This window comes from Gasterosteus aculeatus, chromosome 13 (genome assembly GCF_964276395.1).
Source record: "Gasterosteus aculeatus chromosome 13, fGasAcu3.hap1.1, whole genome shotgun sequence".
In the NCBI taxonomy this organism is placed as follows: domain Eukaryota; kingdom Metazoa; phylum Chordata; class Actinopteri; order Perciformes; family Gasterosteidae; genus Gasterosteus; species Gasterosteus aculeatus.
In genome coordinates this window covers 17,927,610-18,066,907 of record NC_135701.1, presented here as the reverse complement: position 1 = coordinate 18,066,907, position 139,298 = coordinate 17,927,610, and the positions used below count along the sequence as shown (strand labels likewise).

Genomic DNA, 139,298 nt, shown 5'->3' with positions numbered 1-139,298 from the left:
TGTCTTTTCGCTTCTTACAGAAAGTCTTCATCAAGTGTTTTTTATTAAAAGTTCCAGCTTGTCCCCAAATTAAAATGGAGCATTCGTACATGTGAGAGTTGAGGGAAGGCTTGTGCACCTATTCCGTCACCTTGAAGGTGTCTTTTGTGATCTCAGGCGTGAATGCTGAGTGCGTATCTATAAGACACCATGTATTCTCCACAGTTACGACTCTCTCTGCCTTCCTCTGTCTTTCTCCCACTTCCTCCAGTGGCAAACAACGCATTACTTTGAGTGACAGCTCCAATCATTCTACTGTGTTTGCCTGGCAAGTTCAAAAATGTGACTGACACTCAGCTCATTGGATGGAGGGGGGGAGGGGTGGGGTGGAGGGCTTCAGGAAGGGGAGGGGAAACGGGCGAGAAATTAAACAGAAAACAAAATCCTCCCTGCGTGACATCTCCCCCCCTCCTTCTGCCATCCTCAAGCCCCCCACCCTCCTCCCGCACTCCCTCCTTTCCTTTCCTCCATCCTTTTCCATCATCTTTCCATTCCTGTCACCCCCCCGCCCCTGCGAAATCCGTTTTGATAGCGAATCACCACGGGCTCCCCAAATGACAGATAATCCTTCACAGTTTTATCACTAAACCCTCTTCTTCTTATTTTGTCTCGCAGCATGTACAGTACGTACAGCGGCCGTGTTTGCTGATAGGATCTGCCAGCCGTCACGAGCCGTGGCAGATCACCGCGAAGAATGGAGGAGGCTCGCCTCCAGAGCCGCGGATAAATCACCATAATATGCCCTGTTTTTTATTTAAATGGGAGAACATTTACATGTGTTCAAGAACTGATGGTCACAGTTCTTCAGTTTTCTACATTTATTACACCTCCCACCTCTTGCCTGACTGAAATAGATCTATTCAGGATGTGTACGGTGCAAGCGTGAATTAATAAAGATTGTGTAGTTTTAAGTTATTTACCCCGGTGTCAATACACTTCTTTTCTTTTATTGCATGATGTCTTACAGGAACTACATTTGCAGATAGACGTGAAAGTCAAAGGGACATTTGAAGTGAAACACGTCAGAGTTTTACTTCTAGTTCTGGTTCTAAAACAAATATTCCTTTCAATGAACATTTGACATAATCTCATCAAAAGGCGTGTAAATAGCACGGCACTTCAAGGACATCTGAGCTTTATTTTAATTCCCGGCACATTCTGATATTATGTCACTTTGTTGCCCTGAGCGATGCTTTTTTTATTCTACTTGCTCTCAGTTGAGAAAATGGTGTGAAATAACACGCCAAAACAAACTGTTGTGATAACAACCAGAACGACTTAAGGAAACGGTGTTTGAACTGAATGCCAAACACCAACAATTTAACACATTTAACTAACTGCAAACTACCTTTCAGAGACGGATTCTTTTTCCAATCCATTGGCAGTTGTAGTTAATTTTAAGTATAGATTCCCCACTATAGGTTAATATGTTGTCAACTGTGAAAAGATGGTGCCAAAATGGGTCACAACCGAAAACATGCTGGAAGCTACTTTGAGAACAGTCAGAAAGGGCATTGACGGACGTGTCAGCGTTTGAGTGTAAGTTGCAAGTCCTTGTCTCTTGTTTTTGAGCCTGGCTGATCATCACCAACTGCAATGCATTGTTGTCGGAATGCAGCCTGTCTGGATTATGAAAGCGAGATGACAGGCTGATGACAAACGCTGGTGGTGAAAAAGTGAGGCGAGGAATTAACCAGATGATTTACTCCGGAAAGCTGTGCCTTCAATAATGGGGTTGGCCTGAGGGATGACTGTGATCCAGCGGAGAGAACGGAAGACGGAGAATAAAGACAGTAGAGAGCCTCCATTCCTCTTCATTGTTTACAACATTTGCCCTTCCATGATAAAATCCTCATCTGATGAGGAGGTAAATCCTGCCGGTCCTTTATCCAGCGCTCGATATAAAGAAGGGCGAGCCTGAGAAATCATTTCATACACCTGCACGGGGCGTAATGCCACCATCCCTCTCCTTCAGGATCCAAGCCAGTAAATCTCTACACAACCCCCCCCTCGTCCTTTTAGCTGCCTCATAGCAGATCCACTCTACGCTCCTCATACAGATGATGTTATTGGTGAGGGAGGGGATGTCTAGAAGCACAATAAGGTAAGAGAAAGAGAAGTGGAGGTGCAGAAAGGATCAACGTAGAGAAACGAAAAGTCAGAACAAGCGGGAAGCAAAGTGGAGAACACAAAGGAAGGATGACAGGTTGTGTAACATGCAACGGGCACATGACGAAACAAAGGTTTGACACTGAATTCTCAACATCATAGAGGTATTCAATCCATATTTGTGGCATAGATGCTTTCTAGTGTGTGCACGTAGGTGTGCGTGTGTGTGTGTGTGTGTGTGTGTGTGTGTGTGTGTGTGTGTGTGTGTGTGTGCATCACGCGTGTGAATGGGTGCTGCTGCGGTGAGAAAAGAACTGTGTTGTGCTGTGTAGGATTTACAGGGAAACGTGATTTATGTTGTGGATCTTCTAAAAGGCTTTGGATTTTATACCACAATAATTCTCCTTGGGCGCAGCTTAAATAAATGATGCGCCTGTTGCGAGTGTCCAGGAAAGCTTTTATTAGACTGATCGAGTCATCAGCAGACTGGACATGCGTCTTTAGAGCTCCAAATGTCACGTTGCATTAAGTCAAAACAAAGGCTTCTTAAAGAAATGCAATAAAAAAAAGATGCTGTTTAATCTACTCCGTATTCGCTTACCCACGATGCACCAGGTCGGAGATGCTGCCCTGGAGCTGTCTGGAGCCTCTGTGCCTTTGCTAAAGGGCACTTCAGCAGAGAGAATTTGCTGACACGCGGCCCTTGACCTTGGTTGCCAATGTTCAAGGCCACATTCACCCTACACAGATACAATATACACACCCACATCCCTCAGGGTCTTGTAACTGTTGGAGGGAAGAGTTTACTAGAAAAGACTTTAAGAGGGTGGCATTTGTGCGTGAGTGTGTGTGTGTTTGTGAGGGGGACGAGGTCTGTGTTTCTCATTATGTTTTTCTGTAATAATCAAAAGATAAAAATCGCTGCAGCATGCTCTCCAGGTGCGCGCACACGCAGACGCACAAACACGCACACACACACACTTTTACAGCTGTGTCTCTATAGAATGAGGTCACCTGAAAAAGAGAACATGTGATAACCTGCATTATGAGGTCAGATGTGCTCACAAAATGTAGTCACTTTAATTTAGAACAATTTAGAACAGACAACACGTGGGTAAAAAACGCTGACGGGTTGAACCGAACCAAGGAGCAACTGTATGAACAATATTCCATAATCCAGCTTGAGTTTGACTTTTTATCCTTTTTTGGAAAGCAAAGGAACGAGGTCGCCTGAAGGCAGACGTAGCCATGGCCCTTTTTTGCATATAGAAACTAGAACACACTGTGTGGCCTCCAACCAAATAGCTGTTACGGAATGTGCACACACATCTGATAACACAAGTAATTTAAAGCCGTTTGATAATTCTATCCAATAACACTCACACAATCTCCCACATTGTGACACAAAATGATGCGTGACAATCAGCTGCTCCTTAGTACTTAAACCGTCAGGAGCTCCGTTTCAGGCGTTTGTTATCATGTAAAATGACACTTTGGTACTTCCTAGAAGCATGCCGATGAATCTAATAAAAGGAAAGGTTCATATATTTGCTTCCTGCTGCCTCAAATGACAGGGCCTGTCAACAGAACAATTGTTTCCTGCAGGCGTGGTGAATGAATGACCCGCCAGGCCATGGACGTTTAATAGCAGCTGTCACAAACACTGTAAATTTTCGAACTGGGAACTGCTCACTGAAAAGAAAAGAAAAATTTGCCAAAGCCGTAAATTCGGTCAGCAGTCTCCACCTTATTGTCTGAAACTCCTTCGGCGACTCTCTTCTGTTAGAGAAGTGTTCAACCAGCGAGGATCCATACAGGTCTGGTAACTATCGAGTCTGATGACGAAATGATGAATGTTGACACTAAAAAGCGGCTGTTAGCCACTCTAGCGGTTTAGCATTGGCGCACCACTTTGCTCAAAACTGAAATATGGAAGCAACTTTTGAATGTTTTGCCATTACATATACATTTACACAAAATTTTTAACAAAAAACGTTTTAAAATCTTAGTATCATTTAATCTGCCCCTGCGAGGTGACTTACCTCTGTTAACCCACTTTATTTCCACATATGGTGAACATAGAAGTATCACCTAATCTCTCCGAAACACACAGATTTTGTGGTAAAAGACTCAAGTCAGAGTTTTTCCCTCTAGAAAGTGCACACCACATAAACCACGGGGTGACTCCAGAGAGCGAAGCAACAGTTTGGGCTCCAACGCGTCTCTCTGTGTTTCCCCGTTGCTGGCAGCTGGAGGTACTCAGCGCTGACTCTAACATGGAGCTTTGAAATAGCAATCAATGCCTTTATACTGCAGGGGGGGCTCGTAAAAGTGTCGTTGAGAGGAATATATGATGTTGTATTTCACCCTCCCCTCACTATTTTTAAACACTGAGTTATGGCAGCAGAAATGTGTCCCCATTAAAGGTGATATGATGTATTTTTTGCCTTGTTCGGAGACTCATTCATCACCGCGGACCAAAAGGAAAACTGCACTTACTCTTTCACCCCTTCCTCTCCCATCCTTCCTACACCCCCTCACTCCGACGCCGTTCTTCTAACGCTGCCTTGAGTAATTTACGACGCAGCGGTAATGCGACCTTCTGGCAGGAACTGCAGGATTCTTTCTGCTCGCAACTAAACGCTGCTGCACATAAAGACGGGACAGAGCTGAACATGTGCACGCAATCCTTCACACGCTCGGAGGGCTGATGTATGACAGCGAGGAAAGGCTGTAGTATTTTGAATATCGTTAATAAATTCTGTGGAGAAGACAGAGCAAAAGAAAAATGGCGGCGTAAGTGATCACGCCACATGAGACTTAACAATGGTGGCGGAGAAACAGCACAGACAAGGCGGCAAACGCTTCAAATTTATTTTTTTAATTCAGTCCGCCAAATCAGGCTGTTTAATTGTGTGGTTCCCAACCAAGAGTTTGAATGTCCCAGTTGGAGTTTTCATCTTGAATTTCTGACTGAATTTTAATGGTTGTCTTTTGAACACAACTAAAATTGGTAGTTTTAAGTGCGGATTTGAAATACATACATTAAATTATATCTTGCATTCCAAGATTATTGAGAACATTTCAATTTAAGTACTTTTTTGAAACGTCCTTCCAGCCTTTGTTTGCTTCAATCCAGTGAACACAAAAACATGTTTGATGTTAGTTAAATATCATATGACCCAGAATCTGCTTTGTTCCATCACCATCTGCTCGTCTTAGTGTGTGCGCAGTATTTGCTGCATCGTGGTTCAAAACCTTCACTGCGTGCAACCTCCACCTTAACCAGCACTCCATCAAGTCCAGCTGAAATAAACCAAGAGGCTATATTTATTACAACCATAAGAGAGCACAGTTGTTGCCTCTGCTGCTATGTTTTGCAGTCACCAGAAGGAGTGTGTGTGTGTGTGTGTGTGTGTGTGTGTGTGTGTGTGTGTGTGTGTGTGTGTGTGTGTGTGTGTGTGTGTGTGTGTGTGAGAGTGTGTGTGACTGTGTTGGTTCTGCTCTCAGTGTCCGCCGACAGAGGATTAATCTCCCCGGCTGAGGCAGTAGCTAAGGTCAGCAAGGGAAATATTTCATAAGTGTCACTTTGGCCCGCAGCCCTCAATGCGGAGTTCGAAATGAGAATGCACGGTCGCATAACAAACGGCCATGTATGACTTTGTGAGGCATGTAGGGGTTGGCGAGGGGGGGGGGGGGGGGGTGTGATATATGGCAGTGCTTTACTTTCATGTATTCATCCGAGCTGGTGAATTACTGCCAGGAGGAAGCACAGCGCTTTGTCACCACAAGGGCCCCGTTGAGACAAATATTTTGGCCACACGAGGTCTTGTCTGGAATCCGTTCTCTGACTTTTCTTTTATTTAAGGAGAATTCATGAGAGTTGTTCCCAACTTCTGCCGCACCCCTTTCGGTTCCTTTCAGCGCAGCGGTTTGCACAAACAAAATGCCTGCATTTGTTTTTTCCATTAGTGCCTCGATAGGTTTCGCGCATGTGACGCCCTCACAGATGCAGGTTGTTCTGCTCCCCCGGTGACCCGGGGGTTGGCAGGCACACGCAGAAAGATTAATGGCTTGGGCGGGCCGCTTCAATAACCGCCCGTTTGATGTGTCGAGCCTGAAGGGCGTTGATTTACTCACACATTCATAGGCTTTTAATTGAGCAACGCCACCGCCTTGTCACATCAAAGCGGCGGCAGCTGACACGACTCTGCCTCACTGCGGGGTCATGATGATTGACACGCACCGCTGAGCCCCGCCCCCTCTCGGCCCGTCGTCATCGGCCTCGGCCATGTTTGGCGCGGAGCTTTTGCGGCAACGGCAACTTTCAGGAAAGTCCTGTTGTTCATCAGGTCACGAATTCCCGGGATTGAGCAACTCTCTTTTTCAACGCTCAACTTTTTTGTTTTAAATGATATATTGTGGTTTCGATTCAACGATAACAGTTGTTGCATTCCTGTTGCACTGGAAAGGAGAGACAGAAAGACTGTTCCCAGCCGTTCCCTCAACAAAGGTTGGCGATGAAGACACAGATACGGCGACTCTGACCACGAGTGCAGGCAGCAGAATTGACTTTACCAAGCACGAGGAATTTGTGCATTATCTTTACACGGCCTTTCGTTGTTCCTTTTACCAGACCTGTTATGGTTCCAGCTCGTAAATACCATGACTGTGCTTCTATCTAAATGCCCCCCCCCCCTCCCCCCGCGCCCTCCTCCATCATCAAGCCAATGGGAAGGAAAAAGAAAACACCTTTTGATGTCATCTGAAATTTCACACAACAATGTAGGACGATCTGGTTTGAGGCGGCCGCTGTCTGGCGGCGGAGGCCCGTTCTCCCTCCTCCTCCTCCTCTTCGCTCCGTGCGTTCGATAACTTCTCCGCGCAGAGGACAATGCCGGCTTTTGTTTTTCCTCCGGGCAAGCGAAGGGGGCCTGGGGGTTCCCGCGCGGCTCTGCGGGCGGCGCGTGGCCCACCTGACCCGCCGGTGAACGCGCTTCAGGTGGAGCGCGGGCACGACGAGGCGGAACCCTGCGCGGCCTGGGGTTCGGGAAATAAAAGCGCCAATCTGAGAACAGAGAGGGAAGCCTATTATCCCGGCGCGACTATAATGCAGACACATAGACGACAGGTAGGCCGAGTGGATAAGAGCGTTAGCTTGCGAGAGACGTGATGAGCTGACAAGAGAGACAATCTCCCTCCCAAACCAGAGAGATAAGGTTGTCAGCCGCAGCTCACACACACACACACACACACACACGGACACGTGTTTAAGATGGCATCTTGCACAGTACAGCCTGTCTCTTTGTATTCGTGTGGACGCTGTGCATTTTGTCGCACGTTTAGCTGTGAAAGGATTAGTGTGTGTATGTCTAAGACAGAGGGAGAGGCCACCGCAGAAAGATAAACCAGGAAGTGTGAATACATTAAGTACACTGGGTAGATATTGTTTGTGGACCTTTCAGCTCAAGGAAATCCTTGTTTCAACATTCGGTCCGGGCTGGAATGTTGCCTGCAAGGCTCTTTTTTAAGTATTTGGGTCTAAATGCCATGTCTGCTACACCCCATGAAACTGTCTTAATCCACTTTTTTCCCCCTTGGTTTTATTACTGCTGGAGAAAACACTGGAGGTAGAGCAGAGCCCCAGCCTCAGGCCTCCATTCCCATTCCACACACCCCATAAGTCAGTCACAGATAATTAAATAGGAGTTATTTACACTCGTTTTCCCTCCTCTGCCTCGCTGGCGCTTTTATCATTTCCCTCCCCTTCTCTTTTCGTACAGTACCGCGAGCAGCCAGACCTCGTCAAAATCTGGCTGACACCAGTGACGGCCTGTAGAACTCGTAGAGAAAAACAAGACTCTCACGAACTCACGTCGATGTCAGCCCCTCATTAAACAATCACACGGAGCATCTACGCCACGCTGATCCCCCCGCGTGTGCCCCAAAACACCCCAGCGCTTCCAAACAGAGCGGCGAGACAAACGAGCAGATGAGGATTCGCCCGAGCCAGGTTTGAAAAATTCCGCTGCCTGGTGTCAGCGTTCCGTATTTACTCTGCAGTCAGGAAAACAGCCGCCTTTCAGCGCGGGGATGAGTCAGAGCCACGGCGTCCATTACAGGCCTCATCGGCTCTGTAAATCACAGGCTCGTACCGGGGCATGAGGGGTCCGCTGCTCCTCTCTCCTCTCGGGCTCCTCTACGTGGGCCTCATCATCGGAGGGAGGGTTTGTTTGGCTGCTGTTTTCGGTCAAGCCCACTGCCTGGACACAGCCGTGGAAATGCCCCGAGGGCCAGCCGGGACCTGGTCCTGCCGGGGAGCCGCTTTAACGGGAAAGCTGTTCTCTTAAAATATCCACAACAGGAAACAGCCATCAGTCATCGACACGCCAAAACAGCTGTTACCAGCCTACATCAAGGGGGCACATGAAAGGAGTTGCTCCCTGTTGTTTGAGCCTCATTCTCTCGCTGCCTTTGTCTGGCTTTTCCCAATGCCCTCCTCTTTGGTCTCCTTTCATACGCCCCCCCCACCCCCCTCCCACCCTCTTCCGTATTCACCTCCACCCACGCCGCTGCGATTTACCCACTCGCCCTTTTAACAAGTGGATGACTGTGTGATAACAAGAGCTTTATCGGAAACCGCACAACTTAACTAGCAGTCTGGGCTGTAAAGTAAAGTTTAAGCTCCCGGCGTTAGCTTTGAATCCCGCGTCGAGAAAGCGGTTGTTATGCGTCACCTGTTTATGTGTCTCGGGCCCAAGGTGGTGACAGACAGTTTTAAACAAACAGACGGATTCAAAAGGAGAGCGTAATGCTCTCAGCCCGCTGGCGTGCACAACCGCGTTCGCATAGTGCAGGGATCTCTGCAGGTCATTGAAGCGTGAGTGGCAGTGCGTGGGCGATGAGTGACGACTAAGCCTAATGATGACAGGTCAAACAGTGCCGCTGTTGAGTGAAGCTGAAGGGATTTCATCTTCCACTCAGCTGTAGAGAAATATGGGCAGCCATCACGATCAAGGAGCGGGACGGTTTGATATGGCCTGACTGTGTTGGGATATTATGAATGAGTTTACCTATTTAAAAAAGCCTTGTTCGGATCTCTCAAGCCAATAAGCAATGATCCAACAGCGGTTTAAATAGACATTGTTGTAATATTTCTGATTATGGATTGGGAAGTTATGATCATGCCAGAGGGGTTGGAACAAAGATGGAACCTTGATGTACTTTGTGGGAAATGAAATGGGCTACTGAGGAAGAATATCAACTTTGTTTTATTACATTTTAAATTTCTGTAAAGCATAATATTGGGTCGTTTGTTATACTATAACAATATATAACAAAAACTCAAATGAAAAACAAATGTTTTCCTGTGTTTGACTTCAAGTCAAAGAAAAACTGATTCGTGATTTTTATTTTTTATTCTGCCAAAATGTTATCTGGCCCCAGTAGCAGTCAGAGGCATCATACAATACAGTTATTAACATAATAAGAATTATGGTTCATGAACAGTATGTTATTTTTATTTGATGCACCCAATTACAAAAAGATGATGAGACAGTTAATTCTCCATAAATGAGGCTCACTGGGGTTAAGAGTATTTTATTACACCGTGTATAACGTTATATTTATGACAACATTTATATTTGGCAGGTTTAGTTTGCATATGGCTTATGGGGGGTCACTGACACAGATTTTCACCCACGGCCCACATTACTGCCTCGTAATGAGGGTGTGGCCAGAACAACTCCTCGTCTCGTTGCCCCGCCCCTTCTTATGGAGCGGACACTCGTGATTGGCCGGCGGCGCCTCGCTTTGAAATCCCTCCCATCGCGTCGTTAGTATGTGGAAGCAGTGAGCGACCGTGAGACAGACTGCTGCAGAGGGACGCAGATGCACACGCTGCAGGATCGACGCACACACAACGAAATCTGCGGGATATTCCTTCTACTTGCACTTCGTATTTTGAGGAGCAGTTTTTTATTGTTTTTCCCTCTTCTGGCTCGATTATTCCTTTTTAACACTGGATGAAAGGATATTTAGGAATAATTAGGTCTTGATAGAGGATGACACTTGGCCAATTATTTCGTCTTTAGAGACAGCTTGGGTCCGACGCGGAGGACGCGCAGAACGCAGCTAAATATTTTCCCGGATTACAGGACTCCCGCACTACTTTAAACGCACCATCATGAAACGTGCTGGTGAATGACTTTGCCAGCGAACCCTGCGCCCACTCGTTACATGCCGTCATCCTCCCTCCTCGAGCCCCGCTCCAGATGAGAGATTCCCCCGGTGGACCTGAACCGCTTTTACGCAGAGAGTCCCCGGAGCGCAGCATCGCAGACGCCAGCGGTGATCATCACCGGAGAGGAGCGGCGACACCGTCCGTTTCCGTGGCCACTTCTTCCTGTCCTCCGACGGATCCCTCGCGTCAGGCTAAAAGGCTCCCTGTCCGGATCGTAAAGATGTTGACGGCGCACAGCGGCCACTTGCTGCACCCGGAGTACCTCCAGCCGCTCACATCCGCGCCAGTCAGCATTGAAGTGAGTTAATACGAATACTTTACATCTCCGCCGAGAACTGTTGGTATCATCTGCTGTCGCTTTTCCTACTGAACTTAATCATATAATATAAGTCCGTAGGCGTAGGTGTGACTCTTGACAAAAAAATGCCAGTATATGCGCCATTTTACGCACAGCGTTTTATTGGCAAGCATATAAAGATGTTCATGTAAATTACTGCAGTTAATAAACAGTTCAAAGAAAATATCGCAGTTCATTTTATAGAAATATTGTAATATAATTTACCCTTTCCTAAAGTTTTTTTCCTTACTTTTTCTTTCTCTCGGTTACGAATTCTTACCTCGGGGCAGATGTGGACTTTGCTGCACTTTTTAGCCAGTTGAATATGTAATAAAAATATCATTTTTACAATCTAGCAGCAGTGTAATGTGTCGTGTATTTTTAATTACGATTGAGTAAGATGCTATAATTTAATGCATGTATAAACAAACTAGTTTATTTACCGCCTTGCTCTCTTTATTTCCTTTTTTCAGCTGGATGCCAAGAAGAGTCCTTTGGCTCTGCTGGCCCAGACCTGCTCTCAAATTGGCAAACCAGATCCCCCCTCCTCTTCCAAGCTGGCCTCCCTTTCCTCAGGCAGTCTGGGTGACAAGGAATCATCAAGCCGTTCCTCCAAGTCCGGAGAGCAGCACCAGTCCCATGAAGACAAGTCCAGCTTCAAGCCTTACTCCAAGTCATCGGGCGACAGCCGCAAGGACGTTGTCTTGTCAAAGGGGCATTCAGATAAAGCAGCCTTCAGGGTGCCGAACGGAAGCTCTGGCAGTAACGCGGCTCCATCCTTTCCTCCCCATTCCCAGTCGCCCAGCTCCAGCCCTCCTCCCATGCACACGCAGAGCCAGGCCCACAGACAAAGCCATTCCCCCTCCACGCAGCCCCCGTCACACTCCCAGGCCTCGCACATGGACAGCAAAAGTGGGAGCTCGGAGCAGTCCAGCTCGGACAGTAATAACAACAGCGCTGGCAAAAAGGACTCCGATAAGTCTGGCATGGACGGGGCTCAGTTAGCCAACTCCAGCCACACACGGGCCAGCGCCAACTCCAGCAATGCCAGCTCCGCCAGCAGCCCGCGTCCGGAGAGCAAGCCCGACCCACAGGTCTCCTCGCAGCCTGGCTTGGGCTCCGGGCACATCGCCCCCGTCTCCCCTTATAAACCAGGACATTCTGTCTTCCCTATGTCTCCCGCTACCATGGGCTACCACGGCTCCATAGTGGGGGCCTACGCTGGCTACCCCTCCCAGTTTGTCCCCGGATTGGATCACGCCAAGTCCAGTTTGGGGTTAGGACTTCCTGGGAAGCACCCAAGCTCCAGCCCGCTCACCGGAGCCTCACCTCCATCGCTGATGCAGGGCTTGTGCCGGGACCCGTATTGTCTGACGTACCCCAACGCACCCCATCTGGGAGGAAGCAACTGCTCCACCTGCGTCCACGATCCGTCCAGCCTCAAGTCTGGTTTCCCGCTGGTTTACCCATCCCACCACCTCCATTCCCTGCACCCCAGCTCCTTGCCAACCAGCACCGCCCCCACCCTCTCTCACCCGCTCTACACCTACGGATTCATGCTCCCCAACGACCCGCAGCCCCACGCTTGTAACTGGGTGTCTGTCGGAGGCCCCTGTGACAAGCGGTTCGCCACGTCAGAGGAGCTATTAGCTCATTTGCGCACCCACACAGCAATGCATGGGATGGTGGACAGCAAGCTGTTGTCAGCCTACCCCTCATCGGTGTCATCGTCAGCCTCGTGTCACCTCCACCTGTCCCCGCACAGCAGTCCAGGTAATCTGCCCGGCTCCTTCTCCCTCAGAGGCTCTCCTGGCCTGGGCCTGGCTCGCTACCACCCCTACAGCAAATCCCACCTTCAAGGACCACCCGGACTTCCTATGACCAACTTCCCCTCCTCGGCCTATTACTCCCCCTACGCCCTCTACAGTCAGAGACTGGGCTCGGCCTCAGCCCTCGGATACCAGTGATATCCGAAATAGCGGTGGCGCCAACAGACTGCCGGCACCAGCTTGGACTCTCCAGAGCGTCCCCCTCGAAGATGGATTCTTGAGATCGGGGGCATCGCCAGCGCCGGGCATCGCGCCTGATGGCCCGGCGCTGCCAGGAATACCACCTGTTAGACTCAGGATTGTGACTGACGCTCCCAAGGCGCAAGACTTTGTGATGGAATGTCTGTAGAACCAACAGACTTTAGTGATTAAAGGCGGCAGAGCTTGAAATAATGGAATTGTGGGATTATTACAACAGTCTTGATTTTGCTTTATATTTCGTTTTTCTCTAAATCTGTCTCCCAGAACTGAAAGTCTGTATTTATTTTTCACTTAAGCGCTTGGTATTCGACTCTGTGCAGTGGGAGGGGCAGGGGGGTTTGCTGTCGGAATAAATTGTATAGTATAAAGTATACTAAAGTATAGTACCATTCTGCCTATCATACACTCTAAAAATAAAAACCTTGCACCATGATGAAGATGGACTGTGAAGCTTTATTTTGAGGACCTCTTTTCATCTTCTATCCTCTCTCGTGTTGGTATTCTTTTCCTGCATCTTACTCAGACTCTGGAAATTGCATGTCCATGAGAATTACCTTGAACAATGACATTATTTTTATTTGTAAATAATCAAAGATGTAATATTTTTTCATGCTTACCTGGGAGCAAGTTGGGGTCACCAACGCAAATGGTACAATGGTTGTAAACAGTGACGTAAATAAAAACAATTAATGGTGGCTGTGCTATCCAACCAAAAGGGAAAAGGTCTTATTTTGTTAAATAAATCCTACCTGATCGCATTTCACCTTGATTTCTTCTTTATTGTTTGCTTTAAATAGTATCTTTCTGTTGGTCAAAGCGTCCGAGGATGCAGTTAATCTCTCGGGCTGCTGCACTGTACTTATCTTGGTCTATCCACCGTTATGTGGCTGTGTGTAATAACTCATGCATCAGTTGACAGGGTTGTCCCAAAGAGGACAGGCTAGGTCACAATAGCCCTGCTAGCCATCTCCGAGGACCTCCATTACTCCTCCTCCCTCTCCATAACCCACATTGCTTTTGTTGTTGGGAGTGATGCTTTTAATTGCAGATTCTTGTTTGTCAGGCCTGAAAACGGCCTCCTCAGCAAAGTGGACGGCTGCGCGGAGTGGCCGTCGGGTCACTGGGACTTCAATAATGACCTGAGGGAGGTGTTGACCCAGGATCCCCTGGCGGCCTGACGGATCGGTCTGCAGTACAAAGGCCACGGCTGACAATGGGAGGCGGTTAATAGATAAATATTCATCAAAGTCCCGGCATCTCCCCTGAGGAGAGCGTGCTTTACTACAGGAACCACAAAAAACAGAGGCCTCCCGTCCCGACGCGAAGAGCCATTTTCTCTCTGCATAGCTGTGGTTTAACTGAAGTCAGCGCTCTTGACTCAGAGCAGTTAGCTACTAATTCGAGGGGAAGGAGTCGGTCTATTCCGAAGCCGCACCGCTGCCATTAGAGCGCTTCGGCCTCGATAATGTCCCTGTGTCTCCACTCTATTTGGCTGTCAGGCTGTAGGTGGCACAGAGCGAAGGGGCCCGCCGTCTCCGAGGCGGCTATTGACCCCGACTCCCAGACTCCTCTACTCTCGCGGTTCATTAGCACTCCAGACAGGAGAAAGGCGAGCACAGGTGTCACTTGACAGGACCATTAACAAAATGGATGACCCTCCCAAACCGCATCCAGCCACTGCCACACCAGCAAGGTCACGGCGCCCTGATCACTGCTCGCGTAGCTCTTCGGAACAATACTCTTATTTTTTGTTGTTTTTAGCGACTGGAGCCACACGCTTCTCTGGAACAGGACAGATGATGGAGTCTCTGAAGTGGTTTGGATGTTAATAGGTAAAGGATATTCTTGTTTTAAGGATGTATTATACAGATTTCTTGTGCCACTAGAGATTCACTGGATTGTGTTGCCCCCTAAAGTTGTCGAGGTGAAGTACACAGCAAATCTGTTTGATGGAGGCAGGTACCTCTCTTACATAGAGGGTACAATATAAATCTGACATACTATAGATAGAGAGGCAGTTACATTGGCTTGAATTTGCAAATGATTCACACTGGAGGTCACGTAGAGGGGAGAACCTTCAATCTTGGCGAGGAGGAGGAATTAATTCCACTGTTGCCAGTTTACACTCGTTCATCAAATGCCTCACTATTCTCCCTTTCCCAACAATCATCAATCTACTACATCCACCCCCCTCCCTTCGCCCCCTACACACACACACACACACACACACACTCACTCACGATCTCAGCTGAGTCAACACACACACTCCATTTATGTCGCCTATGTGAGGCTGTGTGTGTACAAGTATGTGTATGCAGCACCGATCCTTTGTCCAAGGACGGCTGCACAGTCTGAGAGTGTTACGTTATAAAATCTTCTCGGTTTTAAGTGCAGTCAAATAAGCCCCAAATCAAGGGGACATTTCTAGAGACATAAACACCCAAATAACACAACGTTTGTAATCATATTACCAAAATTCCAAATTGTGCAGTACAAGAAATACACATTTTCAAAGTTTTTTTATAATAGATATTACATCACTAAATTACATTGTGTGCATCACTTTTTAAACAATTGTAGGAGGTTTATTTAAATATATCAAGATGAATAAAAATGTTGCTAGTCAAATAGCGAGTTTTACTGTTCACCTCGTAATTATTCAAAAGAAGAGGTTTACATTTTGGGATCAATTCTCTTGATTGTGCTGATAGTTGTAGGAAGTCCGCACGCAGGTGCAATGGCAGTTGTTAGTTAACACGAACCACCTTTTTTTACTAAACCAAAACTTCCTGTGATGATATAAGTCACCTCCTACTGTATATGAATATATGTTTATACATACATAGTATAATGCATGTATACGGTATCTACTAGATTAGCTAGCATGGGTTAGCATGTAGCTCTGTATCTTCTGTATCCACCAGCTTCAAAGCTCACTAATTAACGGTTAAAGCGAAAGCGTCAGGGGTGGATGTTGTCAGTTGTGTGGCGGTGGCAATAGTAACAACAGCCATGTTACAAGAATGATAGTGATAATCAGACAGGCGGTGGCATTATCAGTGGAGATGGTGATGGAGGGCACTAATATTTTCCCCTCTGTGCGTCGGTGCAGAGACGGTGCAGAGCGCCACTGCGAGGTCCTGAGCAGCCGGCTGACAGGCCCGGTGATTAATGACGACAGGGTGTGGAGCTGCTCTTCAATTAGACGCCGGCTCTACCCGGGCTCGCCATTCCTGCTGACAGCTAGGACAGAGAGAGAGAGAGACAGACACACAGAGAGAGAGAGGAGAGGAGTATTTCTCTCCCCTCTCTCTCTCTCTGTGTGTCTCCAGAACAAAACATTAACCTCGACTCCATGACTACCACCTCTGTGTTTAACATCAGGACACAATACAGAGCCTTCGGCATCCAACAGTGACCGCAGTGTTAAAGCAACCCAGATGGCGTGAACACATCCCTCATCAGGGCCTGTCACACAACCTCTGCTTTATATCTCCACACAAACCCCGTGACTGACTATTCTACACGACTAAGTCCTCTTCTCATTCACGCCTGCGGCGCACACCGAGCCGCAGTGTGACAATAAGAGACTTCCAGGTTGTGGAGCAACTTTTGAGCCACAATTACAAGTTGACTGCAAATAATGTTGTGTAGATTAGAGAGATAATAATCGGATGAGGGTCAGAACATGTTATCGTGGGTAGCACGTGGAGCTGCCGTGAGTACTCTTTGTCAGAGAAGGAAGGAATTTATTGAAGACAGTCGCCTGCGCTAAAAGGATCAAGTACTCTACTTTGGTTGGACAAACCAAACTTGTAGCTTAGCACATAGAGTTGGAAAAGAATGATATAACTGTACAGCCAGACTATAGCCTGGGTCCGCTAAATGGAAAAAAACTGTCTCCTCCTTTTTATGTATTTACGCTAAGCTGAGCTAAGCTAAGTGAAGTTTTCCTTCACCATTTCCTGCCTCTGGTTTTATACGAGAGGATAAATATGAAAGTGGAATCAATCTTCTCGGCATGCGGCACATTGCAAGAATTGTTAAGCTATATCTCCAACCAGCAAATTTGAATTAGAATGTCACTAAATGAAGAATTTTACAAATCCTAAATGCTCTGAATGCTCTAGTTTCTCTTCACATCTGGCACATCTGGTTTGTGAATGTGCATGTCCTTCAAAACGACATCTCTGTGAATATTTTATCTATTATTCTATCCAATGAATGCAACGCTTTCCTATTCAGTTTGAAGGTGAACCGCCACACTTTTACATCTGTGTTGAGCAGCATCGGAGGCAGATGAACGGTAACAGCCGTCACGCGTGACCTGAAATCAGTCCTCAAGGACCATAACAGCTCTGTGACAAACGCTAAAGGTAACACATTATGAGGCTGCGGTTTACAGTAACATTTTAATTTTAAAGATTTGATAAAAGGGCTTTTAACCTTTGACCTTCGGGGGTGAAATATGTTGAAGAACCAGTTGCTGCATGTAGTCTGTCTTCTTTAAATAAGGCCATCAAGGCCTAATTGACAACTCATTGACACAAACCCAAAAATTGTTATCTAGCAGCCTTGATGCTGGTGATGTGTTCACCTTTCGAGTGTTTGTGTGTCATCATTACAAAACGTTTTCTTAGAATAATGAAGTCACAAACCTTGACGGTTCAAGGTGTGTTGTGGAGATCAAAATGAAGGCTTAGTGGGTGGTCCAATTTTGCATTGCACAAGGTGTTATCCCATCATCACATGCTCTAATTTGTACTCAATTTTTTCCTTTTCAAACTTTGCCCTAATGTGCATCTAAAATTTCAAAATATTTCTGTAAAAATCTTTATATTTCACCACCTTGTAGTGCGACAAAATACGTAAAATCAGGATGGCCTTATAACTTCCTGCTTTTGGATCGACTGTCGGCAGCTGCTGCTGCAGCGATGGAGACTTGATGCTTTTGATTCTATGTGCAGCCGACCCCGACCTTGGCAAACCTCGGCCTCCACATCGAAAGCCTCCCCAAAGTTCCAGTGGTTTGAGCGAGCACCGTTAATAGACTAACCGCCGGTGGGGAGACGGACATTTCATTTACAGTACGGCGCTCTGCTGAAGGCTCTCGGTCTGTGTGTCCAGCTGGATTCCATTTGTTGCCGCGCCGGGAGATCGCCGGCAAACGGCGAACGTGCCCTGTGGTCATTTTGAGCATCACGGGCCTTATTTGTGTTAGAAGTCCCTTCTGGATGTGCATCCGGACTTACAGGCGGCCATTAGGATGATTGCACTCATTTTAACCGCTGCACTGCATGTCTGCTCAGTTTATCACCACTTATGTGTCATCGTCTGCTTCACTTTTTTTTTATTGCAGCGGAAAATACATTTCTTAAAATAAATTAAAACTAGCCCATACTGGAAGATAAACACATTCAAGACTTAACGGTTACGATGAAAGCAAAAACAAGCAAGGGCCAATCGGTGATTAGGTAAATTGGAATACATTACCCATAAATTGCCCGAAACTATGCGAGCGTGATTGTGTGTTGTGTAGATGAAGTCCCTGGCAAAGCTCAGGAAAGAAAAGAGTCACAGATGTCACACTTTGTCTCATCAGTCCCTTAACACACAAGAAGTTTGGTAACTGAGAGACGGCGACTTCAGTGTGTCTGTGCGCCGCCATCACTCCTCTGTGTGCTGTTCAGACAACTGTTTAAACATACATCATTGCACACATCAAAACATCGTAAAACACATGCACACACATGCTGCAATACACATCAACAAACAGTACACAATCCCTCAATAGCAAAAGTCTGCTGTGTTTATCAGCCTATTTAACATACACACAGTTATTTGCAGGTTGTCAAGGGAACCATCCCTCATTTTTTGTCGGTGTTTTATATCGTCTTTTCCATCATTTTGGAAAGTCTCTCCCTGCTCTTCCTCTCGTCTCGTGCTGCTCCGGATGTGAGAGGAGGAGGTAGAGACGGCAAGAGAAAGTAGTCGAGGTTACGGAATGAAACATCCCACGCGCTGAGGCGTCATTTAGGACATGACACGTGTCACATCTGTATCAGCTGTCCGTTGTGTTTTTCATCAACTGTATTTTATCATCGCCGTCAGATGAGCATAACAGCCAATTACACTACTTCCCTCCATAGTTTCATATTGTTTCAACTGCTCTATTCACCGCTGTTTGTGTTAAAAGGAAATGTTTGTGCTCATTATGACGTGTTTATGTTCACAATGATCATTTCGGGTGAGCGGTGTTGGAGGCAGAGAGACGGGCTGTGTAGCCGCTGACTTTTGGAGTTTCTTCTTTGGAAAGTATCTCATTTTAAAGTTTATATTATTCGTATTCTTGACTCTGCAGTTCGTTTCAGTTCACTGGAGTGATTTTACATCTTTCAGCTCATTGTCTCCCTTGGGTGCCGAGCCGACAGCTCCTGGATGCAGTTGGTCGAGTGTGACCCGGTGGCCTGGATCCTCCACGGGGCAGTTTACACATTTCACCCTCCGTGTTAAACATGCAGTAATGTTTTGACCATTTGAACATCCCTTTCGGTTCATCTTACACGCTATTCCTTAACATTTCCGATATAACGGCGGGTCTGTTGATCGCCATGCGTGTTTACGGTCAAATCAAACGCCCTCACAACACACACGTTTACACACCGCACAGTTGTGTTTGTGTCTTTAAGATCCCGACGAGCTTCACACATCAGGACGTTCATGGTCCATGGCCCCTGTAGCTCCCTGTGTTTGATTCAACACTGTGTGAGTGCGTGTTTGTGCTCACACATACACAAGTTTATATTAGCAGAGAGGCCTTGCGGCTTGTTGAGTGAAGGTGAACCCCCCCCCCTTTTTTTCACAGGCAGCTTGATTATTTTTACTTTTTCGGAGAACTCCCTCAGACGTTGAGAGACCCCTCCCTCATCTCCACGGTCCTTCCTACAGCTTCTCCTACTCTAATAGCGCATTACCCTCCTGTCAATGATGGCGCTTGGGGCAACAACAAAAAAAAACGGGGAGGAGGATAGGAGGGGGGAGAGCCAGGGAGAGGGCGGGAAGGGAAACAGAGCTGATTATCCAAATACAGTCATTAAAGGGGAAATGTGTTTTTCAAGCTGTCAAGATGATTAATGGCTGAGAGCAAATCCCTCACAAATGCTCTTGTTTAGTCTAACTGGCAGACACGATCCTGCCCATTGATTTATGGCAGGCCTGCTGTGTGAGACCATAGTGAGGTTACAGGGTGTGCGCTTGTGTGCGCGTGCGTGTGTGCACACACACTTGAGCGAGCGCTGGTGAGACTGGGGGGGTTGTGTGCGTGTGTGCATACGGGCGGCGGCGTGTTCGGTCCACATGACCAGAGAAGCCAGGGAAGGGAATCAGGCAACAGAGGAGGGCAGTGAGTAAAATCTCATCATCAGCTTCCACCCCAACAACCCCCCCCCCCCCCCCCACACACACACACACACACACACACGCACACACTAGCTCACAGCTGACAAATCAGCTACACAAACCAGAGAAGGTATAGCTGAGCCCTTTTTCTTATTTTTATGGCTCCGAGATTGAACATCAACAGCGGGATCGATGCTACATTCGGAATTAATCAAGCAGCCGTCCAGAGGCACTTGCGCTTTCATCTGTCACTTGCCAATATCCCTCCAAGCGGAGGAGATTAAAAGCGAATAAGCAATATTTCTCCTATTGCTCAACTGTACGTGGTGTTTATTTGGCCGTGATGTAGATGGCATTACCTACACCAGCACTTCTTAAGGCTTGTTGAGTTAGACACTAATAAACACCACCGTGTCATGACACAGGGGCCTTTGGTCGCATTTTTTAAAACCCACTTATTTGTGGAAAGATGGATGAAAAGATGAACAAATGTGAAGCTGGAGCCAGCAGCCGGTTAGACGTTTAAAGGTCAATGTTCTGGCAGGTGAAGGAACTTTTGTTAACGTGAGTGTGTTTGTTTTATATAAAAGAACAGGAGCTTTATGCAGAAACTTTAAACATATATGCAGCTTTAGACGTGTTGACAGTGGATTTTTCTTTCTTTAGGACGGAGCCATTTTAACTGTTTGAACCGAGTAATTCAACAGAAGTTCCTTCACTTTGTCCAAACTTGTTCTCTGACAACAAACGGGTGGACACAACGTGTCCTATTCTGTCTCATGTTACAGAATCAGTTTAGAGGGTTACATAGTGTTCACATTGTTCACTGGAAGGTTTCCAAGATCCATTAAGATGATGACTGCACTGTATACAAGGCTTACATTACATAAGCCTATATATACTTATATACATGTACACATGTACTTATTTGGACACTTTGTATCATCGACATAACATCACAGTGAGCACACCCCTAAGGAATATTTGAAATTTGCTATTTGTAAGCGTTTTACTTCTCGGCTAAACTTTCACAGACTATTTCACAACTAGGGATTAATAAATGAAATTTCCCAGGGAAAATCCCTGAGAACCACAGACAAACAGGAGTGACCCCCCCCCCCCCCCCCCCCCCCCGCCCCCCTCCTACAGGAGCGCAAACTTTGTGAACAAAAATGGAAGAAAAAATGTATCACATGATCACCGGCCCTGTTTAGTCTGACAGCTGAAGAACGTGAACAACAACGATCACATTGGATGTAAAGACCTAAAAAAGAAAAAGCAATGAGCACATTTTCCTGATTGATGAAATTAACAGGTTTCACTTTTCACTACCAAAGTGTGATCTGTGCAGGAACTGTGTAGTAAATGCATTGCAAATCCAATGCAAAACCCATTTGTTTCACAGTTTTGTCGCGTTGCTTCTGAATAAATTACCTCTTCAAAAAGTATTTTAAAACAAACTCCCAGAATGGATTGCCTCGTCGACCCGGGTGTGACGAGCAGCCCCACTGCACTTGTCCCCAGAAGGCGAACACGTCACCGCGGAGCGGTCTAGTCCGCGCTCTGCGGGCTGGTCCAGATGGATGGATAGCAGCTGTTGGCCCTTCAACCTCTTCCCTCAGCACAACCATTAGGCCCATCCGTCTGCAGTTTCCTCATTCTTCCTGAGCGCCCTGTGAAGTGCTCTGATCGCTTTCCCACACCCCCACAGCTCAGCACAGCACCACACTGTACGAGTACACAGTGAAGCATCGCTCGGCCCGAGCAGACCCCGGCACATTCGCACACCCAATTACTCCGTCCGCCCCCGCGTATGCATGCTCATGATCCCACACACACACACACACACACACACACACACACACACACACTCATCTGCTAATAAATTTCACAATGAAGAAAAGCAGGCATGAAGATTTCAGAGGGAGATTCCAACCAGGGGAAGATTAATGTGGAGGCCAGTTGTGTAACTTTGTGGCAGGACCTCCTCTGGGACGCATCAAGCCCGATGAAGAGCGGGACATCCTCAACTCTCAAACCGCTGTGGTAACGGAGGAAGAAGAGAGGAATGAAATCGTGACTTACTGGTGTCTCAACAGACGGGATTCATTTCTCTTTTCTTTTTTTTTTTGGTTGATAAACATGTTTATTCTCCAAGGTCACAAACCCACAGAGAATCATCACCTGACGGAAGTCCACAACTTAACCATTTTGATTCTCAATCACAGCTTTCATTATTTTTGACCGGCTGCTTTAAGACGGGAAAACCCCAAAAACGTATAACCTGCTCAGGTACAACTAGCAGAAAGACAAAGTTAGACACTTGCTGGTAAACTTGGTGAATCATTTACTTTTCTCTCATGAGTTGGTGGAGACCAAAACAGAGCTACCAGGACATCAACACGACTCCAAAAGTTGCTCCGTCACAGATGTTATTTCAATATAAAAGGGTAATACTTTGTCATTGTTGTGTTTAGAAATAGTTTCTGCTGTCTTTGAGTGCAGTGTGTTTTGCCACATAGTGGTTCATAATTGAGTTAACTAGTCAGCAATGTACTGGTGCTGAGGAGCATTTGCCCTCCAGCTTTCTTTGTGTTGTTCAGACTCAGCTGAGAAGGTTTTTTTCAAATTTCAATTTTCAAAAGCAGCACAAAAGGTTTTAAAAGATAAAGAGTGACTTGCGATCGGAGCATTTGTCAAAGATCTAAAATCAGAACCAAACTGATGGCATCATTAATTGAGTTGAAACGAAAAACCTTTATGTTAAATTACTCATGAGAAAACGTTCACGTATGTAGACCTTGTTACGGTCAAAGCATTTAAGTGCAAAACCTCTGTGAGGTCCAGCTGAGCCCTGTTGGGTTTCATGCAGCTCTGGAACGGAGGAGCCGGGAGGGGAAGTCCATTCAGATCTGAGGCATGCAGTCCAGCTGTGAGCTCATTCTCCCTGTATGTAAACACTGTATATATTCCCTTAGTGTGTGTATACATGTCCAGCTGCAAGCTCAGCACCAGGCCTATGGCTACATGCTTGTGTGTGTGTGTGTGTGTGTGTTGATGACCCTGCTTTCTTCAACTTCCTTCCTCTCCCGTCGCGTCAAACACGTCATCACCAGTTGCCAAAATGGACGGCGGTTCAAAGTTGGTATCACACTTGTTAAAGAGTTTGGTTCTGTTCACAGGTCGGGCGGGGGAATTTCTACACCATCATCTTAAAGGGACAATACCATTTTTGTGAAATACGCCTTTTGCTTTTGCCACACCATCGTTCCTCACTCGGTGTAAAGACATTTCACAGACGTTCAAAGTTGGAAACCAACCCTTCCTCAAAATGAACCAAATCAAATTTAAAGGTTGGTATGCAGTCGTTCATGATTTAAAGTAGTTTAAAACACATTTTTAAGATGCATATAAAACTTTTTACCCACATATTTGATGCTGTAAAACAAAACATCATCTCCCCTGAAGCATATATATGCTTGAAAAATGTTAAATAAACAAAGAATTAGGAGGAAGAACAACATGCACACATCTAATCCATCAAAGAATCACATACTTTCCCAAACCTCCTGCACCACACACACTTATATACAGGATGCTGCTGCAGAAAGCAAATGTGCGTAGTGTGAGCACATGTCTCCTGGACTGTCTGCTGACATGCTGCCATGTGCCCTATGTGTGAAAGGGGGGGTACTGACAAAGAGGAGAGAGAGAGAGAGAGAGAGAGAGAGAGAGAGAGAGAGAGAGAAAGAGTGATTTGAAAATAAAGGAAGAAAAAGAATGAGCAGTGGAAAAAGTAGGAGAGAGGAGAAAGAAAAGGGAACGGCGGAGAGACAGAAAGCAAGCGAGCCTTGCATGTGTGTCGGTTCCCAGCCCTGTCAGGACCCTGTCAGCCTGTGATTTATGGCACCGAGACCGGGAGCAGTCTTCGCTGCCAGCTCAGTATTGTTACAACTGACAGCTAATGAGGCCGGACGGGCTTTCAAGCACAGCACTTAACAGAGGCCTCCATCTTCACGAGTCACGAGCTCTTCTCCTTCTCTTCTCCCCTCTCCTTCCCTCTCCCATTTATTATTTTCTTCCAGGGTGGCAGCAGCGTGGCGAGCTACCACGGGCTTTCTGGGGGTGCGAAGAGGAAATAAGTCAGGCCGACAGAGATGTATGGGCGACACTCGGTTACTGCAGACCTTCCACTCTCTTCCTGCTCCGGCTTGCTATTAAGCCAGAGGCTCGGCTCATATAAATGGGGGAGGCGGGGGGGGACACACAAAGAGAGAGAGAGAGAGAGAGATCCAGCCTCTACGTCTCGTCTCCGGCCAAAATGTTCCACTCTTTCCTCAATTACCCCGGTCCGGCTTTCAAAGTCACGGAGCTCCTCAGCCCATCTGTGATTATGTGAGCGAGATCTTTGTGAAGGCACCTGAACTTTACAGCCTCGGCCGTGGTGTGTTTTACCTTCAACACCCCCGGCCCCGGACCGCTTGGACCCCGTTCTATAATCACTACCAGAGTCTCTGGCAGAGCTGCCCTCCCTCCCACCTCCTCCCACGGCCCCTGGTTTCTTGTCAGTCGTGATTAATGGCACTAGGGCCCCGGCGCGGCTTACGCTGCCAGTTCCAGCGATGTTCCCTTGATACTTAATGAACTCTGACAAACTTCTTTTCCCTTGCTCGGTTGTTCTTTTTTCCCTACGCACACACCCCCTGTTTGAAATGCACGGCACAGAGCTGCCACTGCAGCACCCAGGGGTTAGCTCCGGCCCTTTGTGCATTTCTCAAGAGGCCAATGCCTAAAAATAAAGCGACACAACCATTTTAATGTCAAGACCTTTAGTTGTTCATCACTCCCAGTGGCTTGTTGCCGATTGAGGAAGAAATAAATGTACTTTAAGAGGTTTTCCTCTGGTTGCCTCTTTAATGGTATTTAGCATTATTTTCATTAACATATGTGCTGCATTTGCCAACAGCCGATAGCATGCAAATCCATGTAATACAATTCTGCAGAAAGGTATCTATAAATAGTTAAAAACGTTGCAGGTCAAGGTATCAAGATAGTGCAGTGTCTTTCGACAGTTTTCTCGTAGAAATGAAGCCATGCGTCTCCCCCGGTCTGTGTCGCCACCTGCTGTTCACACGAGGAGAGTATTCCCATCAACATTCAGGTTAAAACTGGAGGATTTAACAAGAAAAGTTAATAACATGAGAGTCAAGAACATGCAAAAAATGTCACAATACAACCAAAAAATAGTCCACTATCAAAACAAAATAGTGGGTCCTTTTTTATCGTTATTGGGGGTATTTCATGCCTCGAAATGAGGGAAATGCAACTATGCGCAGACTTGAAACAAAGACATTACTGTTCATGCTCCAGTGCTTTGATAGCCCCCTTAGCCACGGGGACAGAGTCTACTTCCTCCACCTCGTTAATTGTGCTGTCAAATATGGGGCGCCATTTATGTTACATAAAATGTTATATATAACGTTCTAAAATCCTGCTCAGTTTTGGTACATTTAGCATTATTATTTGAAAAAAAAAGCACGGCAATATTCATATGTCACTTTTTCACATTTTTAACTTTAACCATATTCTTTTATTTTAAACTAACCCATAGCCTTATTCTATTAGCATTAGCATTTTATTTTATTTTATTTTATTACTCGTGCACTGCTGTCTTGTTATGCTATACTGCTGCTATTGTCATACTGTCACGCACCGCCAAGTCAAATTCCTTGTATGTATGACATATTTTGGCAATAAATGTTTCCTGATTCCTGATTCCTGAAACATTTAGAGAGAAATTCATGCGATAACTTTTGCAAGGATACTGTTGTGTTAGGGCCATGTTGTCTAATCTCAAACAAACGCAATGGTCCAATTTGATTAATGGCACCAGGGCGATTAAAAAACAAATTTGGAAAATTTAGGCAGACCAGCAAGTGGTTCGGCACCAGCACTGCTGCTGTCGCTGTACCGACCACGAGGGGGCGCTCGCGCGACGAGTTTGACGCCAACCAACCACATTCTGCAGGAAGAAGAAGAAGAAGAAGAAGAAGAATCTATGGTAGCAGGTAGCAGGTACCTGCTTCGTATCTGTTGCTACTGTTCTCTCAGGCGAAAGCTACAGGTAAGACCGACCTAGCAGCAGGAACACTCTATTTAAACAAAGCCTCCGCTCCCCCAACCTCCCGCTTAGCACGTCGGAGGTAATATGAGATGTGCTGATGCCTTCTTGCTAACTTGTGAGGGAACGCTAGCGAAGGTTAATCAATATGTGCCGCTGCCTTTGTGCGTTGAGGCCAACAGCAACGCTAGCTGACGTTATCAGACGCGGCTTTGTGACTCATAACGTCAGCAGTTAAACAGGTCAGACCCCACGATACAACAGATGCCGGCAAAGCTAACGGCCGCTCCGGAGCCATCGAAACCAAATTCCGTTCAGGTGTTTGGATGTTTTGTGTTGACCTTCTAATAAGTCATCCATACCTGTCATGCGTCGATGACCCAACAACTGCAACGCCAACCCGCAGACCCGCCGCGCCACTCGGCACGCGTGTTTTTCCAGGATTTAAGTTTGGTGTCTACTATAAGTGTCCATTTTCAACTTTGAACTGCTGTAAAGGCGCAGTCGTTTCCGTAGAAGAAGAGGAAGCCGAGTCCACTAATTAAAAAGAAAACGGACAGATTATATTTGGTAAAACACATTCATGGCTGGTGACGATATCAATTCCAGGTTATGAAAGAAAAATCAAACGTATTCTCGAAGTGTTATAAACGCTGCTGGGAAACACAGCTTCTGAGACCAGTGTTGAATCAGCAAGGTCACAAGGTTATCCTAAACAAAATATCAAAATCTTCCAGCTTAAGTTCCACCAACAAGACGTCGTCGCTTCCATGTGAATGAAGACACCGTTGCACACTTATTCCGTGCATGAGTTTACAATGTCTTTGCACTCCAGCCTCAATCCTGTTTAAGTGTGACAAGGTCACTAAGTAGCAGCTGATGGCCGGCTAAGCCTGAGCTGAGAGGAGATAACCCGCTGCTCCCCGGGGGCGTAGTGTAATCGGTGTTTGTGGTTGAGGCATTTGGTTGAAATTACGACCGCACACATCATAAGAGAAACTCGGTTCCCATGTGCCCACCCTGTGTCTCCCTCCTCTGCCTGCCAGGATGGCACAGCTGGGTGCCATATTCTCCATAATCGCCGCTCTGGGGGGAGCAGCTCTCCTCGGCTCCGTGCACAAGATCGATGAGGGACACACCGGTGTTTATTACAGGTGAGACTGCAGCACACACACTCACACACACACTGGTGTTAAACGGCACTGTTGTGCAACAGAGGCCATGAAAAAAACAAGAGCATCTGCGTCGGAGGTGCTATTAAGCAACTGTTAACAGGGAGTACTATAAATACCTGTCATGCATGCAGTGGAGGCGTTTTATGAGAAACGTGAACAATCGACGGGACCACTGAAAGGCTTGTCTCCCGTGAGTCACCGGGTGTAACCGTGTGAAAGGGTTCACTTTCCATGAACTGTTCCTCCACCTGTTTGAAGATTTTTGAGAAAGTGAAGGACATTTTCCTTTATGTGTTGAGATCATGTGCATGTGCAGTATTACATTTTGTGAACATATTCCCAGGTAAATTTACTTCAAATATTAAAATTGAAGTTTAGGAATAATGCAAACTTTCCACATTTAAGAGGAAACGTTTGCACGCTGTCTTTTTTACTGTCGAGTCCTCATGTCTGTTTTGCTTTAGGATTATTATTTTTTACCTTTGCTGTGTGTCAGGGTTGGTGATAAAGTCGCGACCCCCAGTTTGGGGACCACTGTCATAAGCAGTAACATAAAGGAACGTAAACTTGTCCTAACTGTTATTTTTGACTAAACCACCACAACTTCCCTTTGCTCCTAAATCGTCTTTACACACCTAACCCGAGTGTTATTAGTGATTACAAGCCATGGTCCTCCAAGGGATGGCTTCATTCCAAGGACTAACGTGTGTGTGTGTGTGTGTGTGTGTGTGTGATCCAGAGGAGGGGCTCTCCTAACCACCACCAGCAGCCCTGGGTTCCATCTAATGCTTCCATTTATCACCACCTACAAGTCTGTTCAGGTGAGTCAAGTCAGTTTATCATTTTATAACCTCAAAAGCAGAAAAGCCAGAAACCTGTAAGACATTCCACAACCTGTTTGCTTCATGTCCTTAATTCAGATCAGTGAAAGCTCCCCAAAAAACATTATTTGAGCACTCAGTGGACCTGGTTTTATGCAGCATGGAGATTTAGTTTCTGTAAAAAAAATGCAATATCTGCACCTACTCGATTAGATAATACAATTTGATTGCCTAAATCTCAGCTGTCCAGTTCAATGCTGTGTTAAATGTCTGATCATAATCCCTGGTCCTCCTCTTAAAGATGAGCTTGTCAATGCAGCAAGCTGTGTAATATGCACTTCTGTGGTATATAACAATGAGTCACTGTTAAGTAGTGTCGTGGGAATGTTGATTCAGCTCTTTGTGGTGTTGCGTTCCGTGTTACTGAACAGGACGGCCTGTAACTGCTCCTCTAGTGTTTACAACTGAGGTCCACGTTTCTTCACTTTAAAAGGATCAGACTCCCGGTCCTACTATCGTCGCGTTCTTCTGATATTCCCTACTGAACTGAAGAGTACATCTTTTGTTTTTGTCTCGCAGACGACGTTGCAGACAGACGAGGTGAAGAATGTACCGTGTGGCACAAGGTAGGCTTAAGCAGTAGCAGATATGCTCATTAGGCATTCATCATATAAACTACACACACCCTGGAGTCATCTTCTCACACACACTGCGTATTGGTGCCTCGCCTGAAGGCGCCCGTCAAACAGTCCCATATTTTCTTCCTTTCAGCGGAGGAGTGATGATTTACTTTGACCGCATAGAGGTGGTGAACTTTCTCGTCCCGTCAGCAGGTAAACTCACCAGCGTTCAAACGATGAGTTCGCCCTGAACTCCCAGTTTGTTTCTTTTCCCACCTGAGCGACACGCTACACGTACCTTCCATCAGAGCGACTTACTCTGTTTTCAGCTGTTACAACATCTCCTTCTCTGCAGTGTTCGACATAGTGAAGAACTTCACGGCAGACTACGACAAAGCTTTGATATTTAACAAAGTTCACCACGAGCTCAACCAGTTCTGCAGCGTCCACTCGCTGCAGGAGGTCTACATCGGCTTGTTTGGTAAGTGCCGCACAACGGCGCTCGGGGCTGCGCAATTGATGGGATTTTAATCGCGGCTGTCACAAAAGAATGAGCACAATATTCAACGGTATTGGCGTTTAAAATGCGTGCTCTGCTACAACTAACAGCCAGCCCACCACCAGGGAGAAAACGATTAATCCAATGTCGAGAGCAGAAGGCGAGTAGCTGGTCCCTCCAAAAGGACAGTCATCCGTTGTCTGGACATATTTTTGGATTTAGGGCTAGAGATTTTAACCGAGAACAAATCAAATGAACATGCGTTAGAGTTGTGCCTGCGCCGCTTAGCAATACAACAAACATCAAACCACGCCAACGTTCCCTCACTGGATCTCCATCAATGTCCAATGGCGTCAACCCAGAAGAGCGAGCGTGCACAGCGCCACAGCCATCCTGAAATAACAGATTCAATCAAATTCCTTTTGGCCAAAAGACATATGTGCTATAAATTAGTCATATTTTTAGTTTGCCTTTTAAATTGCAAAAAGTTGTATTTCTATTTTGCTTCAGGTTAATAAGAACCGTACACGTTGTATTTCGATGCAAAGACGTGTGCATCAGCTGGGATGTAACACACCACGGCAGTAAAGGGTGGTGCTCTTTTTTTAATTTGGGGTAAAAACTGTTTTATATATATTTTCCACCTCTGAGATGCACTGTGATGATGTTATCTGCTCCTGCAGAATAATGGTCATTCATTAAATTGAATTAATTAAAAGTCCAACTTCAAATGTTTCTGTGTGTGTCGTACAGACCAAATTGATGAGAACCTGAAGTTGACGCTGCAGGAGGACCTGACATCCATGGCGCCCGGACTCATCATACAGGTACAGCACAAAGGCTGCAGTCAACAAAGTTCGCAGAGACCCCGACTGTTTGGGGTTGAGTCCAAACTAAGCCCTGGGGTCATTTCTGACATTTGAAAAAAAGGGAATTCCCAGCAGTCTGTAAAATTAACTCGAGACCTTGTTTGTCCAAAGATGCCCACAGACAGTCATACACAGTCAGAGGCTCCTTTGGGCTTTAATTCTCGGGCCTTCTGTTTCCTATAAATGTCTTGACCACCATTTGCGACGGTTTCTGGGAAAAGCAATGATGTCACACTTCAGAACAAAGCCTGTTTCAGGGCGCCTCTTTGTGCTTTTAGTTTTGTTCCTTTTAATATTCCCCATTTACTTTCTTTCTCTGCCTTTTTGTGTGTGCGTCCTTCCGGTCGACAGGCGGTCCGAGTGACAAAACCCAACATCCCAGAGAGCATTCGCAGGAACTACGAGCTCATGTGAGTCAGCTTTTTTTCCTTTTTTCTTTTCACGTGTTGTGTAACTATTGCACCTCCCACCGGATGGACCTGGTGTTCACCCAACTCTCCCGGCCAAGTAAAATGCGGCTGTTTCAAATCAGTCTGTGAAAGTCCTACTTCGGCCCCCTGAGTGAACACTATGTGCTCAGTGACTGGGATGCAGACAGGAAATGGCGGATTAACGGTAAGTTGCTGTTGTAGGGTTTTGAATCAGCCGCACGGGAAAGTTGACGTTGAGGTTCGGTGCATATATGGTCAGATAATGTTTCCAAGTCAGGCACCGTGTCTGACTTCTGGTCCAAAACCCACCAAAGCGTGATTAATGCAACACGCGTGTCCAGTGGTTCTCAAACTGGCGCTCGTGACATGCGTTGTTACGTATCATTTAGTGCATATCTACAGCTGGGAACTATTTTCAGTACTGTGTAGATAACATCCATGTTAGCTGTTAGCTATGAGCCAATAAAAACTAACTAACTGATATGATTGTGTTTCACAATCTTATCAGCAATTAAAGTTAATTATTTTCATGAACTTACTTTAAGTTGAATTGTTTGTTTTATACGTCAGACTGGCTGCTCTTCATTTTGTGAACGCTATTAAACCTTAATCACCTGAAATATCGGCTCTTATTTTTGTTGTTTTTTAGAATTTCCCGTGATGTTATCGTATTAGTTACTCGCCAACTAAATTGCTGAGATGTGGAGAAGCATCCACACAAGCAAACTGACCCGTTATCCAGTCCTTATTTTCATCCATTTTACCCTGCAGAACATTCGATTTTTAGTGTTACATCTAGAGAAAAACTGCAATTACTGTTGTTGCTGTGAAATATCATATTTCAAGCATCAGAAAATGAAAGGTTTGATTTTGATCTCACTTTCAAACAAGTTGTTCAGGATGTTTAAAGTATGTTTGTACAGGCGGCGAGACAGTCAGAGCGTTGCTGTTGCTTGGATGACTGAAGGCCAGAAATGTAAACGATTCTCGGCATTTCAAATGTGATTCATACAAAAGGTGGCCTAAATAAACAACGAGGGGGGGGGGGGGGTCAATCGTTGCAGCCGCTCTCCGTCCAGCGAGTGCGAGTATGTGTCTGCATGCATTGCTTCTCCTCCAACCAACACGTGAGCAGAACATTTGGGTATTGCTAAATAAACGCCGCTGATCTGTGGGTTTAAAGACCTTTACAATCCAATTAATAGTTTTATCTCCCATCAGGAAGATCATGGTTGTGTTGAATTGGAAGTAATGTCAGGTCATCATACCACATTTTAGTGTGTGTTCCTGGCTACTTCTCCTTTGTTCTTCACTACGTCCATTCGGACGTCCATTCTAGGTCCTGCGGTTACAACACTAAACCCACTCTGACCTCTGTGCTCGGGGAATTTGGAAGGATCTATTGTAGAAATGACGTCGCCACACTCTTAATAATTAAAAAATTTCTGCCCCTCCTAAACGGTTCCAACATGTCAGATGTTAATAAAGCCTTCCAACACAGTGTAATGTTACACCGTGTGTGTTTTGCAGGGAGAGCGAGAAAACGAAGCTGCTGATTTCTCAACAGACACAGAAGGTCGTGGAGAAGGAGGCAGAAACGGAGAGGATCAAAGCTGTGATAGGTGTGAAAGAGGGAAATAATCAGGAGATGCATTCAAAAACACCCGTAAGTTTGAAAATTCCAATATACAGTATTTTGTTGTTGTTTTTTCCCCCCGCAGAGGCTGAGAAGGTGGCACAAGTGTCGGAGATCAAGTTTGGACAGAAAGTCATGGAGAAGGAAACCGAAAGGAAGATCTCTGAAATTGAAGGTCTGTATCCAGCTGTGGAAGAACCCCTGAGATCCTCTGAGTAAAAGTATCGCTTCAAAATACTCTCATTACAAGTGAAGCGCTTACATTTGAAAATCGTGTTTAATATCTATTTATTAAGATTTAGTTGTGGTTGATGAGGCGACGCTGTAGCTGCCGGTGGTTCAATGAACACGTCCTGCAGTAATTGACTCTTTTCCAACTCTTCTGGTAGTCAGAAACGATTTGTTACCCTGTTGAGAAGTCAGTGCCACCCTGAAGCTCTTCGTCGTACTTTTCACCTCAGTTTGCGCCTTCGACAGGCTTTGACTTGTTTCATTGCTGCATGCTTGTTTAGTTGGGCTTTCTTACGCAAGCCAAGTGTTTTATTCCTCTTTGTAAGAAATACACATGTTATGTGAAGCAGTGCATCAGAGTGGTAACGAGTAGATCTCTGAGTGCTGTGAGAGACGCTTATTATTAAGCCTGTTTGTTTTTTGTACAGGTTACAACTCGTTCTTCTGCTTTTAAAACTGTAAAACCGCTTTGAATTGTTATCATAACCACCGTTTCTGATTCCTAGACAGCGGTTTCCTGGCCCGGCAAAAAGCCAGAGCGGATGCAGAGTTCTACACGTCACAGAGAACTGCAGAGGCCAATAAGGTAAAGAGACTAAACGGACACAGTGGCAAGTCCAGGCGGCTGGTTTCGTGACTTTAAATCTTGCTTCCCCTCTTGCAGCTGAAGCTAACGCCCGAGTACCTCCAGCTAATGAAGTACAAGTCCATCGCAGCCAACAGCAAGATCTACTTCGGCAACGACATCCCCCAGATGTTTGTGGACTCTGGCTCCGCGGGGAGCTCCATCACGGCCTCCGCGGTGGACATCGTCGCCGAGCAGATCCTGGACCTGGATTAGTAGGGGACCGCCCGGGCCGAGTGGAAAGGACTGTCGGGCCGGAGGGCGGGGGCGCACGGCCCCCACTGACTGGAGACGCGGCCCTCTGGCTCGGAGAATCCCCGCTGACCAACATCTGTAATTCTCAAACACTTCGGATTAACTGCCAGAAAGCCCCAATGTAAGTACGACTAGGATGTAATCTGCTCCGAGCCGAGGATAGAGAATGAGATTGTCTCGGAAGAGTAGTGAATAATGTGGAAGGAAGACCACTCAAAAGAGCATCTTCTGTGGGTGAATCATTAAAATACTTTCAAATTCCTTTAACGTAAAACCACCGTTTTGTAGCAACTGGCCCAGCTGTTGCTCAGCTCCTCTCATCCATTGTCCCGCGTTCATTTAGCCACAACGTGGAGGATCACGAATCCGTTACACACGAGTGTGTGTTCAGATCAGTTCTCATCAAGCATTTGAATAAGTGACATTTGTTCACCGGTGGTGAAATAACTGTTAGTTCATCTTTTAGGTGCAATAAATTCAAGCTTGGTTGTTGATCCATGAATTGTTGAATTGGCTGTTTTCTAACCCCTGTCCGCTAGTTTTTTGTTTGTTTTTTTAAAACAAAGAAAACAATGGCATGATTAAAATCAGTTCTTTCTAAAGTGATGGCTTTCTGATTTCAGTAGTAAAAAGAAATAACGGCCTCTCATTTCTGTCTGCTGACTCACTATTTTTAGCGTTTTTTGCTAGCTAGATAATGAAGCTAACGCTAGCTCCACGTGGTGGTTGGAAAAAAACGCCTTTGTCCATCGGACTTTTAAATGTTTACAGCCGACTCCTTTTAAAAACAAGAATATTGGCAAAGGGATCCTAAATATTCACTTAATTAATGGCTAAAGCCACATGGTGCACAAAGTCATCAGCCGTGGTCGGTGGTGTGCTAACTATTTCCCTCAGAAGTAATGCTACTGTTGGTAGTAAACTAGTTAGCTCGATATGTCAACAATCACAACTTATCGGAGTACAAATACATCCATTTCTTGACTTTGCCGATCTTACCAACCTTTTTCAAAAGCGGCATATGACCCTTTCTGCAGGCCAAAGCTCCTAATTAAGGACATTCGCTGTATAATGGAGGGATTTTGCTAGTGATCAATTGCAACAATGAAGCATTCCAAAAGAAACAATAATAACAATATTCCCTCCAGAAAGCTTTTAATCCAAGACATGACTCCACTGCTTCCCAAACGTTTGAGAGAAAGCTGTGCAGCTATGACTCGTTTTGGGAAGTTCCTTAACTGTTAATACTGCTGAACTGCAGATGGTAGACTGTGATTTCTTAGTGCTTTATGAGTACAAGCCAGAGTAGTTAATCCACCAGGATGAAGACTGTTCCGTGTCGTAGCTGCTGCCGGTCAGATTTTCAATGTATCACTCCATTTCTTCGCTTTGTCTCAGTATATTAAAAAAAAAAAGTTCTGGGCACATGTTGAATATGAAATTGAATTTGTCTAACTGTCTGAAGTTGTATCACATGTATCTAGCACTTTGTTTAGTCACTGTACAGTCAGGGGAGAGATATTTGTGCAGGGGTGAGCTTTGATCCAAACACGGTGCCCTTTGAAACGTTTGATTTGGATTGTGACAATAAAAGCTTTTGTACTCAATCATGCTCTTATATGATGACTGATGCAGACATGTGGGAACATCTGTCCCCGATGGGAAGTCTTTTTATGCCGTTATGGACAATTTCACTTGAATGGTTACAGAATATGTGCAGCTGGGAATCTGCGTTGCCCTGAAGGGGGACCTTTTTTTTCTTATTTTACTGAACATTTCAACCTCCTGCGTGTCTGAGACGAGCAGACAAATCATTAGTCCAAATGCAAAGGGGGTTTTTTTCCCCAGCATTTGGCATTTCTTTTGTGTTTGTTTTGTTTGTGACGACGAGTTTCCTGGCAAAGGATGTGTTCGTCATCTTTTTTTTTTTTTTTTCAAATCAGATGTTGATTGTACTGAAATGGTTAGAAAACGATTTCTGAAGCCAGGATTTTAATGGCTTGTGTCATGAATACACTGTAACCAAACACAACGTCCATTCATTGTACAAGAGAGTACAAGAAAGAGTTCTTATTTTATTTTTTAAAAGTCTTATTAATTGAGGCTTACACTTACTTGAAAGGCAAATGTTTTGCACTGACTTCAATCATGAATATGCAATCAAGATATTGTCACTTGACAATAAAGTGCTGTGGGTTGTTATTTGTGCAATTGATCACATTAAGAATTGGTCCAAAGCGGTGATATTGTGTGATGTTAGGATGCCTTTTAGTTAACATCCTTGCATCTGGAACATTATTATTAACAATTGCTGCATATCTGCCCATTTAAACGTTGAAAGCGTGAAGATGAAATTGTTAACACCTTTTTAGTATTTTCTGTGAAATCCATTTTCAGGCCTTTCCTTCATGCAGGAGGAGAGTTCGGCACTGGATTGTTATGTCACACGGCGGGACAAAGGAGGAGGGAGGAGGTTAGACTGGTTCAAACGCATCCCACACACCTTGATAACACTGCATACCAATTTAACACGACGGGTACTTTAGAAAAAGTAATTAACCCCCCGACCCTCCCACACAACACCAAATTTCTGTTAACCCCATACTACTTCATAATCTGTTGTTCCCATATTAAACCTTACTGTAAAATGTCACCCGGACTCCATTCCTCAGAGGCTGCATGCTCTCCGGTTCCTGTCGACTTTTTGTCCTTGTGGATTAATACACAAAATGGTCTGTTTGACACCAAATACTAAGTAAATCCTAGAGAATAGAATACGGCTTTGGCCCCCATCAGAGTTTAACAAAGGGCACGGATTTAATCCCACACAAATGCCCAATTAAAATAGTTTCATTATAAACGAACAATTGACTCTGGAATATGGGGCTTGGATTTGGGTGTCTCGGACACATTTGCAATGTCCTTAACTAAAAGAAACGAAAATGAAAATCTCAATCCCACACAAACAGAGATGTAAGTGCAATTAGTCCCATTAGTGGTGTAATGAGTATCTCTACCAGAAAACCCCCTGAGTTTCCACTGCCAACTTTATGGAGGTGGCGCTTGTGCGTAAAACTGAACGTTGGTATCGGCTTACTTCATTTATGCCTCTTGCGTAACACAGCGGATCCAGGGCTCCTCCTCATGAGGACAGAAGTTCTCCTGCAGCGTGACGCTCTTCTTCTGACTCTCTAACGGAAAGCCGAAGAAAAACATTGCTCCTCTTTCTATGGAAAAGAGTTTCTCAAGGGCGCTTTGTTTGTGGTGCATCATTCGCAGCTGCGCCATAATATACGAGGGCATTTAAAGAATACGAACAAGATGCAGAAGATCGTGCGCCGGGAGCCGTGATGAACGCGACCCCCGGACAGCCTGAAGAGCTGCGCGCGCCTCTCCTCCAGGGCCTCTGGGAGCAGGTGAGATCCGGGCAGGAGGAGGTCCTCCTCTCCCCGTACCTGCCCGCGTCCATCGCCTTCCTCACCCACGTCCTTTTCTGCGCACCTTTCCTGGCGCTGGACGTGCTGGGCGGCTTCTGCCTGCGGGTCCGCTCGTGGAGGATCGCCGCGGGCTCTGGTCCCCCGCCGTCCCTGCGCCGCTGGTTGGACTGTTTCTGGAGGGTCCTGTACGGATACCTGACCACCGTCCTGCCGGCCACCGCGCTCGTCCACGCGCTGAGGAGCCCCGCACTACCGGCGCTGGCTCCGTCCTGCCGGCGGCTCTTCGTGGAAGTCTTCGCGTGTTTGCTGCTCTTCGACACGGTGTTCTTTATTTGCCATGTGGTCATGCACAGGTGAGCGCAGGCGGAGGCGTGAACGGTACCCGAGATTCGAATGGGATGCGGCCGCTGTCCGTGTTGCGTAACGCGGCTTTGTTTTTGTGGCTCTGCGTTTGCGTTCGACTTTTGGTTCCCCGGGTAGTCAATTCGTCCTGCCAAGAATCGTAAACTCAAAAGAGCCTTTAAACCTGGTGCCAAATACCAAAAGCATCCTTCAGGGTCTCCACCGTTACATCAGGTTGTGATCAGTGGTTGAAAGGAGGTATATTTACTAAAGTGACCCTTAAATTCAGTGGTTCTCAAACGTTTTCTGTCGTGACAGTTTGTATTGAAATAAGGACATGTTGTGACTCCATGTGTGCTTTTATTAATAATAGGATAAAGACAATTTAAGTCACTTTCATGTAAACCAGATTGCACTTTTTTTTTTTTTTGGTCTGATGGAGCAATCACTTTGTTGGAACTGTGCAAAAAAAGTAATATTTATTAGTAATATTTGTCAAAAATAGCTTATTATCCTTGAGCAAGACACTGAAGCACCAGTGCTTCACAGCAGCACGCTGCTACTTAATTACCAAGGATGGGTAAAATCCAGACACATTTCCCTATGTGGGATTCATACGAGATTAGAGAAGAACCACTGCCTTGAAGCCAGGGTAAGTAAACTGTAGAAGCTAAACATAATGTAAATATATAAAAAAAACTCTCCAACTCTCTGTAAGTGAGTCCCCTGTGGCCAAAGGCCTCCTACGTGAATCAAACATGACCATAAAGCTGTGCAGAGATTATACTCCGTATACTAATGGAACTGGTTCCCTGGAGGAGAAAAGCCAACAAGATGTTTCATTGGAATGTGGGTTACAGTAGAAAAAAACAGAAATGACACATTTTCTGTCATAAAATTATACATTTTACCATATTTTAGGATTTTTGAAGCTCTAATACAAATTGCTTGAATTAAAAATCGAATGTTCAGCTATAAACAAAACTACACCCTGGTTACACATTAAGTCTAGACCAGAGGTCTTAACAGGGGGTTCGCAGAGGTACTGCATGGGGGTCGTGAAACTTTTGGTTTTTGGTTGTTTTTCAACTAATATTCTCCCACATTTAAATGTCATCAGAATTGTGTTTATTGTCTTTAAATACACATTAACATGAATCCAACGTATTGTAGCGAACGGATAAATCGATGGAGAAGACGTTATCTTTCAGTCCACAACACACACATTCAGCTTCCCTCAGCAGCTCTCAAGCTGGGCACCGGTTCACTCACAGCTCGTTTCATGCGAATACGACAGCGCAGGCACCAGCCAATCAGCTCGCCTTTATGCTCCTGTCTAAAGAGCGCGAAGCTCAAAAATAAAGGATGGAGGACCAAACTCTGTAGAATAAGGTTGGCGCAGTTTGGGCGTCCTGAAAAACGTTGAAGACCCCATGTCTAGACTATAGTCTGGTGATGATTTCTTTATCACATTTAGGTATTTGTTAGCGAGCAACCACTGATCCAATAACACTTGCATTACAAATCTATATTTGTGTACCATATTACCCAAAGAATACTGACCAGTTCCATTCTGGGAGTGTTCTGATTCTCCGTAACACTCGCCATTGTGTCTCTGCTCAGGGTCACCTGGCTCTACCGCAACACCCACCAGCTGCACCACCGGCACCACGCGCCCTTCGCCCTGGCTGCTCAGGACAGCGGCCCTGTGGAGCTACTGTCCCTGCTGCTGCTGTCCCTGGGCAGCGCCTGGGCGGTGGGCTGCCACCCTCTGAGCGAAGCCGTCTTCCACCTCCTCAACACCTGGCTGGCGGTGGAGGACCACTGTGGCTACGAGCTGCCCTGGGCTCTGCACAGACTGGTGCCCTGGGTCGGCGGAGCCCCCCACCACCAAATCCACCACACTGTCCACAGTGTCAACTTCGCCCCCTACTTCATCCACTGGGACCTCCTGTTCGGCACGTACCGTGCGCCGGGGCGGCATTCGCCCACAGAGTGACACAATTGGTCGTCCCGTGCAGGCTGGCCAGGATGCAGTGAGGGACGATCTCTGCAGGTTTTGGTCGTTTTCCGGATCAGCTTTCCGTGTTTCAGTGGGGAGCCGTCGTCCCGAGGTCTGCAGCAGACCATCCACGTTTATTTCCTTCTCCCATCATTTGGAGACATTTTCAGTTTTTGGCACAAAGTGTCTTAACACAAGATGGCACTAATGAAACGGTGTAGCGGCCCCAATGTGAAGCACTCATATGGACAGCTGCTGTTTATAAAGCGAATACATGAGGAGAGAGCAGAGATGACACCATAAATCAGGATAAACAAACAAACGTATGAAGCGGATGTGCTCTCGTGACATGGGGCGGGGGGGGGGGGTTTGGATGGAGCGCTTACACTAAGACGCAAGACAGATAATACTCGACAGCTGTATTTCTTTGCACTGTTCGAACTTAAAGTCAATTTATTTGAAAGTATGTTACAAAATGTAAAAAAAGGAATGTGATGTAATTAGTTTAGTTTTTTAAATAAAGTTTATATATCATAATGCAATTCATTTAAAACAAGAAAATAATTACCCTATTTGTTTTTTTGTTGGGGGGGTTCTTACAGTGTCGTAACAAACCGCGAGATTAAACGATGCAGCTTAAACGATCGAGGTGACCTTGAGGTTGCGCCAAAAGCTGTCGGTACCGTTCAGCAATTTCTCTTTTCTTCTTTTGTTTTGGATCTGTCAGTAAAGCAAAGAAATTGCACCTCCAAAAACTTACCGTCGTTACATTTTTTACGGGCTGGTTGTTGGGTTCAGGGTTCTGTTGGGGGCCTCTTGGCTCTCTCTCCGGCTCCACGTGAATTTTACTGAGCTATCAAAACCACATGTTTTCAGAGATGCAAAGACTTTACGTAACTATTGTGCAGTTGCAACCTATGTAATTTGATTTACAAGAGAGGAAAAGAAAGACATACCTTTCCTTAATCAAACACTGCCCCGAGGACAGATTGGCTCCCACAAAATGCAACTGGAGCCGTGCCAGATGCTGCTTGCTTCGGTACTCACGCTCAGCTCGCCACAACTCAGAGGTGTCAACTCATTTTAGGGTTAGTGTCCACGCTTTGATTTCAAGTGGGCCAGACCAGTAGACTCCCTGGACCCCCTGGACCCTCTGGACCCCCTGTGGTGCGGTCGACGGGTGCGCGCGGTTATTTTTATGTGGCACGCGCTCACTTGCACAGTGCGCTCCCTGGTGGACTGATTAGGGATAGCAGTTATTTAGAATGTGCCTGGCAGGCTTTTCTAATAGGATCCATATATCATCCTGTCAGCCAAAGATAATTCCACCGCAGGCCTTGAGTCTGATGTGGGGGCTCTAGCACTTCATTAGTCCCCACAGGGGGGCAAATGCAATTCTTTTAGAGCCAAAATAAGTCTATAAATGATTTCTTTACAATAATATTTTTGGACAAAGTTGCCCTAATTTATTAGATACATCTCACAATCTGCAGCCTTCTCACTAACCTGTTAAATGTGAGGGTGTCTGGTGAGTGAAAGTCACTTTTAATGAAGAACAACAGTTGAAATGATCACACCGTTTTGATTAAGCGGCCTGGAATTTTTGCAACTACATTGAACATCTGTCTTTTATTTATTTCTCTTTCAATGGGCTTTTTGTAATTTCCCAACTTAGGAGTCAAATGCCAATTGTTACGTAGACTACGTATGATTATATGTAGAAGTCTATGAAAAAGTTCTCTTTTCATGGGAGAGAAAAGCGATCAAGGGAGGGAGGGACAGAGGAGTGCTGGGTGGTGGTGTTGCCAAGAGATGGAATGATAAACATGTGACCCAAAACGGAAACAATCAGTCACTATTACGGGCCCCACGTCAGAGTCGGGCGAGTCGTGCAGCTTTGGATGAAACGCACCAAAACACACGTTCACAGCGAGACGTACGTCGTCGTCGTCGTCATGAGGTCAGACGCCGGAGCATCACCGGATCTCGAAGCGCTTTGAAGGCGTTTTGAAACGTTCACTTCCTTACTTGTTGATACGTGCTCCTAAACAAACCACGTAGGCCAAGTACTCGTACACAAACTCCAGAAGACGGACTCGAATCACTTCAACAGAAGGAGCCATGTCAAAACAATGAGAAAGGAAGGGTAAAGCAAAGAGCACTCTGCTTATCAACAAAACACTGAAGACTTTCTATTTCATTATATTTCCTAAAAGTTTGCCATTCAGTGACAAAGACCAGATTCTATTTTCTTCCACCGTTCTGTAAATATTCAATTAGCGAGCTTCACATTGCTGAGGCGCTGTTGTTGCAGTAGCTGGTCGAGGTTCTTGTCCTCCGGTCAGTTCTAGACGACCTCCGCTATCGTCTTACATGAGAAGTCAGTCAATGACTTGTTTGCTTTTTTAAGTATGTCGGGGGCACTTAAGGGGCTGTTGCCAAAAGCTATTTTTGACATGGCTTTAAACAACATTTTTCTAGGGCTGCAACTCCTGTAATGACGTAAAGTTTAGATGGGGGTGTGTGGGTAGTGTAAGCGTCATCAACATTTTGCAATGTCGTAACTTCATGTGGCTTCTTAATTAGCACTGAGACAGATTCAGAGAGATTGATATTGATCTTCTCAGCTAAATCTTGGCGAAAAACCAAACGAGCACACAAAATATGGCAACAGAAACTATGCATTGCGAGCCGTATCTTGGATTGTACCAGTCTCTACGTTCATCTTTCATTTTCCTCATCCTTCTGGACCTGGATTGTGCAGCTGCTGGCTGTCAGTGGGAGCAGCAGGCCATTCATTGTGTTCATTAGCAGGCTCTCACTCAGCTTCCCATGGTTCTATATTTGTGTTGTTGCGTTTCAGGTCCAAATATTTACATTCATCTAGATACCAGTTAACCCCCGAAAACATTTTGAAGGGCTGTACATTTTCTGAAAGAGCACAGTTGAGTTAAGGAGACTTTTCATGTAGAGTTTGTAAAGTAATTTATTGTTCTAGAAATGACCATTTCTCTTCCCAACAGAACTCATTTTGTGCCGCAAATGCAACGTCGCAGATACAAAACCTACTCTACATCAAACAACTTACCAATATACATACACATATATATATATATATAATTATCTACTCTGTTGTAAAAATCAATAAATTAGAACAATAAATAGTCTTTCATTTGACATAAGCAGCAGAGGTATCAAAAAGCCTTTAACAAACAAATTGTAGCTGTGTTTCTTGTGACAAAGCGCCCCTCTTTTCAACCCATCAGATGACAGCAGTCCCAAAAGGCCATTTTTACAATAAAAGTGATGGATGACTGAACTGAGGAGCTGTAGAGATGTCAGGGACCCATGGTGCCGGGTCACTAGGATGAGCTAGTTGAGATTGTTTGCCGCCTCGGAATGTGGACAACCCCTGCCCCCTTGTCCTGTCCCACTCCCCCATCCCAGCGCCTTAAAAAGAAATTCCACTGAATGCCGTCCTGCTCTCCGAGCCCTGAGTGGTGACATACATGTTTCTCAACCCCCCACACCTTGCTTATCGCTGTAGCTAGGGGCAGTGGGAAAGAGGCATGTGAAGTTGGAAACAGTATTGGAAAAGATAACCCCCGCTACGCCGGACCCGTGCTCAGCGCCAACGTATCAGGAGGCCGCAGGAGGCAGGAGGTGGGCCCGGAGAGTTCATGTCTTGTCAGGTTGCCTCTCGGGGGGGGGGGGGGGGGGGTCATTTCACTGCGCCAGCACACATGAAGTGCTGATTAGTGTTTGCATCAAGTGGGGAAGCCAGAGATAAGTAGAGAGGAAGACAGATGTCAGGGGGAAGGAGAGGGAGGGGGATAGCCGGCCCGCTGGTTCCCACCAGCCTGCACACTCTGTAGCATGAGCTCGGTTTGGTCCTCGGGGAAGTATTGTGCCATTTCTTTCTTGTGGGTTTGAGGACGCACCTTGGCGTCACTGTTTTTGACTGTTAAAGCACACTGTCTGAATGATCGCCGTTTGGAGCACACACTTTATCTGTCTTTCCATTCTAAGACTTTACAAAGAGATAAACCATCTCAAAACATGGACTATCTGCAGCCGCACTCTGCCACCACCATGCCTTCAAACTTGTACTTGTAGGTGACCACACCCGTGTCATCCAAGTACAGCAGGGAGATGGGGTCCAGCTTGGTGGGCACGCAGCAAGCTCGCGCCGCCTTCTGGGGACTGTTGATGTTAATCAATGTCTGGACAATGGCGTGCTTGGTGGGTGTGACATGCTTCGTCAGCGGGAAGGAACACATGCCGGTGCACTCAAAGGCGTCGTAACCGGCGGGTGCCAGGATCCAACTGTCCCACCCAATATCCTTGAACTCCACGTACAGCGATTGCTTCTTGCAGTGGTTCCCCTTGGCATTGCGGCGGATGCGGGACGCTGTGTCGTAGATCAGGTTGGAGCGCATTTGGATGAGGTCCTCTTCGTCTGGCTCTGCCTCTTTGTCCATCTCCTCTCCGTCCCTCCCCTGTTCTCCCCACAGCCCATTGAGGCCCATCCCCAAGTCATTGTGGAGAAGCACGTTGGAGGTTTCGTGGTCGATCATCTCGTTGAGCTCGCGCTTGTCGTCGCGGTGATCACTGCTCTGGTCGTCAGAGAAAACAATCAGGAGAGGTTTGTGTTTCTCCTCTGGGCTGGTGTCGATCTTCATGTCTCCTTCAGCTGGGTCTTTGTTGTCCTCCGCCGTGCCTTGGATGTCGTTGTCATTAGCCACGCTGGCAACGTGCACTTCCAACCGGTGCGTGGTGCCACGGTCAGATTTGCGCCAGCGTCGAACAGCAGCAGTGAGGTCAAAGGCCTCCCAGCCGCTGTCGGTGCCGTAGACCTGGCGTGAAGCCAATTCCAGCAGCTCTCTCCGCTCTCCCCCACTTCTGAATCCGTCGCCTCTCACGGCGTTCCCATCGGTCACGTTGCCCTCTCCGACGTACAGTTCCAGTTCGTAGATGGTGACCTTGCGGTCGACACCGGCATAGAGGTGGCGGTCGTTCTGGACGAGTGTGTAGAGGCGAAGCTCGGCCGCTGTGATGCGTTCATGGTGGGGGACGGACACATTGAAGAGGAGGGGGTGACGCCTTACTCCTCCAACACCCACGACACTGGGAGAAGAATCTGGGGAAGATAATGAAATAGTCAACAAGGAAATTCTGTATTTTGGAACATCTTTTTTTAATGTTCTGCAACGTATGGATATATCAGGATGACATATACTACCGATCCAAAACTAAATGAGGAGGACCTTTTCAATTTTGTAATTAATTGGGAAACATTAACTTGTTAGTACTATCAACTCAATGGTATCACACATTTCCCCATTACTAATTAATAATAGCATTTACATAAACGTTGCCTTGCACAGAGAAATACAAGGCCATGGCTAAGTCTTGGATTTGACTATTTGCATTTAGCAACAGGCTCCTTAAATCTGGTCACGTACATGCAAACGTCCCTTTTACTCAGTGTCACAACTTGTAAACTGAGTGTAAACTGAGAGAAAACTACAAATGATATATATATATATATATATTTTAATATTTATGATCAAGGAGGTGGTCAACCTTCTACCTTCATTTTTGAAGCTGCGGATGATGGTGGCGGTGGGCATGGCCGTACGGTCATTAGCGAAGCGGTTGTAAAGCTCCATCATGTACTCAGGTGGTTCTTCTGGCGAGCCTCCATGAGGCGGCGGAGGGGGAACCAAGCCCGACAGGTTGAAAGTCTGCAGAAACTGTTCCTTCAGGCTCTCCAACAAGCTCTGCATGTTCATGTCCTGCTCCGGCAGCGAAGGATCCGCCGCCCCTCCATGCCCGTCTCCCAGCCCCGGAGCGGGCCGATACCTCTGATGGATGTTGGAGATTGGGCTGCTCTGGCCGCAGAGCCCCTGGGTCAGTAGGATGGAAAACAACAAGAGCAAAGTCCTGGAAGTGCAGATGGTTCTCGGTGGAAAGATCCAAATTCTCGCCATGGGAAAAAAAACAATCTGCAGCTTTCTATTTGATGCCCTGTGGGGTTCTTTGTGGTCGAACAGACCAAATGATTGTGATCTCTGAACACATTAATCCAATGGGTCAATTAAAGTTGCGGTCAGTTCATCTGTAGACAAAGAAACTTCTGGATCCAGTAGACATTAGTGCCGTTGACCCCTGCACTGAGCAGTGTGAGCCTCTGCAGGAGTTTGTGTTCCCACTGCTTTCCTGATCCAGATCTCACAGCATTTATTCTCATGCACACCTCTTGATGTTCTTTGAGACGGGGCAGCAGTTCCGGTTACAGGGTGGCCACGGCTTGGCTTTGTCCGTCCGAGTCATCTCTGTTGTGTTCTCTCCCCTTGTCAGTCTCTCTCTGAGCTTTGCTCTCGTCTTCCCAGCACTTTTTTTTCTGTCCCTTATCTTGGTGGGCTCTGCATTGCTCAGTGCTGTTGGTCTCTTTGCTGCTGTGTGTGTGTGTGTGTGTGTGTGTGTCTGCGTACGTGCCTTCAACTTTGTGTGATGCACATGAGTGTGTGTTATCTCACTACTTCCTTAATGAGGATTTTGTAAACACGGTGCTGTAGGCTCTTCCTTGTGGAAGCGCTATTTTGTTTGGGTGGGTGCTCCGGGGTTGATGTTTATTCATTTGTTTATGTGAATGGTGGAGTTCTGCCAGCTCCCGCCTGGGCTCCATTGACCATTTCTTTCTGACAAACTACACCGAGGCGCCGTTGATGCTGTTGCACGTAACAGAATACCTTTAGTAGCCAACAATTGGCCAAACTGAAATTGAAACTCAATGAGGTGTGAGGCCTTTAAACGCTCAAGGGTGAAAGATACCCGGCTGGCGGCGAGTCTGGAGGACGTTTCAAGTAGCAGCGCGGGACTGCTGGGATGCTTTCTGATCAGATTAATGGTTGACCCACACGGGCAGATTTGAATAGCTGTGGCGTTCGTCACCTGCAACCTTGTTCCACTACGCAACTGTCCTTCATTCCTGAGCTTCTTTGGGTGACCTGCAGATACACTCCAGATTGCTGTGCGTCACAGAGATGGGAAGGAATGAGCTTTTCCTGCCTCTACCACTCATCTGCCAGGCTGACGGTTGACAGATGTGCCGTTATCTGTCACTCTGTTAAACTGCTGCCGCACATCTTCCTGCCCGTAAGAAGGCTTGATAATGGCAGTGTCCTTTTGCAAACACACACACACACACACACACACACACACACACACACACACACACACACACACACACACACACACACACACACACACACACACACACACACACACACACACACACACACACAGTCAGTCAGTCAGTCCGGTACATATGGTCTGTGTTAGTGACCTATGAGTGTAACAAATGTGGATGCGTGTGTCGTTTTGTCAGTGGGTAAACCTCTTTTAAGAGCATGTCATTTGTTTGAAAGTTGCCATAGAAACACGGTTTGGCTGATTGATATCCGATCATTGCATTTATGACCAAATGCCTGCGAAACTGCAGATGTTCCCATCTGACACTTTGCGTTAAACAGATAAGTAATAACATGTTAAGAAGACGTTGTAAATGTGGTGTGCAAGATATTTTTATACATTAACAAAAATCACTTCTGGGCTGTTTTATTAATTTACCACTGACATGAAACATCAAATAATGGATTCGTCAATCCACATACACATAGTATTTCCACAGTCGACCTCGGAGCAGACGATTCAATCGAAACCAGTGTTTCCCCTGTGGACAGACCAGATCGAAGGCAGTTCTTGGTAGGGAGGAACATGCCTACAATGTCTGTAATGTGAATACTGATATTAAAACCTATTTAGGCCCAAAGCAAATGAGCCAATGCAATAACTCGAGAACCAAATAGAGCTCAAATAGAAACACAATCTAATCCCAATGCAGGATTTTTCCTTAACCAGTTCATGTGAAATTAGCTCTGTTGGCGTCATAAATACAAATACTAGTGAAAAGTGACGCTAGGTAGCAGCTTGTGTCTTTTTGGTGAGGAACTGCTGAATGTCTCTTTGCAGCTCCTCGTTGCGTCTCTGAGCTTCGTCTCGGCTGCGCTCAGCGTTTCTCAGGCAGAGCTCGAGCGCGGCCGCTCGCCGGCGCTCTGCCTCCAGGGCGGACTGGAGCTCTGCCACTGTGGCCTTCAGCTCCATGTTCTCCTGCTGCAGACTGCAAGAGACAGCCAGAAGCGCAGAGGAATTAGACACACGGTCAAAAAGAAACTGTGACAATTGGAAACTATCCATGGCCTTGGGTTTCTTATTAAAAAAACACATACGCATCCAACTGAGAAAGATTTGAGTGTCTTATTCACACTGTCTCATTGAGCTCTAAAACCGAACTTGCTTGGGATTAAATCCAGTTAGAAACATCTGTTTTGAATCAAAATGAACTTGTTTTAAAAGAGTTTCCAGTAAGTGAACTGCTTTGGTTTCATTTTAACAATACACCACAACCAATAAACATTGCGCTTGGAACACATTCATTTTTTAATGTTGTCCAGCCAGAAGGACGCAGGGAAAAAACCTGAATGTAGTTTTCCATTTCAACTTCATGTTTCACTCCAATGTTGGTCTTTGGGTGGCACGTGTTGACATCCTTACAATTACAACATCCTTTTTTTTTTTTAAACCCTGAAGCTAAAACCTAAATCCTGTAAAGATTTCCGTCACATGACTGAACCCTCTCGTTGCTCGAGCGTCTGTCTGCTGAGCTCACCTGTCTGCAAGCGGCTGGCCGTCCGTCTCCTGCTCAGACCGCCCGCTGACCTGCTGGTCTGGTCCCATCGAGCTGCCCACATTCTTCTGATGACACAGCACGCGGGCGGGCTGGACTCCGCCGCCGCCGCCGGGTTTTTGGGAGGCGGCGGTTGAAGAACCCGTGTCGTCCCTTTCTCTCTGGGCCGCTAATATCTTATCTTCTCCCCCCTTGTTGCTCGTCTGAGGCCCCCCGAACAATGAGCCTGAGCTCCGGAGGTCCAGGATCTTAAAAATGTCCTCTGACAATGTCCCGCTCTTCTCCTCCGCGTTCTCGTGGATGTTACTCCACCGGTTGAGAGCTTCGGCCTTGGCGGCCATCCCCGTGAGAGGGCAGTTGAAGGTGGGAAGGGTCTGGGTGCGTTTGCGGTGACTTCCCGTCCAGTCGTCTGTGGAAGTGGAGCGAGGCTCCTGCCACGTGTTTTGGGGGCTGCAGTCTCCTCTGTTTGGACCGGGACTGTCAATGTCCTCCTCCTCTTCTGGAGACTCAGACAGCGACGCGTCCCCCATCTGAGACAAACACATCGCTCACGATGAAATACCAATATAAATGCATGAGTGCACATTTTATTCTAGAGTCAGAGATGGAGGAAGTGGAGGAGGAAATAAAGCTCTGTTTAAGAGCGAACCATTGAGTGAACCAATATAGTGTGGAAGATATGAACTTATAAGCATATTACGTTATTTACTACTGAACAACTTTATCACCCAAAGTAATTGTTCCTGATTGTAATTACAAAAAAAAAGTCTTCCTTCAATCAACGCTTGAAAGGATGAATTTAGATCCAAAATGTAAGCCAGACTTAAATTTTATTCAACTTATTTTTTTTTACAGAATCCCTCACACAGGAGATCCTCAATTATTTGGGATGTTCTTTTTTTTTTTTCATTGTGACGTTCAAAAGATCCCAAAGGTCAACGTGTGGTCAACTGCTCGTACCTCTGCGGACTCCCAGCCCACGAAGCTGCGGGGCGTGTTCTTCTGGCTTTCAGTCTTCTTTGAGGGAGGGGAGGGAAGGACGTCTTCGGAGAGAGGAAACAGAATGTCATGCTTTCTGATCATCACCGTCATCAGCTTCTGGATCTGAGGAGTGGCTGCAAAGGAAAGCGAACACAAATGTGAAAAGATTAGGATCAAAAACTCTTCTCCTTAGGTTCCTATGCAAATTCTCAATTCACTTTTTGGAACAATTACTTTCCTCCTATTCCATCCTATTTTGTGCTTTCATGCAGATCAGATACGCACATTTTTCAGATGAGCAATAATGAAAAATGCATAATAAGTCTGTTCTGTACCCGATTATCAGACTCATTCATTTAATTTCAAACTGGATCTGGACACAGCTTCGTTCAGGACACTTCAGCAGCGCGTTCTCACCCTTCATCACAGATATGGGGTCTTCTATCTGAGGTTTGAGCAGGTTGATCCCCATCACGGTGGCCAAGTTCTCCACATTCATCTTGTTCACCTTGGAGTGCTGCTGCACCTCAAACAAAAACCTGCAAAGCAGAAAGATGTGATCAGCAATGTTCTGGGATACGAGCCCGTATGCGTGGGAGGATGTAAACCGATCTCACAAGACTTAGTTGTTTTTAACCAGTCGAGCTTAAAGATCTGGTCCCACAGATCTGTTATTGGGCTGTAATATAATGCTTTGTGTCCCGTCTCCTACTCACCGGCAGACATAACCGAGAAGGTTGTAGTGGATTCTGGGGAGGAGAGCAATTTGTTTCTGCAACTTTTCCCAACCCTGCGAGGACACACGAGCAAAAGATTGAAGGACACAAAGTACCACAAGACCTCTCTCCGATGTCGGTTGGACAAGCGCACCTGTGTGCTGCTGAAGTCCAGCGGGTTGGTGCAGTCCAGGAAGTCTTGGTACTGAGCCCACGGCACCACAGGCTGAGGAAGCTCGCGCAGGTACAGCTTGAGCAGTGACGCCACCGTGTGGACGTCCGTGTCCCTGCGGGGGGGGGAGTGACGTTAACCTTGGCTGAGACCGGAATTACACAACTGTAGCATGTATTTAGTAAGAAATGGGGTCTGCACACACTGGCGGGCTATTCGCTTGATGACAGCTTGTTAATGAGAACTTTGATCAGGCTGAAGGGGATCCAGATGTTTTTGTATGTAGCTGAATGATGGAGACAAAATGTCCGAATTATTTTCTTTCCACACAAACTTCATGAAACTGATTGAGACAAAAGTCTGCGGATTATCCGCATCATGTAAGCTAAATCCTGAGATTTCTTTTTTTACATTTTGACAAGCCAACAAAACACCTCTGTGAATGTTTTGCAGTGATTGCAGGCTTTAAGAATTGGCTCAAAAAGTTTTTCCATGTCTACAGATAAACAAAAATAATTCAATGGGGTTGTGTATAAACAATGTCCTCCAGGGTTTAGTTGTTCTTGGAGATGGTCTCGTTTTGTATATTTAGCTGGGGCAGCAGGCTTGGGTTCACTTTTTTTTTGTTGCCAAGAAACAACAAACACGAGGGAAATTAAAAGAAAATTTTTTTTTTTATCATTTTATTTGCGGCCTAAAAGTCGACATACAGCATGTAGAAGCAGCCCTGCTCCTCGACTCTGCTCACACTAAATTACTGACAAACAACAGTGCTCTGTCAGAGGAGCTTGTGATGTTGAGAAATACAGGCTTCCTCCTGTGTGCCGGCTAGAACAGGATGTGGTATCGCCTTCAGATCAGACACAAATGTTTTCAGCGTTCTGCATCCTTGATTTCTCAGAAAGAAAGAGTTTGTGCTGACTGAATGAGGTAAGGATGGTTTCTCTCCTTTCATAGCAGCGATCTGCTTGACGTGTTCCACCCTTCATACCAACTGGGTTTAAAGAGGCTGAAAGGGATTTCCAAAATCATTTTTTGCCCTTTTTTTTTTTTTTTCAAATACACATATGCATGATGCAACTTTCTTACTTTTTGCAGTGCATTGAAAGCGAAAGATGGGTTCCTTACTTAGGGAAGGAGGGTCTCTCTCCTGCATCAAAGGCGTCTCTGAACTGTTTCACAGCATTGTCCTGACCCGGGAGGCGAAAGATGCCCTCTTCATCCAGGCCGTTCTCCGTGATGAACTCCACACACTTCTGCACCAGGATCGGCACCATATGAGGCCCGAACCGTTGCTCATACGTCACCGTGTCCACGAGACCCTTTCCAAACACTGCAAGGGACAAATCAACAAGACATGACGGATTTGGACCTGTAATGTCCATGTTTCACATTGAAATGAACACCATTATAGCTTTGTATGTGGTCTTTGCAGTAACTGCATGCTGGTGCCACTTATTTATTCATTTGGAGAACTTGATTATTCTCTCGCTGACAGTTAAAGCTAAAGTGAGAACGTGTACGTTTCAGTGTACAGACATGTGAGAGATAGTACTGTTCTCATCCAACTCTGAGGAACAAAGTAAATAAATGCACTCCCAAAATATATAAGTGGTTGCAGTGTTACATGTGACCACATAAGGTTTTACTGAACCTCCACTTGTTGGTACTCCAATGACTTTGCGCAGAGTGCGGACCCACTCCTCCATGTCACTCTGGGAGTTTGCCATGAACACGTAGGGACATCGCTCTCTGTCTTTAGTCGTACCTGTGAAATGACGGGTATTGTTTGGTACAGAAAACCTTCGGCGGGACAGTCAGAACACGTGAAATCTATTCAAATATTTCCACTAAAGATCAAGATTGCGCTCAGTTTGTGGCGTTTTTTTAATTTCCAATGTATGTCATTGTTATTATTGAGACGGAAATCGCAAAGTGGCATGCAACCTAATTTGAATAGCTGTTAGTGGTAAACAGGAAATGCACAAGGACAGGTTTTTTTCTGTAGGACAAACATGTGGCACTACTGATGTGTCACACATTCAACAGTCTATGTGGGGGACAAAGTCATTGTGCAGAGTAGAATTACTGACTCACTATAGTTCCTCAACTATATATTTACAAAGATAGGTAGCTTACTGTTGTATACCGCGCTATTAATATAAGACACGATAACACATTTCGTATTATAGGTCCGATTTCAAGAAATCTTACCAAGCTGACTTGCATTCCATTTGGTAAAGCAGAAAGCAGAAACACATTGCATGCACTGTTAGAGTCACGTTCTTTTTGCCCCCTTTCAGAGGGCGCTCACATGCTTACGTGGTATGATCTCAAACAGGTACTTCCCGGGGTCATCCAAGTTCGGCGGGAGGTCGTTAACTTTACTGAAACGCAGCTGGATGACTCCCTGCAGACCGAAAAACATGAGCACAAAACCCAGAGAGCAAACGCGTGTTAGTGTGACGTCCGAGTCAAAAAACACGCACTGATATTCATACCAATATTTACAAAAAATTCACTGATATTCCCGGTGGATTTATCAGACCTACCACCTGTGTGTTTTTAAGGTGTCAGCAGGTGTTTTCTCCACAGGTGCAGCACGATTTCATTTTTTGTGTCAACGTTGCATGAGGGCTTTTGAAGATGCACTGAAAGATCTATTTCTATGACTTCCCTGTTTACTACACAGCATGCAGACTACATTAGGTTTATTCTCCAGTTCGCCACATCTGCAACCCATTTCCTCTTTCTCCCCCCACTGTCCTACACATATCCTTCTATTTTAAAACCAAACATAGAAACCACTGTTTGACCTCAGAGGATGATAATTGAGATTCATTTGTTTGCACAAAAAAATGAAGCAGCACAAACAAAACCATGAAAGAAAAGAAGTAAATTGTACAAGGGAGATTTAAAAAAAAAACAACATAAATAATATGAATAAGAATAAACATGCCTGCACTTTTTTATTGTTTCTAGATGCGATTGAGGGTTTATATTTCATTTTCATAATTTCCATTCTCCCTTCCTGTTTCACCATCACTCATTGTGACACAGGAAGTGAGGCGAGAAAAACAACACATGTAAGAAGAAAAGTGACCATACTTGTGGATTAACAGTGTAACAAAACAGCATCTTCATTTTCTTTGCAGGAAGTGTGCAATGTTAATCACCCAGTTTGAGTATTTGAGGTCCTGGTTGGAAAATATAAATTACACATTTCTTATCAGCCTAAAAATTTTATTATTTATAATTATTTTGATGACAGTCAAACATTTCTATGTTGATATGTAATAAGAAATAATATAAACATGTGTCTCATACCAACAAAAGAGAAGAGGAAAGCGCATGACATCATCCTCAATAGCACCAGTACTTTACTGGGTAAAGTAGAAATCCAGGGGTCTCACCTGCACAGTGGTTTCCTTGTCATCTTTGTGGTAGGTCAGCGTGCTCCCTCTCAGCACAAAGTAACGCTGCTGCCAGTTCTTCACCAGAGACCTCTGTTGTTTCTTGAGCCAGCCGGACTTCAGGGGCCTCTCCATGGATCTGGGGGAGCGCGGTGAGCCTGGGCCGAGGCCTCCCTCTCCGGGTATCACGCTCCTGGACCGTGCTGCCAAACACCACAAGAAGGGTGCGAGTGAAAGTGTTGTGAACGAAAAGAAATACGCAGACTCGCTGTGTCACAGCCGGAGCTGTGAAACGTAACACGAAACATCAGCGCTCTGCTGAGCTGGAGGACTTCCTCGTTTTGATATGAATACGCATCCGCCTATGAAGTTAGCGAGACCTGCTCACTCTAGTTTATTTTCGCTGCCCACACTTTCAGGCGGAGAGGAAACTGTTTGTCTGAACTCGACCACGTTTCAAAAGTGCAGCCGGGATCGCTCCACGCAAGTAACACGGCGGTTTGCAAGAGTCCGCCCATCAAACACGAGCTAGAAAGACCGAGACCGACACCGAGTTCTGCATTGACTGTAGTGAAAATGGCACAAAAATGGTATTTCACCCTTTGATCTGTGAAGGGATGATTTCGTGGAGTGACGAGAGAACAGAGGCAGAGGCCTACGTGGCCCCGAGAGGACGCAGTCCGACAGAGACAACACGCAGGGCCGAGAGGAGATAACTGAACCCAAAGGCTCAGTGGCTCTTAAATTCACTGTGTCTTGATAAGCAAGATGACAGCGCAGAAGAGAAGGAGCAGGGCCGCACCGGGGTAAACAGGAAGCTGCCACATCAGCGCCGGGTCTCCACCTAGAGGTTTGAGAGTCCTTTGGTCCCATTTTTAATAGCATCACGCTCGCTTGATGAGTGGAAAGTTAAAGCACTGTTGAGGAACGCCGAGCCCACACACACACACACGGAGCCCATGTCAGACCACACCCAGCCGACACACACACACACACACACACACACACACACACACACACACACACACACGGCTACTTTGAACCGGCCGTTGGCAGTTGAGTCCAGATCTTTACATTATGATGGGTACAAGGGAGAAGAGTTTTATGTCGACTGTTGGCCGGCAGCTGTCATGCAGTCGGGTTTTATGATCAAATATTCGCCCGGAGAAATGTCCATGATCACACAAAATAATTAATTAATAATAGAATCAAGATTGGTCCGTAATTCCGACATTTTATGACTTATATTTATGTGCTTTCTTGCTGATTGTTAGGAAGACAGATGCGACATGTCATGTTTGTGTGTCAGCTTGTTAGCTTAGCTTAGCTTAGCAACAACTAGCTCGTTTCTGTCTTCTGTAGGGAACAAAAATCTAAAATACATCCAACCATTGTCTCTTTGTTAAGCTTCGGAATTTAGCTTCATATCAAGCTCACGTGCACAAAGGTGGGAATCAATCAATGTGTCCAACTCTCGACAATAAAGCAAAAACCCTTCACTCCTGAGTGAAACAGCAGATGAGCGACGTTAATGCATCTAGAGGACCGAGGTCCGTTGTTGTGAATCAACACACTGACTGGTTTGTGGTCGTCCGTGTGCAAGGTGCAGTACAACTTTCCACAAACATACATCGCACACACGCGTCACACACATTCCCATACATGTGGTATAGATGCATACAGACAGACAGAAACTGAGTTTCCTGTTGAAAAACGGCATCGCTCCAGTAAACGGGTAAATAACCAGTCAGTCAGTCCACATCACCAGGTCAAAAGAAGCACATGGCGGTCACCGGCTTTTAGGAGGTTATGCTTCATACGTGGCGACAGTAGCGGACGAAATTTTGTCAACACGAAGCAGAGAAAATAACTGCAGCAGATACTTCACTCCACAATTGGCAACATTGACGGTGACGGTTATTAGAGTTGCAAAGACTAATGATGCACGCTGTGAACCACAGCAGATTATTCATCCCATTACCGCGTGTGTGCATGTTACAAAACTGTTGTGCCATCTAAACCGGAGCGGTTTCCGCCCTCAGCAAACTGAGGTCAGTCTAGACGGCTGTGCAGTCTCCTAAAAAGAATGCATAGTTTTCCATGCAACAAGTCGATGCTTCATCTCTCCCACAATCCCTCCAACCCCCGCACACAGTGATTTACCAAAGTGCTCTCGCTGTGTCATCCACAAGGTATTTTCCAATGAAGAGAGTTTGCTTTGCTAGTATTTCTCAACGTCAATGGCCAAAGAAATAAATTGCCTGGTCATACTTCCCCTCTAAGCAACACACTTTACATCTATTAACCTCAAGCCATGTTTTAAAGTAGCATAATATAGAATGTTTACATTCTAAATGAGTTGACAGTGATTTGTGTGAAGAAAACTGCTCCATTAACCCGCCGGCTCCCAACCACACATAGTAAGCGACCCCCGACCTGCTCGAAAAAACCACACTGCTGAAACAATAAAGTACAGATTGTGTCACTATTCCATTTCCTTACTATAAGAAAACATCGGCTCTCACCCCAACAGTGTCATTTAACCTCCACTATGCGACCATGGATTTACATGTAATAATATCCTTGATGAAGAGAGACCCTGCTTTGTGCTCATTCAGGTGTTTTACCTCCGCTTTGACACAGCTAAAAGAAAACCGTTAAAGTGTCCAAACCCAACGCGAGCGAAAGTCCAGCCTCCATTCTGCTTACCTATGCGAGCTGTCTCAGCCTTGAAGGTGCTGAAGTCCCAGTTGCGAGGCAGCTTGAGAGACATTCTCTTCTCACACCAGAGGTCAGGGTCTGAGTTCACAACTACAGCCCACTGGAGCGCATTCACACACAAATCGCTACACACGCCAACCACACAGCAGGTACGGCAGATCACACTTCCTACTTCCTGTGTTAATCTTTCTTCTTCTTTTTCTCTTCAGCCCTGGTGAACGCGAGCCCTCATGTTGCTTTTACTTCCACGTTCATACTCGTTCTGATAATCAATTAGCATAAAAGGATTCCAAGCCGATTCTCTAGACAGCTCCGGGGCGTCGGTGGGGAATTTACAAGTGACTAACGTTCACTGGTGAAACAACGTTTTTTTTTTTTTTTTTTTAAACCACGGTGTGTGTTAAAAGGAAGTCGTTCTCGCTCCTTCAGTGCCGCTTCACGGCTCAGGCTGCCATGCGACTTCAGCACAGGGGGAGTATTTACAAAAGGTCAAAGCCGGAGGCCCCAATCGACTGACCTTTGAACACACTGGTTGCAACGTGTCCCCATCTTTAAAGACATAAACTGTTATGCAAATGGTCAATTGGGTGGGGGGGCGGGCAGAAAATGGATATTCAAAATGGGGAAGAAGACAAAGAGGGAAGAAACCAGTCACAGATTCCCATATTATTTATATCTTTAATTTTATTTGAACTAAAACAAAGCACATTTCAGCATCAAAGAGTACAACTTTCCTCTAGACAAAGTGTACAGCTCAACACAAACCATCGCACAGTTTAAGAACAATATACCGAAATCATACAGCTTTGTAAAGAGAATCTATAACCACAAAATGAAATGTTGAGCCTACAGCGGGGAAATCACAACTCCCATACATTCCTTTTAGGGGCTCCAGGCGGGACAGGACTCAGTGGCACAGCGTAGATCACATGGCACGGCGTTCCCCAGGTGCCACGAAACTTAAAACAAAACTTCTGACATGCTTCCACGTGAGCACATCTTAGGGGAACTGGAATGTATCAAACATCTCCGCTCGGATGCAGCATCGGCGTCACGCTGGAGATCCGCCGACACACCAGGAGCTGCAGCCCTCTCTAGTGGCCGACCGGAACAGCAGAGAAGAACAGGCAGTACAGAGCTGCAGGGCCTCGCAAACGCCCCCCGCCCCCCAAAAAAAGGTCAAAAACACCACGGTAGGCGGTGGGACACAGGTCGTCACATTGGTTTTTGGAGACGTATCTGGGTCGCTTCAACCTGCACCGGGACAAAGAGGAGGACACGTGACAGCTGCCAGGGAGCCAAAACACACTCGACTGCACCGGAGTCACAGCAAGCCATCCCAACACTCGCTGCTATATGGCAATAATAATAATAATAATAATAATAATAATAATAGCTTAAATGTTCCTCTAACCAGAAATACCAAAAGAACACTCAACATTATTCTTAACATCTTAAATATACAATATAGTATCTAGATTTGATAAATAAATACTTTAGGAGTTAAGTGTAAGACAGGTTGGTTGTCATGGAGGTCAAACCAAAAACGTGATGAATTAAATTGGAAGAGAGACATTCAAATAGGGGGAGGAATCAAAAATACACATCTGGTTCATACAGTTGTTCATTTCATCTCAATCTTGGTTTGGCATATTGAAGAATTAACCATTTTTGCTTTAAAAAACCGTCTTGCTGCCTTCTCTCAAAAATACATTAGACGTTTATTAGGACCGAATGTGGTAAGAAGACACTTTTCTGAGTCAGCGGACAGATGAAGGTTGTTTTACGGGGTGAACATTTATGGACACCTGGATGCGGATCACATTCCTGCTACACTCGTTACTGTACGGTGGTTCATATTGCTGCATCCTCGAACATTTAGCACAGAAGTAGTTCTATTGGAGTAACGTTAACGGGTAACATTGACCCACGAGGTTAAAATCAATTCTTTCCTCTGATTGAGGAAAAATAAATAAAAAAATGACGAATGTGCACAAACATGACTGACAGCCTGCGGTTCTTAGCTGATGAGGGTAAGAGAGACTAGGACCCACATGCAGATAGACACCGTGGTGTTTGCTGCTCCTTACAGCACAGTGAAGAACAAGGGACTTTGATTTAATCATCATCCCTTTTAGCAATCTAAATATTTTGTACCTTGTCAAACGTTTCCTTCTGTTGTCTGCCATTTGCGTTGCAGTTCAACGTCTCCGTCAAAAGACCTCAAGTAAAATTAAACATTATTTCATAACTTAAACCCAGTAAGAGAGAACAGAACAGATTGTGTTGGCAGTTTTGAGGGAGTACTTTTAACATGTCACCCTACACGCGTATCTCTCCCACGTACAACCCTAGATTACCCCCAATAAGTCCTTGTGACATCACGACTATTTCCTTTTCCTTCAGACTCGTGTGACACACGGGACCTTTATGCAACAGCAGCTGACTACATAACAAACCACCTGAACATCCAACGCACAACAGCCGTAACACGCGCGGGTCAACTCAACCAGTGACCGACAGAACAACTGTAATCAGTCCTTCTGCTCAGAAGCGTAACCGTGACAACAGAGAGAAGCAGCATAGAAAGCATTATTGTGCCTTACTTGTACGGTCCGATCCCAATAACGTCTCAAACAAAAGCCATAATGCAACAATCCGACTTACAACGCGTGAAACCTAAACCAGATGCCTGTTAGGGAAAAAAAAGAAGTGTTAACGAGTCAGTTAAGAAAGAAACAAAAGCTAATAGTCGCGCTTTTATGAGTTTTTCTGCGTCTGCCATGAAATGGCAACCAGGTGTGGGAAGAATGAGACTTTCGTCCTCTCAAAGGGGGGGCTGCTATCTGTCGGACACAAACATGTGGTGAAGATCATCGGCCACTTACAGCACAAAACCACCAAACTGTTGTGTCCTTTGAATCGATAGTCGGATGTCAGAGGGGCCTTTTTTTTAAAATGATGAACACAGAAAAAGACACAAAAATGCAAGCGGCAGATGGCAAAGATGAATTTGGTCTGAAACAGACACAACATTAAGCTATAGGAAAAACAAAATATAAAATCCATCAATGTATAAATAGAAACAATCACCACAAAGACAATTTAAACTAAAACCGGGGGAATAGTTGATGAAACAGTGAGTAACAGCGAGTTGAGAGCAGTGCATTAAAACTAAAAACACACATTAATAAGTGACCATATAGAGGATTCCTTGTATACAGGTAGAAGTGTACAGCTGACCAACACTTTGTTCAACAGCGTGAATAGATACAGGTTGGCGATAATGGAAATGTTTATCAGTAATTCACTAACTCAAACCCCAAAACACTGAAACGTTATTCACAGACTGCTAAAACACAAACACACTGACTCTCACACCCAAATTAAATGGAATGACCCGAGACTGTGGTGGTTTCGCTCTTTTTTTTTTTTTTTTTTTGTAGTTTTTCTTGTTTTCCGTTTTTTGCTCACACAAAAGCCCCGACAGTCTCTCAGGGCTCCGGAGCAGCGCGGGACCCTCGGGTGCTGCCCCGCGTCTCGGGGGGGGGGGGACGAGTGGCTCTAGGCGGCGGCAGCCTCCTCCAGCGCCGGCAGCAGGCCCTTCTCCGTCAGGTGAGTCTTCAGGGAGTTGAATATGTGGAGCTGCTGATCGATACGGAGGGCCAGGAGCTGCTGGATCACCTTGCTGGGGTTTGGGCCCCTGAGGAGGAGGAGACGAGAATTGTACACCCCCTCTATCCAAAAACCAGATCCCTGGCACCTGTACGTTTGAGCTTTATCATCTGATGGTACTGATTGTACTAGATGCATTTATAAATCGCCTGTGCTCACTTCCAGAATCAACCAGAAGAATAGGAGAAAAACTTTAAAAACACAATAGTGATTTCAACCACCCCAAAAAAATGTACCACCAGCTTTGATGATAAAATCTTCCCATTCTATTACCATGTACTACTAATTAAGATATGCAAAGCGCGTTTACCTGATGAAGCTAGCAATGTAGACATTAACGAACGTTGCCATGAGGTACTGGCAGTCGAATCGGTCCATGATGCCACCGTGACCCGGGATAGTGTTGGCGAAATCCTGAAAGGACAAATGAAATAAATCAGATATTTGACTTTAATGAACATGAGTGGAGTCAACGGACATTAACAGATGTCATTTATTAACGTTTGCTAATAAAGTGCAGACACAAATACATATGAAACTGTCTACAGCTTACTTGATATTAGCAGGGCAACACCGAGGACACCATGCGACTAGATCTTTGAATAATACAATAAAAAGGTACCTTGATCTTAAAGGCTCTTTTGAAGCCACTGGCAAAGAATCCCCCGAAAGGTCCCACAATGGAGGCGAACGAGGAGAGCGCGATGCTGTGGATCTGGAACGGATAGAGACGCACGGTGCTCTGTGGAGACAACAGGAGACGTGTGACCATAACAGGTAAAAGCAGTTATTCAACCGGCGTTCAGGACTGATTTAGAACGCTTTTCTTCACGCGTTCCTTTCCTTTTTAAGTCCTGTGTTGCTCAAGTTTTGTAGTCAATGTGACAGCTAAAACTACCGCTTGCTTTAATGTATCGAGTCAGGGATTGTTAACCCGTGAAATATTGGTGAGGATGCTACAAAAATACACTATGCCATGAAAATATTAAACTCCTCTGTCACATCTCCACAATTTACTGGATTTTGAGGTACGAATACTTCCTCCTTTCACGACAGTTTGTATGGGACTTGTGCAGGGGAGCCTCACCCAGCCAGTGAAAGACTCCAGGACGGCGGGCAGAGCGTAGTCCTGAAGCTGGAAGAGATCGGACGGCTCACAGTCCACCTGGAAACTGTTGGAGTCGTTGTTGAATTCCACCGGGCACACAAAGTAGCGGTAGCCGGCCAGCAGATAGGAGAACTGGGAGGGGAACAGACTCCAGTTACTTCAGTCAAACATCGATCATTCATAATGTCCAGAGGCAGCGAGTTCCACGGTTCAGGGGCGTAAAAACACAAGAACCTCACCGGTACTTTTATGTGACATATGAGCAAAGTACGAGGTATTGTATAAAAGTGCACCACAAAAGCCATATTATTTTAAATATGAAGTAAAGGAATGTTGTCTTTCTTCTCACCATAATGCCAAACACAATAGTGGAGAACAATCCACCGATGAAGCCCTCCCAAGTCTTCTTGGGGGAGAGCTGCAGGAGACACAGATTCAGATTTTATGTTTTGACATAATCGAATACCCAGAACTCTTGAACCCCGATTGTGTTTTTCTGCCCACTGCAACACAATTAAACCGGAGAGGCGAAGCAACTTGATTATATTGGAAGAAACGGACAAATTTAATTGTCAAAAATCAGTCTGCTTCTCCCATTCATGTTTTTCAAAAGCTAGAAATAACGGCGATACAACCAACCTTGATGAGAGGGGTGCGGCCGAAGAAGAAACCAAACATGTAGGCCATAATGTCGTTACAGATCACGCAGGAAATCGGCACAATGAACCTGTTCAGATGGGAGGAGTTTACAGGAGACTAATATGAGACTTACTGAAAATATATATATTTTTTTTTAAGTATTTCAATTGGAGAATTAAACTGTCACGGTAATCCTCCAAATAAAATAAAAAACATCACACCAAATTAATAGAATTGGGCGCGCGCGCACACACACACACACACACACACAGACAGACACAGACACACACACACACACAACAAATCGTTTTTTCTTACCAGATCATCCCCTCAAACAGATTGTGAATGATAAGGTGAGACTGAGTCACCACAATCAGCAGAGTCACATGGGTCCAACCAAACTGTGGGGACAAAACGATACGTTTAGACACGCTTTAATATGACGTCTCTAGTCTACATATCTACTGACAGACACCACCCAGAAACTTTGTGATTTATTACGTTCTAACCTAAAACGTGGCAAATCAATAGCTTGAATCTAGAATGTGGTCGGAAAAATATTGTGGCCATTCTCATCTGACGGGTGGAAATGTTTGTGCCGTTGCTCTTCAAACCCTCCCAGAATCAATCATTTCTAAAGGTCGTCTTTCAGCCTTTAAACAACATTTCTGTTTGGATCTACGTATTGATCATGATAGTTATGTGAGGTCGACTCAGTAGACCTCAACCAATGAACGCTTGCCGTCTTGAAGTGATCAGGCAACAATCTGACTATACCGAACACTTGATTGATTTTCTATTTCAGCGATCCCTGACCCACTTCTTCACGCACTTGAGGGGCGGTTTCTTTTCCCGGAGCCCCATCAATAATCCAGCAGCCTCGAGGCTGCAGGTCGGGAGGAAGCCGGGAGACACTTACCATGTAGAACTGAAGGCGGTAGTGCTTCTTCACCAAACTCAGCACAAACATGCAGAACCCTGCAACAACACGGCACAAAATATTTTTAAAATAAATAATCAGGGCTGAAATGTCTGGGAGAAGAGAGAGATTAATGAAGTCAGAAATAGGGTCATCTTTGGTCAAACTCGACTAAGTTTAGCATGAACATTTCAGACAAGTTAATGTGCCGTGAGTAGGTGAGGCTTGTTGGAGCGTTTTGTATAGTACACAAGACTGAATGGAGGAGACGGAGCAGAGAATGTGTGAGAACAAAAAGTGCTCATACTGGGAGGAAAGTTTCACAAGGACATTCTGTCCTCTGGGATACAACAGCTGCAACATCTCAAAACAAAAAGCCTGAAATACTGCAGATTTGAGTATTTTCTGGGACTTGAAGGAACGGCGCGGTTGTCTTCAAAGCCTCTCTGCTTGAAGACGCGTGAGAGCGCCGGGCCACCTCCAATCGAGTAGGCAACACACATAGCAAGCGTCGGGGTGCTTCCTTCCTCCCCACATCCTGTTTGCCATCAACCAGCAGCCTCTGCTGCCTGAAACCGGCAGCACAGGAAGTGAGTCTCCTCTCGTTTGCATGGTGCCGTAAATAACAGACTTTGGAAGTTGACTAATGAGTTATTGCGTTTGATTCTGTGGATGTTCATATTAATTCTTTTTTGAAACAGAAGTAGGCTTGACTAGACATGTTTTACATTTCCCTACATGTATAATTATTGTGCCGGGAAGACATTCACCAACTACCGGATCCCCCTGTGACCCTTTTTTGTGGCCCACTGACCAGGTGACCAGGTCACTTAACAAAGTGAAAAGAGTGCTGCGAAAGGTTTGGGCCTCAGCGTTGGTACCTGTGAGGTAGAGGGCAAAGGAGATGAATCGGTGGTATTTGCTGAGGATGCGAAGAGGCTCCTCCCTCTGCACCAGCGAGAAGAAGTAGTCGGTCACGGTCTCGCCATAGAAGAAGTAGTTCACACACAGCAGGAAGTACCTGTGGAGGGGAGTGGGGGGTAAATGTACGTGTATGACTCCTTTACGGCAGCAGCTAATCAGACTGTGCATTCAGTATGCCTGCAGAAAGCCAGTGAGGCTGTGTGGAATCTACTCAAATGTTGTCCAAGGTCAAATACATAACTACACAGGGAACAATTTAGATTTTTCCGGCTGCTGGCATATTGAATGTCAGGATTCTAGTCACACTATGTTGTCCACCACCATCTCTAAAATCAAACCGCACTGATGATTTACAATCTCTTTGCCTTTTCTGTTGATTGGCTTAAAATCTACAACCTACTCAAAAAAGCCTGAAAACAAACCTCAGGAAGTCTGCAACAAAATAAAACATGAACACAATAAGAAGAAAGCAAGTGATGGTACTTGATGCTTTAACCGCTGTTTAACGTGTTTCAGTGGGTGTGACTGCGCCTCACCAGCTCAACGTCCTGAACCAGGGCAGGTGGTAAGAGTGGTACACGCTGTATCCGATGGTGATGATCTCCTGGAAGCACTTAATCTGGACGATGAGGACCTGCGCAGAGAAACACTGTGTCAGCGGGGAGGAAACGACAGGAGCATCTCCAAGGGGAGGTGTGCATGTGTGTGTGCATGTGCGCGTGCATGTGTGTGTGTGTGTGCTAAATCCTGGTGTCCCAGTGACACAAAATGTTTGACAGGGTTATTTTTAGTGAATTCCCAGGTTGACTGGAGCAGAAAATCCTGCATTCTATTAAAGAGCCTGAATCCCATTAATCCAAGAGATGCTTCAGTTGTGTGGTAAAGTTCAACTAAAACGTCCCAAACACACCCTGATACAGTGCTCAACTCATTCAGGAAATGAATTAATACAGGACGTTTTGTCGTATTCAATTTGTTACACTCCACTGATGAAACACATTTCTGTGAACGGCGACGTTGGAGGTGTCATTGTGTGTTGGTACTCACAATCATCATCAGCACTATCGGCCCCAGGTAGATGATGAGAAAGAAGAAGGAGATCATGGCCAGTGTGAGGATACCTCGGACCCACCAGTTCTTCCATCTGAAGGAAACGCAGACAGAGGGGCTTTACTGATTGAATTATTATTTTCGTACATGAATGTAAAGATTAAAATCCATCCCTTCAACCATCAGCACAGTGAAATAATGATATTTTATACAGTATATCTTAACATTTTTCAATGTCAATACTGAGCTTGTTTGCCTATTACAATTCATTTGTACAGTCATAGACATTGACTCTAAAGACAACTTGTATTACTGCAGACAAAACTGAGCAGTGTCTTTGTTTCTCATCAACAGTGTCAGTACCTTGAGGAGAGTCCGGACAGGGCCTTGTTCAGAACCTCCGGGGTGTCATCGGCAGGGGCCGGCACGTCTGGGACCCCCGAGTCCGCCTTGGCTTCGCCGTCTGATGGCACATCTTTTTCCCCCTTCAGCTCACTGTCAGAGCCCTGACAAACGCACACAGAGGAGGCGTGAGAGGCGGACTTTTGGCAAAGATAAAGTTGTAGCCCAACACAAAAAAACAAACTGGGATGACATCTGTCTTCCATGTGGGATTTCGGTTTGACTGGTATTTCATACAATAAATATAAATCAGCATTGCCCAAAATGTTTTTTTCTTTGGCAACTGCCCATTTATACGACATACGAGTGAATAAACAAACTTACCAGAAACACTGGGCCTGTGCAGCTAAATGAATGTAAACAAAGCTCTTTATTTGTCTCACAGCTCAACAGTCAAACTAGTAGTAAATACTGGCTCTCGAACTAAATCCTATTATATTGTAGCTAGATCACTCACACACACACACACACACACACACACACACACACACACACACACACACACACACACACACACACGTCATTGAACAAACAGCAGCACCGGCGGGGTTGCCAGTGTAAGATGTGGGCGGCTAAACGCGGCACCAAACCATCTCCCTCCATATTGTTGGTCCCCCAGAGGCATCTGTTGCTGACAAGAGGCCCGATCACAAACACTAATCTCTGCGTCTCCATGGTAACGGCAACAATCACAGGAGGCGGCGGGTTTTCTTCACGTCAGTTTGTCCTTCGAAACCCCTCTCCCCCTGCCTCGCCTCCCTCCCTCCCTCCCCCTCCCTCCGCTGCTGCTGCTGAGGACCAAATTAGGCTCGGAGGTCTCACCTCACAATCACACAGCAGACAGTCCGCTTACGCTTCGTAATGCCGACTCAGTCTCACGCTTTGACCATTGAATGCTGCAGCAGCAGGATATTTGCTAGACATGCCGTTGTGGCTTTCTTACTTCAACAACTTTAAAGGGCTTTTTTTTGGTCTTCGTACTTTTCTATCTCATTGTGGCGTTCAGAGGGAACATTTCTGCTACTATCAACTTTATTTCCCTTCCTTAAACAAGTTACAGGGGGGATTAAATGAGATACAAGAACCACAACGCTAAATTCAAAGGGTTAAATGGGTTGACTGTGAGAAGTACATCACAACAACAACACTAGAAATGTTTTCATTATTATTACAGCAGGGCGTTGAAACCCTGCTGTACTTATTTATTTGGCATTTTAGAGAGATGTAATACTGAGGATCAGTTTACCAGCTGCAACGATCAGTGTGCGTCCACCTTTGTCACAGAGTCCCCACATAAAACACAGACCCTCTAACTGGCATCTCATGTCACTCTGTATCAAATCGGCCAAATTAATCCAAAACTGCAAACTAAATGAAACACTCTTACGAGATAGACTGTCAATAGTTTAATCCTGTCCAATGAATGCAGAAGCACAAGAACACATTCACACGCAGGCCTATTCGCCGCCTACTGGTTTCTATGGAGACGATTTCCGTCACTCAGGATGCTTGAGTTAAAAATAGGCTCTTGCTTCACATAAACGCTCCTCCCCTTTTACGCTTTCAACACTGACTGTCTCCTTTTTCCATCACCGATTTATTGGGGGGGAAAAAAGAAACTACACCTGCAAGCCGCAAAGGATTAGTACATTTATGTTTTCACGACCATCTTTACCGCGACTTTAACTCAGACTATTGGGAATCTTTTAATGAGGGAAAAGACGAGGTGTGAGATTCATTTTCTTGGCTGTGTTGTTTTAGGAGTTCATCACAGTAATATTTCCAAGCAGCTGTTTTGAAATGTTTTGAATGGCTAAAAGACCCCACGTGTGAGCGATGCTCATTTGGACAGAGACTTCCCGTCATCCCCTGGAAACACATAGCGTCTATAATTAGAAACACACCCAACCAGATGTTGATCACACACATATATCCAAAAATGGGTTAGCAGCTGAACTTTGTGGCATTTTTAATGTTTACAAAGTTTGATTGCAGTATGACCTGATTCTCACTTGTAATTTTACAAATACCATTTATGCAAAACACCATAAACATTGCACCTAAACCGGTTTCACCAGTCTACTACTTTTATATCACCCTGCTACATAGTAAATAACTGCAGAATGTTGTCTTTATGCAGGATTAAGATAGCCAGAGCCATAAAGCCAGATATCTGCTTTACACTGGTATTGATGCTACATGTCAACATTTTAGGATGATCTCCCAGATTAAGTCTACATGAACAGTTATAGCAGCTGCTTTTTGAGATTTACTTCCCAAACTACACAGAAACATGTGATAAATTACTTTTTTTTTTAAAACAGGATGGACAAATTAAACAAACCCCATCAGATAGAAGATATATATGATGTCACTCATGAATTACATTTCCCATAATAACTCCAATGTGGTTAGGTAACGCCGGTAACGCCCCGACTATTAAGCTGCTCTCCATTGATCCGTAATCACGTCCTAAACCACATGCATGACCACGCCCCTTTGTGGGCTACAGCTAGTCCCTGGAAACTATTTCCACACCCATGTTGACATCACAGAACATGCTTTTTGTGTTCCCTCCAGTTTGAATACGTCGCGATAATAAATATGTTGTACGTCTGAAGCAGTTGTTGTTGTTGTCATTGTAGCAGTCGGACCAGCTAAGCCAAGCTAACGTTACGTTAATGCTACACTGGTGGAGACGATGTCCGCAGGCCGTTGGGCAGTTAAATTAAACAGTTATCAGTTAAATATTACGTCATACAAGTTAATTTACTTAAGATAGCGTTGTGTGGGGAAACAAAACAGTGACGCTTGTTTAGCGCAAATATAGTCTTCACCACTTGAGGCTTTTTCGAAGCGTCGTAGACCTGACGTCACACCGTGGCCAGCTGCAAAACATCTTCCAAAACATAATTCAAATTGTTTACAATCTAGCGTTGATTTGGTTAGCATGACCTTTAAAACATCAATTAAAGTCAAATAGATGCCCTTTCTTATACAAGGAGAGCATCCTATACATCGGCATAAATACGATTAAAAAAAAGCAGCTTGTGCCTTTGGTTTGCCTGTGAGAGCCCACGGGAAGACTCACAGGAAGACCGAGCCTAGCATGGACCAATCAAGTTTAAAACACGAGCAGGATGACGGAGGATTTGTATTGAGCGCCTTTAAGTGGTAACAGAGTGTGCCCAGGAGAAAAGCTACGTAAAAAACACCGCATCCAAATCGATCACGACTTTTGCCCCAGCTAACATCACCCAGGATGATGCGTTAGGAGAGCTAACGTTAGCTAGCTTTAGCGTTAGCATCGCTCTCAAGTGATTGGAAGGACGGAGTGCTGGCGGACGTTACCTTGTCCTCTGACGGCTGCTGTTGTAACGTTGGGTCGGTGTCTTTGGCTCCACGGTGCCTTAGATCTGTCATCCTAGCAGATTGTAGCCTAGCGACTACAGACAAGGTCCTGTGTCTCCGAGACACTGGCTGGTTTGGGGGACAGGTCTTCTGTTGAGCTTGTGATTTGCACAGCAACACTTTTCACTCGATGGAAGTGGTGTCAAGTTTGGAGGAATTAAAGATTTATACAACTTCCGGATTTCAAAATAAGGTCCATGTTAAGCGGATTCCCGTTTAAATATATCTATATCTATATCTCTATCTATCTATCTATCTATCTATCTATCTATCTATCTATATATATATATATATATATATATATATTATATATATATATATATATATATATATATATATAATATTTATATATATATTTTTATATTTTTTTAAAGTAAAAAATATACTGGGTCAATGAAATGTCATGAAAAATAACTTAAAATACATTATGCAGAAATATGTCATGAAAAAAGTTAAAAGATATTGGGTCAAAAAATGTTATGAAAAAAAGTCAAAATATACTGGGTCAAAAAATGTCATGAGAAAAAGGTCAAAAGATATTGGGTCAAAAATGTCATGAAAAAAGTCAAAAGATTTGATTTATTATCAATTATGCTTCCTCGCCTCTATAACTCTGACCATTTTGTTCAAAAAGGGAAAGAAAACTACCTGGATATCTCAGAGGACCACATATTTGAAAACTAACTGTAATTTTCTCCTTCAACACCAAGTGGCAGCAAAAGTTCAATATAACTCTGTGTGTGTGTGTGTGTGTGTGTGTGTGTGTGTGTGTGTGTGTGTGTGTGTGTGTGTGTGTGTGTGTGTGTGTGTGAGTGTGTGTGTGTGTGCTCTGTGGCCTGACAGCAGCCAGCATTTATAAATACATAGGCCCACCGCTCTTGCAGCAAAAGTAAAAGGTGAGGTGAGCTCTGCAGCCCAAATGTTCAATGGGATGTGACATCATAATGTGTGGTGTTCACTCTCTTTTTGCAGTGATAAATGGCACAGACTTGATCACTGGAACAAGATCCGGTGCAAGAATTCATTGACGATATGACCTGTGAACACAACTGGTGCACTGGAACACAACTCAATCATGACTCGGCAGCATCTGTCACGTGTATTTTTCATTTTATCTTGACCCTGTCAATATCAATGCCTTTCTATTTTCCTCTATATCTTCTCTAAAGAACTATACATGTTCTTACATTAAACATGTAATTTGAATGCTTTTGTATTTTTCAGAGGACAATAATGATTTTTTGTTACTCAGGTTGTCATTTCCGCCTTTGTGTTGTTTTAGTTAATTACAACTGAACGTTGATATTAATGTCTAAACAGCTCCATTGATTTCCCCTCCTATTCTATCCTAAACATGTAAAATGTGTTCGTCCTTCACTGACTTCTGCATAATTAATTACAAAAATGTTTCAAATCCCCAATCTAAATTACATTCATTGTAACAAACAAACAGTTTGATTACTCTTGTTTTTGAATGTGTGTGATCTGCTCACATACTGTGAATGTGTCATCATCCAACCTTAACATATTCAACTTCTAAAACAATAATGGAGTCATGACTCAGCAGAAAACGTGACGGTAAGAACACGGGGAATTGGCTCAGACGCATGGCAACAAGAACACGCTCTCATACCTGCACACCCACAGATTATGACTGCAGTGCTTTTGACTCTATTCCGTGGGGGCACTTCCTCCTTGCTGCAGTGTGACGCCTCGGACGTTGCTCAGCACTGTTACACAGCTCGCTGCACATGTCCTGTCTCATGCTGCAACTGTCCCCGTCCCGCAGTGGACGGTTACTCTACTGTCTCTGCTCTGTGTTGTGTGTGTGTGTGTGTGTGTGTGTGTGTGTGTGTGTGTGTGTGTGTGTCTGTGTGTTTCATGTCAGGCAGCCCAAAATGTTGGTCCGGGACTCCTCAGCAGCTCCCCTCAGAACTGCAGGGCTCCGGGACATCTGCAATGCAGAAGTCTATATATAGCCGGGGAGTTACAGGAGAGAGAGAGAGAGAAAGAGAAGGGGGCGGAGGGGAGGGACATCGAGACAGTGACAGACAGCGAGACAGGAGGGTGAAGGGAGATGCAGGGGAAGGATAACACAGAAACAACTGACAAGAAGAGTGAGCGTTGTACTTAAAATGAGCTGTAAACTAATTTTAAATGAACAGGCCGCAACTTTGTCTAACGGCAAATGCTAATTTCTGTGATGGAACAAAGCGAAGATCACTTTGCTGAAGGAACCCAGAGAATCCCAAAGCCAACCAACTGCCCAGTAATGATGTGCTTGTTGTTTCAAGGATGTGAAGTCAGTTAACTCACTTGCAGGACACCAGCAACCCGAACAGGGAGTGGTGGTTGTTAAATGCTGAGATGAGAGTATTTATTGCTTCATCTCAAAGGGTCTCGGAAGGTCTCGGAGGAGGAGGTGTGCAGTTCAATTATGAATGCCCCCCCCCCCCCCTCCACAACGACGGAATCTGCTGACAGCAGAGCTCGGCACTCACACGGCGGCCAGATCAAGGACGACTCGATGGTCATTTTCAATAAATCTGCCCTCTGAGATGCAAAGTCATGACTCTCCCCGTGTCAAGGACGAAAGAGGGAGCATTAATCGTTCTCACATGCCTCATGTGCTATGAAGTATTTATTTACTGTAGAAAAGTTATGAATTCAATGGGAGATTATTGTTTCTAAAGTAACTGTGGCACTACTTTATTAGCAATCTAGTCTTTCATTGGAATGATGTGTCATTTCTCTTATTTGCTGTTTCAGGCAGATGAGATGAGACTTAGATGAGATTGTTACAACTGTCCTCATCTCATCAGACTCTCAGCAAGAGAGAACCACCACCTTCAGATAGAAACACACTGAAAGATGCAAATGTGCAGTTAAACTCAATGCACAATCTTTATCTCTAACACAGCATTATGGAGATCTAACTTCTTATTGATTGCTGCACTTCCAGAGAAAAATGTATTTGCCTTTAAAGGATCGCGTTGAATTTTCCTTTTGTGAAACTCGAGCGGGCACCTTTTCATTAAATACTTTGGCCCGAAACATTTGTCCTTGACACTTTTCAGACAGATGTATTGATTGTCTGTTGGTGCTGATAATGTTTTTGCCGCTGCACTGATTCTCCTTCCCACACGCACACACACAACAGACACACACACACACACACAGGAGCAGGTGTGTGAGCAGCTGTGCTGGCGGGCTAGCATCGGGCCCTTGTCATCCATCTTAGCCATCCCCATCCTTCACCTCTGGGTGCAGGCAGACCGAAGCTGAGAGGAGCTGATAGCAACACCCGGCCGACATTACGCAGCTCCGCCCGTCAATAAAAAAGGCGTTGACTTAAGCGTAAACGCCGAGGACGCCGGCAGATCGCGACGGGAAGTAGACAGTGACTGAACGTTAATAAGTGGACAGCTTTAGGCGCTCGAAAGATTAATATGTTACGGGCAATTGATACATCAGCAGGCCTTTTTTTTACAGAGGCCTCCTTCACGTGTCACAGTAAAGGTAATGATGCAATCATTTGTATGCTGCTTTAGTTTCAAGGTCCTGCTGTTGTGCGAGAATAAAACCTGCAAAAGAAGGTACAAACGTCCAAAAAGACAATTTATTTATTTATTTCGTCGCTCACTATAAATGACGTCTTTCACTGAAGTAAGGTCTTGTTCCATTGTTGCCTTGCACTCAACTGCCTTTCACACAAATGCATGCTGGGAAGCTGCTTAAGGCTTTTGCTGTGTGTAAAGATGAATAGAAAAGTCAGATTAGGCACAAATACTGTTATCATATATATTGTCCCGATCTAACAACATTAAAGACACCAAGATGCAGCGAAGTTCGGTTATTAAATGTCTTTATTTGGCTTTGAGAGGAATATCACTGAGTGAGATAGCAGCACGTCTACAATCACAGTTGTATAGCAGAGTTCTGGAAAGTGGCAGCACTCCTCAGCCTCTCAAAAAAACAAGTGAGATGGAGGGGAACACATTGTTTGTTTTAACTTTCAGTCATGATTAAGGCAAGTTTTTTAATTAAACACACAACAAGCAAAACATCTATCCCATCCAGCAGATATTCAAGCTCGAAGAGTCAGGCCATGCATTCATGCCCATTGGTTGATTCATTTGTCAAACAGAAAATGCCAAAAAAATTGGGTCAGAGGAGCGATAGAGGAGGCCGTGGTGAAAGTAGCCCTTTTATAATGCGGCTCTCTACCATTCAGCCTCAACTGCCACTTACAGTGCGAGCGGAGGGCCGTCAGTGTCATCGTCAGCTGCCTGACACCGACAGCCACCCCAGGTCCTTTACCCAGCTAAATAAAACAAAAGCACCACTACGTTTGTATGTGGAAAAATAAAAATGGTTGGTTATAGTTTTCTTTTTATTGAAGAGAAAGAAGAACACACTTGCAGATCAACGTTAAACTCTTAAGTGTTGGCCGTCGTATTTCCCTGACCAATGAATCAATCAATGAATCAAAAATATATATATAGCGGCAATTTAATCTCTACATTTTCATTCCCAAAGATGCACTCCCTCGTCCCAAACCTCCCAGCACACTTGTATATACAGTATTTCTGCGCTCCATTGATGCCGTGCTGTGAAACTGCAGTGAATGAAAGAGAATGAGGAGGGCGGCTTGAATGAAGATCGGTTCCGTTTGTCACGGTGAGAATAGACGCAGAACCAGAGAGCAATGGAAAGGGGTTGGAAGAAAGAGGGGACTGAAAAGCATTCACCGTCTGTGGGACATGTGGGGTTGGACCTGCAGCTCCAGTGGGAGAGCAGTCTTTCCTCTCGACGTTCCACGGTGACATTCAGGGATGAGCTGGCGGCGCTGCGGCCTATTGATCACATCCCTTTTCACTTACAGTACTCTCCAACTTCTACACGTAAAAATCAAATAGCACCGTAAAAGTTGGACTGGCTGTTTTTCTGTGCGTTTTTTCTTAAAGTCTGTGTGCCGACAAAAAGTGTTACTTTCAATTGCTCTTAATATTGATCGTTAATGGCACATTTGTTGTCACTTCAGGTGAGGAAAAATCCTCCTTCTTCAAACAGCAACAGAAAAAGCATCACGTTAGCTCTCTGCCTCCCTCTAAATGAATGTGATGTCAGATAACGACTTTGTGATACGTTGTTCCTTCTCTCCCTACTCAAGTGAATTTGCTTGTGAATGACGATGTGCAGAGTTGTGTTTGACAAAGATAATGTGAACAGAGACCAGATCCATATAAGTGAATGGAATGAGGATGAAGAATGTGTTATTGATAATGATGGAGACCACGTGGACACTAGCCGTTTAGCTCTTGCTGGTCTTGCCGGCGGGGCTCTCCTTCTTCTTCTCCTTTTCTTTCTGCTTCTCGTCCTCCTCCTCTTCCTCCTCCTCCTCCTCTCCCTCACCCTCCTCCTGGTCGTCGCCGTCATCTCCCTCCTCTCCCTCCTCTTTGTTCTCCTCTCCTTCTTCCTCCTCGTCTTCTCCGCCATCGTCTTCCACCTCCTCCTCCTCCTCCTCTTCCTCCTCCTCGGGCTTGGCTTCGGGCTTCCTGTAGGCTCCCAGGGAGTAGGAGCGGGCTGACATGTAGGAGAAGCCCTGGTAGCCCGACTGGACCATGGCCCCGCCGACGGAGCTGAGGCGGCACTCCTCGCCTTCCAGGAGCTTCCTGCTCGGGCAGAAAGAGAGACGCGCACAAGAGATGACGTCACCTCTCGTCTGCTGAGAGGTCTAACTTCTCTGGTATCAATGTTTCACCTTGTATAACTTCCATTCATTTATTTTATTACACTGGGAGAAGGTTAAATGACACAATCGAGAAGGAGAGAAAATTATTCTTCATGGGGAACGGTTGCTTTTGGGATGAAGGAGGGTAATTTTTATACGGATGTACACTTGCATCTTAAAAACTGTTTGTTTCCAGAATAAATCTCAAAATAAAGGCGGGAGTGGAAGTGAATTTTGTTAACATTTTTCAGGACACAAAGAAAACGCTTCAGAAATCTTAAACAATTCAACTGTCTAAAGAAGAAACAGGTTTTGTGTTTGTCTCAACTGAGTTGTGGAAAAAAACAAAAGCAAAATAAATGAATTATTGTTCGTCCTCATGTGAATATCTACGGTATAAATGCAAGGTTTAAAAACGAATACGTTGCCTCTGGTTAGTTCAATCTCCCAAACTGATTATGGTCGTGTCGTTGTCATGTAACTCACCTGTAGGCAGCGATCTCAATGTCCAGCGCCATCTTGACATTCAGCAGGTCCTGGTATTCACGCAGGTGACGGGACATTTCCCCTTTGGTGCTGCGCAGCGCAGCCTCCAGCTGCTGAATGGTGTCCTGCCCACACAAAATCATACCATGAAATACTAATAATTCATGCACTGTGAATGGAGATGGTTTGAAATTAACAACGATGAGTTTGTTCGTTTTGTAATATCAAAGTGATTCATGAGAGACACGTAGCCCGGTTTTGACCTTCATCGGGGTTCACAGTGTCCTTGAGATTTCAAACATGAGTGTGGTATCTCTGGCACAATTCCAGACTGTACTTTGTCCTGTGAAACAGTTCATTCGGTTTAATGCTGCCTTCCCGGCCCTGCAGGTCTCCATTTAGCAAATGTCTTCTTTACCTGCTTAATAAAAGTCAATCAAACCGTGACACGCGTTATGACATCTCACCCACCGGGTCACCGCCGTACCTGCATCTCTGCCATTTCATCGCCGTGTCGGTCCTCCATCTCGGCAATCTGCCTCTCCAGGGCCTCGTTGTGGCCCCTGAGGGCCTCGATCTCCAGGGTGCGGGCCTGCACCTGCCTGCGGTACTCGCTCAGCTCCTCCCGCGAGTGCTTGACGGCGTCCTGGTTGCGGGCGGCGGCTTCGGTCACGCTGGCAAACTTGGAGCGGTACCAGTCTTCTGCTTGGGTCTGGTTCCTGGCCGACAGGGTCTCGTACTGGACCCGGATGTCCTTCAGAGCGGCAGTCAGGTCCGGTTTGCTCATGTCCATCTCCACCGACACCTGGATTTAGGAGGGGAGAGTATGAGTAGGTTTACCCAACCTGTAAGGAACACTTTGAGAATCCACGAGCCGTATATATTCAACAATAAGTGAGGGTACATTTAAACAATTGCATAATGGACTAAATGCTTCATTATACTCTTTTTGTTTGATGACTATACATTAGTTGATGTAGATCAACTGTGATTTGAACAGGCTGGACGTTTTCAATTTCACCAGAGATGATAAAAAATAACCTTCTCAAGCCACAACTGGACTACCAGTAACTAATTACTAATTATCTGGCAAAAACAGCAAACTAGGAAATATTGTATGTTATACTATATTCAAACTCAAATACACATGTAAAACGTAACTGAATCAAATAATGTAACGCTTCAATGTGCTGTAATGTTTTGTAATAAAATATAAACTATAGATAAATTCCATTTCCCATAACAGTGTTCAAGCGCGGCGTGGCTTTTGTTGAAACGCATGCATAATGTGTGGATGCGCTGCTGCACCACTGACTGCTGACTCGGACCTCCCTGCTGCCATGCGAGCTGTGCTGTCGATAGCTTACATGGCAAACAGGGAGGAGGGACCCTGGAGAAATCTACCCAGCAACCCTAACTAATGCACGATTTAACAATGTCCTACAGCACGTTCAATACATTGATTTCCTGCTCCAGTGATAAATGCTGCCACACCCAACCTTCAAAAACTTTTGTCACACAGTAAATGAGTAGCTGCACGACAGAAGTGTTCCGGGGGGGTTTCTTGCCATCTGGCGCCTTTGGGACGACCACACCCCAGGATGATGCGCTATTTCTCTGCACCCCCCCCCCCCCCCCCCCCCCCCACCCCCCTTTTGACCCCCTTTCTTTGCCAAATTTAACGGACATATTGCCAATACGCCCCCCAACTCCCACAAAAAAATATAGTAAAGTTTCGGATGACCTCGTTGCACCTTCAGCATTTACATTGGAAGTGGCACAACTTTGCATACGATTCACACAGAACACGTCTGTTTGCGGCTCCGCAGTCCTCAGATTGGCATTGATGACCTCGCGGAGAAAAACCGCTCGTGAGACACGAATTTATGAGGGGAGGGGGGGGGGAGGAGGGAGTTGAGGTGTGGGAGGAGGTGGAGGCGGAGAGGAGGAGGGGGCAGCGAGTGTGGCCGGATCGGAACTGCAGTGCCATCAATTATCAAGTGCGCAATGTTAAGTGTGTGGAGGACGCAGTGCGCTTAGTTCCATGGAGTTACACTCATGGTCAAAACATGTGTGGATGTGACATCATACACCGACGGCCATGCGTGAGGAGTACTTGTGTACAGTGGACCTCTAGGGCCAAACAGTGGGCGGTGTACCTGAGTGGCCTGCAGAGACGCCTGCATCTCCTGCAGCTCCTCCTCGTGAACTTTCCTGAGGAAGGCGATCTCGTCCAGCAGCGACTCCACCTTCTTCTCCAACTCCAGGCGCGCCATGGTGGCGTCGTCCACGTCCTTCCGGTAGCCCTTCAGGGTGTTCTCCGCCTCCTCGCGCAGCTTGGTCTCCTCCTCCAGCTTCTCCCTCATGTGCTCCAGCGTGTCGTTCATCTGCACGCAGTCCAGGTGCATCTGGCTCCTCTCGTGCGTCAGCTCCTCGACGCGCGCCCGCAGCTCGCGGATCTCCTGCTCGTACAGCTCGTGCAGACGCGACGGCTCGTTGTGGCGCTGGCGCAGCATCGTGACCTCCGCCTCCAGGACTTTGTTCTGCTGCTCCAGGTTGTGCACCTTCTCAATGAAGGACACGAAGCGGTCGTTGAGGCCCTGCAGCTGCTCCTTCTCGTTGGTGCGGACGATCTTGAGCTCGTTGGTGACCGCGGTGGACTGGGTCAGGTCCATCGCGGAGTCCGGCATGGAGGAGAAGACGCGGCCAGAAGCCGCCGTCCTGCGGTAGTTGGCGGAGGACGGGGAGCCATAGTTGCGGTGGCTGCTGCGGTATCCCGCAGAGTGCGAGCGGGACGGGCTGCTGCTGCTGCTGAGGCCCAGACCCACTCGGCCGGACCGGGGGGCATCTCCGAAGATCTTCCGATAGGAGCTGCTGCTGTAAATGTCGCCGGAGTAACTCATGTTTCCTTTTGCCTTGGTGGTGTCTGGTCCCACTGCTCTGTACGGGGGAGAGAGAGAGAGAAAGAGAGAGAGACAGAGAGAGGGAGTGAGTGCGCGGAGTTCAGGAGTGCGTGAGGGTGAGAGAGTGTGTGTGAGCGAGAGCCCAAGTGAGATGCGAGTGGTGTTCGGCCCGGACAGGTGCTTTTATAGCGAAGCCGCCGGCGCATCATTTGACGCAGGCACAAAAGAAGATGAGGGGAAACCTGCACGCTTTTGCAGATAGCCCCCCCCCCCACCGCCCCCCTGGGGAGACACGAATTCACTCATGCAGATCCTCGTTTCTTCCTTGTGGTTAATGGTGTCAACACAGGCTCAGTATAAGGGCTTTATTGTAGCAGGTTTCACCTGAGAGCTTATTGGACGTCACTTTTCTTTAAATTAATGTGGGACTCAATGACATTCAGGTTACATTATAATACACGTGTAATCTCACTTCCCCACTGGACTCGCTCATGTTACTTTAATCCACAGTGTCATTGCAGTTTTTCTTTGCTGTCCCAGCAGAATGGCAAATGGGATCGATGCGCGAACTGTGCGCCAGAGTTTGTTTTTTGGTGCTGCAGTCTGCATGTAGGCGCCCTCCCCCCACATCCCACAGCCCAGACCTCCGCAATATCAGAATGCGGGATGAGACTCATTAAAGTGGCCTGTTTCTTGCACCACATTGTCTCATCTGCAGCCCTCGAACGTGATGGATTTGTATTTGAAACCGTGACATCGTGTCGACCATCGTCCAATTGCGACAAAACGCGTCATTCTATAAATGAGAACACAATAAAATTAGGATTATTATATATCGTTATAAGTCATCACAAGCACCCTAAACTCCATAACGTGGATACCATTCATGTCCCCTTAAAATGCAGTATTCTCAAAAAAACAAGTTGGCTAGAAGTTCATCCTTTATTGACTTAATATTATATAAAACACATGACTTATACAGTTATCCAGTGATCTGTTGGGACTGGCACTGCTTGGTCGCTGGCCGTGGTCCTGATCCGGCCCGGCGGCAGGAGACGGACCACGCCCATGTTATAGAGAGAACCCCCCTCCCTCCCCCGGGCCCCCTCCCTCACTGCAGCCTCACCCCTCCCCAAACAACGCACACGGCGCCTCTAGTGCCCCTCTTCACACCGCCGGTCTGGGAAACAGCCCAGAATAGTGGGGAAAAACACCGCAACACCCACTGCCGAGTCATCCCAAATCTCCTCAGGCCGTTTCTGTTGATACTGTTACATTGGGAAAGAAGAGAAAAACATTCCACCCTAAAGGAATGATAAAATGATGATGAAAATAACTGTTTGACTGCGAATAAAGTGGAGTGTAAACCAACACCGGGGGGACGTTTAATGCCGCAGCAACGTGTCCATAACACAACACTTCCCATAATCTACTTTTTTTTATACAGATGCTCTTGCAATGTAAACAATGTCAACATTATAGATGAAATTGGAAGGAGTCGTTTTGCTTTTTGCTTTTTGCTTCCACATAACAACCACTAGAGGGAACTCAAGCATCGGCGTGGTGCTGCATGCAGTAGGCCTGAGCTGATTCCCAGCACGTCTGAACAACAGTCTCATCCACATTTCTGTGTTATTTTGTTATATTAGTCACCGTTTTAAAGCTTCTGTCCTTCCCCTGCATGCAGATGCATCAGCCAGTTTAAAAAGTGCTCCAACTGATGTAGTGAAACGCAACAGTCCTGCAATAGATCCCTATGAAGGCCATTGTGTTCGGCTTCTGTTTTGGTTACACTTCTGTTAGTAATTCAACTGTTTGATCATTTTAGAGGCTGTAAATTGTGGTTCTGTTGAACTGTGTTGTGTTACACGTGCACATATATAACACAGGCTAAATAAACACCTCTTGCAGGTTATCTGTGGAAATGACTGTGGATTTAATCAGAGTAGATACATAATCATGCTTTTAGACTTACGGGCAGTGGCATGCAGGTCTGCAACAGACGTGGTCTTGGTATTGGTCAGCCCCCAAGGTCATTCAGCTGGACAGTTTTCACCATCAAAAGCACTACCACAGATATTCAAACACACCTTTCACACAAGTGATGTTTCAGCGTCGCAGAGAGACGGCAAAAAACTCAAAGTGAGCTTTCCGTTTGGTTTTATCAAGACTGATGAATTAGACTGTAGGTTGTCTGGTTGCAATGATGGTTCAGAATAAATCTGCAGGAAAGAAATGTAAAATAATGCAATTCCTTTAAAATCATGAAACCTCGACTGTGTGTGAGACAGAGAGCACTTGTCTCTGACTCAGCAGGAAATGACAGGTAGCCAGAACCACCTGATTTCTATCATTGTGTGTCTTGTTCAGCGCTCCCTGTCCCCTGTACACGCAGTTTCATTTGACATATTTCAACAGCAACGCAGTGCAGTTGGCAGCCTGTAGCAGATGTCGTACTGCCTCGTGCATGCAGATAGAGCCACTGGCTGGACTTCAGGTGAAATATGCTGTGTTTTTTTATTACAACGCACAGGAAGAGGGCGCTGTTCTTCCAGCAGAGACGGACAGGAAGCTTTCTGGTATTGAAGCAAAAGCAAATGGTGGAACCAGTGAAAAAAAACCAGCCTCTATATATACATAGCTATATTAAAATGGGTTCATATTTATACAGTTTGGGCTCAATGGACGGTCTGACAGCCTCACAGAGTACCAGCAGGGTTCAAGGCCTCGCGAAGGGTCAACGGAAGCTACAACAGCTCCGCTAACTGAGTGTCCATCACCAGAGCTGTCCTGCATCCTCCAGAAGAAGTAAGCTGCTGAGGACGAAAGACATAGGAAGGAATTTATTGAATCCAATTCAATAAACTAAATAAAAAGGAAGACCCACCTAACATAGTGTTGCAGTCAACACAAATAAGCCAATCAAATCTGTAGGCCGACACCGCTGGTGAGTATAAGCGAGTAGTGTTATTTCATTCACTCTCACAAGACTCTGGCCCAGCTGTTAGTTAATAATTTACTCTATTTTGTAGTAAAGGATAAAACAGGTAAAAATAATCCCATATTAGTTTGGAGAACGTTGCCAGATGGTACACCTTTGAAAATCAATAAATATAATTTATCACCTGGGAGTGAAAGACATATTACGTCTCTCCCTCTGCATGCTGTAAAACAATGTGGGTGGGGAAAGAACATGATTTATTTACCATGTCCCCCCCCCCTGTGGGATCCAGACACAGTTACTCTCCTTTAACCGGCCTGCTAATCTAACCTTTCTCCAGCCGCACCATCCTCGCCGTGGTTTCAGCTAACCGTAAAGCACGGTTTGGGTTTGAGTGGCATCATGTTCTTTGCGTATATGATGGCGTCTAATAACTCGGAAATTCCCACATCGTCCCAACACGAAACGCTCTCCAGCAGCACTGCTCCTTTGAAGCTGTTTTTTTCCTTTGTTGCTTTGATACGCCAGGTGTTCCACGCTGAGCGAGGGCTTCTGCGGAGGGCTTCACTACGTGTCACGTACCGGCCACTCAGCCCCCTCGCTTTTGTTCCGTCTCGGATGCACTGATCTTCTCTGATGTGCACTCTTCCCTCGGGTCCCACGGGATGCCTCTTCTTCCATCTGTTTGCGTGCACACACGCGCGCGCGCACATGCAAAGCGCACATGAACGCGCACACTCGAATATCCATCTCTTGATCTGAGCTGCCAACTGGGAGGCAGGATGTTCATGTAAGGCGGTCGCCAACCAGCAAGTGCAGGATTTCTACTGAGGTGATGAAATCCACTGAGGCTCATTAAATGCATTCAATTTGGATGTGAAATGTGATATGTGCCATTTAGTGCTCGTTGATCTTTTTAAATCAGTTTCCAGGGAGACACCGTGGACCACCGTCAAAATGGAGGATGATGGAGTCGATGATACTTTGGCCATAAGCCTTTCTAAAACGTACTTTGTTTACTCAGAAACCAAGTGGCAACGCGTGCAGGCAATCGAATCGAAGTCGTATTTTGTAACATCTCAAAGAAATAAAAAGGAGCTGCTTTCCCGCACCGTGTCTCTAGGCTCGGAGCAGCGGCCTGGAGTCCACAATGTACCCAACATGCACAACACCAAACACCAGGGACTGACTCACCTAAATGCAATGCACTCATTATCAAAACAACTTCTCACACCTCTTGCTTTCCGTTAAAATGAAGAGGAGGCCGTCGTTACGTGCTCTCCACTGGCTACTGGAAGCTTAGAAGTGATTGTATGCATAGTATCTCCATTGTTTGTGTTGTTTAATCACATGCCGTGTTCTGTTTGTAATGCCTCGGTATGAGTGTGTGTCATGCGTGTAAATGCACGTTTGCATGTGTGCTTTTTTCATAGGTGAAAGTGTGCAGGTCGCGGCGTTCCCAGGGCAAATGTCAAAAGAAGGTGGTTGTGCAGGTTCTCCGATAAGATGCTGGATTTGACTAATCTGATAAGCGAACACATGGCGAGATGAGTCGATAGGCCTTTGACCCCGACACAGATAAACACACCTTCCAACACAACTCTGTTACTGTCAATGACATTTGAAAACACAACAGCAGGTCGGCCATCATCAAACTCTCAGCGGGAGCGCGGTGTGCTTGGATCAGGCCAAGCTGCATTGCGGCGTCTGTCTCGTGCTTCATGTGCGGATTATACGTGAGGTGGGTCTTCATGGTGGCCGATTTAGTGCTTTACGGCAGGATGGAAGGGGGGATTATCATACACCAACACGGAAAGAGATGAATAGATAAGATGGATGGATGCCTCTTTCCACAGCTAGAAGGTTTAGCTGTGTACTGATCTTGTCTATTTATGGTTAATAAAAGATTGTGTGTTAATAGATTTGAATGGAAATCTTTAAAATTGTTACTTTAACATAATTATCAAGAAACTCAAAGATTAGCTTCTAAACTACCTGAAATAACAGATCAATCTAACGTTAGCTTCCTATGTCACGACTATAATGCTGCCCAATAATAACTGAAATGAAATTGAAAATCCTTTTGCTTGTAATGACCGCCGATGTATCAAGATGGTGTTTGCGAACAAGGACTCCCCATGACGGGAAAGAAGAGCTTTTTCCCCCTCTGATTGCCCCCCCCCAGCAGCCAGACAGCTCCAGAGGGGATGGTGTGTTGGTTATTGGGCTGCTGTGATCACACAAACCCGGGATTACTCACACAAACACTGGATGGCAGGCGAGGATCAAGGCCCCTGTGGAGGTTTTCTCTCATCTGCTGCGCAAGAAACCTTATTAGCATCTATTCAACCTCTACATTAAGATTATTCACTCTGTGTGTCGGCTTCCCTGGTAGAAACCTTAAATTGCTTTAAAGAAAATACAACAACTCTGAAGGTTTCTGTGACATGAACTATAAATCAAGAACAGCGACAGGTGTATAGGTAGGTAAACAAGTGTTTCAAATGTTTTATTCCTCTAATATCAATGGCAAATACAAATTGCTGCTCAACGATTCACTTTTCCTCCACATTGGAAGTGACTTCTTTAGACGACAGTGTCCAAATGATCCAATTCTCAAAAAGTAAGTGCACAAACTCCCTCCTTTAAGTTATTGTTCAATAAACATACATTTGATCTTTCTGAGGAGAAAGGCGGCGATGATGTTCATGGAGCTATGACGGGGTGTGTGTGTGTGTGTGTTGTGTAACGCATGAAAGCACCACGCCAGTGACCGTCACAATGAAAAGGAATGGCCCTTGTGATGTCGATATATCTCGCTCACTCATACATATCACATACTTCCGGTAGGCCGTGTCTGTTTTTAAGGCATTAGCAGCCACTTTGTACGCAGGGACAAAATGTGCAAAAATCAAATATACACATGTTGTCCCCACCCCCCCGAAGCTGAAACGTGTAGCTTAAAACGACTGGTCGGACTGTAGTCGTGTTCTTTGAGAGATTCCACACCTGCTTCTTTAAGGCAGATGCTGAGAGCACCAGGGTCTCTTTTTTTCTTTTTTCTTAGAGGGGAGGACGGGTGGAGGTGAAGAGCAAGAGCCTGCAGGGGATCATTCACGCACACACTGCCCTCCCCCCACCTCCCCCACGCACACCTGCCTCGCTGCACCGGGGACTCAAACGCACCATGTGGGAGTCACGCTCGCACGTGTGCACATTGCATGAGAACCGGCACCCGTACAGCAGAAACGCACACACACACACACAAATTTTTGGAAGACAGACAACAGGCCATGGATGGAAAAACGGTTTTCTCCCAGAGACAGACGTCGATGCTGAGGTTCATACATGAAGTTTTTTTTTGCATTTAACTAGTAAACAAATGAACAAAGAACCAGAACAGAAATTTAGCCTTACAATTCATTTCACCCACCCGCCACCACCCCAAAATGTCTCTCTGAAGACAGTGACACACACACACACACACACACACTCTGTATACACATGCACACACCGACAGTTGGCTTTTCAGTGAACACCTGGTTTTCGTTACATGTCCCCCTTTAGTCCGTCTCCCTTATAACGTGGCTACACGGCGCCTTCCGTTTTGGAAAAAGAAGAAAATCAAAAGATAAAAGCAGCATTCCACAATCAAACACTAAACATTCCTAGATCTATATGTTGTGACTCCTCTTCATGCTGTAAGTGAGATGAGCGAGCGGTGGCACGCAGCAGCAGGGGCGTTGCATTGGCCCCGTGCTGCTACACTGCGGGGCTGAGGACGTCTACATTCGGAGGGCTGCTGCCCCCCCCCCCCCCCCCCACGGGATGATTGCGGACCAAACAAAGCGCTTAACTCTTCCCGAGGCGCAGCGGCCATGTTGTCCCGAGGCATGGAGACGTGCGGACAGGCAACGCGGCTTTGGCAGAGGAATCGTACCCGCAGCTCATCCCGGCCACCCGCTCCTCTCCTTTTTATACTTTTTTTTTTTTTTTTGAAATTACATTTTTATAATAAATTATTTAGATTTTTTTGTCCTTTTTATTCCCGCATCAAAGGGCGAGACGGCTTTGAAAGCTAAAAATTAGGATCAACCACAGAGAAAACATTTCATTTTGGACAGAAAAGCCTGGAGGCACAAGGGACGTGTCTACATACTGGGTGGACGAGGCTGTGCAAACAAACTACAGCAACTCCCCAAAAACAACGCACGAGAAGACCAGAAGCTAGGACTAATTAAATATATTTCTATATATTCATCTATATATTTAGTATATCTAATAAATACATTTGTGGATAAACATAGAGATCTTTCTGTAAACTATTTACATTAACATTTTCGCAGAGACAATAAATAGCTATGCGGGCAAGGCAAAGGAGGGATGATTTGTTAGTTTTTAACATTTTAGTGCTCTTCATCCGTGAATCCCAGAGTGTGTGTTTGTCGAAGCCTGTAGTCCCGTTTCAGGCTGACTCGGCTCGTCTCAGACTGAAGCCTCCCTTTATAAATAATTGCTGGGAACATCTGAAAATAACGCAGTGAATCTCACCTGCCGTCCGTCCCTCCCTCCCGCTAATGGAATGTGCTCCAGTCTCTCGACTGCTTTCGGTGGATCTGCTCCTCCCTTCCTATTAATACCTGCTGAAGGGGGCAGAGGTGAAGTGGTGCATGGGAAATATCCCGCCACATGCCAAGGTGTACCGGCGTTCTGCTCCAAGGGAAGGCTGCTGTTAAAAGGTCGCCAGGTTCACACGTGACATACACACGTTTATGATAAAAGGATGCTGTAAAAACGCCACGGTCATCAGAGAGAGGCAAAAAACATGGAACCCGCCCCCCGAAACCTTCCCACAGCCCTGTCACAATCTCATGCTGCACACATTTCTTTCTTTTTTTTTTTTTTCGTTTTGTTTTTGTGTTACTTCGTACCCCAAATGCCGAATGGCAGGCGTGGACAGAAACATGACGGGGGGGGGTTACACCAAGGGGACGTATTGCTGTCGGCCTAAACAGTTCAACACAACACACTGTTACACTTTACCGCCCCTACAGCACAGCAGACCACGTTTCTAATAACACTCACGTCATGAGTGGGGGCGTTTACGATTTTCAGACATTTTTCTTAAAACAAGAAGAAGAAGAAAAAAAAAAAAAGGTTTAGTTTGTAAAAGCAATTGAAAGTGCACAATAGCATGCACAGGTGGTTGATTGGTGACTGGGGCCTAAAAACAAGCCCTCATGTCAGTGTTAAACCTTTGGTGGGGGACTCCATTGGGGGCAATGGAAGGGATGTATGTGTGTGTGTGTGTGTGTGTGTGTGTGTGTGTGTGTGTGTGTGTGACCACGTATGTGTGACGCTGGGGTGAAATCTCATAAGTGCTTCCCATGGCTCCTGAGGCATAGAAAAAGAGGCAGTGGGATATTGTGTGGTAACATTCTCTGGCTGAAAGTAGTGTTTCCGACGGATGGAGAGACGGAAGGGTGGAGTGTCTTTAAAATCCCACTCGTTTGATTGGTGCAGGACAGAACGGGGGATACCCTGAAGACTGACCGCTGATGATGATGATGATGATGATGATGATGGGCTGGATGTGGACGGTGCCTTCGAGGAAGTCGTCGTGGGAACAGTAAGTCCGAGAGGCCTCGGACTCGGTCAGTCGTTGTATATATGGATAGTGAGGGGAGAGGGAGAGGCGGGGCCGGGATTTAAGGAGTGATGAGGCAATCTAGGTGGATGGGATTGGCTGGGGGGGAGCTGGAGGCGGGTCGGCGACCAGTGGCGCCGTCTATAGGCTGCAGCCTATCTGCTTGGCCCTCTCCTGAGTGTCCTGCAGCAGCAGCAGGCTGGCGCTGGAGTAGCCCTCGTCGCTGCAGCTGCTGCGCAGGCTGCCCCGCTCGTCCCCAGAGTCGCTCACGCTGCTGGTGCTCCACTCCAGGTCGCCCAGCAGGTAGTCCGTGCCCTCCACGTCCACGTCCAGGTCCTCTGTTTGGGAGAAAAGGAGGCGCAGGCATTGTGATGACATTCGGCACTACGTCCCACAAGCTTTACTGGTGAACCGCGAACGCAAGGAAGCCTGTTCGGGCCGCCGAACCCAAATCCGCCTCCGTGTGTTTGTGTTACTAAAAATGTTGTGTTTTGTCATGGTTGAAATATTTAAGGGGATTTGCCTTCATTGTTCTTTGACGGCCATATAGTACTAGAGTGGATCCCTATTTAGTATTTCAAATTGGTAAGAATCAGAGGTCTAAAATCCTAAAATCCTGATCAACGGTAGTTTTTCCAAGCAGCAAGTTTTCTTCTTGCATTCACAGTATACAACGTTGACTAGAGGTCACAGTATAACTAGATCAAAGTCTTTTAAACGAACCAAACCACCATATCATGTTATAATACAAAGATCATTAACAGGAGCTCTTGTTGCCTCTCTTGCCCTAAAACATTAACCATCTCACGGCGTACCTTGGTCAGAGTCGGACTTGTCGGACGCATTGGAGCCGGTACTGTCCATGCGGGTCCTCTCCACCCCGAGCTGCTCCAGACGCCTCCTCAGGTGTCTGCGCTCCCGCTGCAGCTGCTCCACAGTGTGCTGAGCTCTCCTGTCGCTCTCCTCCAGCCTCTGCAAACACCAGGAGAAGATGTGTGTCTGTTTATTCCCCTCGGGGGCCGAAATAACACGTCGCCCCCCCCCATCACTGAACTGAGATTACAAGTTCTTTGCTGCGTCCGAGACACTCGAGTGCTGACGGCGCCTTATTTAAAGTGGTTGCATTAATAAAAGTGTGCAATACCACTTTGTAATTAATTATTTAATCCAGCAAAATAATCACATTAGTAGATCGATTTTCGTGCCATATGTTGCTCTTCCCGGTGTCTTTTTGAAACTTCACTATGTAAAAGCAAGTTGAGTCGCATTGGCGTGCGCTACGGAAACGAACACGCACCTTGATGTGATCTCTGGCCTTCATCAGCAGGCTGAGGGTGGTGTGCCGGTTGGCATCTGGTCCTAAAGGAACGAGGGACTTCAAGCGCTCTAAGCACAGCCTGAGATTTGCCCGTCTGAAAACAGAAGGGAACAAACGAGAGGGAGAAACCAGTAAGTAAGAGACACTTTAAGTAAGCGTCTTAAACCACATCTCATGGTCGTCATTAGTGTTGAGCTTTGGTCGCATGATGGCGTCTCATCACCACAGCTCCATTTGCTCATGGAGACCATGAGATGTGGTCGGAACATGTTGGACACGTTGAGTTCATGGTCCCTAGACAATTAATCGTACGTTTTTTTTCCTTTAACACCACCAGGGTGACATTTGAGTAAAATATCTTTTGGGTGAATTATGACGACCTTTGGCACAGACACCCGACGGGTGAAATGGCATATTTCTGGTGAGTCATGAACTTTTTATTAACTGCCATCATCAGTCAAAATTTTTTTTGTTTTTCCCAAATTCCTGCTTTGACAATGTCATCAGCTCCAGCTGTAATTTGAGTTCATGGACCACGGCGGTTGCGTTTTTTGAGGAACAAATGTGCAAATCCTCATTTGACAGAATGAAAGAGGCGCGTGCTGAAATGAGAGGACTGACAGATCTGAACTCCTTGTAAATGTCAGCGGCCCTGGAACACAGTTCCCAGCCGCTCCGAGCTGCCGGCCTCGTCCGTCCGTTGCTACGGCCCGCTGTTACACAACACACACTTACACACCAGTGTGTATGTGTCCCTCTGCCCGTGTGTCATAGAGAGAGTGCGTGGGCGTGTGCGAGCATCGCACTCTTCCCAAGATAAAGAAGTGTATTTTTGGCGGATGACGGATGAGCGTCACGGCCGGAAAGAGTAAGTTCAAAAACACACACACACACACACACACACACACACACACACACACACACACACAAGGAGGGAGGGCGACTGGATCCTGTGCTCAGGTGGTCATTGCTCGCTCATATCTTTACACAGAACAAGTTGCTATATTCGTTTTTTAAACAAGAGTCATAGTTTATTTTTTTTGCCACTAATTGCCCGAGCCACGGCCGGTCCAACGGGGACCTTTTCCCTTTCAAAAAACACAAACCATCGGCTCAGGTGCCCGTTTCTCAGCTGGCTTAGTCCAAAGGGCATGAAAACTGCCATTACATAACACGGAACGGCCCTCGCCTGTTGTTCTGACGTAGTCGACGGGGATAGAATATGTCCATTAAACAACCCTCGTGCAGGTTCATAAAAAAGCGCAGGTCACATGGTGTCTAAGTCATAGGGAAACACTGCGGCGATATGTCGCATGTAACGGGAACCTAGAGCCAGAACCTCTCTAAACCATTTCATTTGGCAATTGCATTTTTTATTTTTTTGGACGACTGGTCCAGCAGTAAATCAGCCCACTGTCCTCGCTCCCGCCCTCTGACCCCCCCCCCCCAACGCTCCGGACCAGCTGGGAGTAAAGCAAAGAAACAGGTGTAATGGTGACTGGAGTCGTGTTGCACAGACGTAAACGTGCACACGCGCGCTCTCTGTTCTGTGGGCAACGGCGTAGGGGAACGAAGACTTTGAATGTGCGCACGGAGAATTCGACGGGACAATACCAGCAGAGAGGGGGAGGGGTTTCGTTGCTCTCATCGGGCATGAGGTCATCCACTAACTGCCTGTGATGGCTTTCTGTCCTCAAGCTACTGGTGGGACAAACTGGCTGAAGGCTGCGAGTGTTCTCAAGTGTAATACGACGGGCCGCGGTGGTGATTTCGTCTCTGCGCGCACACACACACACACACACACACACACACACACACACACACACACACACACACACACACACACACACACACACACACACACACACACACACACACACACACACACACACACACACACACACACACACACACGTGGAGGGCGGAGTCCAACGCACAGGCCGCGGAGACATGTATTATTCAGGCCGGTGGTTTGGGTCGACCAGCACAGAGGCCGACGGGGACGGAGGGGTTTTAATTCCTTACAGCTGTGGCATTATCTAAAACATCAGCATTTAACATCCCTACCAAGTCAATGTTTACACGCGGATGTTCAGCAGGTTACATGTCTTAGTTTCACTTGCTAACATGTGCTCATTAGCAATGAGCACAGACTACAGCGGAGGCTGATGGCTGGACCAATAACATGGAGACACCACGGCGTTATTAACATCCATTCCTTTGTGCAGGAGCAGCAACAATCAACAAATATGTACAAACACACACACACACACGGAGGAGAGCATTTTTACACACCTGTTCTTTTCCATTTCATTGTGCGTAGACCTGTGGAGAGAAAACACACAGTGTTTATCACTGCTTAAACACACTGCGTGCCATCATACAACGCCGCGGCCTTGGAGCCGGGGATCGAGAGAGGCACAAAAAGGCTGCGTGGGAGTTCATGAGCAATCGCAACGGAGAGATTCATCGATTCTAAGAAAAACCGGCTGAGTGGCTTTTTCTACAGAGGATCTTTGTGCTTTTCTGAGGGCCACACTTAAAACACGTGACGGAGAGGCCACGGGTAAACATAGTAACAGTAACTAGAAAACACAAGCGAGGGACTTTTGCCCTTTTCAAATCGCCTGATTATCCACGGCGCATGTAGCACTGAGACAGGAGGGGGGGGGGGCAACACATAGCTGGAGGTAAACTGAGGTGCGCTTAGCGGGCAGCGTGACTTCTGCATTGCAGTAGCCCCCGTCCACACGGCCCGTCGCTGGTATTTCACCTCGCTGGTCTGACAAACAAACAAAAAAAAAAAAAAAACACAGCGGAAAAAGCAAAAATCCCCCCCCGTGCATTCCTGAACCCTCATCAACCTCCACCTGACCTCCCGTTCCACCCTCTCCGGGTCCCAAAATAGCCCGTCTGCACCTCCAGCTCGACGCTGTCCCATCGTGACACGGCCAAGAATCGCAGAGGACACTCGCACACCCTCGACTTCCCTCACCTCTCCGTGTTTGACAACCTACTGTCAGGACTAAGCTTAGAAATGACCCCCTACAATACCGCGGCCTCTGAACAGCAGTGGGTGTCCTGTCTGTGTGTGCGGCGCTGGGGGGGGGTCATCTTGTTTCAGCTTTGGGTGCTCTCGGTCTCACTCGGGCCCCCCCCCTCACGCCGGTGTGCATTCCTGTGCAGGGCAGACAGCCGCCGGTTACATAACAGGGAACTGATCCCCCGTATTGCGGCTACATTTCAGGGTCAGGCCTCATAATGTGTGGGTCCCTCTATTTCTATATCAACACATCGCCGTGAAGTTAATGCCACCGGCTGGAGTGACGCTGAAAACTACAAAAATAAGATCAACATTCGTATGAAATCCCCTTTAGTGACGGTTCCCAGTCAGCCTTGGAGGTAACGACTCTTAAAACCTCGTGGAACTTCTCCGGGTCGCTTAAAGCCGCAGCTTCTGTGCCACCTGCACATCGCGAAGACGGGCGGCGTCCCTCGGTGCCGGGTGGTCAGGGCGATGTCAAAGGAAATGAACGACCGTTCTAACGATACGCGCTTCGTCCTTTAATCTCAAATCCCCGGACACGGTCTCACTAAATGAGCTCTGCTCTGATCCTCGACTGAGGGGATCACCTACAACTGCATTGTAGACATCGATACTCCTCCACGCGGACCTGCTATTAACGCTTTTTTATTTCCATTTATTTTGTTCCTGCTCAACAGCAACGGCGGGATCGCGGTGCACCGTGGCTACGTGTGGGGGGGGGGGGGGGGGACCTGTGTAATGGAGGAGCTGGGAGTGAGAACAGAGCAGGAAAAAGGGGAGAGAGAGAGAAGGAGAGGAGGATGGAGGAGGTGAGAAGAGCGAGAAAAACACAAGTGGGAGCGAGAGAGAGCGGGGGATGGAGGGGGGAGTCACCACTACTGATGCACGTGCACACATACATGTCAGAACCACGGCGGCTCCCCTCCCCCACCGCTCACAAAAGGCACGCCGCGCTTAAACGGAAAGCGGAGGAGCTGCTTCTGGCCGGGTCGTGTCTGCGTACATTAATGCACGCATACAGCAAGAAATTAACTTCTCGTGCCTTATCGAATGGCGGTCGGTCAGAAACGCCTTTGCCCCTCCCCCGAGCCATTCAGCCACAGTGCTGGCCTGCCTAGAAATGTTCACGTTAAATAATCCAAGCATGAGCGGAAGCCCTCCTACTAATAACAAGCCGGCCAGGCAGCGTCGCAAAACACAAACGTGCCGTCGAACAAATTCAGACGGCAAAGGTGCCGAAACCCGTCGGCTACTCCAGAAGGCGAAGCTAGTCGCAGCTATTCTCCACGGGTCAGCCAAGCGCGCCAGGACACCGTCGCTCGGCGCTCTACTGATTGGTCGCCGCCGCCGGAGTGCAGCAGAGATGGTGCATTCTCTCAGGGGAAAAAAAAAGAAAAAAAAAAGCCAAAAGGGGATTTTTCCATTGGATTAAAAAAAGAAAAAAGCTCTGTGGTGGACAATTGTTATGACAAAGCATGACTTCATGTCGCAGACGCGATGATGTAGGCGGGTCGGTCGCTGCCGTTTGTGCTCTCATTTAGACATCGCATTTTTATGAGTTAAGTTAATGCCTAAAAGCTCAAGAAGGGTATTTAGTCATTTGTTTGTAGATAGCATCTTTAAAAACGTCTTCCGCTTGCGTCAAAGACACACCCGTCGTTTTAGGCATCGAACCAAAAATAGTCAACCGTTGGGCGAGGAAACGAAAGGGCCAAAATGGTGACTCATTAACAGGTTTTTTGTTTTATTCCTGCTGCACTCAATGGAGGAAGTCAAGCCGAACACTAAAATCCAGACCAACAGGCTCGACCGAATATTAGAATGAGTTTGTTTTAAAAGAGGAGTGTTTGCACAGGCGTGCATGTATACGTTGAAATGCACATCTTTCCAAATAACCAACGGAAATTATTATTATTACTCTCTGATAAAATGATTTTTCATTTAGCCGTTTCTGTTATAGCTTCTCCGATCATACATCAGTGTTTATATCTTTGGGTTTTGGAAAGTTGGGCAAAACAAGCATAGCCGGTCTACTTTAGACCCGGCGATAATGTAAGTGACCATGTGCACGGGGTTAAGAGGGGAAACCATTTACAACTTACATGCTTCACATAGTGTGCTATGTACTTTGGGACCATCCAGAAGATACTCAAGTCAACGAGCTCTTCTGGCATGCAAGTGCAAACAAAGTGTCGTCCGACAGCGTCGGATGGGCGTGCCGTCCGTGATAAAGGCACGGCGAGACGGTTCAGGAGCACTTTGGCACGCTAACGCATTCATAAGGGCGCCCTTTGGTTTTTGTGCATGCCGAGCGATGGGATCAGCCGTGTGTCAAGAATAGAAATCAAACAAAAGGCTGAAAGAGAAGTTCAAATACGGAGCACTATCTCACCTCTCCACACCGGACCACTTCTATGACGTGCTTATCTTTAGAAGCAGAGATTCTGTTTCAGAAGGTAGCAGCCATTGCCAGCAGACACTCATTGAATTATGCATATGTATAAGACTCGAAACTAATGATTGGGACCATAAACTCATGTTTACAATGTTAACATGAGTAATATGACCCGGCTGAGCTGTGATTCATAACATTTATTGTCTGTACATTGCCGCTCTCTGCGGCGGGTTAGCAATATGCTACTGCCGAGTCTACTGTGGGAGCAGGTCCACCAATGTTTACCCCAAAATAAACCGTTTCATCATCATTATTGCTGCTTCTCTATTAACAGGCCACGTTTGACCTCAATCAAGTCCCCCCCCCTCCAAGAAAAGTTCACCAATTAACTGCTTAATTGTTGTGCCTATGCGCATAAATACACGGTGCAGATACTCATGGATTACGGTTCCGCTGGAGCTGCCTTGATGATGAAGCTTCTTCGTCCTCTCCACTAAAAACAAGACGCTCACACGTGCATGAAGCCCAAAATGCAACCTAATCACAGGACGGCCATTGATTTGTGGGATGCGAACGCAACATAAATCTGTCCCGATACCATTGACTTATAGAACTCTACGTGTGTGCAGCAGTGTCTATTGACCCGAGCTGTCGGAACAGTGAAATGTCTCCTGCTGTCACTGACCCAGTTTGCCTTACAGTGGCCACTCGCTTTGAGGCGGACTGATGTTTGCTGCTGTCACTCACACGCTTCGAAGAAGACGAGCGGTGTCCGGGCCTTAACCCCTAAAGCCACGTCGTCTGTTATCGGATGCCTTCGTCTTGAGTGTCCGGCACAAATTAAAACTGGTAGAGAGTTGAATTTATAAATGCCGTATGAAATTTGGACCATTTCAGCATTGAAGAAAAATTCTAAGTGTGTATTGTAAAACAATAAAAAAAAAAGTTTAAAAACGGATTAACGTTGCTGTGCTCAGTGGGAACGCACAGGAACAGGGGTATTATGAGTGCCTTGTTGCAGAACGGAGCAATTATTCAGCGTATACGCCACAAGGAGCTGGTGTGCCCTTACCTGCTACTAGTGTTTTTCTTGCTTTTGCTTTTCCTTTTCAAGCTTTCCCTCTCTTGGCTGCTGGTGAAGGGGGGCATGGAGGCATAGCCGTGTTCGGCTTCTGCAAGCGAGCAAACCACAAACAAACAAACAAACAGACAACATAGTGGTCACGTGTCCAGATATCTGCCAATACAACATACAGCCACAGTGAGGAGAAGCTGCAGAATGTGCCACGTGTGATCCGGAGGCTTTTGAAATTCAGTAGCAAACGTATGTGTGCTTAAGTGCAGGCACGCGGATGGATGGAGTCGATGCAGTATCTTTACACAGCGTTTTTTCTCCCCTCAGCCCGGACAATGATGTCATCTTGAACTGTAATAAACCCCACCAGCAAACCACAACAGAGGGAAAGGAGGGGCTTCGATGAAAACAAAGTCTCGCTGCACATCTGACTGCATCTGCCACATATGCAATGTATCCTTGTATGCATCATCAGAGAGGGTGAAATGCACACGTATTGTGCACATTTGCAGAATATCCCCAGACGAGTGCGATTAGATGCTACGTGAGCATCTATTTGGGGTAATGTGAGGCGATGCTTTCTGCTGTTGTTCGTTAAAATTCGATAACCTTACTCGATTACTTCAAATTAAAAGGGCGCAGCTGCAACGTTTTAAGTAGCTTAAAACGGCAAGTGCATTAATCATCGTGATTTAGGGGGAGTAATGTGATGGGAAAAAAACACTTTACCTCGTTCCCTGCGCTCAAGGTACTCGGCTGCTTCGATCAACATCTGCACCATTCCGATCGCCGCCATTTTCAACAATAACACTGTTATTATAATAAATCCGATGAGGGATTCTACACCGACTGATCTCCTTCTCAGTGAGCTCGCAGTTCGGACAGTTGTTATTTAACTTAAAAGGGTGAGCGCGACCGTTACCGGGTAACTCCTGCAGCGTATCAAACGGGCTATTTAAAAGTTAAATGTCCTTAAAACAGGCAACAATCGGCTGACGAACAAACTAAGCCTGCTCCTTTATGATTGTTCTTTTAAAAAACGGTTCAGGTGACGTTAAGGGTTTGGAGTTAGCTGAGGCTAACACTTCTTCAACAGCTTGCTTTGGCGTCGTTTTTAAGCTAATTGTTCACTTAAAACGAACGTTTTGACGACACGGCCGGTGGAGAAAGAAGGTCGCTTGAATGAAAAAACGACAACAGTATGGCTCTGTTTAAAAAAAGAGAAGAAGATAAAAAAACAACTTGGCTAACGTGAGCGATCGAGACGAGTAACGACGAAACGCTATTGCTAGCTCGGTTTTTTATTTTACAGAATCAGCCAAACGGGGGAAAAAATGACGTTGGCTGTTTGGATGTCACAGTCTTGACGGACCGTGGAAATTATTTAAGGCAAAAAAAAAAACGAGCTAACGGTAGTTGTTCTTAAAGTTGAACAGACGATGTCATCCGGGCTGTGTGGCTGGCTAGTTGTGTGCTGGCTGGTCGCTGATCGCCCGTGGAACGTCCTGCTGGAGAGACAGCTAGCGACTGACATCAACCGAGGAACAGCGAGTGTTTATCGAAATGCTGCTAAAACAGTGGCTTGTTGATCTGGATGACAGCAAACTACTGTACTTCACCACAAAGCGTCTGTGTGCTACGATTTGATTGGATACTGGACGCAAGAAAGCCCGGTCCTATTGGGCGATCGCGCTGTCAGTCGTCGAGAGGGGCGGGCACTGAAGACCACTGACAAACCCGGATTTTGGTCCCGTGATGCCGTGGGCGAGGAAGCTCTGCGCGAGCCAAAATGGACAGTTTCTAGCTTACACATTCGCGCACCGTGATTGGTTGCTATCAAACAAACTTGTCAGCCATTGGCCGGTCAGCCATGCTGTTTCGCGGTGTATAGCAACGGTTGGCTCCTGTGGTGTTGTTTGTCATTAGATGTGTTCAACTATTGGCCAGAATCACATGCTATACTGTTATTGGCTTCGTTTCTACGAATCACAAAGCATGGAGCCGCGCATGCGCATATGGACTTTCGGAAAAACATCAGTGAAAGGCTGCCTCAAAATGAGACCTATGCTCATTTCATAGCAAGGAAAGATACCTTGAATTAAAGTAAAACAAGGTGGCATGGGGGTATCTGAGGGAAGACGGCCCTCGTCCACGACTACATTCCACAATTGGATGGGAAACCAGTCGATAGGTTAGACACCAAATCAAATTAAACCAATATAATTATTTGACTGTAGAATTATACAGTATTTTCAGAATTACTTTAGACTTTAGAATACTATGATCACCAAATGTATATTCAGGACTGCAGCACAAAAAACAAATTTTAGAAATCATTTTATTTCAGATAAAATTCCACACACAAAAACAACACACGCCGCATGCAATGTATTGCTAGGGAAAAAAAACTATACACAAATGTTGCATAACACAAAACAATATCATCCACTACAATGGAGAGGAGAACGGAGCTCAGCTTGCCGGCTATCACAGGTTGTTGATACTTTCAGGCAATGAAGTCCAGTGGTCGGTTGAACCCACCTTTTCTGTTCATGTACTGCCTAAAAAAAATATATATATAAAAGAAAACATTACATCACTGTTACCCTCGCAACACTTGACGATTACATCATCGCGCACCAATGGTAGAGCCGGGATCTCTGCATAGAAACACCTGCAGAGGTGATTGGCTGCAATAACATTGGATGATGCCGAGGGGCTCACATGAGGGACGTGAAAACAGACAAGTGGGCTTTTTACAAAAACTTCAAAAATGATCACTACATATATATTAGAAACAACGGCCTGTAAAACTCTTAATAGTCGGCAATGGCTATGAAGGACAACGTTGAGATGCTTCACAAGCAGAAAAAAAACGTTCTTAGCAATAAGAAACTATTGTTTTTGTTGACATACCTGTATTTTCTCTTCATGCTCACATTGATAGCAAATGCATTGACCGACCCATCAGTTTTCCTCCCCTGTTTGAAAATATCAAGTTAAATAGAAACATATTTATTATTCAAAAATGTAGTAGTCATTGCTCAACTTCCAATGCTTTCTTTAATCCATAAAACATATTTTGGAGGATAATTGGGATGATGGGTATTGTTAAGGCTTTCATAATAATCATATAGCTGAAATGAAGGGCTGAATCAAGCAGAAAAAAGAAAATACAATGTGCGTCATACTGTTGGTAAAACCATGAAGCTCTCTAACTGTATTTGACAGATAACAGTAACAAAGATATTGTGTGTATAACTGAGGCGTTTTGATTCTTTTAAAAGAGCCCCAGTTTTGTTAAACATTCTTATTAACAACAGACTTTTATTTCAGTGGCTAACTTTATATTTTATTCAAATATCATATTACTTTCATTATTATTTACAGTGGCTACAAAGGAAAGCACAGTAAAGAGAAATGCGAATAGTGAAAATGATATAATCAGAAGCTCCCCAAGCTGTGAATTGTTTACTGCTCTGACATTGTAAACAGTCACCATGTGTGTTGGAATTCAGATCTGTGATGCATTACATCGACTAGGCCAAATGAGGAATGAAATGCAACAGTATGCCATCTTCCGCTCAGTTGTGGACTTTGCTTTATTCGGAATAAACTGCACCTCCCAGTGGCTGCACCACGTACTACACTCGTGCTCTTACCTTGCTGGTTTCAAAGGAGCCAAAACCCATCAGCTTCATCATCTCAATTTCCTCTTCCGTTTTACCCTCCATGTCTTCCTCTGTCAAATTTCGACAAAAACATTAGTCACAAAAAGATAAATTAACTCCGTGTCAAATTAGGGATGTATTAATAATTATTCCAATACCAGAGATCTGAATGGGCTTCACTGTTTTTTCCTTAGAATCTTTGCGCTCATCATCGCGGCGGTCAGAGTGAGAGGAGGAGGAGCGATGACGTCGGGGTGGAGACCTGCAGAGGGAACACAAAATGCAGTTAAACTGCCTCGGACGTGTTACCATGACAACTGAGGTCAGACACTTCTGCAACTTAACGTGATTAAGCTTGCAGCTCCTTGGACTTGTGGAAAAGAGAAAGAGAGAAAGTGCTGAACTCACCTTGAACGTCTCCTGTGAGGAGATCGCGAGCGACTTCTGCGCCGCTCACGATCTCGAGAACGAGAGCGTTCCCTTTCCCTTCGCTTTCGCTCACGATCACGGGAAGTTGAGCGGGAACGCCTTCTCTCTGCAGGAAAAGAGGAAACCAGTTCATAGGATTTATATTATTCTTATTAACTGGGCATATTGTCACCCACTTAACATTCTTCTCAGTCATTTCAGATATTCCATTCTTTACTTTGTTGCACTTCTCTGCAATACGTTTTGAAAAGGAGACATATGATTCATGTAGAAATATAATTCCACCAGTCCAGTTTTGTATATTTGTATGTGTGAGTTTATTTTCGCAAAGACTCAATATCTGCCATCACACAAGTGAATCATTTATATGGGACTGATTTAGAAGACAATGTACAAGCTTTATATATCGTACTGCCTAACAATTGTTTGTGTATACATTATTGCTGATATAATTACAGCTACAGCAGTGTTCTAGATGCAATTCATTCCAGCTCCAACTTTGGGTACTGGAGTGTCCCAAGAAAACATTAGCACACGGTTGTCCTTTATGCATGCAATCCCTGCTTCATGAGATGCAGTTCAACTGGTCTTCAGTAAAACGTTTCTGATTGAGAAAGTTTCAACCAGAACTCCATCAAATGATTTCCTGTCAAATGTGTAGACAGTCAAGGTTCGCCATCCTGGAAGAGTTAACCCGAAACCATCCGCACCGGTTTTTGATGGCAGACAAACCGGAGATGGATGTCCGACATTTTATCACGTGTATTGGCCGTTACAAATGTCTTCGAACTCTGCGTCTCGGTTACTAATCAATCAATTACACACGAGACCAGTCAAACGCGGTCAAATATCACTGCAGACTTCGTAAATGCACCAAAGCTACAAGGCATTGAGCAAACATCGGAAGTTAACTTTCTGTACAACAGATGAAGACGTAGAAAAGTGACGATCCTACTAAAACGAATTAAGTCGAATTTTAAGTTGTTAAGTCATTCAGGACAGAAAACAGGTTTTTTACATCGTCATAAATTCCCCTTTCCAGTGTAAATTGGGATTCAAAATGCGTAAAAAAAGCGACTTCAGCCAGATGGTCATACGTAGGTATAGTTAGCTAACGTTATGTTAAGCTAACGTTACCTCATTTATAACTTTTACTTTCAGTCTTACCTCGCCTTGGAGGAGTTCGACTCCGGCTTCTTCCCATTTTACCAATCGATAAAATTTCAAATGAGTGTAGAGGTAGTCGTAGAAACAGAATAATTTAGACCAAGAAATGTGTGTATTCGTTGGACTAATGGCCGCTTCCGACAATCGGGCTCGTCTGTTGTCGCGCAGCGTCCGGCACTTCCGGTGACGTTTCTACACAAGCGCGCCCTCTGGTGGCCCGGATGTGCACCGGCGCTGCTGTATATCCGCCGGTGACGCCATTATGCGTCAGCACCACCCGGTGGTGATTGAGACAATGGTAGTAGTAGACCTAATCAATATCAATAAATCAATATTATAAATAAATAAAATATATTGTATATCAATTAAAAATGTAGCGGTAGAACCTCAATGAGAACTTCACAATATTAAAAGATAGACGTAAACTGGGTGTCCAGTTGATTTGAAATCAAACTTGATCTTTAATGACTGATACATGGTAACCTTGCAACACTCACTTATACATTCTAAGATGAAATTAATAAAAACCAAGAGCAAACATCACACATCAGCATTTTGAGAACAGCTATTGGTTAAAACAGAAAGTAACTACAACTGTTAAGAGGTATTTTGCACACATACATTTCAAAGAATATGACAAAATCGGAATGTTTAGTACCATTAGTATCTTCTATTACTGTGTTTCACACTGCATTGGCAAGCAACAAATCATTTTGGGTAATAGGGGCATTGATAGTGAATTCTGTTTTGTTGCGAGCCAGCATATTTCCCCTGCTTTCTTTTCCCTCGTTCCTCCCTGCTGTAAAAACGTCAATAGGCTGATAGTTGTATACAGAACAAGCATTCAGAAGAGCACACTCCGAAGTAATCAGTATATTCCTACACATACTGCACCTGTGCTCACACAGCAGACCTGCAACATCTATTTGATAATTAGAAACAAATCATGACTCGAAGATGCCTATGGTGATGAATAAATGCAACATATTACAATGTGACTATACAAATGTCAAGTGCCTATATGTGGACAAGGGGTGTATAATTCAAGGGGACTTCATTTTCCACCATATCTTGCAAAGTTGTGGATAATAAAATATATAAAACAAATTCAACGCGACAAGTGTGCAGGATCACGCAAGTGATCCCAGTGGCAGAAAGAAAGGTGTTTGAATGCCTATACGGTGAAGTTAAGTAACGGTTTGATAGCACAGCAGGTGAAATTAAGATGCAAGAAATACGAGACCTCGTGTGAGGTTTTTGAGGAACAAGAAGCGTCGACGTGTTGCTATGTATCCGACCCGGGTCAAATAGTTTGTGAAAATAATTGTCAGTGTTTCCTGATGAATCACCACTTTGATCAAATCGGCGAGTACCGGTGTTACAGTAAAGGATTTGTTTGTCAATTAATAGAACGCCTTTTAGTGTCAGTGAACGACATCTCGACTGTGTTTGAACACAACGGATAAGTTGTCTGCTACTCTGTCGTACGCTAAGAAATGTTTCACAAGTAGTATTTCACCGAGGTCAGGGGAGGAAGGGGGGGGGGGAGGTCTGAACCCCCTCAGGTCTCCGCTTTCTCCTTCTGCTTCTTGCTCTTTTTCAGGAACGACGGCGGCTTGAACTTCTTCTTCTTCTTGGTCGGGGACTTGGAGGGCGAGCCCTCCGGGGTGCCGCCTTGCGGTTTCGGCGGCAGGGCGGCGGCGGGCGGGGAGGAGGTGTCGTTGGTCGAAAGCGCCTTCATCCCTTTCTCCAGTTCCTCCGTCGTCTGCTTCTCCTCCTCGCCCCCGTTCTGCATGGCCGGAGTGTCGGGCTTTGCCTCCCCTGCGACGAGTTTCGTCGGGAAGAAGCCAAATAAAGAGAGAAAGAAAGGGAGACGTTGAATAAAATTCGGCGGCCAGACTGAGGGTGTTGAGGTCGGCCGGCGCTACAGAGCTACATGCCGGACACGTCACTGCCGATGAACATGCTCGCTCGATGAGAAGGGAGTTCTCTGTACTTACTAGCGAGACAAGACCAGAGCAGCGGCGGTGTGCCCTATGTGGGTGAGTGTGGAGTAACACAGAAACGGACAGACAGACACAGAGGGAGAGAGAGTACAGCTGATCCAGCGGGTACAGAGACAGATGGGCTGACATGTCACTCAAACAGAAAGGCCTCAGACAACAGACTTTAAACAGCCGACTCCCTGTCAGAGCCGAGTGTGCCAGAGACACTGATAGTAATGCTGCACTATCATCAGCCAGCGATAGGAGGGGGCTTGTTGTTTAGGAGGCAGATCGGGTCACCTACTAACAAGAAGATCTGCAGTTTGTGTGTGTGTGTGTGTGTGTATCTGCTAATGAGCATTTTCAATGGGATCCCGATGAGTCATTTACCACCTCGTCAGATGAATAGAGAGACGCAGTATGAAAGCAATAACCTTTATCACTCACCAGCTCTGTCTCTAGTGGGAGAAACCGTTTCAAAGGCGCCTCTTCAAACACAAGACTATTTATCTCCTCTTTATCATATAATGTCTTTTGGAAGCTTACTAATGCCGAGCCGTTTTAATTATTGAAACTGAGAAATATGTACCTGCATAAATAGTTAAGAGATTGGAAGACGATTTTCGGTCGTAAATGATATGGCCAGGAGCACTAAAAGAGGCAGCCTTCACTTCCGTTGGTGGATCGAACAGTTGATTGGACCAAAATGGTTGATTGTACCCCGACAGGACAGAAAAACAGCCACGCTGTTCCCCACACTGATTATAACTGATGAGTGATAAATGGTTACTTTCACCCTCTTTTTCCTTCAGTTTTTGTGGTTGATGCTCTTATTTAACTGCGTCTTTTTTGTAAGTTGTAGTCTACAAATAAATGAAGGAAAAGGTATTTGCCGAGTGAGCCTTTTGTTACCACCCGTCAACATGTCGTCTTTTGGAGCGAACAGCTCACTATAATGTTTATATTTTAAAAAATGACTCTTTAGGCCAATCCTTTCACTGCGCACGGAGAGGGCGAGCGAGTATTTGAAGCATGAGAAAGCAGAAGCAGCTTTGGACACGAGTCCATGTGACACCTGCAGCACTGCTGGTCATAGACGTGGCGTGCAAAGCGAGCGGCGTGCACCCTCAGCGCTCTGCCGAGCCTCACCTGAGAGGGGAGGGGGGCTGGGCGCAGGGCCCTTTGCGGGGGAGGTAGCAGGGGGACACTCCTGGTCGTTTGCCACCTCCTCCCCTACTTGCACACACACACACACACACACACACACACACACACACACACACACACACACACACACACACACACACACACACACACACACACACAGTGAGGGGAAGTGAGGGTTCAGCTGTGCAGGAAGTTAGTGCTGGGAACACAGTTTCACATCAAAGTTTCATGTGAAATCAGGTTGGACACGGAACAAGGTAACTTCCTTGTTCCGTGACCAACCTGATTTCATGGTGCTGTCTTTAGTATCTGTATATTTGCAAATAAACATTTTGTGTCATGCAGATGAAAAAGAGGGATTCAGAGGGAGAACTGCCGGCTCTTTAACCGTTCAGAACGAGGGGAGGGTGAAAGACGGCACAAGCAGAGAAAAATACTTCAGTTTCTTGCAACAAAGATGGAATAAGTGGAAGCCCGTCTATGTTGGTAGTTCATATGTTCATATGCACTTAAGGTTAGAAGGTTAGAAGAAAATGTGCGATGCATTAGCGATGACGGGGTGGCATAATAAGCTTTCTCTGATGTACTATATAGAGAAAAAAGTGTTGTGGCGTATAAATGTCATTGTAGGTTTAAAAAAAGAAATTTAAAAAGAAAAATTCCCGGTGTATACAAGACTCATTTAGGGGGGAAAAACAAATAAAATTGTTCTTTGCAGTAGGATTTACTAACAATTTGAACTCAATAATCATCATAACATGTTAATAAGTATCCAGACACTAAAAAAACATCTTTCTTGGAATACCTCCTTCTCCTCCGGCTGCGTAAAAAAATCCAAACTTTATTAGGCCATCGTAATGTCTGCCAACACACCTCGCCATGTGAAGCATACGGAAACAACGCTTAATACCCGAATCATGAATAATACTAGAGTTTAGTCAGATGAAATCGTACCATTGGTCCCTCCGTCCTGTTTCTTCTGCACCTCCTTTCGGTACTCCTCCAGCTCCTGGTCTGTCAGCTGGTTGAAGGGGTTGGGGGGTTCCGGCTCCGGCGGGACGTTAGGTGGGTTCACCGGAGACTGAAGAGACAAGCAGAGACAAAAGACGACTTTTAGTGCTGAGAAGAGGAGGAGGACTCGAGAGAGCGGGGAAAAAAAAGGCAAGAAGTAAAAACGAGCAGTTCACCGGAGGGCTGTCGACCGTTATGACGCCGGCGAGGACTTGAGACTGTGGTCCTGCTGTCTTCATGTCCTGACGGTTCTGCTGTCGGATCTGAGGATTGGACAAAGGTTTCGCATTGTATCGTTGATTCAATTAATGGGAATATTTGGAGAACCAGAAGGCCGTAAAACGCAAGAAGTTACCTTGTTCCGTGTCTCAATCACCTCTCGAGGGTTGGTGAAAAGAGGCACAAACTGGTTTTGGTTCTCCATCTTGATGGCCGTGCTGCCGGCTTGAGTTACCTCTTCTGCCTTCAGCCACTAAAGGAAAGACGGTTAACATCAAAACAATGTCCAAAAATGCTTCTTATCACACCCGATCTGTTCATATTCTATATGGTCACTTCACCACTCTGTGCTCCACTAAGCAGCCGCGCCTCAATTCTGCTTTTAAAAACGCTGTAGATGAGATTACGTGTATATTTGTTACTGTAATCCTGTGTTTATATATTTTATTTCTGGTGCTTTTCGTTCTAGTATTTCTTGTTCGGAAATAATAATAATAATATTTTTTTCTTTTTGATATTTTTAAATATTTAATTTGTAAATATTTTAGCCTATACGTTTAGGATTTAAGCGTTAGTGGGGGGGTTTTAACCCCCCTCTGCATTTTTTACTTATTTGTTCAAATAATATAACAAAACTAAAATACCAAACGCAGCCGTTTATGATTAAATATCACCAACAAGCAGAGAATCCCTCTTAGTCACCCGCCTCCTTAAAAAGTGTACTTTATCTCCCCTGAAGAATTATGTTTTTAATCAAACTGATTTGATAATGTTTGTCCAGCAGAGGGAGGACGATGCACCGCAGCCGTTATCACGAGGCGCCGGGCTTTCCTCTGCAATGCAGAGGAGGGGGGGAGAGAGAGAGAGAGAGAGAGAGAGAGAGAGAGAGAGCGGGCCAAGCTCCTCCCACTCATGCAAGTCAACCAACCTCACATTGTGTGTGACTCTGAATGACTCGGCTTCATCCTTTCTCCATGGGTCATGGGGATAAAAAGTCATTCTCCACCGTGTACATCAACATCCCTGTGAATACGAGCTGGGTGCACAAACAGCCTCGGCTGAATGCACGGCACATATTTTTGTGAAATCATCACATTGATGGTGAGTTAACTGCTCTCTTTCTGCACCATCATCTTATTGGCACCAATATGAACCAATTCTTCCTTCCCTCCTCTCTGCTTACTTTATTCTCACTCTTTGTTCTAACCCCGCTGCTCCCCGCCGTACAAAAATACCTCCATATCACTGCTAACTACCAGCTGCAAAGGGCCTTCAGCTGTGATCATGCAACTCAATTACATGCAATTCCTGAACTCCTCCTTGGGCGTAACTGGTTCAACAGGTAAAAGACGTTGGTTCCCGGAGCCTCACAGTGCTGCGCTGGTGTCCCGGGCTGGCTTGCTCCTGGCTGACTTTTTGGTAGGAGTTTGGGGTGTTGAGCCACCGAGTCCTCTCCTGCTGCTGCCGCTGAGCAAACGGGTGCTGCCTCAGAGCCGGGTGGACCCCGTCGTCATCGAACTGGTGGAAAGCCGTGGCGGTCGGGGGCACCTCCACCTCCCTCCGCGTCCGCGAGCGCTCCAGCAGCACGGGGAAGCGGTAGGCGTAGCCTGTACGATAGCCCTGAAGAAAAAACGGAAAGAGGAGGGACGCTTCAAGTCAGAACGCCTCGCTGCACCTTCCCGACGGTCGGCCCTGCAACACTTCTGCCCCATCTTGTCATCGACTCAAACCTCAGGATGATTGCGCAGGTGGCCAGAGAGTAATACTTGGTCAGAAAGTCTCACTACGTTTAGTTTCCAGTATGAGGTTTATAGCTGCTGTCAAGTTATTGCTGAAGTAAACTGAACATTTCATGCCGCTTCTCTATGTCAATATTTTCCCTCTGCAAACCACAGAGAGGTTTTAATGCTGTTGTTGTAGAGCAGCTACAGGAAACAGAGCAGCAATCGTCACTGCACCTCTGCTGCGGTCACGTGATAGACTAAAGATGGTGGGGATATGGAAAAGGGAAAGATTCCAGCGAACAATCATTTGTGTCTTCAGACTACTGGAGGGGGTCGTGAGAGGGTTTCAATGTGCATTGATCATGTAACACAATACAATACATATTGCTGCGGAGGAGTGGTTTAAGAAGCTGCAGCTGACCAACCTGCAATGAATCAGACAAGGCGGGTAAAAACATTCAGCGTTTCACTCTTTCAATTCAAGCTAATCTCGTAAAGCCAATTATGCACCAATAGGATATTGGATAAAGCACAAAGTCTTCTTTTGCTGGGCTTGGCTATTGTTCATCTCTGTTTCAGAACCACGGACAGCACCGTTTGCTGTGTTTAGGGGGGCGGAGGGGGGCGCGGCTCTGTCCCTAGCGACGAAACGGACTTGAAGAGGTCAACAAACGGACAGATTATGGTTCATTAGTTTGTTTTGTTTGCTCTTTGTGGTTGTGAACAGGGACAGAGAGAGAGAGAGAGAGCTGCAAGCTGCAAGCATTGGTTTCCATGCTGCTCCCCCTGCGGATTTTGGCAGGATTGTGGCAGGATCGATATCTCTCACTTATGTCCTCAGGCGAGTGCTCTGATTAATAACTGTAGTCTTTGATTTCCTTTTTAAGTCTCCCCCTAAATTAGTAATGGCGGCTCTTTATCACTAAAGGGGGAATCCTCGATCATGGCTGCACACATGTTTAGTACAACTGCTGCCTACCAAGTTGTCCAGGGTTCTCATGAGGGCCTCGAACTCGTGCTCCCCGATGCGGCTCTTGGTCAGCGGTCCGAAGGTGGAGCCGGCCCAGCCCACGGTGCCGGCTGCGTTGGGTTTGTGGGTGGTTCTGTCCAGCATTATCAGGTTGTGTTCACCACCGGCACAGCACAAAGCCGACACCTGGGAAAAGAGAAAAGAAAAGAACTGATTTAGAACAAGCCGCGGTTCCCCTTCAGCCATTGCTCTTTATTCAGGAAAAGTGACTGGGCTCATTTTCCTCTGATACAACACATCAACCAGCAGACATGTGACTGCTCAATGACTTTACAGTTCACATATCTGCTTCCCACAGGTCACTGCTGGTCCTGGATTACCGCATTGTCCCCAAAAGGGATGAAAACGTGACTGTGTGTGTGTTTGTGTGTGTGAGAGAGAGAGAAGTACCTGGATCTGGCAGGCAGCCTGGATGTGGTAGATGGAATAGAAGGCCTCCTCCACGGACTCTCCCAGAGCCACGATGCCGTGATTCCTCAGCACCAGAACCTACACACCGTGACGTCAACATTTACACGGCGATGGAAACCGCCCACGTTCTTTCTATTTTTAAAACAGGTGCTGGCTATTGAGAAATGTCTCTGTAGACTGAGAAAGAACACAAAGAACGACTCCCAAAGATGGAGCCGTTAAGCAGCCAGCGCTTCAGTAATTAATCCGGGATAAGACCACATGGAGTCCTTTGTTCGTTCCTTCTGAAAGCTGAATGTGAGACGTGCTGCTCAAGCGAGGACACGCTCGTGTCTTTTCCCCGGCGGCCCGGCTCACCTTACAGGTCGGGCCGAGGCTCTTCTGCAGCTCCACTCTGTCCTCCTCCTCCGCCATGACTCCATTGTAGTCGTAATAGGCGACATCACCGACCAGCAGAGCCTCGTGGGACAGAGGCAGGAGGCCGCACTTCATCGCCGAAACCTGCAGACGGATTCCCGCGCACGGTCACGAGACAGGCGTCCCCACGCGCAACAACATAATGATAATAAAGGGACGGCGTCTCTCCTCGGCGGACTCACCGCGGCCGTGGACGGCGTGTGGAGGTGAAGCAGACAGCGGATATCCGGCCGGGCCGAGTAGATGGCGGAGTGCAGGCTGAACTTCTCGGAGTCCACGCCCAGGTTGGTGCTGCCCCTCTCCACCGTCTCCCCCAGCACGTTCACCTTCACCTGGACACCACACGAAGGAGTTTTAAAAGTCTCCATTCATAAAAATCGAGTGTGTGGCACTTGGGCCGTGCTTAGTCTCACTCACCAGACTGGACCCGGTCACCTCGCTGTAGGCCAGGCCGTCTGGAAGCACCAAGAAGTGCTCCTGTTCTTTGCTGACGCGCAGCTGTCGGGGAGGAAGAGGAGCGTTAGTGAAGGACGACAGGCGACGCAGGAGAAGCTACGCGAATCCAAGATTATAATATGTTGCTGTGTTAAAAGAGCAGCTATTCCTATATAATAACCTAAATAACCTTTATAGTGCCATAAAGGAATGCTTCCTCCATTATCCGTGTATAATGATAATGGTACGGTTTTCAGCGACGATGCATTGTGCTTGGGAAAAGGTCGAGCATGAATAAAAAAGTGAGCGAACGCTGAGCTGTTTTTACTTCCATTCATCAAGACTTGTTACTGTGGAGACAGTGACAAGAATAAAAAGGTTTTCTTCAACAAATTCAAGGAAATACATCATTTTGTAACTTCTGCCAACTAACACAACAGATTACTAGATGCCCAACCCATCCCTTCTATTGCACAGCCTGACGCATCCTTGGGCAACTTTACACCACATTGCTCCTCTGCTGGACGAGTGCGTGTGAATGGTCAGTTATAGTTCTGATGGGCAGGTAACACCTTGCATGGTCGCCACCCTGGCGGCAAGGTGATAATGGCTGAATAATGACCAGTAGGTGTGTGAGCATGTGTTACGATGAAGTAGTACGTCCAAGCACGTACTTTCTCAGAGCGATTTCAGCATGTACTAAAATAAAAGAAATACAAATACAGAGCATGCCATTTGAGAGACAGTCTCGTTCAGGAATGTGACGTAAGAAGGTGGTGAAACTAACGGTGAGGCAGGTGCGGCTGATCTGGGCCCAGCCGTACAGGTCAAACAGGCGATGGACGCTGGCCAGCTTGCAGCGCATCAACCTCTCGCCCTTCACCATGCTGCCGGGCTCCCAGCTCTGCAGGTCGTTGATGGGCGTCACCATCATCATGTCTGTGAGGGAAAGGCAAAGCAGCAACTACGTTACGTAGGAGGAACAATCCCATTTGCACACCATTTGCGGGAATGAAATACTCGTTGGGATGCGTTTTATAGAGGTGCTCGTACTGGAGGGGGAGACGGGAAGGGAGGCTGGGGAGCCGTGCGAGGCCATGAAATCAGCCAGCTGCCTCAGAGCCCACAGGTTGGAGGAGCTGCCGCCCTTCTTCATCTGCTCCTGGATCAGCACATCCAGCTCCTCCCTGAATGACTACACACACACACACACACACACACACACGCAGATATTAATACGTGTGCAGATATCATACCCACACATTACAAAGCAAGTCAGTGTCGTAATAATACTCAATGTGCAAGCGTTGAGCCTTTCCGTTTTTAGCAACCCTTGAATCGTCTCATTTTCATCATCTCATCTTTGACAGACACCATATTGACGTGGGCTTTGAACACACTCCTACACTGCAGGGGCAAGCAAACATATCCAGTGAGTCAGCCTCTCCTCATCCACTCTTTCACTTCGGAGTCAGCCCCTCCTCTTCAGCGTCATGGAGCCTCCCACACATATGTAGAAGCAGCTGCAGCCCAAGCTGTCTAATGGCATTTGAGAGCAGATTTATTGTAATGTGGGGAGATAAACACATTCAGAGGAGAGAGAGAGAAGGAAAAAGAGTGACACATTAAGACTTTAGTCCTTAACGCGCACACACACACGGGGGGGGGGGGACCTGTCTCACCGGACTCTGAAGAAGGCTGGAGATGTGTTTCTTATGCGGGGGTCCGGAGCTGGGTGTGGAGTGCTGAGGAGACACGAGGCCCTCGGGGAGCCCATCACTGGGGCTGCGCTGCACCGGGGTGCCTTTGGGGCTGGGGGACTTGCTCATCTTTTACGTATCGCAGTGGGTGTATCACAGCCAGGAGTAGGCGGGGATACCTGTAAAGAAAGGGGGTGCAATTATTACAAATGTTTACCTTTATGGAGAAATACCTGGACACAGGAGTTGGGCTCGTGCTAATTCAAAATACTTTTGGCTCTTTGGAATAATGGAGCAGCTCGTGGCAGCCGGACCGGCGCTTCCTTTAAAGGGGTTTCATGCGGGATGACCAACAACCCTTCTGCCGATGTGAACGGCGCACAGCAAGCTGCAAGTGGGGAACATTTTCTGGCCGGAGTGTCGTTGCATCATAGTTTTTAAAATAATAACATCATATTTATACAGCACCAGTCAAAAACTTTCCCTTCATGCCTTTCCTTTTCCTGCTTTTTATATTTCAATTAACGGAGCGGTCAATTGAGGTGAAAGTGCAGTACGATGAAGGCCGGTATGAAAAACAATACAAAAAGTTTTTAAAACGACTCAAATTATACGAGCCATTTGCTCCAAAAGCAACAGCCATGATCCTGTTCAAACGGAAGTCACTGCTAGCGTTTTCTAAGAAATCTGAGCACATTTCAAAATGGAAGAATTGCAGAGAAGTAAATTGTTTAATCTTGCTGCTTTTGCTTCCAGTTGTGTGCAAAGGGTCTGCTTCGGGATCCGATGGTGCACATCGGCCGAGATACGAGGAGATCCGGTGAAAACGATCAAATATTAAACACCCATTTGCCTGTTAAATCAATATCCTCATTTATGTGCAAGTCAAACCTGATCTGCATTTTATTACAACGAAAACAAAACAACATTGAACCTGGATTTCTCCTTATTGCTGAAATGGCAGCGTTTAGATGAAAAACCTACCCTCACATGAAGGATGCTGTATTCCTCCGGCCGGTGGAAGCACGGCGCTCCAGGAGAAATGGAGCATTGGGCTCGCGTGGAGGCGGCAGCATCAGAACCACAACAGGAAGTTAGCAAGAGACGCACCGCCGTAACTCGAGAAATAGTAAAGCGCTAACGTAAGGATCTTCAGAGAAGAGCAGGCCAGCCACTCCCCGATTCAACACACACACACACACACACACACACACACAGTGCTGCAGGGAGCAGATAAGGCCCCAGACACACCACACCCTCTCTCCTCCGCCACCACTCTATAAGTTAAATAACTGGAATATAACTACATATGCATCCGTAATGTGGCCTCCAGCGCATATATGATGCTCGCTCACTCCGACGGTGTGAAAGCAAGTTGCATCAGACAGATGCGCTTATTGTTAATCACAACTCTGACAGATGACTAAAGCTTTAAAAAGGAGTTTCTGGATAGAACTGTGCACTTTTAACCCGACAACACCAGGCAGCCTGCACAGAGAAGCACTTAAACACCACATCTGCCACACCAGCCATTCACCAAGGGATTAACGGGAAAAAACTCCTGGATCATACACGAGCATTATGCCGTCTTGTTTTCATTTTTAAAAATGAAAAGCTGCTTTCACTAATAACACTAAGGTATTTAGTTTTCAAATGAATTGTGTTTCCATTGGGATTTGACGGGCAGTTTTGGGGGGCTTTATGCTCTTAAAGTTGCTGAAATTACAAACAGCGGCCCCTCCATAAAAGCCTTCATTTTAGGCATTGGGCCTTTCACGCGGTCTCACAATGGAGGTTGGTTCAGAGTGCTTCTGACTCTCTTCGGGGAACGGGGGGCAGGGGTGGGAGGGATGGGGGGGGGTTGGGGGCTCAGCTGCTGGGAGGCAGCAGACAGAAAGCCTCTCTCTCCAGGGACGCGCTCCTAATGACTAAGGGGAGACATATAGATCCGACAACGGCTGAAGAAAATGTAACAAATATTCTCACGATTACTTTGGGCGATATTCTAATGGGAATATTAGAGGGAATGGTCACATGACATTCTGAATTGGTACAGATGGTTTTTACAAACGTTACGCCTCCTGCGATTTGCAAGTGTTGCTGAAAGGGTTGATAACATTTTCATGTTCAGCTATCGATCCGGCCGGTATCCCAACATCACTTCCTCTCATCCGGCTGCATCATCAACGCACACTTTTTTCTCCCCTCTGCATAAAATCTCAGGAAGAGGGAAAGCTGCCAACCTCTCCTCTTCTATGACCGCGTTCTTATCAAACAGCAAAAGAAGTAGTTTGTTATGTTTTGTACGGTGAATAAATATCTATTCGCTTCATTTTCATTCAGCAGAACACACAATAAACCAATATAACGAGGTCTTTGGCCTGATCTGTGCATTAAAGAACGGCGACCCAACCATCCGCTTTCTAACTTGAAAGTACATTATCTTCACATACCTGACGGACGTCTGAGTCAGACTCCTGACATCCGTCAGCGGAAAGGCAGACAAGCGTCTAAATTACTAAGTAGTTCCGGATTGATTTTCTTTGGCTACGCTTTCATTGGGATTAAATCATAATGACTGTCAGTGGATATCTACCACTATGTTTGATAAACCAGCCTCTGCGACAGTTACAAGCTCAATCGTGGGGATCAGGATTCTAATTTCTAAAATGACTGCAACTCATCATATTTGCTGCAAATGTTATGGTAGAACACACCTCATAAGCAATGTTAAACTCATTTGGAGTCGCATGCAGGCTGTTTGAGAATGAATATGTGAGTCCTCACTAATTAGCTTTGCAACTAGGTTACAATACTAAAGTAAGCCCACTATAAGAAAAGCTATTATGTATTAACTCTCAAGAGCACCTTTGCTGTATTTTACAGTTATGAAACATTAGATGAAAACATTTGGAGATTTGGCTTCCACCTAAACGTAAATTAACAATAGCAAAACCAAAGAAAACTTAAAGGCGTAAATGAAAAATAAAATGCTTTTGGTCATAGCGATACATCCCTCATCATTACTGGTTGTTTCATTCCTTTCAGCTCATGATAGAACTTGAATAATTAAACTTGATATTATGGTGTTTAAAACAGCAAACATCTTTTTTTCCTTTCTTGGACAAGCCATAAAGCAATGCATTATCTCACTTTCTCATAATTTTATATACACATTTATAGGACTCGATTAAGTAATCCAACATACATGACATTATTTAGATTGAGGGTCAAAAATATATATAAACATTCATCCAACAGTGACAGTTTCTACACTAATGTAACTCAGGTGAATGTCTGCCATTGTGCTGTGGGGGATTTAAATATGGTCCCAACCGCCCCGAGTCACATGGGGGAGGACGAGATGACAGCCCAACATACAACGACCTACAACGTGGGCGTACACATTAAACATTGTTTAAATCCTTTTTCGTTGATGTTTGTTTTTATTTAGCATCCTCTGCTGCCTCTAACCGCCAGCGCTCTGCATGGCTGCCTAGCAACACTCGAACGCGCTGCAGCATCAGCACCGGGATCCGAAGATGGACACCCACAGCATGCACGACTCTCGCTCTGCAAAGAACCACGCATCAAAGAAACAAAAGAAATCAAATGGGCAAAAGAGCTCATGACCTCCCGCGTGTTAACCCGGACTTTCTCCCGAGAAACACACGCACACACCCCACACGGGCTGAGCTTAAGTAAAACAACCAAACAGCCATCACTAATAAACGGGATTAGACTCGGCGCTCGGAAAAGGCGCTGCCATCACAGCAGCCTCGGGATGAACCGCACGGCCCTTCTTCTGCGGAGCACAATGACGAGCACGGAGAGGGCGTGCGAGCCGAATAAATGCGCGATTTCAATAAACAAGCACAAAAAAAGCACACCGCATCGATGCAGGGAGCGTGATGCACCGTGCGGCCGACAACAACACGGTAAACATCGGGCAGTAAAGGACGCTACCGGCGCGCACACGGGCTCCGTGCACGCGTCAGGGAGGATCTCGTGTGTTACTGCGTCCCCGCCATGCATCCAACTACGAATTGGCTGAACGCCTTGTTCGACACAGCTAAAAGACACAGGATCGCGGGCGGTGCACTCACCTCAGAGCATCCTTCAGGACGCAGTCGTCTTTTCGGGTGCGGCACACCCACGGCCCTGGAGGCGCGTCCTCGTCCAAGAAGCAGATGTGGGGTTAATTGCAGTCAGTGTGTCACGATTGGGTAGCGACGCAGGGGATCCTTTGTGGGAGCTCGTCTCAGGGCCTCAGCTGATCCCAAACCAGTGGACCCTTGGTGTTTTTTTGGTTTTTCTGTTCACCGCTCGGTGCGCCCGGACCAGCCCACTGCCACGCCTGTCCACAGTCTGACTCCCGAGGGCTCGCACGCACCCAGCGTGGAGTGGGGATCGCCCCTTTGGCAAAAGACGTGTTATTTAGTTTGAATATCCTGCGCACCGCCCTGGTATAGGGATCTAATGCCGGCTCCCGAAATGTTTAGTGGACTAGGCCCTGTTTGAGTAGAGCAAAATGTTTGCCTGTCAGACAGGCGCCACCTTCTGGTCTAATGGAGAACCACATCTGGGCGACGTAATAAGAAAAAAAAAGAAATCATTCTAGACGGTTTCGTCACATTTGAATAATTGTTCACACCCATAAAGTAGTAAAAGCACATTTACCCAAATACTGTATAAATTAGGTAATTAGGTTTGAGGTGATTGTACTTATTTTACTTTCTACTTCAAATTCTACAACACTGCAGATTTGACAAACACAGTAACATTTTGCCATAGATCATAATACTACAGAGCAGTACAATAGTGTCACTCAACCATTAAAATTCTGATTAAATGTGAATGATTCAGTAATATATAACACATTTATTTTACACAATGATTATACAACTTATTGATACTTTTTATTTGGGTAAACATTTGAAAACAGGCCTTTTACCAATCTATTTTGGGATATTCCGGTCCCTATTCTGGTATTACTTTTGCTTATAAAAAATACTTGCAGCACTTACTCTGGCCACATGTACTTAACTAAATGATGCTGTCTACAATGGCTCATTAGTGCAAGACTCTGTTATTTCCAGTTGTATTTCTTTCTTTTTTTTAGATTAAATAAATAGGTAGTAATATGAGGACTTTTTTTTTAGCAGGAGACATTTAATACTTCATGTAGTTATGTGCAGATTGACAAAACTTATAAAAACGAAGAGTTCTACTTGAACAAACTCTTTCAGACAGTAATTTAAACAAAACTCGCTCATTTTATTTAAGGGCTGCCAAGGATACAGTTTGTAAAAGAAAAAATTAAAACATTCATATTTACTCAAACAAAATTTAAATTTCAAAAGTTAAATTTAATAAGACAAATAAATTTCATTCGGGGGAGGGGGGCTTTTCTTGAACAGGAACCCTGAAAAAAAAAAAAAAAAAGATTTTTATTTTATTTTATTTTGATTTTAAAAATTTGATTATTAAAAGGGATCATCCGAGTGACAAAGTACAACAGAAGGAAGAAGATGATGACAATGGGAAGGAGGAACTTGTACAATTTCCTAAAATTGTAAATTATCTCTCAGACCACATAGGGGCAGCATTTGTTTACTTTTAGACCGATACCGTTCTATGGTACCATTTCTACTACCACAATCTATAATATTAAAAAGAGGAATAAGAGGAAGATGAAAAAAGGAGCAAGAAGACAAAGAAAAGGGGGAAGTAGGCGAAAATGGAGGAATAAGAAATTTAAAAAAAGGGAGGAAGCCAAAAAAGAGGAAAAGGAAAGGACGAAAAATAAAAAAAAGAAGCTGAAAAGAAAGTCATACAATTTCATGAAAGTGTCAATTATCTGTCAGACCACATTGGGGCAGGATTTGTAAGACAGACCAATAAAGGTACTTCTACTACACAGACTTTCATCACAAGTAGAATGAGTAGGAACAAAACGGAAGTATATGAAAAGAGGGAAGAACGTGGAAATAAAAAGGGAGATGGATCAGACAAAGGAGGAATAATAATGCAATTATAGTTTAATCTTACCAACTTTTTGTACGATTGCAGCATTCTGGACTTTAAGTGATTAGATATTCGTGCATTTCATTTTTGGTCCAAGATTTAGGGTTGAGACATCTGTGAAAAGAAGAGGCGGCGGTAAGGCCTGAGATCTGAACAGTGCACTTTCTAACAGGTCAAACAGCATGAATAAGCAATTATTTTTTGCCAACAATAAAAATCTTTTTTTTAATTTAACCGTGCAAACGGTAAAAATGTTGTCTTCAGACAGATTTCCTATTGTGATAGCACGTCAGGCCAACGGGATAATAGAAAAGGGGGTCTCGTCTTGCTCTAAACCGCTTCACCTTGATTTATCCAATCAAACGATGAGGTACTTGTGAGGACGCTTTGAATGAGTCTGATGACAGGGCCACCCTGAAGACAATCAAATTATTTGTGTTGATTGCCAGATGCAATCGTGGCATCTTCCTGTCAGATCATTTCAAGGATTCAAAGTGTGATTGCTTATTGTTTGAAGGATCTGCATTTATGCATGTATACAGTATGAAGGCTGCCTGTATTGTGTTCAAAAGGTTACGTTACGCTGCTCAAGATTTAGCATTTACATAGTCTACGAGATGAATTCTAAAATGTATTATCCATAGAAGCACGCAAATCAAATATTGTATTTCTGCCTATAAAATGCCGTGATGGGGGAAAAAAAAATACATATATTGGAAAACTTGTTTTAAGAAAAAGCTACGACATGCTTTGGTTGGTAGTTCTTAACACTCGGCATTCCAAGTCGGCCCTCCCTCCCTAACGGGCATAAAGAGGCAGAGTGACAGGGAAGAGAAGCAGGCACTGAATCAGAGAAAACAAACATTCTTCTCCGATTGACCAACCATGGAGACTAATATGTACATGTGCGCGAACCAATAAACCCATCTGCCCGTCGGGCGGGATTTTCGTTGATGGATTTTTAATGAATGCAGACAAAGGTGATCATCACCTTGATGGCTTTGTGTGTCGGGGGCCTCAGCACATTAAAAAACAAAAACAAAAAAAACACTTCAATATAACAGCGTTGTCCCTTAATGAAATTGCATGCTGTACCCCCTCGTGTGTAAAAAAAAAAAGTAATTATTTGATATTTCACTCAATATTTCTAACACCACTGTTGTGTATACGATGGATTATATAGGTATATTATATTGGTCCGTGAACCAACCCAGGGATTTCTAATTCTAATTTAATTTGAATCCTTTTTATTTCATTGCGGTGTACATCAGAAAAGATATTATGTCTTTAACCGGAGGCATTATTTCATGGGTTCATGATTAGGATGCAGGCGTAGCAATTGAGTGCATAAATGGAACCTTGAATTGAGTTGTCATTAAAAAAAAAAAGACAATACATGTCTAGACAAAGCTCGTGAGCGAGTTTTTTTTCCCCCTCAGACAGAGAGGCCGACTCACTGGCTTCTAAATTGCTGTACTGCAACAGCTCCAAGGCTGGCGTCACAGATGTAGCTAGAGGGCGGTCGGGGGACAACGAGCATAAAATTAGGCGAAATACTAGAAAAGATAAACAAGTTACCGAAGTCTGATCAGGTGCCACTTGGAGGATGAACTGGTAGGCAGGCATCACGCAGTGTTGCAACATCAGTCGGGTCATATCTCCTCCGTCCTCCGTTACCGGGTCCGGGGTCATGGAGAATCCGTCTTCCATCCGCTCCTCGGACAAGTTCAGCAACTGTCAGGAGGAGGAAAAAAAAAAAAAATCAACAGCATTACACGCAGGAAGTGATTCTAAGACATTAAGCTTGTGTGGTAAAATGTCAGATTTGATTGGATTGTGAAACTGTAGTAAGTAAGTATGGAAAAATAAACCTTTGGCCTCAATGTTTATAAAATGCTTTGAGAATTTCGAGGTCTTTCTGCTCAAGAAGGAAGTTGAGCCAGTGTTGGATAAATATAAATTTGAGGACAAGAACAAGTGCAGGTCATAAGGTGGCGTCCTCGGCATTTAGCACTTTTATCTCTGACGAAAAGCCAAGAGTGAAATTTGATTCATTGATTTTAGTTCAGTGTCTAAAAATCTCTGGCATCAGAGGCGCTAAATAAAGTGAGTGTTAATATTGCTCATTGGATGTTTATTCATCACTTGTTGGGACACCGGAGGTTAAGGTCAATGGGACGTTGTCGGACACACAGACAGCACATAGTCTGCAACAAAATTAACTACAGACACTGAACATCCTCGCTGTTCTCTGGATGTGAACCTTTGCCATTAGGAAGAAGACTGTGTCAAAGTGGAAAAGGGCAGCCTCCCACGCGCTGAACTTTAAGGCTTGATTCTGCAATAGAGCGATGTGAAATGGATACACAGGAACTTCAGAATTTAAGTCTTCTTTTTTGAGACTTTCCAAATGTTTAGATGGTTTCATGCGATGTATTTTTCAATGCAACAGGCTATAATCCATAGGCCAGATAATTCCCCCCTCTTTAGACAAAGTTAAAGTATCTTTCAATCCATGAATGCCCTCAAACACCATTTAAGCTCAAATTCCACCTTCTAATTATTGTTTTACATTTAATCTAATGTGCACAAGTACAAAAAAAAGATACATATAAACTGCAGTGGACAGGGATTCCCTTCATTTTCATCACAGCCATGATATTTACTAGGAGATTTAATTTTTGCCACAGCCAATGCACACAATGTTTACACACATGGACGAGATCCCCGGCTGCACACTGAATGGGTTAGTTAACCTAAACTAATATGTAGCAACCCCTTGTCAGAAGAGGAAAACTAAACTCACGTCCTCCACCCTCCACAGGTCATTGTCAAAGCCGTCGGTCTGACCATAAGTGATTGCATTCTTTAGGAAATCAGTCCCACAACCATCATCCTGTGAAAAAGAAAATAACACTAATCAACATCTCAGAAATAATTTTGTAATTGGATTGGGTAATTTGATAATCGATTTGAGTCCTGTTGAATGCAGTGCTTACTTTGTCTGCGTCCTGCAACACCGCAACAAGCAATCGAATGTATTCGGTTGCAGCTTTGAGCGTGTCCACTTTACTGGGCTTCCGGTCCGGTCTCATTAGTGGAACCATGCGTTTCAAGCGGGAGAACATGGTGTTCAAGTTCCTGATCTATATAGAAAAGAGGTTAAAGTTTCATAAGCAACTGGCCTGATTAGATCATTAAATTGTTCTTTCTGACCTGAGAGCAAAGTAATGATGAGGAATAAATATTGCTACATGCTTTAAGCAGAGACATTTGTCTGGACTTCATCCTTTATTGCTCAAGGTTACAAATGTTTTTTCAAAAACCCAGCATAACATTCAGAAGGCATAAAAGTTTCCTCTTTGTGTTAAAATGCAATCATATATAATGATCACAGTCTCCTGGTGTACATATTCTGTTGAAAGACCGATGCAAGCACAATAAGGCAATATCATTCCTTATATTTTTGTACATGTCTCAATGTTCTGGGAACACAACTCCTGAACACACAACTCCTAAAAGCCCGGACAAATTGTTAAAGAGGAGCAGATTCGCTACATTCTGGTGACATTCTGAGCTGCAGACCTCTTTAATAATTTCCTTAAAAAAGCCCACTGTCTTAAAACTGCAAGCTACCAATAGGCCAGTGGGGGAGAAGATGAGGTGAGATCTAGGTGAGATTAAAGAGACAGACAGTGTTTGGGAGGGATGTTTATGAATGTGCAGAAAGTTTTAAACCCGACTAAAAACGTTGCTGAAAGACAAATGAGCAAGTCGAGTCCAGGGGGTTGTAAATTAAATAAAATACTCAATGTGTCAGGGATGTAAATAAGAGCTAAATTCAAATTTAAAAACGTAAAATTCCCAAATCACTTTTTAGTTTAACAGACCATTATATGAGCTAGTGTAGTATCATACCTGAACACCTGATCACTTAATGCCGGCTTCATTATAAAGCAGGACGAAATGCATGGATTTGGATACAATTCCATACTTTTTAAAAGAGTAAAAATCCCACGTTTGGATCATTAATATAGTCTGGCCACTTCTTCCTTTACTGGATTATTAATGAATGCAGGAAGAGAAGTGCAACAGGGAGAGGATTTTTTTTATTTTTTAAATGGAGAAATCAGTTCTGTACCTGTTGCAGAAACACAAGGCAGCCCAGCTCTTAAAATACTCATTTAGTGAACCTTCCCTAACTGAATTGAAATGGATACAATCCAGCCAATTTAATCGTGTTAACTAAATTAGCTCTTTAAAATCACAATACTATGACACATGCCTAACAATTTCCAGACATCAATAAAAGACATTTTTATTTACATCATGACCTTTTATATTAATGTATGCAATTCCTCGGATTACAGCATTCGTGATATAATTTGCTTTCTTCAACGAATTCATGTAAAAGTACTTTTACAAATTTGTAATGGGGCGTTCATTTTATAACATTAATATTCACAGGTAAATTCATCATGTAACGTTAACTTTAATTAATAATGTGTTTTTTTTATACACGAAAATACACCAGCGCGAACATTGATTACCTTCAGCGGAACAGAAGAAAAAGATTCAGTAGTATGTAAAATATAAATCTTTTTTTAAGTTTTAACATTTTAGCTACAGTCAAGCTAGGCTGCAGCTAACGTTAGGCTAATCTGCTCGCTAATGCTAATGCTAGGTGACAAGAGCGCAACACGAATTTGCATGCTGAGCAGAAACTGAACGGTAACTTCAGACACCACCAAACACGTATAAATGTTTGACACCGTGTAATTTAAAAACCAACACTCACTCGCAGTCGCTCCTTTGCGTTGACCAGTTCTCGTTTTTTCACAGTTTGACTGAAGTCCTCCGCGACAAAGTAAAAACCTTCCTTTCCCCGTTTGAACTTCTCGATGTTGCTGTATTCGGGCAGAGCGGACTCTCCCGTTAAGCGCTTCAAAATATCGCTCATTAATTCCTCCTCTGGCACCTTCATTTTGATCAATAACATCTATACAACCTGGGCCCTCGTGGCTGCACTCGTTGCCCGTTTCTCCTGTAAATCGCGCGAGCTACTGTGACCGCACCTGTGCCACGTCTTTAATTAACTTCGTCCCCTTCGGGCCATTTGAGGATGGATTTAATGGTTAAATACCGTTCAGCCACAATGTGTCCAACTACTAATGCTACACTTCTGCCAAAAATATAATTTAGCTATTTATTTGATTTTAGCATTCAGTTATTTAATTATTCTAGATGGTTGATTATTTAGGTCATAATTTTTGATGTTTTAATTTTGCTTTTTCTTTTGAATAGTCACGATAATCACGACAAGTGTTACAATAGCATCTGTGTCACATGGCTCACACTTTTGTACTTGGAATGATACACAGATGAACACACACACAAACACACACTCTCTCTGTTGAGGTCTATGCCATTAATCTGCATGCAAGTGAACCACAGAGACATGGCAAAACAAGCTGGGTATCACACCAGGCCCTATGCGTGGAACATGCAAGCTTACTGAGGGCAAAACTGTTGATGGACAGCCAGAAAAGAATCAGGTCAAGCCTGTGGTACTTGAGGTGACAGAAAGTTCTCCGGAGACAAACTATCACATAACACACTTTATGTCATACTCCCACAGCCAGAGCTGCTGAGAAGGAAGAACGTTACACGGTACTGATGGTGGCAGGAGACCCGGCTTGATTCTTATTGAAGTTTGCCTTCAGACAGACACACACACGCGTGTCATTGTCCTGAAAAAAAACATGACAGGTGCTTCTCAACACCCTTTATGCTGTGGGCATCAAGAATCCCCCAAAATCATCCTCAATCAGAAAAAATAGACTCAGCAACATTAAGAAGCTGTTTAAGTTTCATGCAAAGGGCATCGTGTTTTTTTTCTTCGTTGCAGGGTACCGGGGCGTTTACAGTGGGGCGGACGACCACACACTGTCACCCATGCAAATGAAAGCACATTCTTTCATATGTACACAGACACACACACACACACACACACACACACACACACACACACACACACACACACACACACACACACACACACACTTAATTATTGAGATACAGCTGCAACTCTACTAAAATGTTTTTCTCACAGTATTTCATAAAGCTATAGTTGTCTATGTGCTTTAGCTGTTTTTGTGCTTTAAACATGTATGTTGTCAGAATGCATTATTCATCAAGGCTTTTTATATATCTGAGAGAATAGTTTGAGAGACTGAGAGAGATTTTTTTTGCCATGCATTGTATTTTAAGTACTACTGAAAACACATCATGTACAATACACTAATAACTTCAAACCTACTCCTGTCAGACCTCTAATTAAATGTATAGAGCGTTGAGTGCAAAAACGTCTCATGTTCCACATGAGACATGCACTGAATCTACAACTCCGATATCTTCATCATATAACGTCTTTCTTTCCTGTGGTTGCCATGCCAATTCCATTCAATGATGCTACAAAGTATTTCACGTTTCCCAAGAGCATTGCTCCTCACAGTCTGCCTGCAGCCATCCTGCATTTGCAATCGTTTGTGCTGATGTAAAAAACGAGTAAACACCAGAACCAGAGCTTTGCAAGGTCATACTCAACAACCTATACCTTGTTTGTGGCAAGCTTATTGAAGAGATGCAGATGAATTGTATTTCCTACACTTTTTTTTTTTGCCGTTATCCATAAACATCAACCTCACTCAAATTATCGCTATTTGTTATTTTCTCAACTCATAACTATTCATCCCATACATATTCAAATGTCAATGCATGCCTGATTTCATGAGGCACACGTGCGTTTTGTATATGGCGTACATACATCAGCCTCTGAGAAATGTAAAATATCTCAAATGTAAAATATCTCAATGACTGATGCTAGTGTGGGGTGTCAATATATATATAGTGATACATTTTCCATGAAAATCCATAATCTCCAAAGAAAATATCACTGTGGTTGAATGAAGTGAGTGCAAAGTAGCCTAACCCAAGTTAAATGCATTGAACTGTGCTTGAATACAGTAGTGGATGCCTAGAAGTAAAAAGGAGAAAAAAAGAAACACTTGTTCTTGTGGATAACCAAAAGATGCTAAAGGCTTCTCAGAAGTAGCAGTTGTGTTGTTGTGGGCCCGCATTGGTTTGTCCACTCCCCGTTACGTCGATTACGTTTTAGTAGAGAAAAAAAAGGGATCAACACGGAGCTTCTTTGCAGCCAATCAGCGCCAGCTTCATGGTATGACGTCAGCAAGATACCAGCGGCTCCAGGAAGTTGGCAGTTTCCTACGGCTGCGTTTTAAAACTAACTTTAAAGTTTGAAGCCTTGAGTTTGGACGAGGAACGGAGTAATTATTCCATTAGTGTGTATTATTATTTTTTAAACTGGCCTCGGAGATCAACCGTTTTCAACTCTAAAGCAGGCGGACAAGCCGGACTTAATTTAAGTCGCCACACATACGACAGAAAGATGTTAGCCTCGAGTCTTTTGGCTGATTTCTGTGCCGAGCACCATGATGACCAAGCGCTTCCAGTGAGTAACGTTACTTCTGCTAAACACCCGCCGGGATTTATTTGGAGATGTTTAGTCTATCCGGACGTTATATATGAAGGCCTAACTTTTACTGTGTGAAAGTGGTCCGACTCCGCGTCTCAGCACGTAACGTCAAGGTAATGTCGACGTCAGTGACGTTTCCTCTGGAATGACACCGCTTCGTAAGAACCGGCGAGCCACTCTGCATGCACATTACACATATACATATATATTTATTGGGACATTGCATGTGCTGTTGAATGCACGCAAGTGTAATATGTTTACCTGCTGCATTTACATCGTTCCGGCAGTATGTAACCTAATCTGGGCATGTTTTAGTGTGGCGTTGAAGTCGTGTCATGAGGGCAGGAAAAGTAGAGGTTTAAATGGGTAACAATGACTGAATAAAGTAGTATTCATTTTAAACATAAATCCTTGGACTGTTTTTATTATGAAACATTCCTCCGTAGAATACCTAATTCCTTACACATTTCATATACAGGTAATCATTTCCTGTTATTCTGTTTCTTATTAAGTACATAGAAGTCTCATGTAATCAGCGGTAGACAGGATAGTAGGCTTGGGAAGCTCTTTTTATGAACTGTGACTCTTAAACAACAATTGAATGGAACTCATTGATCCATTCGTCTTGCTGTTGTTGGCTGTCTTTGTACTTGCAGTTGATTTCTGTTTTTCTGAGGCGCCAAATGTCACTTGAAAAAAAATAACAACTGCATTTGCGCCTGTTCCTTTGGTTAATGCCAGGCAAAAATGATGTTTCCCCCACTCACTCCTCCCCCCGAGCTCACTCGCTGGGACAAACAAAAAATGCCAGTTACTAGGCTCGGCTTTTTTTTTTAATGTGATAATATGAGATGGGAAAATCTGTTTTCCATGGTCTCAATCAGAAAAGTCCATCTCACCTCATTATGTCGAGCTATTTGTGACTAAATGCTGCTCTCCGCTTTCACGTTGCGGTGCGGACATTGAGTGGCTGTGAGGCGAACCGGCAGAACCGTGTCCTCCACACAGGTTATTTGTCAAATGTTTTGCCCAGATACAAGTTCAGGCTGTGGGGGACGAGGTGAACCTTTTTCAAGGATGCGTGTTTCAAAGTAAACCCAATCAGACTTTGAATTGCTTTAAAGAAGTACAGATTTGAGTTGTTGAGGATTCTTGGCTTCTTGAGTTATCTTAAACGCAGCCTTTCATTGGCTTTTTACTCCCACCAAGGTTGAAATGCGTGACCACCGTGTGAGGGTGTGATGCTGAATGAAGCTCAAAACAGATGTAGACCGCAGTGAATGTCTTCTTCTTTTTTTCCAACCCCCTAAATCAACCGTAGTTTTACTGCGGCTTTTCTGCACGACTGTTTATTTCCTCTCAATGCGAAAACTCTCGTCATTGTTTGTTTGTGAAGCGGCAGATCGTGGTCTCCACGCCGTGCACAACGCGGCGTGGAGACGAGGGGGCTGAGTACACAGCGCAGGACGTGTGGCTGCCAATCCCGAGCCGCCCCGGGGTCCCCGTGTGTCTTAATACCACACTGAAGCCCACAGAGCTAAGTGTATTAATCAGTCTCACCGGGGTTAAATACTGACCTTTTTAATTAACAAAACGCTGAACTGAAGCGCGTGTTTGTTTTTCGTGATATGTATGTATGGGCGAAGTGGGGAGCAGTGGACACGTTGTCTCCTGCGGGTCTGTTGGCTCTTTCTGCCAAGCGGTGAGGCTGGAGAGGGTGTTGTTTTTTGGTATGCGGGAGAACCAGTTTGTCAAAGCGCTTCATCAGAGTTTGGGGAGAGTGTCCCATGTCCTGACATTTGACCAGAGACCGTAGGTGTTTTGGGACCCATGGGAGGTTGGTGGCTGCGTTGAAGCAGGCTTGAACGCTCTCCTGTGGAAAGGTATATGTTCGTGTTAGTGAATGCAGCTCTGCTTGCAGTTAATTGCTTTTCATTATCATTTGATGCACTCGCTATGGAAACTCACAGACAGTTTACAACACTTAAAATTAAAAAAAAGAAACCGACCTAAAGAGCTTTGGAGCTTTTCTCGATACAGGATTGTCCATTTTCTATGTAAAACATTTCACAATCTTCAGGTATTTCGTGATGTATAACTTCTTGCCTGGCATGTGACCTTTTCTCCTCTTTGCCATTATTTAGGTGGACAAATACCTGGACCATTTTCAGCTGTCAGATAAGACTATAATGGATTTGTCGATACGATTTCGAAGAGAGATGGACAAAGGCCTGTGCAGAGACACCAACCCCACAGCCGCTGTCAAGATGCTGCCCACGTTTGTGCGTTCCACTCCTGATGGAACAGGTAATGCATGATAAAATGCATAAAATTGGATCATTGATGTCACGTTGGACCCATTCACATTAGCCTGCTGTTAAATGATCAGCATCCTCTGGTCCATGTCATTCACACTTTCTCTGAACAATCAATTGTATGTGAATAACACCTTTTGCTTTCGTCAGCCATGATGTCACCCAGCAGGAGATCGAACATGAGATGGCGCTTCTTTTCACAGAAACACAAAATACTTTATTTTATGATTAAGGATCAACATTGTTTCTTCAGGCGCCGGGTTGCACTGTGTTCTTTTCAGGCATTCAGTCGTTGCTGGAACGTCAATAATATTTGACAGAGAGGCACTTTAAATTAAAAATGAAATTACACAAAGAGTAGGTTCCATTTTTGTTCAAACAGCGAGGTAAATTCCTGGCACTTGATATTGTTAGATGTGTGTGTGTGTGTGCCGGACATTTTCTACCTGGGCTTTCTGTGCTGTTTCGCTACAGTTTCATAACTTCAAACCCTCATCACGACGCCACGGTTACAGGTTTTTTTTTTCTTTCTGCGTAAACACCTCATATTCACACAAGACTAACATGAAAAAATAAAATGTTACATGAAGCTGGACACCAACGAATACACAAACTGCAGATACGTGAGTACGTGCATGGCAGGATGCTGCGTAATTAACAGACAATGCACATATTCATATTCATATCAATGTAATTAACCCCATGACAAGAACAAACACGCAAGAACCTGTCACATTTAATCACAACAAAACGATCCAACCAAACTGCGGCACTAAAACACGCAAGAGCACGGGACGTTCAAATATTCATCACATCAGAGGGAACGATATTAAATATTTAATGAAAACAAGACAATAGACAAATTAACTTGTTAACGTGTACAAACAAAAGCAGTTCACTTTTACAAAGTTCCCCCTGAACTCTGACTGAATACTAAGATCTGCTCGCTAGCTGTCTTTCGCCCGCCCACTGACCAATCAGGGCGCACGTTGTACGTTAATACAAACGTAGCCGTGAGGCTACCAAGCCTGACACGGCAAACTGAAGATCCGATTGGTTGAAGACGATGACAGTCAACAGTATCGTCCCCATGCGCCTTGATCTGCAAAGTCTCACGTCGCGACGTGGGGGGGCTGAATGTGATTGGATGGAAGCTCTCTTTAACACAAGCTGCGCTGGAAGCAACAGAGAAAGACAGCAGCTGTGCAACAACAAAATCTGAAAATTGGGAAAATAATTAATATACATATGGTGTATTCATAAAAAATGAATAAATTCTGAGCTCTTAACCTCGTGATTCCTTGTGAAGCCAGCAGAGAAGGCTCAGCTGACCTTGACAGCCCACCACAGGTGTGTGGGGGTGGGTGTGTGGGTGCGTGATATCATGTGACACGTTATTTTGTACCTTTTATTATATTCTGCATCTGTTTGAATTGCTGGCACTTGATCTTGGCAGATGTTTGATATGTGACGTATGGTGTTCAAACTTTGTTCAAAGAGCAAGGTGAATTCCTGGCTCTCGATCTCGGCGGGTCCAACTTCCGGGTGCTCCTGGTTAAAGTTATGGCCAACGGCAAGCAGGAGGTGGAGATGGAAAATCAGATTTATGCCATTCCTGAACACCTCATGAGAGGCAGCGGGTCACAGGTAATTAATAACACACAGCCTACATGTACTGCAAACTGTTTTATGGATTGTATTGTAAAGATCAATACTTTTCCGAAAGTAATGGCATGCCATATAGCTCCACTCCAAATCAATTTTTACATTATGAAGAAACCAAGGATAATTTGCATCATGTATTCATATAAATAGCTAGAAGGCCAACACAGTAAAAACATCTACTCTTATCTGTTTTCATTCATTTATATACTGCAAAACGTTCTGCTACAACTTTTCTCTCATACATATTGCAAATTGTCCTCTGGCTTGTTTAGAAATTCATAAAACTTCTAGTAAATCCGCGGACTGACAGAAGGTCTTAATTAGAGATCTGCTTGTTTTCAACATCTGTCTTTGCCAGAAAAAAACGAGGAGGAGGAGGAGGTTAACAAATCCAAGTATTTTGCCATCGATTAAAAAAAAAAGTTCCATTTTCTAACCGGCTTCAGGAACCAGAAGTTGTTCATAACAGTACTCCCCTCGTACACAGAGCAAAGCTTTTGTCAGGGAGAAAGAATGACGCGTGTTCGTATTGGAAGGTATTCAGTGTGCAAGACACCATTGATTAGATCAATTAATCAAGGAGTGGAGGGGCGCCTATTGACTAACAATACATTCATCAATTATATTCCTCCGGTTTGGAGGTTGTGTGTGTAAATGTACAGACAGGGAGATCAGCTTTGGCTGTTTACCGTGATCATTTACTCATAACTAAATCACGTTTTTAGCCGATAACTTGATGGATCAGACGATTGAGTGTGAAAGCGATTATTCCAAACAGCAGGGGGAAAAAAATGAAAGTAAAAGATTGAGGCTGAAAGAAACAATAGGATGGCAACACGCGCTTCCTGGTGTTCCCGTCCCAACTCTAGACTGTTCAGTATGCATATTGATACACTCACACACGGAAAAAGAGCACTTGGTTAATAAGAAAACTGACCTTTTCTTTGTCCTGCAGTTATTCGACCACATAGCTGATTGCCTGGCTAATTTCCTGGAGAAGTTGGGCATAAAGGAGAAAAAGCTTCCTCTGGGTTTCACCTTCTCTTTCCCCTGCCAGCAGACCAAGTTGGACGAAGTGAGTGATTTAAGATATTTTATCTACTAGATGCCATAATGAGATCAAAGCCAATGGCGTGGGACCAATTTTTTCCCCCAATGACAACGATCAAGTCTCTTCAAAAAGGGTCAACGGTCAAACTAACGTACTTTGGGGCCCACCTCGGCTCTGAGCGTCCAAATGAGCCGCTGTCTGATTGGAGCGTTTGCATTTGACTGCAGTAACAATACGACCGCTTTCATCAGGATGAGAGGCAGGAAAAAACATACATTTCTGTACCAATTTATGGTGGAAATGTTTCTATGTTGAATTACAGATTAAAGATTAGTCTACAACGATGCAGACAGTTCACATCCACCGATCGATTGGTTGAAGATGGATTGCAAACCTGGGGATTTTCTCTTGCTTAGTCTCCAAGTCGGGACCACTCACATACATTTTCCATAACTATTTTGTGTAGTGCAGATACTTCCTGTCGCATTAGTTCATAATGCTTATTTAAGCCACTAATTTAATGCCATCATTGTGGTTCCAGTTAAAATGGACCCCTGCCGCTCAGTAGGTAGTATCACAGCACTGCCGTGACAACCTGTAAATAGTAACCGTTTCCTGATATTATAGGACAAATACGATATTAATGTGGAAGTGAACAAAGGGAACAAAGCACGTGGATATAAATACAAGCTTCGTTGTCTCGATCGATGTCACCCGCAACTATTTCTTTAATGAGTAGTACAGGGTCACCGAAGCTAATTGGTTCCCAAGCAGAAAAACATGACACAAAAAGCTGTCCTTCACGAACTCATAGAGAAGAATACAAAAGGATAATAGGCGCAGCCTAATGCAGGAAACATTCACATGTTGAACTTTTTTATCCGGACATAAGGAAGTTCATCTAAATCAGTACATTGCTGTTACTTTGTTACTTTTCTCAATCATAACTTTCATATTTTCCATTAGAAATGGAAGAAATAAAACATTTACACACATTTCAAACTCCATTGCTCAATCGTACAGCTAGAAACTCTTAAAAAGGTTTGACATCATTCATTTATTCTGGTTATTATGAGGTTTTAATCATTTCAGCTATGGTTATTTTTAAATACCTAATTTAAAGGTCAGGCTAGCTGAAGATCATCTTGGTTTAACTGTATGTCTTTTATTTTCCTTTTTGCAGAGTGTTTTGGTGTCTTGGACCAAAAGCTTCAAGTCAAGCGGAGTAGAAGGAAAGGACGTGGTCAGCCTTCTAAGGAAATCCATCAAAAAACGAGGGGTAAGTGTACAAAAAATCTAGCAATTTCATGGTACATTATGTTCTATTTACACACGTTCTCAAAGTGTGCAAACTTACAGCGACCTAGAAGTCTATTTTGTTTAGTCTATGAAGATAATACAAAGAAATGTAACAACAAAAGCTGAAAAAAAAGGAGTACAAGCCCTTCATACCTGTGAACACTGCAATGTGACAAAGAGCAAAAATGTGAACGACAATAAATATGTACTTTTCTTTCCAAGTCGTAGTTATATACCTGCAGTTTTATTGTTATAGTTCCGGACCTAAAAGAAAACATCTTCTGGAGCACAAAGGACCGGCTCAATCTGGGGGTTATGCTGCGCTGACCCTCTCTGATTGAAGCTTGAGGGAATTTCTTTTCGAAATGAGCTCCAAAGAGCCCCGACAGCTCGCAGTGACCAGCTCGCTCTGACTCACTCCTCGACGGAAGCTTTTCAGCATCGAGCGAACCGGACCCACTTTTCCTCCTGAATCCCACGAATGGAGGAGAAGCGTCTGGAAATAGTGTGTTGAAGTGTGTTGAACGTGGAGCGAATTCCCGAGGTGGCGCGCCCGCACGCCGCGGGATTACGCACCGGTGTGCTCCGAAAGGCTCCGATCGACGCAAACATGCGTCTGCGGTAGCTGACAATGTTTCGACGTGAGGGGAAACATTCGCGCGTTCGGTCCGAACACAACAACAGCTTGGTGGTGGCTAATGCGCAAACACATCCAGTAAACAACTGTGGGAAACTGAGTAAAGGTTCCGAACTCATCCGGCACACACTACAGGCGGGTGGAGAGATTAGGAGATTAGGTGAGGCCATTTGACGTGTTATTCCTCCTTTCCTTTCAGTGCCTGAGAGGAGGATAGCCTTGAGGCAATGAGCATTGTTTCATAGCTCACAAATATCGATTCTCTGTGGCTTTCCAAGCGTGCCGCGCCGAACGGATTTCAATCTCAAAGTGAACATTTGCTGGTTGCAGCATCCCGAGAGACGCATTCGCATCTGAAGAGCGATTGTGTCGCCACACACAGCCGTGCAGGATGTTAGGACTAAGAACAACAAAAAGTCTTTGTTAATATGTTTTCTTCATCGTTGCTATTGCAGCGTTGAGAATCCAGCTGCAGGCGATATCCACAGTGATTAACATGCGGATCCGAGCGGGAGCAAGCGGCTATTTTGATAAACGGAGGCGTCTCAACGTGTGGATGAAGGTCTCAGACTTCCAACAAGAAGAAGAAGAGCTCAAAGAACGATTCAGACGCACTTATTTAATTCACCCTGTGATCATTTCCATTTCAAGTTTTGGCTTGTCTAGGTGTGTCTGCCACCTCTGCATGCACCCTGTGAAAGTGACGTGGGTAACGGCGAGGTGACATGACACCTCGAGTTATGAGGGCCGTCGGAGGCGTCAATGATTCTGAAGTGTATCCAAAAAAATAGTAGTAGTTTTGAGTAGCATATAAACCTTATTTAATACTTTTCGTTTCGTGCGTGCTGTCAAAACAACTTTGCGTCTGTGTTGATTTCAATGTGTCCAATTGGATCCCATCTCCTTGCAGGACTTTGACGTTGACATCTTGGCTGTGATCAATGACACGGTGGGGACCATGATGACCTGCGGCTACGATGATCATCACTGTGAAATAGGCCTCATTGTGGGTGAGTTCTGGTCCGCCGGTGAATTTCCATCAAATAGCAGGCATTGTTTTTTGACCTTATCTCACGTATTAGACTGGGCGGGGCCAAACGAGCTGCCTGACTGACTCCTGCCCGACTAACCTGCCGTTAGACATTTTGACACGTCACACAGGGAAACCTTAGATGGTACTAACGACGTTAACTAAGGCCCAGATCCAGTCAAGTGCAGCGGTGAGCCGTGAGAGCGAGCTGGCATGCACATTACCAGATACCACCATACTGAGCCTTCATTTATCATCTATTAAGAGTGCAGGGGAATAACAAATGATTGAATTGATACAAACTGAAGTGTCCTTATGGGCTGCGGGTGAAGCCGTCCCTGAGACGTCCTTACTGTCGGCTGCAGGTGTGTCTGATAAAGGCGGATCTGATGCCCTTCTTTGTTCTTTTTATACTTCCCTCAGAGGATCGCAGACACAACCAGCATGTTAATGAGCTTGTTTTGCTGCTTGAGTTTTCTACATGAGAACCAATTAACTTGAGTGACCCGGTATTAGTCAACACATAAAATAATACACGTTGCCGTCGATGGAGACAGCTGAGACATTTGCATGTGGAGGTCCTCCGCATCCAATCGCCTGCATCGCCGAATGCAATTGTAAATGCAGGCAATCAGTGTTGTCTCTCAATGGTGCACCTGTAGAAGTTGCAAAGTATCCTGGAGTCCATGTCAACCCCCTCTAATGTCGGGAGAAGAAGAAGAAGAAGAAGAGCCCAGGTTTTAATGATAGTGAATTTTTGAATGACAACTACTTGGTCATTTTGGTGCTAACATCCCTTCCCCCAAGGAACGGGGACCAATGCCTGCTACATGGAGCACATGAGGAACCTTGATCTGCTGGACGGGGATGAGGGCCGGATGTGTGTTAACACGGAGTGGGGCGCTTTTGGAGACGATGGTTCCCTGGAGGACTTGCGCACCGGCATTGACCGGGAAATCGATGCGGGCTCTCTAAACCCCGGCAAGCAGCTGTGAGTGTCTTTCACCCGGTGCAACATTAAACATCCCTCAGTGGTAGCTCCACTGGCAAATTACAAAAGAAAGGATCGGTTTTATAATTAATTTACATTTGGTGATCTTGGCCTATAATTTAGTGAGTTAAAGAATGTCAAAAAAATACAGATAAAACACCGAACCGGTTCACAGCGGAATTCAACAGGTAGAAAGAGAGTAGAGCAAATTTCCCCACAGTCAGTTCGGCCAATTGGAGGTTTTGTGTTTCTGGCTGTTCATTCCTTCTAATAAATTGTTTTTCCATGTTAGTACTTTACATTTATTTATTTCTGTACTTTACAAACTGTGATATGTATCCAGTTCTTCCTCTGACATGTATATCCAAGGGCGTCCTAATTGAAACATCACTTTCATGAGTGTTTGGTCTGTTTAAGGCGTGAATCACCCTCTCAAGCGGGTGACAATAGTTTCTTGTGTTGCCGTGCAGGTTTGAGAAGATGGTCAGCGGCCTGTACATGGGGGAACTGGTGCGTCTCATCCTGTTGAGAATGACCAAAGAGCAGCTGCTGTTCCAGGGAAAGACCACACCACAGCTGCTCACCACTGGAAGCTTCAACACCAGCCACATCTTTGCCATTGAGAATGACAAGTTAGTTTGGGCGGGGTTTTCGTCCGAGAGAGGTTGATGATGAAAAGTTTACCCTTTTGAGATAAAGACATACAGATTATTATTAAATGGCAATGGAGTAATGTTGACATCTGCTTAGAAAAACACAGATTTTTGTCAGATGGTTCATTGGACGTTGTGAGATCTATGAGTATTTATGTGTATTTATTCTCCATTGCCTGCAGGGATGAGGAAGGTCTGGCGAGTGCGCAGCAGGTGCTGCAGGGCCTGGGTCTGGACCCGTCGGTGGAGGACTGCAGAACCACTCGGCGGGTGTGTCAGATCGTGTCCACTCGAGCCGCACACTTGTGCGCTGCCACTCTGGTGGCCGTGCTGCGACAGATCCGGGACAACAAAGCAGCAGAGAAGCTGCGCACCACTATTGGGGTGGACGGCTCTGTTTACAAAAATCATCCAGAGTAGGTGTCTCTCTCTCTCACACACACACATACACTTGTACAGTGAATATGAAGTATCCATTCATGTTATAGGCATCGAAAAGCTCATTTATCTCAGTATTCAATAAGCAAGGTCACCTTTGAATGCATGCAAGTCAGATAGGAGACAAAGGCCATGATTTAATCAACGTGTTGAAAAAGTATATTTTCACTGCTGAATGTGTTGACCACGAGAATAATGATCATAGTTATTTTCTAGTCTTCGGAAAGAGGTTTATTGTCAGAACTCATTTCAAGAGAAAAATGAATGGACGGCCATTGGAAGATGTTCTTTGGACGAATCTGAGCTGCGGCTTCAGCAACAAGCCTTTGATGTTGATAATTTTTTTATATATATATATAATATTGGGATGTTGTTAAGTTCAACAGCTCATGTAATAATGTCGTGAAGCACACAAAATTGTGTGTAAAAAGACCAAAGGTGGATGTTGGATAGAGGGGAAGAGAGAGAGGGGTAAGCCAGACAAAGGGCCCATAGATTATACGTGAATCATAAATGACATTCACTTTCTATTCTTGTAACCACAGACATTACAAAGTGTATCCACTCGTCTTAGGTTCTCCAGGAGGCTGCACAAGATGGTACGCCGGCTCGTGCCGGACTGCGACGTGCGCTTCTTGCAGTCGCAGTGTGGCAGCGGGAAAGGTGCCGCCATGGTAACAGCAGTGGCCTACCGTCTCGCCGCGCAACACGCCGAGCGTCAGCGCATCCTCGACACCCTGCGTCTGAGCCGCGAAAAGCTGCTGGAGGTGAAGAGGCGAATGAGTGAGGAAATGGCGCGAGGCCTGTCTAAACTAACGCATGAGGAGGCGAGTGTCAAGATGCTTCCCACCTTCGTCAGATCCACACCAGATGGAACAGGTACCCTTCAAAGGAAATCCAATGTTCCGCTTGATATCGAGTTGTCTATTTTGCTTCCATGTCCACGTCCCTGATTGCGGTCTCTTTTGCCCTAATCAGAGCACGGCGACTACTTGGCTCTGGACCTTGGGGGCTCCACCTTTCGGGTGCTGCTGGTGCGACTGAGAAGTGAAAAGGGACACAATGTTGACATGCACCACAAGATCTACAGTATCCCACAGGAGATTATGCAGGGCACAGGGGATGAAGTATGAACCCCTCTTTCAAAACTGGTCCTCTGATAAAAAAGATTGCGATGTCCGCATGAAATGCATTCAGTTCAGACGTTTAACCTCAGTGTCTTTTTCTCCTGCGGCAGCTATTCGGCCACATTGTGTGCTGCATCGGCGACTTCCTTGAGTACATGGGCATGAAAGGAGCATCCATACCTATGGGATTTACCTTCTCCTTCCCCTGTCACCAGAGCAAACTGGATCAGGTAATGCTCAATTCAACATTCTTGTAATAATAGCTTTAATTTGTACATATTGAAGCATCGACATCAAGTTTGAAGAAACTATATCAGTTTGTTTTTCAGCTTCATCGCTGAAAACAATTTGTTTAGATGACAGGACGCCTTTCTGAAGGCATTTCTACTCATGATTTACTCATGTAGCAATTGTAATTGGCTATTGATTGCAACGTCCATGTACTGATCTCAAACGACTGAAATCATTCTTCTAGCTCCTTTTGAGTCGTCATTCTCCTTTCTGTGCCGAGGCCTTTTTCATATCGAACCATTTCCTCTTTCATGTCAGGGAACAGCACGACCCTCAGGTGACACGGTAGTGACAGCGCTGGTCGTTTTGCCAGATGCAGTACCTCTAGCAGGTTCCTTAAATGTGTTGCTGACGCTGTTAAAATTGACACGCAGACGGTGTTTTTTGTCGGGCATTATTTATGCTAATTTATAAACTAATTTACGTTCTGGCAGATTTCACAGTGTTTAAGCTGTTATCTGAGAATTAGGAGCTGTAGCTGATGTGGCGTACTTAAGACCACCATACTAAAAATTAAAAGTAAGTTATGATCAGAATGCCAAAATGATCTTGCATGAGGTATTTGCAGGAGTTGCAGGCCGCGAGCAAACAGTGAGCTTTTGGTCAAACCTTGATAACACCTTACTGCGCCTCAGGTCATGAAAATAATGAAAATCTGTAAATTAGATTGAGCAGGCCTTTGCATTTACAAACGTGTCTGAAATTGAGTAATGAAAATGAGTACAAAGTCAAACAAATATTCTGCTGCATTTTTAAAATGTACCAAACATGGTTACTAACCACTTTTTATTTTATTATAAATTGAATATAGCTGTCATACAGTATTAATAATGGTTTATTATTCTTTCTAAAAGTCTCACACACACAAATCAATGTTATAATTTTTTCAGGGCATTCTTCTGAATTGGACAAAGGGTTTCAAGGCCAGTGGCTGTGAGGGACAAGATGTCCTTACTTTACTTAAAGATGCCGTCCGCCGCAGACAGGTCAGTGAACAAATACTTTATTTATACATTTTATTAGAAATGTGGTAATTTAAATGGACCGAGCAATCAGCTTTTAGACATGTACGTTATACAACCTGTTGTAATTGTTAATGGTTTCATCATAAGCCGTGATACAGTATCTAGTTATAATAATGTGTATGTGTCATTTATTCATTTGTTATGGGGTCGGGATAATGCATTAGAAATTATTATAGTTAAGAACACATGTGATGTATTTGCTAAAGCCTGAAAACAGAGTCAAGGGGAGGCGCGGAAGTGTAGTTTACTCTTAGATGCCTGGAATTACAATCTTCTAAAAGGTTATAACGGAACAGCATCCAATAAGCAAGACAAACGTATGCAAAGGGGAGGAACCTTAATCATCCTAAATCTGATATTTCTAGTTCAAAACACTGTGGTTCCAATATTATGGTGTCAATCACTTTTATTACTGCTTACAGGATTTTGACCTGAACTTTGTGGCGTTGGTCAATGACACAGTGGGAACCATGATGACCTGCAGCTATGAAGACCCCCAATGTGAAGTGGGGCTCATCGTGGGTAAGTCTGTCCCCTCTTCCTCTCTGGAAGCCATTTTTAAACATTCTAATCACGTAATCATGAGCGAGTGTTTATGTGTAAACTTTGGAATGAAGCTCATCCATGTCGTTGCTCGGGTTAATACCCGTCCTCATCTCTTGACCTCAGGCACGGGGACTAATGCGTGCTTCATGGAGGAAATGCAGAACATCGAGCTGGTGGAGGGGGATCACGGCCGGATGTGCGTCAACATGGAGTGGGGAGCGTTTGGGGACAAGGGCGAACTTGATGACTTCTGCACAGAGTTTGATCGCGTCGTGGACAATTCCTCTAACAATCCTGGGAAACAGAGGTGGGTAGTTTATTTCTTTATGTGCGTGAAAAACATAAATCCAATGCCGCCAACACTCTCATCAAACAGCATCACTTCCACCATTCCAGTCACAAACAAACTGAAAACAAATTAGCCAAAAGGTGCAAAGGACAGACATTTTAAAACGGAAACAGCCACACTGAAAAAGCTCACTGAAGGCCACATTTGAGTCACTTTAATAAAACAAAGCAATTGAAATGAGAAGATAGGTCAATGTTTCTGTTGTAAACTCCTCTCAACAAAGGATGTACACAAAGTCTCTATCAGCTTTATTGCAGAGGAGTCTGCTGTCTAATGCGGACACGCCGCCATGTCCCCATGGCAACGACATCGCTGTAAGGCGCTGTAAGCCCCTTCCAGTATTGTGTGGGAAGATGAATTATGCTGGAAATCCAGATGCAGTTCACCGTTTGATTCCACTGTTGCTGCAGTTTAGGTCCAACAATTCTACAGTTTGTGTCTGAGCTGCATTAGCATTTAATTCATCAGCAGAAAATAATAAGCTGCAGTTTGTGCTGGTATCCGTGCATTCAGTGTTTCACTGAAAACCTGGATAAGTTCAGATGGGACATCATCTGCATCTTGCAGCATATTTGGGCTGCCACATATCAATATGATACAAACAGTGAATTATATTATTCATTTAAAAACTGTGAATGAGTTTCAGATTGTGTGTCTTTTTTTTTCTTCCAGGTATGAGAAGATGATCAGCGGCATGTACCTGGGGGAGATCGTGAGGAATGTGCTGATAGATTTCACCAATAAGGGCTTGCTGTTCAGAGGCAAACTGTCTGAGCGACTCAAGACCCGGTGCATCTTTGAGACAAAGTTCCTGGCGCAGATTGAAAGGTGAGAATTACGGACCTTGTCCACACTTGGTTCTTAGGAGAAGTAAGAAGCAATCCATATAGTGTGAAGACAATAGAGACGCTGAAAGCAATAAGACGTGATCTATAACGACGCGAATGAAGTGCTGTCGCTCACGGCTTACCGGCCTCTAAGATGAAATACATTTGTGTTTGTTCAAGTTGCTGAGAGACTAAAACAAATGGAAGCTGCGAGCAGCATTCATAATCCTCTCGTGCCGCCACGCACGCCGACGGAGGGTTTGCGTGCATTACTGTGATCATCAGAAACTTTGGGAGAGTTTTGATAATGTACAGTCGAGTTACAAACAGCCAGATGCGTGTCGGAGATCCGTGAAAAATGGCCGCCACGTCACGTTAAACGCAAAGCTTTTGTTAACCGTTAACCGCTGAGAGCACATTAGGTCATTTTGTCTTAATCAAACACACTAACAGTAAGACTTCATTCACAGAGATAGATAGATAGATAGATTGATACTTTATTGATCCCTCAAGAGGGAAATTTTGGTATCACAGCAGCATGTACAGGGAAGAAAAGAAAATAGAATAAAAAGATACACATTATATACAATATAATAAGATATAAATAATACATTATTAAATTAAGTTAAATAAACTAAAAGAAGAAAACTTGAAAATCTATTATTTTCTAGACGGTACTGCCGAAGGTCGAAGTGGAAATTCCAAAGAGGAAGTTTGTTAACAAAAAACAAAATGGAAAAGGAAAATCCACGAGTAGATCACATAAATGAATGATTGAAGTTTGGGTTTAGAGAACGGCTCCAAGAAGCTTATGATACACGTGCGTACCAAATGCACCTTTGTTTGTCATGGCGAAGAATGCGTCACCATGGCAACAGCGTTCTAGTAAACAGCGTTTTTTTGTAATGATAAAGCGCAGTTTGAATTGTGTGGACTATATCATTAAACTGCATTCACCCCTTGAAGCAAGTGTAATGAATTAAACTCATTGCTACAAAGAAAGTTCATCCCAACCTGCATGTTAGCCATCTCTGTCATGTGTGTAACCCCTATTCTCTGTGAACCCCCCCCACACCCCAGCGACCGTCTGGCCATGCGACAGATCCGCTCCATCCTGCAGCACCTGGGCCTCACGACCTCCACCTGCGATGACAGCGTGCTGGTGAAGGAGGTGTGCCGCGTGGTTTCAAGCCGCGCCGCCCAGCTCTGCGGAGCCGGTCTAGCCGCCGTGGTCGACAAGATCCGGGAGAACCGCAACCTGAATCAGCTGTCCATCACCGTGGGAGTGGACGGCACCCTTTACAAGACGCACCCTCAGTAAGGAGCACGCATGTCAAGGGACATGATTTGTCGGGACAAATGGATGGACCGCAGGCAGGACCACAAGTAGAAGTTTTACAAATACGAGAGGATTTGCATGTAACCCTAGTTCTCTTTTCTCTCCCTTTCAAGTTTCTCCAGCATCATGCAGGAGACGTTACAGGATTTGGCACCACAGTGCCAGGTGACCTTCAACAAGTCGGAGGATGGGAGCGGGAAGGGAGCAGCGCTGATCACCGCTGTGGCCTGTAGGATGAAGAGCGAAGGGCAGCCCTGAATCGTCCCGGCGGCGGCGGGCCGGTGGAACCAGGGCGACTAACGGCAAGGTCGCCAAACAATAGTTACAAACTACTTGGCCTGAGTTTAGAGCTTTAGTACTGAAATGTTGATTCAACTTTTCTTTGTTTTTGGAAAGAATATTTATTGTGTCAGCTGACACGGTGGAGAATAATTTCAGGAATGAAGGTTTAGCTGGTGTGTTAGAGAAGAGGCTGTTACAGGATGTGGAGTGTTTTTTTGTTTTTTTTAGACTCCCTCCTTTTTAACTTCAAAGCTGCAGGTTTCCACATGGCAGGTTTCTTTGATAGCGGCTGTTATCTGCGTTGACTATGAACCGAACTATATTTGGGCTATGTAGTTTCACATTTTAATTAAACATAAAAGTTGATTAAACAACAGTGGTCAGAAGGTAAAGGCCAAAGCTTGGAGGTTCTTCGAGGTGGGAAAGCGAAGGGTTGAACCAATGATGTCTCTTCTCTTGGTTTTTAGACGTTTTAATTTGGTTTCCAGAACTCTTTTGAATCACTTTTGAATGATATGTTGTTTAAAAAATAAAAAGACCACGTACTATGGAGAGTGTCTGCAGCGTCTGCAATGTGTCCTCGTGTATGGAACTACTACTAATCCCATTTTTGTAATTACTATGTCACATGGCACTTGTGATTACTGATTACACCGTATGTTTGATTAACTTGATGTGAATATTAATGTGTCTCTGATTCTAAAACGTAAGTATCTCCCGAGACAACATATCCTGTAATTACTTCATCCAACATCAGATCGTCTGCTTCATGACTTAGACACAAGAAGATAACAGCTGTACTACTAATCTGATCATTATTACTCTGGAGTCAAACAGA

The 139,298-nt window shown here is 45.2% G+C and overlaps 12 protein-coding genes and 1 long non-coding RNA gene across 25 annotated transcripts; 4 read left to right on the top strand and 9 right to left on the bottom strand.

Annotated features, from left to right (window-relative positions):
* Positions 1–5,019: 5,019 nt before the first annotated feature.
* LOC144386357 (uncharacterized) lies at positions 5,020–8,570 on the bottom strand. The gene is made up of 2 exons (XR_013452060.1): positions 8,304–8,570; positions 5,020–7,216 (listed from the first exon to the last, which is right to left on the bottom strand). It is a non-coding gene; the product is annotated as an uncharacterized LOC144386357 (long non-coding RNA).
* A 1,257-nt stretch (positions 8,571–9,827) lies between these two features.
* znf703 (zinc finger protein 703) lies at positions 9,828–13,520 on the top strand. The gene is made up of 2 exons (XM_040196264.2): positions 9,828–10,688; positions 11,201–13,520. The coding sequence occupies exons 1-2, from the start codon at positions 10,422–10,424 to the stop codon at positions 12,692–12,694; spliced, it is 1,761 nt and encodes a 586-aa protein (XP_040052198.1). The 5' UTR covers positions 9,828–10,421; the 3' UTR covers positions 12,695–13,520.
* A 12,577-nt stretch (positions 13,521–26,097) lies between these two features.
* On the top strand, positions 26,098–35,045 carry LOC120830873 (erlin-2). Its single transcript, XM_040195849.2, has 12 exons — positions 26,098–26,279; positions 27,323–27,430; positions 28,191–28,272; positions 28,852–28,898; positions 29,044–29,105; positions 29,248–29,373; positions 30,145–30,218; positions 30,612–30,670; positions 32,222–32,313; positions 32,413–32,502; positions 33,065–33,144; positions 33,223–35,045. The coding sequence occupies exons 2-12, from the start codon at positions 27,324–27,326 to the stop codon at positions 33,397–33,399; spliced, it is 996 nt and encodes a 331-aa protein (XP_040051783.1). The 5' UTR covers positions 26,098–26,279; position 27,323; the 3' UTR covers positions 33,400–35,045.
* A 279-nt stretch (positions 35,046–35,324) lies between these two features.
* LOC120830874 (cholesterol 25-hydroxylase) lies at positions 35,325–39,756 on the top strand. Its single transcript, XM_040195850.2, has 2 exons — positions 35,325–37,228; positions 38,841–39,756. The coding sequence occupies exons 1-2, from the start codon at positions 36,789–36,791 to the stop codon at positions 39,214–39,216; spliced, it is 816 nt and encodes a 271-aa protein (XP_040051784.2). The 5' UTR covers positions 35,325–36,788; the 3' UTR covers positions 39,217–39,756.
* A 2,431-nt stretch (positions 39,757–42,187) lies between these two features.
* On the bottom strand, positions 42,188–45,591 carry bmp10 (bone morphogenetic protein 10). Its single transcript, XM_040196114.2, has 2 exons — positions 44,813–45,591; positions 42,188–44,359 (listed from the first exon to the last, which is right to left on the bottom strand). Exons 1-2 carry the CDS (start codon positions 45,210–45,212, stop codon positions 43,284–43,286), a joined length of 1,476 nt encoding a protein of 491 aa, XP_040052048.2. The 5' UTR covers positions 45,213–45,591; the 3' UTR covers positions 42,188–43,283.
* Positions 45,592–46,831: 1,240 nt separating this feature from the next.
* arhgap25 (Rho GTPase activating protein 25) lies at positions 46,832–56,397 on the bottom strand. Of its 2 annotated transcripts, none has more exons than XM_040196113.2 (11): positions 55,963–56,397; positions 53,254–53,456; positions 52,163–52,250; positions 51,495–51,608; positions 50,969–51,173; positions 49,823–49,955; positions 49,669–49,742; positions 49,370–49,491; positions 48,932–49,086; positions 47,954–48,501; positions 46,832–47,404 (listed from the first exon to the last, which is right to left on the bottom strand). In XM_040196113.2, exons 1-11 carry the CDS (start codon positions 56,024–56,026, stop codon positions 47,203–47,205), a joined length of 1,908 nt encoding a protein of 635 aa, XP_040052047.2. In that variant the 5' UTR covers positions 56,027–56,397; the 3' UTR covers positions 46,832–47,202. The 2 variants fall into 2 exon arrangements, with proteins under 2 accessions (XP_040052047.2, XP_040052046.2); XM_040196112.2 differs by lacking the exon at positions 55,963–56,397 and adding an exon at positions 53,853–54,536.
* Positions 56,398–56,640: 243 nt separating this feature from the next.
* On the bottom strand, positions 56,641–68,282 carry cds2 (CDP-diacylglycerol synthase (phosphatidate cytidylyltransferase) 2). Its single transcript, XM_040195673.2, has 13 exons — positions 68,043–68,282; positions 64,653–64,795; positions 64,287–64,383; positions 63,776–63,873; positions 63,197–63,336; positions 62,316–62,374; positions 61,715–61,797; positions 61,397–61,484; positions 61,107–61,175; positions 60,737–60,889; positions 60,272–60,391; positions 59,960–60,063; positions 56,641–59,677 (listed from the first exon to the last, which is right to left on the bottom strand). The coding sequence occupies exons 1-13, from the start codon at positions 68,112–68,114 to the stop codon at positions 59,539–59,541; spliced, it is 1,365 nt and encodes a 454-aa protein (XP_040051607.1). The 5' UTR covers positions 68,115–68,282; the 3' UTR covers positions 56,641–59,538.
* A 3,668-nt stretch (positions 68,283–71,950) lies between these two features.
* Positions 71,951–77,439, bottom strand: neff1 (neuronal intermediate filament family member 1). Its single transcript, XM_040195671.2, has 4 exons — positions 76,482–77,439; positions 74,810–75,127; positions 74,323–74,447; positions 71,951–73,777 (listed from the first exon to the last, which is right to left on the bottom strand). The coding sequence occupies exons 1-4, from the start codon at positions 77,223–77,225 to the stop codon at positions 73,417–73,419; spliced, it is 1,548 nt and encodes a 515-aa protein (XP_040051605.1). The 5' UTR covers positions 77,226–77,439; the 3' UTR covers positions 71,951–73,416.
* Positions 77,440–83,435: 5,996 nt separating this feature from the next.
* On the bottom strand, positions 83,436–95,400 carry mxd1 (MAX dimerization protein 1). The gene is made up of 6 exons (XM_040195674.2): positions 94,377–95,400; positions 93,645–93,744; positions 89,427–89,456; positions 87,111–87,225; positions 86,629–86,785; positions 83,436–86,151 (listed from the first exon to the last, which is right to left on the bottom strand). The coding sequence occupies exons 1-6, from the start codon at positions 94,441–94,443 to the stop codon at positions 85,955–85,957; spliced, it is 666 nt and encodes a 221-aa protein (XP_040051608.1). The 5' UTR covers positions 94,444–95,400; the 3' UTR covers positions 83,436–85,954.
* Positions 95,401–95,971: 571 nt separating this feature from the next.
* snrnp27 (small nuclear ribonucleoprotein 27 (U4/U6.U5)) lies at positions 95,972–99,186 on the bottom strand. The gene is made up of 6 exons (XM_040195675.2): positions 98,915–99,186; positions 97,727–97,853; positions 97,477–97,580; positions 97,310–97,389; positions 96,564–96,628; positions 95,972–96,208 (listed from the first exon to the last, which is right to left on the bottom strand). The coding sequence occupies exons 1-6, from the start codon at positions 98,949–98,951 to the stop codon at positions 96,154–96,156; spliced, it is 468 nt and encodes a 155-aa protein (XP_040051609.1). The 5' UTR covers positions 98,952–99,186; the 3' UTR covers positions 95,972–96,153.
* Positions 99,187–99,351: 165 nt separating this feature from the next.
* Positions 99,352–113,581, bottom strand: add2 (adducin 2 (beta)). 11 transcript variants are annotated; one of them, XM_078087229.1, is made up of 17 exons: positions 109,998–110,128; positions 109,285–109,401; positions 108,996–109,192; positions 108,367–108,508; positions 108,101–108,252; positions 107,296–107,376; positions 107,061–107,210; positions 106,819–106,962; positions 106,441–106,539; positions 106,000–106,176; positions 104,668–104,916; positions 103,433–103,549; positions 103,254–103,340; positions 103,021–103,147; positions 102,872–102,886; positions 102,049–102,132; positions 99,352–100,735 (listed from the first exon to the last, which is right to left on the bottom strand). In XM_078087229.1, exons 3-17 carry the CDS (start codon positions 109,140–109,142, stop codon positions 100,476–100,478), a joined length of 2,031 nt encoding a protein of 676 aa, XP_077943355.1. In that variant the 5' UTR covers positions 109,143–109,192; positions 109,285–109,401; positions 109,998–110,128; the 3' UTR covers positions 99,352–100,475. The 11 variants fall into 11 exon arrangements, with proteins under 11 accessions (XP_077943355.1, XP_077943352.1, XP_077943360.1 ...); XM_078087233.1 differs by lacking the exons at positions 109,285–109,401; positions 109,998–110,128 and adding exons at positions 100,915–100,948; positions 113,120–113,581 and having other exon boundaries at positions 100,549–100,735; XM_078087226.1 differs by lacking the exons at positions 109,285–109,401; positions 109,998–110,128 and adding an exon at positions 113,120–113,581.
* Positions 113,582–114,269: 688 nt separating this feature from the next.
* Positions 114,270–120,346, bottom strand: figla (folliculogenesis specific bHLH transcription factor). Of its 2 annotated transcripts, none has more exons than XM_040194760.2 (6): positions 119,839–120,346; positions 118,040–118,186; positions 117,847–117,936; positions 116,619–116,774; positions 115,065–115,154; positions 114,270–114,438 (listed from the first exon to the last, which is right to left on the bottom strand). In XM_040194760.2, exons 1-5 carry the CDS (start codon positions 120,037–120,039, stop codon positions 115,140–115,142), a joined length of 609 nt encoding a protein of 202 aa, XP_040050694.2. In that variant the 5' UTR covers positions 120,040–120,346; the 3' UTR covers positions 114,270–114,438; positions 115,065–115,139. The 2 variants fall into 2 exon arrangements, with proteins under 2 accessions (XP_040050694.2, XP_040050695.2); XM_040194761.2 differs by having other exon boundaries at positions 115,069–115,154; positions 119,839–120,158.
* A 1,857-nt stretch (positions 120,347–122,203) lies between these two features.
* Positions 122,204–139,012, top strand: hk2 (hexokinase 2). Its single transcript, XM_040195933.2, has 18 exons — positions 122,204–122,571; positions 124,740–124,902; positions 126,409–126,557; positions 127,531–127,650; positions 128,810–128,905; positions 130,473–130,572; positions 131,400–131,583; positions 132,054–132,215; positions 132,419–132,652; positions 133,249–133,553; positions 133,653–133,801; positions 133,912–134,031; positions 134,983–135,078; positions 135,540–135,639; positions 135,787–135,970; positions 136,685–136,840; positions 137,920–138,156; positions 138,292–139,012. The coding sequence occupies exons 1-18, from the start codon at positions 122,509–122,511 to the stop codon at positions 138,434–138,436; spliced, it is 2,763 nt and encodes a 920-aa protein (XP_040051867.1). The 5' UTR covers positions 122,204–122,508; the 3' UTR covers positions 138,437–139,012.
* The last annotated feature ends 286 nt before the right edge of the window (positions 139,013–139,298 follow it).

What these genes read in the sequence shown, in the direction of transcription:
- cds2 (XM_040195673.2), bottom strand. Translation starts at nt 68,114, where the DNA reads ATGACAGATCTAAGGCACCGTGGAGCCAAAGACACCGACCCAACGTTA. An exon ending in AGCAGCCGTCAGAGGACAAG is followed by an intron (nt 64,796 to 68,042) that starts GTAACGTCCGCC and finishes TGCGTTTGTCAG; the next exon opens with GGCTCTGACAGTGAGCTGAA. An exon ending in AAAGAGCCTTTAAGATCAAG is followed by an intron (nt 60,064 to 60,271) that starts GTACCTTTTTAT and finishes TTGTCCTTTCAG; the next exon opens with GATTTCGCCAACACTATCCC.
- arhgap25 (XM_040196112.2), bottom strand. Translation starts at nt 54,138, where the DNA reads ATGCTATTAAAAATGGGACCAAAGGACTCTCAAACCTCTAGGTGGAGA. An exon ending in TGGACTTCAGCAGCACACAG is followed by an intron (nt 49,743 to 49,822) that starts GTGCGCTTGTCC and finishes GTGTCCTCGCAG; the next exon opens with GGTTGGGAAAAGTTGCAGAA. An exon ending in CTTCTCGGTTATGTCTGCCG is followed by an intron (nt 49,492 to 49,668) that starts GTGAGTAGGAGA and finishes TCTGCTTTGCAG; the next exon opens with GTTTTTGTTTGAGGTGCAGC.
- LOC120830874 (XM_040195850.2), top strand. Translation starts at nt 36,789, where the DNA reads ATGAACGCGACCCCCGGACAGCCTGAAGAGCTGCGCGCGCCTCTCCTC. An exon ending in TGCCATGTGGTCATGCACAG is followed by an intron (nt 37,229 to 38,840) that starts GTGAGCGCAGGC and finishes GTCTCTGCTCAG; the next exon opens with GGTCACCTGGCTCTACCGCA.
- mxd1 (XM_040195674.2), bottom strand. Translation starts at nt 94,443, where the DNA reads ATGGCGGCGATCGGAATGGTGCAGATGTTGATCGAAGCAGCCGAGTAC. An exon ending in AATGAAATGGAAAAGAACAG is followed by an intron (nt 87,226 to 89,426) that starts GTGTGTAAAAAT and finishes TTCTGTTTTCAG; the next exon opens with ACGGGCAAATCTCAGGCTGT. An exon ending in CAAGTCCGACTCTGACCAAG is followed by an intron (nt 86,152 to 86,628) that starts GTACGCCGTGAG and finishes TCTCCCAAACAG; the next exon opens with AGGACCTGGACGTGGACGTG.
- add2 (XM_078087226.1), bottom strand. Translation starts at nt 109,142, where the DNA reads ATGAGCAAGTCCCCCAGCCCCAAAGGCACCCCGGTGCAGCGCAGCCCC. An exon ending in GCCTCGGCCCGACCTGTAAG is followed by an intron (nt 106,540 to 106,818) that starts GTGAGCCGGGCC and finishes CACGGTGTGTAG; the next exon opens with GTTCTGGTGCTGAGGAATCA. An exon ending in CGGGACACCAGCGCAGCACT is followed by an intron (nt 103,550 to 104,667) that starts GTGAGGCTCCGG and finishes TCTTTCCTTTAG; the next exon opens with TGGCTGAAGGCAGAAGAGGT.
- znf703 (XM_040196264.2), top strand. Translation starts at nt 10,422, where the DNA reads ATGAGAGATTCCCCCGGTGGACCTGAACCGCTTTTACGCAGAGAGTCC. An exon ending in CCGCGCCAGTCAGCATTGAA is followed by an intron (nt 10,689 to 11,200) that starts GTGAGTTAATAC and finishes TCCTTTTTTCAG; the next exon opens with CTGGATGCCAAGAAGAGTCC.
- figla (XM_040194760.2), bottom strand. Translation starts at nt 120,039, where the DNA reads ATGTTATTGATCAAAATGAAGGTGCCAGAGGAGGAATTAATGAGCGAT. An exon ending in ACGCAAAGGAGCGACTGCGA is followed by an intron (nt 118,187 to 119,838) that starts GTGAGTGTTGGT and finishes TTTTCTATATAG; the next exon opens with ATCAGGAACTTGAACACCAT. An exon ending in ACCTGTGGAGGGTGGAGGAC is followed by an intron (nt 116,775 to 117,846) that starts GTGAGTTTAGTT and finishes TCCTCCTGACAG; the next exon opens with TTGCTGAACTTGTCCGAGGA.
- hk2 (XM_040195933.2), top strand. Translation starts at nt 122,509, where the DNA reads ATGTTAGCCTCGAGTCTTTTGGCTGATTTCTGTGCCGAGCACCATGAT. An exon ending in TGAGAGGCAGCGGGTCACAG is followed by an intron (nt 126,558 to 127,530) that starts GTAATTAATAAC and finishes TTTGTCCTGCAG; the next exon opens with TTATTCGACCACATAGCTGA. An exon ending in CTAAACCCCGGCAAGCAGCT is followed by an intron (nt 131,584 to 132,053) that starts GTGAGTGTCTTT and finishes GTTGCCGTGCAG; the next exon opens with GTTTGAGAAGATGGTCAGCG.
- LOC120830873 (XM_040195849.2), top strand. Translation starts at nt 27,324, where the DNA reads ATGGCACAGCTGGGTGCCATATTCTCCATAATCGCCGCTCTGGGGGGA. An exon ending in AATGTACCGTGTGGCACAAG is followed by an intron (nt 28,899 to 29,043) that starts GTAGGCTTAAGC and finishes TCTTCCTTTCAG; the next exon opens with CGGAGGAGTGATGATTTACT. An exon ending in CTTTCTCGTCCCGTCAGCAG is followed by an intron (nt 29,106 to 29,247) that starts GTAAACTCACCA and finishes CCTTCTCTGCAG; the next exon opens with TGTTCGACATAGTGAAGAAC.
- bmp10 (XM_040196114.2), bottom strand. Translation starts at nt 45,212, where the DNA reads ATGGCGAGAATTTGGATCTTTCCACCGAGAACCATCTGCACTTCCAGG. An exon ending in CCGCAGCTTCAAAAATGAAG is followed by an intron (nt 44,360 to 44,812) that starts GTAGAAGGTTGA and finishes TATCTTCCCCAG; the next exon opens with ATTCTTCTCCCAGTGTCGTG.
- neff1 (XM_040195671.2), bottom strand. Translation starts at nt 77,225, where the DNA reads ATGAGTTACTCCGGCGACATTTACAGCAGCAGCTCCTATCGGAAGATC. An exon ending in ATGAAATGGCAGAGATGCAG is followed by an intron (nt 74,448 to 74,809) that starts GTACGGCGGTGA and finishes TTGTGTGGGCAG; the next exon opens with GACACCATTCAGCAGCTGGA. An exon ending in ATTGAGATCGCTGCCTACAG is followed by an intron (nt 73,778 to 74,322) that starts GTGAGTTACATG and finishes CTGCCCGAGCAG; the next exon opens with GAAGCTCCTGGAAGGCGAGG.
- snrnp27 (XM_040195675.2), bottom strand. Translation starts at nt 98,951, where the DNA reads ATGGGAAGAAGCCGGAGTCGAACTCCTCCAAGGCGAG. An exon ending in TCGAACTCCTCCAAGGCGAG is followed by an intron (nt 97,854 to 98,914) that starts GTAAGACTGAAA and finishes CTTTTCCTGCAG; the next exon opens with AGAGAAGGCGTTCCCGCTCA. An exon ending in GAAGCCCATTCAGATCTCTG is followed by an intron (nt 97,390 to 97,476) that starts GTATTGGAATAA and finishes GAAATTTGACAG; the next exon opens with AGGAAGACATGGAGGGTAAA.